This window comes from Alligator mississippiensis, chromosome 2 (assembly GCF_030867095.1).
Source record: "Alligator mississippiensis isolate rAllMis1 chromosome 2, rAllMis1, whole genome shotgun sequence".
NCBI lineage: Eukaryota > Metazoa > Chordata > Crocodylia > Alligatoridae > Alligator > Alligator mississippiensis.
In genome coordinates, this window is record NC_081825.1 from 33190590 (window position 1) to 33334768 (window position 144179).

The 144179-nt window shown below is 42.4% G+C and overlaps 2 protein-coding genes and 1 long non-coding RNA gene across 11 annotated transcripts; 1 reads left to right on the forward strand and 2 right to left on the reverse strand.

Moving 5' to 3' along the window:
- Positions 1 to 356: 356 nt before the first annotated feature.
- Positions 357 to 2594, reverse strand: FGFBP2 (fibroblast growth factor binding protein 2). The gene is made up of 2 exons (XM_006278621.4): positions 1760 to 2594; positions 357 to 769 (listed from the first exon to the last, which is right to left on the reverse strand). The coding sequence occupies exon 1, from the start codon at positions 2420 to 2422 to the stop codon at positions 1769 to 1771; it is 654 nt and encodes a 217-aa protein (XP_006278683.2). The 5' UTR covers positions 2423 to 2594; the 3' UTR covers positions 357 to 769; positions 1760 to 1768.
- On the forward strand, positions 2473 to 6030 carry LOC132248520 (uncharacterized). The gene is made up of 2 exons (XR_009459732.1): positions 2473 to 2535; positions 3280 to 6030. It is a non-coding gene; the product is annotated as an uncharacterized LOC132248520 (long non-coding RNA).
- PROM1 (prominin 1) lies at positions 3950 to 113310 on the reverse strand. 9 transcript variants are annotated; one of them, XM_059721591.1, is made up of 29 exons: positions 113204 to 113310; positions 99621 to 100053; positions 79190 to 79249; positions 78451 to 78509; positions 68364 to 68390; positions 66451 to 66656; positions 53022 to 53142; positions 49294 to 49357; positions 44998 to 45087; positions 42969 to 43186; positions 42481 to 42555; positions 40819 to 40882; positions 37859 to 38018; positions 34828 to 34980; positions 33185 to 33308; positions 32405 to 32508; positions 31883 to 31967; positions 30710 to 30856; positions 30338 to 30409; positions 20713 to 20805; positions 19013 to 19066; positions 14497 to 14577; positions 14342 to 14410; positions 11929 to 12021; positions 10091 to 10206; positions 9399 to 9422; positions 8970 to 9038; positions 6032 to 6075; positions 3950 to 5807 (listed from the first exon to the last, which is right to left on the reverse strand). In XM_059721591.1, exons 2-28 carry the CDS (start codon positions 99835 to 99837, stop codon positions 6057 to 6059), a joined length of 2664 nt encoding a protein of 887 aa, XP_059577574.1. In that variant the 5' UTR covers positions 99838 to 100053; positions 113204 to 113310; the 3' UTR covers positions 3950 to 5807; positions 6032 to 6056. The 9 variants fall into 9 exon arrangements, with proteins under 9 accessions (XP_059577574.1, XP_059577575.1, XP_014463108.1 ...); XM_059721592.1 differs by lacking the exon at positions 113204 to 113310 and adding an exon at positions 113146 to 113166; XM_014607622.3 differs by lacking the exon at positions 79190 to 79249.
- Positions 113311 to 144179: the final 30869 nt, after the last annotated feature.

The following is a 144179-nucleotide window of genomic DNA, read 5'->3' on the forward strand; positions in this document are numbered from 1 at the left end:
GTAATTTTGTGAATAGAGGCGGGCTGTCTTTCTGATCCTTAAGACAAGTACAGCTCTGGGAGACAAAGGCACACAAATATCTTTGTTCACTACATGGTAACAGTGATGAATTTGAATGCTATTCTGTTGTCTGCCTCTCATATTCTGTATTTTGGAGCATATACTTACGTTTGTCTTTCAAATTTTCCGTTTAGTTTTTGCAACTGAAGCTTCTTACAGCTGGGGTAAAGACTGGTTCATTCTGTGGTTTCCCCATCCTCCCATACGCTACAACAGCTTCCTAAGAAGCTGACATTGATATTATAAGCCTTAGACATTTACCTCCTTTTATTTAAAATTGCAGCAAACTCTAGACGTTTTCAAAAGTCATTTTTTATTGCAGCATTATCTACAGCTTTTTTCTCTCATTAACTACTCATTCAAAGCAAATCGTGCACACAATACTACTTAGTGATATAGAGCACAAAAAAGGTTAAATTGGAGTCTTGGATGTATATATAAATACTCATGTTCCTACATCTCTAGAAGAATCAGCAAGTTTAAATGATGAGTTTATCATAATACTTTCAGTACAATTATTCCAATTCCATGCATCTTCGGTGCTTGCTATGAGAACTTGTTAAAAATAGTTTCATTTCAGAGGTGCAAAGCAAAAAATAATTGCAACAAGATTTCCAGAGATGGTCCCATTTTGGAACTAAAAGCCATTAGTCTACAAACTCCATTAAACTACTGTAGGTATCTCTTTTTCAACAGTAAAAAATTTGCCCTGCAAAACACACGCACACACACACAAAAAGAAAAGAAAAAATTAGTCATTTAGCAGTTTCCCTTATTAAGCAGACTTGGGATTTTCAGCAGTCTAAACATATCTAAAGTTAACTAACATGCTGGCTCATGCTGTACAAATTTCCATTTCTGCAGAAAATGTCAGTTTTTGTAGCCAATTCTTGACACACTCAAAGGGAAAATGTAAGTATAATTTCTTCTGTGAAGTGTAAGGTGAAATGTAAGGTACAATTACTTATGTGAGAGGTTTTTTTTGTGTGTGTAGACTATACCATTGATATTTACCAGCAAAGATTCAGTAGGGCTCACCTGCTCTTACTATGGAAACCTAGAAATTGTCTATTTTCATTTATAAATGTAAAGTATGTAACTTCTTTAACCTTAATAAAATAGTTTTCAGTTTATTAAATATTCCCTAGTTCTGGTTAACAGCCAGCCGCTGCCTTCTCAGAATTTGGATTTCTCTCACACCTGTGTTAAACGTTTGTGCCATTTCAGTTGTTTAAGTCTTGAAGCAATATGCAGTGGGAGAGAAAGCTAAGAGCAGTGTATGCAGGCTTAACAGATGAACTGCTGGGTTAGAAATCATATTTTGTAGAACATAGAAATGAACTACAAAGTGGTTTTAAAAGCAGTTATTTTTATCACCTGACATTACAGACATTCCACGTTAGTAGGCGTTAAAAACCGGATCCTGAAGATGCTAAGGACATCCCACTCCTACTGATTTCGGTAGGAACTGTAAGAACATTTCAGCATTTTCCAGACCATCTAAGTTCAGGTTCTGGGTTATTGAATCATTAACAAGTTCAAATCTTTCATGTGGACAAGTTAGTCCACCAAAAACGTTTCTGAATTCATTACATTGCATCCTACCCTGTTTTTAGCCTTTAAAATGCTCTGCTTTTAACTTAAAAAAGCATCACTGCAAGGGATACTATGTGTTGATCTTATTTAAGGGGAGCTTTACCTGAAGTAATTAGCCTCTAAAGAAGCTGATGATGTAGGAGCAGAAATTGTGCAGCGATTCCCAGCAATGTTCTCGTGCCAACTTCATTGCTTCAGTTTCATTTTCAGATGCCTGACTGTGCTGGGTTGGTTTTATAAGAAGCAGGGTAGATGGTCTAGGTTTCCCTGCTTTTTTGATAGAGCTCTTTCCTGCCTGCTTCAGAGAAGTTGATGATTTCTGGACCGACTTCCCTTGATTGTTGGTATCTGGTTGTTGGCTAGGATTCTGAGTTGGCATCAAGCTGGAAGCTACTTGCTTCATGTGAGCATCTGTGGGAGCCTTTTGGCACATAGCAGGCTTCAGCACTGAGGTGGACAGGCAAGCATTTGGAAGTTTTCTAAGTTCAAGGGCAATCTGGTTCCAATAAGCCTTTGGATTGTTATTGAAAGCACGACAAACTGCAGGTTTGCCAGTGTACTCACACCAATATGACTTGCCTTGGTTTCTGCATTCAATTCTGAGTTTAACTTCCTCATCACCAGTCACGGTCATTGTGCATGAATCTTTGGCTTTAGTCTGAAAACGGATTTCTTCAACATTGCTCCTTTTCTTTGGTGTCAGCTTCTGTCCTAATCCTCCTAGACAACTGATCATCATTAGGAGAAGAAAGGTAACAGTCTTCATGGTGAAGAGCTGATTAAGGTCCTTAAACAACGTAATCCAAAAAAGCAAAAGGAAAATATAACAGGCGGCTCACCATTTAAAGGTTTGGTGCACAAAGAAGTCTCTCTCTCAAGGTGGGCTGTATTTTTTTAAAATAAATCACCTTACTGTATGTGTATGCCCATAATTTATAGCTCAAGGGAGTGTCAAATAACCTATGAACTCTCAAGGTAACAAGACGCATCTTGCAGCTAAATACAGCATGATGGTTGTATAACTGAACCACACATTCCTGCCCAATATGCACGTCACATTTGATTTTTAACAGATCTTTTCCATTTTCCAGCTGCCTTATAACTATTGCTGTGCCAGATCTTAGAGGACTGCACTGAAGTACTCAAAATAAGGCCAACCCAACTGAACCTTAGATAATGTTGTCCAGACAACTAGAAACTCAACCCACTTGGTTAAACTGGTGGGATTCTTGGGGTTTTGCACTTGTATGCACATGGTTTTTGAATTTCATTATGCCAGCAGTTCATACAAAAAGTACTGGGCGTAATGAATCCTTGGGAAGAATCAACTTCTTGTTGCTTCATTCAGGAAAGATTTTAAAACTAGGCAAGCATTAGCTAGGCAAGACCATCTTTTTTTCTTAAGAAGGTCTATATCATGGGATATTTTCTCATTGCCACCACATACACAGTTTTTTAAACTAACAATTAAGACAACATACAATAGCTAGCAGAACGTGATAGTATTCTGGAATAAATGGTCCCCAGAGAAGGAAGTAACAGTCAGTCTTTGATATTTCCAAGCTATACATGCCCTTGAAATTATTCATTTAAGTATTTCTATAACCGTTTTCCTTTTCACAGTGACTGCTGTAAGCACCTCGAAGTGACATTCAAGAGGAGTGAAATTTCTTAAGTGCAGTCATCCTAACTGAAGTCTGGAGAAACTGAAATCACCATTTTAAGTAGTAAATAAGGCAAACATCTCTGACACCTGAAAAGTCAAATTGTGCACAGCTGTACAATTGTGCACTGTACACATGCCTGCACTGATGTGCCTAGGAGAATAAGGGCCAAAGGCATTTCTACCTATTCATCTGTAGTAATAGATGCAATTCAAAATTCAAAGTCAGTGACACCGATTTCACTGGGTTTTGGATAAGCCCCTGAAAAATGTTCCAGCTCTTTAAAACATCGAAGAAAAGTTGAGCAATTGAATAAATCACACTAGAAGTTGAGTAAGTAGAAAGAAAAAGACAAACAAACACATGACTACTGATAGATAATGTGGAGTTTAAGGATTTTCACTACAGAACTCTGCCGAGTTCTCCCATCCCTCTCCTGCCATTTGCAATTCTTTCATCTTGGTTGAGCTGGCCCCGTCAGTCAAAGCTGATACTACAGCAGTTTATTATGAGGAACAAATTTACTTTCCATTAAATCCATTTTCACACATGATCTAATCCGATGCACATTCAAAGCCTGAAACAGACTCAAAATCAAACAAAATAGTATTTATGCATCAAAACACAGGTTAGTTAACCAAGTTTTTTTTTTTATTTCAATGTATTGGGAACATTTTCTCAAATTAAAAATAGAAACTTTAAAATCTACAGTCTGAACATAATATGTACACATATGCTACATATAATCAAGTAGAAAGATTTCCATTTACGATCTAACAGTGAAAAATGTAGGAAGTTATTTCAGATAAAGACTGGTAGCACTGAAAACCTGGTAGCACTCTTCAGTTTTCATCTTATATATTCAATGGTTTTCAGGAATACCCCTAATTGAAACCATAATTCACCTTTCTGGAAATAAAACTAAGAATAAACATATTCAAGACATCTATTTATTTCATCTTCCTTTGCTCCTTGTGCTTTATATTTATAGTGTAGACATTTGCAGCCCTTTTAAATGAATTTATGCAGCCATCTCATCCAGCAACACAACTGTCATGCCTAAATTCAAGGCAATCCCCAAACAGTAACAATGTAAATTAACTCCCCCAAAGCGTTTCTAAGTTTTATGTGGAAAGTTGCATTTGCAAATGAATTAGCAAAAATAATTCCTGGCTGTTAAACAATTTTCAGTGCCATCTCTTAGGAACTTGGGTTGTACAGGAGAAATGGCGCTTTCAAAAACAGAGATGAGCAACTTTTTGCTACTACTGGCTATGCTTGTGACCCAGAACCCTCCCACAGGTCACAAATCTATGCCCTCCCCCCACCCCGAGTGCCCAAGCCACCTGCACCTACCTTCACCACAGATTCAAGTGGCCAAGAGTGATGGAAAGGGTTAAAATTTGGTGGTGCTGTATTTGGGAGAGCAGAGTGGCCAGCAGACACCGCGGAAGGAACAGACAGAGCACAGCAGACTGTAGGATATCTCCTCTAGGGCCCTGGCTACTGCAGAAGGAATAGATGGAACAAGGCAATGGTTGGACCCCCTCTGCTGCCCCAGCTACAGTGTGCTGCTGATTCCCCAGGTTGCCCTGGGAAAGATCCAATCTCTTCAGGGGCCAGATCCAACTCCTGGGCTGTAGGTTTCCAACCCTTGTAAAAGAACCAGTTTCATGACATCCTACTCTATTTGAGTATTATTAAACTCCAGTCATCAGGTGGGTTTTCCATATTGTGCAGTGCAAGCACACAAAAACAAACACAAACTTGTAGTTTTAAATGAGTTTCTCTGAAACTGCCTTCTTTTTTTCTATATTTCAAACATCACTACATATGAAATTATTCAAGGAAAGGAGAAAATAATTCTTTGACTGATTTAATTTTTCAAAGACACAAAAGAGATATTGTGAGTTTCATATATTTAAAAGTTCAGTCAAAAGTGGTCATTCCAAGAGCACCAAATATCAACACTGATCATGCTGGTAAGTTCTTTTATGAAGTATATTATACAGTATTAAAAACTTAGCTAAATACTTATAAGTTGTAAGAAAATGTATATACAAAAGTCTCTGTATATAAAATGTATTCTTTATGTAAACGTATTTAATACATTCCCAACAAAATAAGAAGGAGATTTTGAGCAACCACAGTCAGACAGTTAACTTGAAGTAAAATCTATGCAAGTGAAATTAATATCTTTATCATGATTTGGTTTAGAAAGCCCAGTGTAAAAAAGTAAAAAAGAAACAAAATTACACTTTATTTTAAACTCTGAATGGTAGTGAGCGAGAAGTGGATGCCAAGTGCCCTGGTCATAAAATATTTTGTACAGTAGTTTATGGTATAACATTCAATATTATTTGCTTGATTTACAGGACAAGCCGCATAAAGCGAGTGGCTCAGGGCTTGGAAGATGAATGCAGATCCCAATACAGTTTCAAGTGTCATGCTGTCCCACAGAAGTCTCTTGAGCATCACATTTACGGGCTGAAAACAGAAATTCAGGAAAAAGTTGAAGTAATTTGTACGGAAGCTGAGATATGGATGAATGTAATGTAAAAGTTACATATGGATCAGCACAACTTTTACCTTGCAACAATCATGCTACTTAAAAAATATAAGCCTTTGCTGTTTTTTTCACATTTTAAGACCACTTTTTTGAGAAAAAAAATGCATGAATTTTTAAATAAATTAAAAAGCTTGTTACTTACCCCCCAATGTTGCCAGTATCATCTGCTACCACTGTTCCACAGAGCTGTGAAAGAATAAAGGAATATCATTTTCCATTTCCAACAAAAGAATTAGAAATAATGTTTATAAGTGGCAGTTTTCAGCACAATATGGTCACCAATCACACCTATCTCTGAAACATGTAGGTTGTCCAGAAATTACTCCCAAATTGTCTTCCTAGTTACTGGACTACATTACAAAGAAAGGAAATAAGTTAGCTCTGCTCTAGCATTCACTTTTGTGATCTTGTTTGGGTTTTAAGATTTGTTCTGAGGATGTAGTTTGGGGAAGGAAATTCATCAACAGTCAATGCAACAAGAGCCCTAACTTTGATGAGGCTTGACCCTTTCCTGCTTAGCTCAGACAACTAATACCATATGCAATCAATGTCATTTGAATATATAAGTACAGCCTTGAAGAAACAAATCAGGAAAATGTAAAACATACAATTATTTGTTCCCATAGCACTACAGCTGCAAAAGTTAAAGGATCTCTTATTACCAATCAGACCCTCCTATAACTTTAAAATATCATGGTTAAATTGGAAACAGTCTCATTCAAAGATGCTAAAGATGCTGGTAAAAGGATCTGTAGAATGAAGAAAAAAAGTAGGAATGTAAGAAAACATGAACAGATCAGAAAACAACTCTAGTATCCTGAGACCCTTGGCCCACAGAATACTGGTCACATACCCAATTTAATCAACAGCTCTCAACCTATTTCAGATACCAAAATATAAGGTAGCAGAAATTTTGATTAAATTCTTGTATCAGTTATAGGTAATTGGAAGTAAGTCCACTGAATAAGGGAACTGAAGTAAAAATCTAGCTCTTAAGGCTTTCTTCACTTTGAAAGCAAAACTAGTCTGCTTTTATTTAACCAATGTCTTTTATGTCAATGATTTTAGGCCTCTCATTAACATAATACTGAATTATGAATAAGTCACTGAAGAGGACTTCTGTATTAAAAATTCTTTAAAAAATATTTAAAGTACCACACAGGTAATATAGCATATAGCTCAAAATTATTGAAATCTATATTAAAAAAATTCAAAGATCAGAAAGTTACTTCTAAAGTCTGGATGATTATAAGTTATGGAAAATATCAAAAGCCTTCAATGTGAAAATTCTCTGCTGTGCCAATGGGGCAGAGCTTTGAATCAAATACCTTGTAGATTCATTTAATGAGTCCCAAAGGCATACAGTGCAATATAGAGCATGCCACAATACTGACTATAACACCACTAATAATATTATTATATAAAACACTTCTTCCAAAAGGGAACAGAGGAAAAAGATCTGGGCAATGAAAAGATTCATATAAAATAACTTCAATTTAACTCTTATAGTCATGAGGGCTGCCAAAACATACCTCAGTTTCCATCAATATTGAGTACCTCATACATGACTCAGAGCAACAGTAAATCATTCCAAAATACTTGTCTTCTATTTTTTTTGTTACGTATTAAAAAGTTTGATGCTTGCCATTCTGAATTGTTCGTGTACTGCCTCTCAACTGAGGGCTTTAGAAATACTTTACAAGGCTCAATTAACGAAGTTTCACAACACCATGTTTTATAGAAACAAGGAACTTGGAGCTAAGAGAGGCTAACTGAATTGCCAAGATTTTGCAGCAAGCAAGCAAGCCTCATAAAAAGAACCCTGACTGCCTGTCTCCCAAACCTGTGACTTGACTATTCAACCCTGTAAGCTTAAGAGACTTTTGATCATGCAGGAACATCCATCTTCTCTCCACACACTTCCACATACCCTGCACCATCTGGTGCCTACATACGGCAAAATCTCCTTTCTTCACCTGTTAATAGAGCCATACCATAGTCCTAGATACTCATGCCAGAAGGACCAATGAATGATTAAACATACGTTTATTGAATGCTTAGCTACTTACTGCTGTTACAAAAATAAGATTTTTTCTTGTATTCCTTCTATTATCTAGTATGCATATTTGATGCATTCTCATTTTAAAAAAAAAGGGAAGGGATAGTCTGCCCAAAGACACTGCAAGCTTTATCCCCCCCTGAGCTGGGGGAAGGTGGAGGCAGGAGAGGAAGGGTGCAGGGAGCAAGTGGGGTCTTACTTGCTTGGGCTCTCCTCACTTGAATAAAAGCAGCAACAGTAGCAGCTGTAAAAGCATGGGCTGAGCTACAATGGTGGAGGGGCAGGCAGCAGCTCCAGGGCCTCTCTTGGTGTCCCAATTGCCACCCCCACCCTTGAGGGAAGGATTTGCCCTCTCATGACAAAGCCTCCTAGGCAGAAAGGGGCACTGCTTCACTCCCCGCTCCTCCACCAGATACACTTCTGGACATGGCACTGTTCCTGCCTGACTTCTTATGGCTGGGTTGCACAGGGCTCTGCGTGCACTGGAAACACCCCTGGGTTGAGGGGGTCATACCAACACCCCCTCCCAAGTCAGAGCCCAGGGCTGATGCTCTTCTTGCCCTGCCCTAGTTAAGCTACTGCATCTGCTCATGCCCCAGATTACACTATATATGCCTTTTTGAATATATACACTATTACTCGCCCTACCGATCTTCATGTAAACATGTAAAACCCAAGTAAATTGAGCATGCACCCCACAGCCTTTCATTTGCTATACATAGCACTTCAGTAGGTTTACAAATTTAGGAATACTAATTCAGAGAATTTTTTAAAAATGATCTGGCTTCTAAATTTAAAGCTTATAAAAATCGTTATTAAATTACTGAAGCCTATTACACTGTCTACTGCTATGTAAGGCATAGTAGAAAACATTTAAAAATACAGCACTTGGTACAGTGAGTAACCATGCAAAAAGAAAATAGAAAGTTATTTACTTTAAAACATGCAGAAAATTGGAAAGCTGATTAATACAGTACACTAAGCAGACGTGTGAAGGCATGCAGTTTCAGACTTGGTTTACCTTGTCATAACAGGATTGTGTATACCATATAAATGCTCTTTATGATAACCATTATTACCATTTTCCATACTGTAACAAAATAAATACACCGAGAAAGACCATGTTAAGCATAAGATGCAGTATGTACAACATGGGTAGAAAGGCATGTAAATGGATGATGATATCACATGTTAAGGTTAGTTGTATCTGTACAAGAGAAGGTAATCTTTGCAACATTCAGAGTTACTTGAATGATACAACAACAATTTACAAAATATCCTTTATTTTAGCATGCTCCAAATTTAATTATTCATGGAGATATTTATGTTCAGTTGTATGTTTTAATAAAACCCAAAGATGTTACTTCTTAAAGTAAGGAATTACATTTTTAATATAAAACCTCCCGCCTTAGTAAAATAATTTTAACAAATACCAGTAAAAATGTCTTACTTTTTCATGGGTATAGTTTCAACACTAAAAAATATAAAAAAGGAAAAGCAATTAACTTATCACTAGTATATAAACATTTGTTGTATTAGGCTACATGCCCTGCTTGAGCTAGTTATGTGTGAATGTAAAGTGTAAATTGACCAATGTGAAATAAGAAAAATGCAGTGCAGAGTCTTGCTGAACAATGAGTAAAATAAAGTAGGAAAAATAGTAAAAATGAAAACGAGTGAAAATAAGTAAAAACAGTTATCATAAAGTAAAATGCCAAGTCCCTGAGACAGAGGAACTGCAATTGAAAAAAGGAAAGACTAGTTAGGGATACCTAGGATATAAAGCAAAAGGAAGCAAAGAATTAGCACAGGCACCGTTTCCCCTGATGTTATAGCCTGGCACAGATAGCCATTTACATTTTGGAAACTTTTTAAATAAGGATTGCACAAAACTCTTAAGTCCTGAACCTGAAATATGACATCTGCCCCCATCCCAGTGCAAAGTCCCACTAAACAAGGTCCATGGCTAAACACATTGGTATAACAGGGCCCAAATTTGTATTCTCTGAAACGAACATAAAACATTCATTTTGACTGCAATGAAGGTTTATACAAGGTATCATCTACACCATGCAGAAGACTACATGGTACAGAAAAGTATTCATATAATTTTTTGTAGCCTTTTTAAGATTATATACTTACTCATCATACACATCCTCTGTATCCATTCTACGATAGTATTTGGATAGTTTTACAGCAAAAATTATGGCAGGAATTAAAAATATTGAACAGCCTCCCAAACCAAACCAGAAGGTATTCTGGAATAAAGGAAAAACAAAACCCAGAAAAATTACATTAAAGAAAACAGTGCATCATGGAGCACTTTAAATCTCTGCTACTTCTTTTCACATAGTGTCTTAAAATTGACCCTTAGGAGTCTTGAATTTTGGATTAGTCTTATATTGTAGCACTCTAACAACATTGCTATCCTTGATACTACTTGATTGTCAACCATGTGGGTTGCAAAATCATGCAGGAGAAACTACTGGCAAGATTCGGTGCACTGAAGGGCCCTGCTTCATACTGAGAGACTGCTATGAAATATCACACCTTAAGAAAAGTAAATAAACTGCAGGATCACCCGAATCTGCATAAACTAATTCCACAAACCATAAAAATATCCCCCATGCCAAAGTAAACTAAAGTATGAGCGCCATCACCACCTAGCTGCACCCAGGCAGTACTCAAGGCAGACATCCAAATCTACTCAGCCATAATGCTTCCAAGACAGCTCAGCCAACCAACACCAAGCCAGAAGGTCCTTGAGTCCCTAAAGATAAATCTGCTGCTAGCCATGTTTTTTCCTACCTATGTTTTATAAGAGTAACCTTATTCACATTTTCTGTGGTGAGCTGAGTTTTCAGCACCTGACAGAGTATCTGATTTGAGAGCTGCAGTTCATATTTGTGTGAAGATTTGAATTAGCACACAGATTAGCTGAGTTAGCTCCAGTTGTTAAAAGGATATTTCATACTTCATTCACACGAGTTGGAGGCACTTGGACAGTTTGAGTTCTATGTGGGCCTAGCTAGATTCCTTCAGCAAGAAAAGAATGTGGTACATCCAGAATTAACTGAAAAAAGACATAATGCAGGATAAGAAGGGGAGAGGCTCTAAAATTTAAATCCAGTGCTCAGTGATTATAACTTGACCTTAGAAGATTTCAGGGTTCAGATGCTTTTAACTTTTTTTTATAAAATAAGATGTGGTTCTTGTGTTAGTACTGATTATCACTTGATTGAAATTAAGGATAAGTAAAAGCTAGGAGATAGCTTACAAGTGTGTGGTTTTAAGTCTTACTTTTAAGTACACACAGCCAGCTTTTTAGGCTTGTCAGAGTGAGAAAAGCTAATATTGTTCTTACCATACCACAAGTCATAACTAAAGTCTCTACTATGCATTAATGATCTGAGATTTGTTTTCCCTAGAAGCCAAATGAAAAACTTCATTTTCCTCATTCACATTTTCTAGATTCCAGCAAAGATGTTTGAGAAAGGTTCTTTTCAATACTTATGTTCTTCTTATAGTCTCAGATTAAAAGATGGATCCAAGATGACACTTCAGACCTTAAATCCCTTTACATTTTATGAATGTTCAAATACTAAATATAAATCACCCTTAAAATCTGAAATCAGAGTCAGATCCCAAAACCAAAATCTGCCTATTTAATTTGATAATCAGGAATTTCACATGAACATCTGATTTTACAAGATATTCTTGCAGTATGCGCCATAGGAATATAGTGAAACTCCAGCCTCATTCTGACTTCAGACTGGGTTTCAAACCCTAAATAATAATCATGTCCAGAATGGAATATTGCCTTCTGTAATAAATGTGGTATTTCCCCCATCACATTTTAGAAATGGCACTGTCAAAAAAAATTAAGTGCAGAGACCTGTTTTTACAGTTCAGTGGCAACACAATTAGGAATTCCCAATTTTAAGCTCTAATTCTGAGAAAAATGGGAAATATTTTCTTACCACAGAATCAGTTACATAGCTACATAAAAAAATATCTACTGCAGTATCTATCACATTGGCAATTGGCTTGCATGCAGCCACATCCATGGTTACCTAAAAGAGATTAAAATATTGTTCAAGGCATTTTTTAAACAGAAGCTGCACTACCTGATAAAGGCTTTTAAATCAAACTACGGTATTAACCAAACTGTTGCTCTTATTCCATCCCTAAATAGCTTCCACGGATATATTCTATCAATTAGGCCAGGGGTAGGCAATTATTTGGGCTGGAGAGCCACATAAGGAATTTTGGTGAGCTGTTGAGGGCCCAGGGAGGGGATGATGCTGACTCGACCTTGGTACCCCGGGTTTACGTTGCCTGGCCCAGCATGCTGGGGTTGGGGGTGAGAGAATGAGCACCAGAGAGATGCCAGTTGATCCTATCCTGCCCCATGCCTCACAAACCCAGCGCTGGGGGTGCTGGATGGTGCGGGGGGAGGGGATCTGTGGAGACGAGGCCCAGGACCCCAGGGCTCAGCTGGGTAGATGGGATGGGGCTCCTGGTAGGTGGGGAGTGGTGTCCAGGAGCAGGATGGGTGGTTGGAGCTGGGATTGTGGGATGGTGACAGCATGGGCCAGGGCCTGGGGCAGAGCCATGATCCACTCCTTGTACATCTCTGCAATGGGCCCCAGTTCCCTGCCTTGTAGTTCCCTGCAGAACCGGTGCCTGTCACAGGGACGTGCAGGGAGTAGATCTCCAGTCCCAGCCCTGCCCCGGATGCCGCTCCCTACTTGCCAATGGCCCCATCTCATTTGCCTGGCTGAGCACGCCCCGCCCAGCCCACCTGCCCGCTCTGTCCAGCACCAAGTTTGGCAGTGGAGACACTGGCGGCAGCAGCCACAAGTGTGAGGGCAGAGCGAACTGCTACTGGGAAGCTGAATCCAGCTGCTGTGCTGCCCCTGCCCCACCACCTGGTCCTGTGGACTATAGCTCCTTGAGCACCCGAGACATGCCGATAAGGTGGGCTGCACTCCATTCCAGGCAGTAGCTCTGTGCCCAGAGGTGGTGGGATCACATGTGCCACAGCCCAGGTTGCCCCCCGGGCTTGGGCCAGGGCCAAAGGACCCACCAGGGCCAGATAGAATCACATGGCAGGCTAGGTCCAGCCCATGGGCCATATTTTTCCCATCCCTGAACTAAGCACAAATTATGCCTTGTTGATTTGGCTTTCTTTTTTCAAGATAATGATGAGCACAAATCTTAAAACAAGGGCAGCCTCAGCAGAACAGATTGCAAAGGGGACTTTTCCTATCTGCTCCCATAAAAACTCTCATGTAATTCAATTTGTCCACATTTATACACCAGAAAAGCTGATGATTTTCATACTGCTATAAACACAGCAACATTATTTAGTAGGGCTGTGGGAAATTTTACCGGGCATTTCATTTTGAAGTTGTTTTGATGTGTTTTGAGCTCGAAACAGCAAAATCAAAAAGAAATAAAAGGCTTCAGAACAGTTTGGAAATGAAATGAGGGCACTCAAAACATTTCAAGTTTCGAAGCTGGGTTTGCCTGGCTTCAGCGCCGGTCTCAGCTGGCAGTGGCAGTCTGCCGTCATTCTGCACACAGATCCGGGGGCCGGTGCCCCCATGGAGAAGTTTGGCACAGTCCCGCAGCCCTCCTGGCGGGTGTGGGCTCCTGGATCTGCGGACACAACAGGAGGCTACTGCTGCACCTGGGACCGGCACTGGGTGCAGCCCACACCCAGTGCTGGGAAGACTGTGGCCGCCGCTGGCCCTAGGCAGCAGCAGCAGCCTCCTGTCATCCTGCACACAGATCTGGGGGCCCGCACCCCCGGGAGGGCTGCGCCGGACTCCTCCCGGATCTGCGTGCAGGATGATAGCAGGCTACCGCTGCTGGCAAGTGATACGAGTTTTCCTTTCAACTGTTTGAGGTGAAGTTTCCCAGAAACCTCTGCACCTATCTCCTTAAAACTTGGCAGGCTTCATGCCCTCAGAAGGGGCTACCATTCCTACAATTTTCATCTGAATTAGGCAAAGAATGACAAAGTTTTAGGCATTTTCATGATTCCCCATTATAGTCTATGGGTAAAAAGTCGAAATGCGTTGAAACAGCGAAACAGTTTCTACGAAATGAAACGGAACAGCGCTTTGAAATGAAACAACAAAACGAAACACTGTCCCTTTAAAACGGAAGTCAAAACGAAATGGTGCTGTTTTGCACAGCCCTATTATTTAGAAGAAACCCACTCTAAATAGATTACACTTTTTTTTGCTATACTAGGCATGTAGAATTTATTAAACAAAATGTAAAACAATTGCAGAATAAGTTATCCTTTTTATTTATTCTCTTTACAAACTTAACTATACTTTACATTTTTCCCCCTCTCTCAATGGAGTAAATGCATCTTACCGACTCTTTGACCCAGTTAACATATTGCTCGAAGTAGCCTATAATCATATCCATGTACTTTTTAGTCTCCTTAAAAAAAGAAAGTAAAATAAATAAATATTAACACCTGAGGCGCTATAAACCCAATAAGCTAATTAAAACCAAAGACAGTTTACCTGGACGATAACTAACGAAGCATTGTTGTTTATGAGGAGCTGAGCAGCATTAACAGCATTAATCACATTTTTTACTTTTTCCTGAAAAAGAAAGTATGCAAGTTAAGCCCCTTCCAGAGCTACTATAATGGCAATACTAGTATTGTATTTCCCACCATTTTTCTAAGTAAAAAAATACCACTGTCTTGATAAAGATGCTAAAAAATGTAAAGACAATAGTGACTCTTCATATAGCAAGTGCAGCGTTCTGGCATTGCTGGAATGTAAGGACTCGCTCCATATCAACAGACCCTTCACCAGCATCAGAGGCAGGCATCTCAACTGTTATAAACTGTAACTTCTCCCGTTCTCCTTTTTTATACCTATGCATGCTTCTAGACCAGGGGTGGGCAATTATTTTTGGCGGAGGGCCACTTACTGAGTTTTAGCAAGCCATCAAGGGCCGTGTGACAGGCAGCCAGGGGCAGATTAATATTAATTTTCTAAATTTTTTAGGGGCCCTGCAGGCCAGATAAAATGTCCTGGTAGGTTGCATCCAGCCCACGGGGTACATTTTGCCCACCCCTGCTCTAGACTTTATTGCTTCTTCCTAGGGGTAGATTTTTTTCATTGTCCTTGACAGCCAGATGCAGTAAGAAATGGATCCCACATCAGCACAAATAAAAAAAGTGAGACTTTATTTATTTAAAAAAAATTAAAATGAACTTTTTTGATGGCAGCAGCATTTGTATATCCCAACCTACAACTCAAAAGAATAGGGAAGGGAAAGGACAGGGTCATGTACTATCATAGCTGTAGATTACCATATAGAAGTTTATTCTCTTAAAATATATAATCCAAAATATAAAACATAAGAACTGCCCTTACCGGGTCAGACCACAGGTCTATCTTGCCCAGTGTCACACAGTGGCCGAGTGTGTTTAGGAAGTTCGGATTCAGAGGTTGCACCCCTAACTCCCATGTTCAATAACTACAGGTACACCTTTCCTCCAGGAATCTGTCCAATCCCTTTTGGAATCTGGTAAACTGCCAGCTTCTACAACATCTTGCAGCAATGAGTTCTATACTTTAATTAAATGTGGTGTGAAAAAGAACTTCATTTTGTTAATAATTGTTACACATGGTGGACGTGATCTACTTAGACTTCAGTAAAGCCTTTGATTTGGTTTCCCATGGGATTTGCTCAAACAAACTCAAGGATGCTGGACTTGGCCAGTCCTCAGTGAGGTGGGTGGACAATTGGCCGCTCCTATCGGGTGGTAATTGATGGGTTGGCCTCATCCTGGAAGGCCGTCTCCAGTGGTGTCTCCCAGGGATCTATGCTTGGACCCGTGCTCTTTAATATATTCATCAATGATCTGGATGAGGGAGTGGAAAGCTCAATTATTATATTTACAGATGATACCAAGCTGTGGGGAAACACGGGCGTGCTGGAGGATAGCGCCAGGATCCAGGAAGATCTCAACAGGCTGGACTTCTGGGCAAAGCAGTATCAGATGAGATTTAACATGGATAAGTGCAAAGTCCTTCACCTGGGTATGAAGAACCTTCACCACAACTACACAATGGGTGGTGGCCCACTGGCTGGCACAGAATCCAAGTGAGACCTAGGGGTTACGACTGACCAGAAAACGAATGAACCAGCAGTGCGATGAGGTCACTAGGAAAGCAAACAGAGCTCTGGCATGCCTTAGCCGTCGCGTGTCCAGTAGATCCAGGGAGATGCTTCTCCCTCTCTATTTGGCACTGGTGAGGCCTCAGCTGGAGTACTGTGTCCAGTTCTGGGCACCACACTTCAAGAGGGACATGGGTAAGCTTGAGAGGGTACAAAGAAGGGCCCAATGAGGAAAGGGACCTGTTCAGCCTGAGTAAGAGAAGGCTGAGGTGACCTGAGGGCCGCCTACAAGTACATCAGGGGAGAACACAAATATCTGGGGGAGCAACTCTTCAGGAGGGCACCTCAAGGGAGGACAAGGACAAACGGTCATAAGCTTATAGAAGGCAAATTCAGGCTAGACATAAGGAAGAACTTTTTCTCCGTAAGAGTTGCTAGAATCACACTCCCACCAGAGGTAGTGCAGTCACCATAATTGGAGATGTTCAAGAAGAGGCTGGATAGGCACCTTGCTGAGCTTGTCTAAACCCAATAACTTCCTGCCCACAGCAGGGGAAAGGACTTGATGATCCTACTGGTCCTTTCTAGTTCTACAATTCTGTGATTTTAAATTTACCACCTAATCAGTTCATTCTGTGACTCTTAGTTCTTGTATTATGAGAGAGAGTAAATAATCAATCCCTATTTACTTTCTCTTCACCATTTAGTATTTTGTAAACCTGTATAATGTACCCCCCTCAAGCATCTCTTCTCCAAACTGAATATGAAAATGTTTAAAAGACAATTTTTCATTTTGAAAATAAAAATCCCAAATTACTTCCTAATGAAACACAAATGATAATGTTCACACAGACCTATTCAAATAACCTGCTAAGTTTTCACTTCTTCCCAACAATCATATTCTTACCAACCCCTTACACATTAAGGCCTCTTACCTGCTTGTGTCTGTTCAGGGCACAATAGTTGTGAAATGATTTCACAGGGCTAAAAATTAGTTCTGGCAGGAACTGGAGCAGATATGGGCTAAACAGGCTCATATAACCATGAGTACTGCTGGGCTGCAGTTAGACTGCTGCACTGCAGCTGGACTATTTCTGCAGGAACCAAGACAAGCTGATGGTGATCACTACCCTGCAGCTGATCCTTAAGACTGATGGAGCATGAAGAAAGCTGCTGTCATGGCAGGCAAGCATTAACTTCTATTAAGGGAGGAAGTATGTGGGCAGCCATAGGGAAAGCCCTTGTGCAGTTCAAACCTCCTGAAGTTTAGCTGATGCTGTGGAAGTCAGACAGGGTGCTGACAGACAGACAGATAGGCACCCTCCCCCCCCCCCCCCCCACCCGTAACTCATGGCACTTTACATAAAGGTGGGGGAAGGGTGAAATCAAGCTCCACTTTGAAGCCAATTGAACTGGAGAAGCCTGCCTGCAGCCTCTGACCCCTAGTCCTGCCACTCCACCTAGCTCTGTGGCTGTATGCAGGAAAAGAGGAGGGATGGGGGAGAGGGAACAGGCTTCAAGCTGGGGTTTGCCGTCAGAGATGGAGGAAGAGGGGGTGGGATGGGCCCATGAAGTGTGAGGAGGCTCCAATCCACTCCTCTGCCCCCCAACTCAGGCCAGACAAACCCCAGCTGCAGCTTGCTCCTCCTCCTCAGCCCTGCTCCCTTCCTGCAGACAGCCCAGATCACACAACAGATTAAGCCTAGGGAACACAAGTTCCCTAAGCTAAGGTACTCCAAAGTGGAGTGCCTTCATCTGATCCCTCACTTGATGAGGGTCATTTTGTCTCACAATCGGCCACTTTAAAAGTGCTCTGCAGCCATGCATGTGCGTTACGGCATGGCTATAGAGAGCACTTTCAGGGGGACAATCACAAAACAGATGCACTATGCTATAGGACAGATATCCAACTGAATGCTGGGGCCCCCTCCACATGTTACAGGTATCACACAATTAACTGGTTAATTGTAAAATTACCTTTAGGTTAGCCACATGTGCAAAGCAGCTATTATGCCATAAAAAGCACCAACCAACTATGAAGTTAGAGTATAAAAACATGTACTAATTTTATAACTGGTTGCTATCAAGCTTTAATTTGCACATGTAGCACAATCTCCCTTGAGGCTCGGAGCCACGTCAGCTGGCAGGACTCCCAGCTGCAGGGGTGCACCACATCCAGCTGGAGTGGGAGTCCCACAACTGAGGGGACTCTCAGCCTCAGCAGCTGCAGATGCTGGGCCCTGGCAGCGTGCCTCCTGGGCACAGTTCCGATCTCCCAGCCCCAGCGGTGCATGAAACCCCCAGGGCTGACAGACTGCAGCTGCCACTGTGCATAGCATGGCAGGAGGCATGACTACGTAGACTGCACATTAGATCCCATTGTGCCCTTACGTGATGCGTAGAGGGGCCCTGGAGAACACTCTCTGAAGGGTCTCAATGAGCTAAAATGTTTGTGTAAGTTTTTGTTTGTTTGTTTGTTTTTTAAATAAGGACGCGTAAGGCAAATTCTTTTCAATTAATGGTAGCCAGTTGCTGAGTAACATACATATCACAGTACATAAGACTGTACCAATGCTTTTTTTACCATATGAGATTTAAATTTTCAGTAGCATGTTTATAAACCTATGCCAAAAATGTCATGATTTATAGCTGCTTTTTGACCATGATAACTACGTTTGATCAATAGTACTCAGGACATCAAGTGCTTTATGTGGGGAATCCAAAGCATGCAGAACTCTATAGAACAGAATCCAGACATCTAGCCCCCAGCTCCAGTCTTCTTTCCCGACAAAAATTAGTAAGGAAAAAAAGGGTTCAAAAGTTATAGGCAGTGTCAATGCCCCACGTAGGATAGGACTAATTCAAATAGTTTACATTCTTATCACTAAAAGACAAACCTACCATAAGTTCAGATGATGTCTTCTGCAGTAATCGAATGCTCCGATTTAAAGTGCTCTAGTTACAGGAAACAGAAAGGAGAGAAAAAAAAAAGATTCAACATATCAACGCAAATAAGAACCATAATGCTTTCATATTGCGTGTCTGAGCATACAGAGTGAAACCACCAACAAAAAACCAGATCGAATACCATTTCTCATAGACCTTAATATTAATGGAATCAAAACAGCTGTACCAACTAAGACCAGATGACAACCCTTTAATGAAATTAAGTCAGTATTTGTAACTGACAGTCTTAGAACAAAACTCAACAATACTTTAGCTAAAGCATATGGTAGCTTTTAAATTGTGTATCTAAAATATAACCAAAATTAGTAACAAGAGTTTGATATTGTTTTGTTGAAGGTAAAATGGTTAAAATTAACTGTGTGCGCCCAGTATGTTACACCAGAGGGGGAAATATTATTGTGGAGCTTCAGAAAAGAAAAGCACTTACCCTAGCTTTAACATATTTCTTGACAGTCAGTTTTGGAAAAAGGAAAAGAAAAAATGAGAATAATTAAGAGTTAATTAGAAAAGATACAGCAAAGAATCAAGAGTTTGGAAAAGAATCCCTATTATTTTTCCATGAGAGAAACTTGACAGGGACAGAAATACAATGGAGTTTTCTCAATTCTCAACGATTCTGGAAAAAAAGTTGTCCTGTACCTTCCAAGAGGTGCTGTTCACTTAATAGAACTGGATATATAAGACACTAAAACAGAATAAACTGAAAAACTTAAGCAAAATATATATAAGCTGACATCTGGTGGAGATATAGTTTGAGTTTGACACTTTAAAAAAAAATGCATGGCAAATCCTGTTAAAAAAGCCAAACATTTCTGGATCTTTAAAAGGTTTCTGCAAAAAAATTTCTTTCTTCAAAATGTAGCCCCACAGAATTTCCAAGTCAAACACTGAAGTAGTAGGCTATTCCTACACTCAAGAAAGTAAATCTGTCTCAAGTGCAAAAATTACAACCATTTCCATTACTCAGGATGAATGAACTGTAAAAGGAAAAGCTAGTAATATACACGCTTAGAGTTTTTGGAAGTCTCTTCCTTCCCTTTCACCACTATATAATACTATGTGTAAATAGAGAAACTATAAAAACCGAAGAAGAAAAGGTAGGTTTTATTAAGAAATATTATTAACTAATATTAACCAATACTAACACATGCAACGCAATTTCTTTGTTAAAAACATACTTTAACCTGAGCATGCTCTACCAGTAGTGCCCCATTCTTTTTCCTCCCACTTTCCTACCCTTTGTATTCTAATTGTGGCTTTCTGTTTAGAAGCTCTGCTTCCTGCAGTCCCTTCATAGCATCTGTAGAAGCAAGCTGCTGCTTGAAAAAGCTTTCATAATGCATTTGCTTATGCATTATGATTTAATTGGTCTGTAAGGTAAAAATCTACCTTGTCTTCTACTTGACTTGAGACTAAAAGGGCTAACTACCTCTCCATACTTCGAATACCATAAAATATATAAAACCTATATTTAGATATAAAAAATACAAAAATGTCTATTTTGAAAATACATAATATGTGAAGCTAAGTCTGTTGTGAGATTTGTACAAAATAAAAATCCTTTCACTTTGACTTTGCTAATATTTTTCTAATCTGTGTGTGTGTTCATAAAAAATCATGTTTTGAAAATTTACCATGGCTTGCTCTAGTGGAATAACTTGCTGATCATGAATTGTTCGAATACTGTTTGCATGTCCCTTTAAGGCATTTTCCAGCGCTCCTCTGGGCTGCAAAAATACATAAACATAAAAATCAGTATGCTGGTCTGTACTTATAAGATGGTAAAGCAATGAAAAAGTGCGTTTGCAATGAATGACAACATACTTTACAAACTATGAGCAACAGCATACAGTAAATCTAATCCCATAACAGGGAAAAAGACTACTGAAGATGTAGAAACTTCAATGATTGAAACAAATATGCAAGTCTAGTAACAGGAATGTTAAGAATATCTGTACAAATTCAACAAAATCAATTTTCATATAGTGCTCTAAGCCGTTTTCTTCTCAGTATAGAAAATAAAGAAGCCCATTCTTTTATTCTAATCATTGAGACACCCATGAAGAATAACTGATCTTCTTAAAGTAGCGCTCTAGTTATTTATTCAATATCTGTCGAGGTCCAGGGGCGCCCTCCACTGGGATCATAATTTCATTCAGAGATGAAACTGAAAGATCTATGCATAAGACAGAAACAAGAGCAGAACATATTTCTTAATCTGTATACCTTGTGTTGCTCCAGTTATTCTAATCAGATGTTACCTCATCTTTAGGATTGGAAGGATTTGATTTTTATAGCTAAATGTCGATTTTACCTCATACACACAAACCAGACCAATGGAAAAATATTTCCATTGATAATTATCAAAATGTTTGGAAAGGGGATATAAGAATAAAGAAAAATCCATGACAGGGGTAAGGAAATTCAAGATGGGGGTGTCGCGCGCGCGCGCACACACGCACACAGCCCCGCTGCTGCCCCATGCTGCCTGGAGGGGTGGGAGGCTCTAACCATCAAGGGGCTGGGTTGCCCCTCCACTGGTGCCTGCCAGGTGGGACTTGCCCCTTAAAGGGCTACAGGGAGTGGAGAGCCGCTTCCCGCCTTGGGCTGGGCAGCCGCTGCCTCATGGTGCAGTGTGGGGCTCGGGGAGTTCAGTGGCAAGTGACTGCCAGGAATCCTCTGACAAGCCTCCTTCCATACCGAGCACCACCAGCAGCTCCAGCACAGCCCCTGCCCCTGCGCCCTACTCCATGACAGCAAAGGCACCATGATTTAAAGCAGGTATGCTTTATTGATTTGAAGATATTTACTTTTTATATTTTGACATGTGATTTTATAAAGATTTTAACAGCATACTGTCATTAATAAAAAACTGTCTGCCCTCCACACTCTTAATTCTGTGCAATCCTGAAAATTTAAATGGATAAAAATCAGAATAAACGCTTAAAAACTAAACATTGATTTTAGCCATCAACCAACACTCCCCCCCCCCCAAAAAAAACCCCAAAACAAAAAACACCAAATTCTGCCAAGCCTACTTATCTTTTAGATCTGGCTGTCCCCCAACATTGATCATTTCCAAGTCCAGAACTTCAGAAGTTCAGATACTTGTATCATATGCCTGATTACTGAGAAGTCATGCGTCATGCATCAGTTTAATCCTTGCTTAGGTCCTTGAATTCATTGTCCAGTTGCAAGACAAGTACTTATAGGTCTCTCCTAATTCTAGCTAGCACAATGCTCCAGTATAACTACTGGCATATGACCAACTGAAGAGGATACAGTTTGGTCCAATCTGCTGCCACAGTCAGAGAAAGAAATTCCAGTTGGATTATAAAGAACAGGAAAAGGCAGGAACTTCTTCAAGGAACTTTGTAGGGTCTGTAGCTTCTTTGAAGTGTAAGGCCATATATGTGGGAGAGATCCACCATCTCCCCCACTGAATCACTCTGTTTTGTAAATACCATCTAGGTAAACCCTGTTGAGGGTAGACAGTACAAAAAATAGGAGCATGGTAATATTAAACCCTCAGATCTCAGTTACAGGACACTCCTGGAGACTCACAAGCTGACAAATCTACCTAGAGGGTACCTCTTCCAAGAAAATAGTGAATGATTTATTAAAAAAACTTCATACAAAAGTATAATTAAGCAACTTAGTTCTGGGTGCCATAAGGAAACCACCATACATGTACTTTGAGTGTCCTCTCAAGGTTTTAATTTGCTTCCCACCACTCAGAACAGAATGTACAAATGCCTTTCTTTAATTGATGAAAGCACACAACTACCTTTACTTTATGGCTAGGGCTGCCAGGCTCTGGAATGGGCTCCCAAGGGAGGTGGTGCTCTCTCCTACCTCGAGGGTCTTCAAGAGGAGGTTGGATAGATATCTGGCTGGGGTATTATGATCCCAGCACTTGTTCCTGCCTGGGGCAGGGGGTCAGACCTGATGTTCTGTTCAGGTCCCTTCCGACTCTAGAAACTATAAAACTACGAAACCACTTGCTGAATCTTACTGTGTCTTGCCTCAACATTTTCTTCCCAAATCTTATCATCTATCATAGCCTCTCTCCCCTCACTTTAAACATGCTGCCCTTCTGACCTGACCTTTTTTGACAAACTTCTTTCTTACATTTTGGGGAGCCATTATAGGGTAAAACTCTTCCAAAACAAGACCAGATTGCAGCAGCACAGGTACTATTATTCATCTTGTTTTCCTATCACATATTCTCCCCATGAGCGTGATTTTTGCATATGATGTTCCACATAATTCCCTTGTGGAGGAATTTAAACCCCTGCACCCAGCTGGGCATGGGGATTTGAACTCTTTGATGGGGAAAGCCCCTTGGCTCTGCCTGCTAGAAGCTTCTGATCTTTTGCACCTGGCCACCCAGGCTGGGCTTCAGCAGTTATGCAGTTGGGATCTGTTCCTGATTTTCATAATCATACATCCTGCTATGGAAATGTGACTGTTGAGTTGGGGTCAGATGTGCCAGGGGCCCTTCGACTATCCTACCTTAAGGAGAACTCTCATGTAGGTATTGCTTTGCTGCAGGTCCAGGTTAAACTCTGCAGAGATTCCTAGAAAAGTGACTGTTGACATACTGAAGTTCCTGACACTGTCTTTGGTCACCCTATAGCAGCAACTCTGCCCTCTTGCACAAGTCAACTTGATAGAAGAGCACTAAAGCAGTGCTCCATCCAGTAAAGCCTCTCAAATATTAAACAAACAAAAAAAGGAAGAAGCTGATTTACTTGATAGCAACCACTTTCTCCTTGCGTGTCTTTATGGTCATGCCTTGAACTCACTGCATAACATTATGCCTAGAACAGCCTCTTTTATTTTACTTATCATCATGAGGATGGCAGTATTAGCCAGTTTCTTTCATGTTGCCTAACAGCACGTGCTCTAAAAATAGTGCCAGCTCACAAAAACAAGATGGATGGGATGAAACAAGAGGAATCACTGGAATTATTCAGTTTGACCCTCAAGCCTCATAACTATATTTCTTTCTAGTAGGAAACCCAGAATACACAGTGCAATATATTCCTGAATGCCTAGAGCGGTGCTTCCCAAACTTTTCTTCAGCACGACCCTCATTTATGACCCCATTTCCCCAGCATGACCCCTCACTCCCAACCCCAGCCCCCTACAGCCCCATCTGCTAATGTTGTGACCCCATTTGGGACTGCAACCCACAGTTTGGGAACCACTGGCCTAGAGAATAGCAACAATGCACACTCAGCGGGCCATGATGTATTCCTAAACATTTCGAAACATTACTGTGCTCTACAGCTGTAAAGATTCAGGAAAACAAATGTTATTGCAAGATAAGGATGCGGTATGTATGAACTGCTCGCACAACAGTTGGTGGAAATTACTTGACACAGATATAGGTACGTGTGGATTTTGTCTAACAGTGAATATGATTTGAGATAATTGGTCACTTAGTTCATCCAGCAAGTCAGCCTCTCCTATCCAAATTACAAACCTCTGACTTAGAGGAGGAGGAAGATAACAACTAAATCTTGCCTTCTTCTTCCTTGAAAGATGAACAAGCCTAAATTCTCTCTTTTTAACCTTTCCTTGGTTTTCTGTTTATCCTCCTTCCATGCAGAGATGACAAGCCATGCCTTTTCCCCTTCAATACACAGTACCTTACTTGTCTAGAAAAAGAGACAGCAGCTTAATATTTCTGAGTAGACCTGGAGTTTCTGCCAAAAAAGCAATCAGGGAAGTAATTCATGTATTGCTAAAGCAGTGATTCTCAAGCAGGGTGAAATGGTAGCTTAGGACACTGAGGGATCCTTTCAAGGGTGCTGCAGGGTGCCTTACAATATTACCACTGTTGGGCGTGCAACCACGATTCACAGGATAAACCCAGAAATCTCAAATAGGAATTGGTATTGTTAAAAACATTATGACCTGTTATAACCTCTCCGAGTTCACTGCAACAGAAGAATCTCTATTATTTTTCTGTAGTCAAAAAATAGTTGAAACTAAGAGGTGGCATTTCCTGAGAAGTGCCTTAAGTTTAAAAAGGTTGAGAAGACTCACCACTGAAAACATTCAGTGCCCGTATTTGGCAGCCAAATGTAGACAAGGAAAGCCAGCTTTGTTCCAGTAGACACTGCTTCCATTGCTGAAGTTTTAGTTTTAAAGGCAACTCCCAAGACCGGGGACACTCTCTCTGCTCACTCATTCCCACTTTAATGGAGGAATGGGTGGAGAAGAAAAATCAATGTCTCTTTCAGAAGGGAAGGGGAAGGCTCTTCCTCGGGACTTTCCCCAGAAACAACCTTATTCGGTCTCCCTCTCCTGAGAGGACCCCCTGCAGGGTCAGCCTTAGCATGGCTTGACAAAGAAAAAGACTCTGGCTTTGAGACCCTGGTTCTTCTCAGTCCCTGGCTTCCCCAGTGATCTGTAAACACCCCATCTCTGGGAGGTCCTTTTCTGGTCAGCTTGTAGAAAGAAGGGAGGGTGTTTTCTTCTTTAAAAAAAGAGGGTTATCAGAGTGCTGACTGTCCCCAAAAGCACAACAGGCTCTGCTTCCATGCAGTCTTTATTTGTGCTTTTCCAGTCCCCTCTTTCCTCTCTTGGATTTTACTCTGTCCACACTGGGCTCATTCTATTTTTATCAGCCCTGGGACCTTCTCCTCTCCCCACAGCTCCTCTTCTCTCAGTGTTTCACTCCTCCTCCTCAAGCCCAGTCAGCCACACTTGCAACACAATGCAGTTAAAAAACTATAGTCTTAACCTAGGGACAACACTCACTCAATACAATGAAAGATTATATCATGGGGATCCAACATAAGAGCAGTCTCTGTGGCTTGCTGTCAGACCTAGACTGCCATCTGCCCCCAAGGTGAAAAGGGTATCTAAATGTCCTACTTGGAGAACTATTTACAGGCATTATTCACAGTAAAGTCTGCCCACTCTGAACCCCCCGAAGTTCTCCCCCCTGGACCTGCAAGCTCCAGTCACCCACTCAGTGCATACCAAACCCAGAAAGCAGATAGTGTTGCCATCTTAGTGTGACCCTAAGCATCCCTTAGCAGCTCCAGGCTTGTGCTCAAGACCATGGTAATTCAGCCATGTTGCATACATCTGAGGGGTTTGGTGCATGCTCCTCTGCAGCACTCCTGAGATTGCCAGAAACCTATCCATTAGTGTTACAGAGTGGAGACAGACCTCACTGGATGTCTAATTTGTGCTGCTGTTGATGACCTTTGTCATTCCACAACAAAGGAAAAATCAGTGGCATGACAAAAGGTAGTAATAGACTCCCACTTTATTGCAATGGACATCTATTAGCTCTGTGGTGAGAGAGTATGGGCAGCCTGAGCTGCTCACACCCTTCAGGCACCCTGGGCAGGTGCTCTGGAGGCAGGAGATCCCCACCCAGGGAATCTCAGGGTGCCTCTCCACAAGTGAAGTAGGTGTTCCCCACTCAGCCAGACTTGCTTCTGTGATCACAGGGGATAGGTCTGGATGAGTGGGGAAAGTGGAGCTTTCCTTGCATAGCCAAAACTGTCTCCAGAGATCATATCGCTCCTTGTCCAGCACCATGAAGGGTGAGACAAGGAGCAACATGTGTTACACATGGCAGCACAGCTGATCTGCTTCATTTGGAAACTTCTATTTTTGGCCATACAGTTTTGCTGAAACTTACCTACCCTTTAGGAGATAGTTCTACCTCTTGGATGCTGGACATACTGGAAAATCCTTAGGCATGAAGAGAATCTCTACTTCAACCACTGGGGGCAGGGGAGGAAGAAGAGACAGAAAGACAAAAACAGAAAAGACTGTCCAGAGATTGGACAGAGATTGTCCCCTTTGGTTTGGAACCAACTTTATTTGAAACATGGCTCTCAGAGCTAATAACTTAGTATTTTTGACACCATTAACAAACTGCAAATTCAAAATCAACTCATTCAAAGGCGGTATTTTGTTTTGTTCAGTTGAGTTTAGTTTAGTTTGGTTTTTTTAATCTACTGCATTTATATTCCTCCAGAGCTCTTATCGAGACAGAAAGATCATAAAATGTTACATTTTTGGAAGCCAGTGACAATTTCAAAGCAATTTAGCTTCCTGACATTCTAACAGCATGCTGTCTCAAAAGTTGTCTCCTACATGCTGAGCAACAGCACAAGGGAGTACTAAATATAGCCCAAACTTCCACATTGACAAGTAATGTTTTTACCTATTGTAATTTTTCGTTCCTTACCTAGATATTTTCAACCTTATCTTTTCTCAATTTAAAGGTTTTTTCCCCCACCAAACATAAATATATAAATAGAAAAACAGTAACATAAAATATTTTCTTTCATACAGAAGCTATGCTTAAGATGCCCCTCTCAGGGGCAGTTCTAGGGAAACCACTGTTTGAAGAATGCAGCATTCAGGAGTGCAATGGAGAGGTGGACAGGGCAATATCACTTCAGTCATGCTGCTGCAATGCAATTCCTTGACTCTTAGCACAGATCTTCTATGTCCTACTATAGCTTTAATGAAACAGCCTTCTGCTTGAGGGATTTTTACAAGCAGAAGAGACAATGCATAGTCCCTCAGAACATTCCCTGGGGCCTGCCATTCATCGCCTAACTTTTTTATAGGAAGGGTTAAGAGAACACACATTTCAACAAGTTGTAAAAAAGAATAATCTCACCTAGGCAAGGCAAGAAAAATGTGAGAATACAATGAGGAATTGCACTTTTTCGAGAAGCCTATTCGGTATTTTAGCCCTGTTTATATAGGTTTGTGATTTCATGTAAATCAGCCATGTAAACCCAAGCCCACTTCAAAGTCATTCCCATCATCTCTTGAAACTCTAACCACTCTTTTCCTTTACTTCAGGAGTGACCAAGTTAGGGCTGACAGGCTGGATCCGGCCAGTGACGCCACATCATCCAGCCCACCAGGCTCCCCATGCATCAGGAAATTTGGCAGCAGGGGAGTGGTGGCAGTGTTAATTGTAACAACTCCCAGAGCCATGAGAATTAATGCTGCCACCACTCATCCTGAAGACTGCCCCTGGGTGCTGGATTGGGCCATGGGGCCAGATGAGCTGGGCACCACTACTCTATCTCTATAATACTAAACAAATCTTAACAGATATGAGAGAAACCATAGGACTCTACAGACCTGTGCTTAAAGCCCCAGCTCCTTAAGTCAACCTGAAGACAGCAGAATCACAGTTCCCATTTAAAAAAAGCTTCTAGCCTTATGATAGCCAAAACACACTTGAAAATGGGAACCAATGTAACTAAAGCACCAGGACATAACAAAGCCTGCAGGTGGCCTAAATCAAGAGGTTTGATGCAGGAGGACTATGCATGTCAATAAGATGCTAAGTGCAAGACGAAGCCCATGACAGGAGCATAACCATCACCACCAGCCAGAGAACTGTACATGTGACAAAGCGTAGCTGTGCTGGCTTTCCCATCAGGTAGCTAGCACTATCCTTGTCGTGCTCTGAAAGAAAGGGGAATTCTTGCTTCTCCCAAAAAGAAGGGGAAGAACCTTGTGACCTCTTTCGGGAGGCAGAATATGGTCCCACACCACTTTCCTTGCCTCTTAGTAACTAGAAAAGAGCTCTACAGGAGCAGGCTTCACACTATGGGAGTCCCCTACCTCCCAAATGGAGGCATGCTTAAGACCACAGCAAAAGAATCTGCTGTCCTGACCAATTCTCTTGCTATCCAGGATGGATGAAAATATGAAATTATTTAATTTCATTCAAATGCCTAACAAAATGGTGCTAATTCTTCACCAGATTTGCTTTTACATATCTGTATCCACATCCCTGCCCTTTGGCTGTTTGCATCTTTACACAGTAAGGCAAGCAGAATCTCTGCTTTTATACATTTGTACACCTTAATACAGTGATTCCTAACAGGTGCTGTGGCACCCTCAGATATCTTGAGATCATAGATGGCACTGTTCAGTGTGAAAACAAGATTCGTAAGATGAATCCAGAATTTTCAAATAGGAATCCACAGTGTTAAAAGCATTCTGACCTGTTGTAGTCTACTTACCTGAGTTCTTTTCAACAAAAGACTTGCTCTAGTATTTTTTTGTAGTTAAAAATAGCAAAAACCAAGGAGCTGGCATTTTCCCAGGAATGCCTTGTCTCTATTAAGGGGTGCCTTGAGTTTATAAAGAGTTGCTATAATTGAACCCTAACACTGGTTGTGGCTTTTAAGCACTAACACAGTATTTGCTAACTACAAACAAGTACCACACACTAACCCAAGAATGAGTTTAAATCCTGATACCAATCCCTGCACCACGACTTAGGTCAGTTTTCACATTCAACTAAGATGGTATAATATACATGGTATACATGAAACTCTGTTGAATTGACAGGACTTACCAATTTCTTAAAGAAAAAGCAGCAACCACTATAAGAAAACAAGAGGCTTCTTGTCCTTGCAGCAGCAGAACGTAGACAAGTGCCCTCATTCCCCAGCCTCCCAGCACTTTAAAAAACCAAACAAAACCAAAACTGCACTCGTTGGCAGTAGCAGCAGCTGTGGGGGCTCTAGAGCCACATGGCAGAGCCCCGCCTGTACAGCCCTTCCTCCCCAATCTGCCCCGCCTCTGCCCCATCCCCAATGGCTGCCTTGCCCAGCCCCAGCATCCCAGCAATTGAAAAAAGCCCCGCACTCACCGGCTGCAGCAGCAGGGATCAGGGCCTCTGGGCACTTGTGGCAGAGCCCCCCTACAGAGTATGGGGATGCCCCCCCCAGCACCCACATGGCAGCTGTCACCCCCAACAGACTTACCAGATTGAGACAGCTGTCAGCTGCCTGTTTATTCTACGGGAGAATCTCCGAATTGGCCAAATCTTTTCAGAATCTTTTCTGAATTGATTCGGATTCTTCAAATTGATTCACTTGGTCTCCCAATTCAATTCGGATTTGGAGATTCAGTTCCCAGATCGGGCCAAATTGCCTCTGAAGCAAATCACCTACCGAAGCTTCGCACAGCCTAACAGGCAGCATGGTGTAGTTCTATGCCACTATTCTTTTGTACTAGATAAGACCCCTGCAGTCTAGATTCAGCCCATGAAGCATATGTCTAGGTAAGGTTGATTCTGTGGGGCAAGGGGATGTAAAGGAATGTTGTTTAAACAATGAATCACAAAATGTATAGATGTTTTTGTATCTCTGTCTAGAATGTCACAAAAAAGAGAACTAGCTTTATTATTATTATTATTATTATTATGACTGTGCCTTTACATTAATTAAAACTCACCAACTGGTCTGCTCTTGCTTCCAAGTCATTAGCAAATGACAAAAGATCCACTTTGGTAATGCTTTTATTGATCTGACGAGAGGAACAAAAAAGCAGTTGAATAAGAGTGTTTCCCAATCTTGAACTCAAAACATCTTAAGTTGAAGCCATACTTCAGTATTTATGCAGTAGTTGTACAACAATTTTAAAGTAATTATAAATGTGGTAGTAAAGGGATTTAAAATGTTGCTTGTATAACTTAGAAAAAGTGCCCCAAAACAATAAATATGTACATAGTCTTTACTCTCTGTGTCTATTAACACAAATATACAGCATGGTATTTTGTTCCCAAGGTACTCCTGTTTCCAAGTCTCAGGTCATCATAAATCTTACCTCTGTTAAATATGCTGCAAAGTTGATTCCATCAACTCCGGAAGAGCTAAAGTTCAGAAGGTTCTGCCTCCCAGGTGCATCCAGTAGAATGATGCCACTGAGATTAATATTAATATGTTCGATTTTAAGTGATACTTCTTCTGTATACTAACGGGGAGGGAAAAAAGCAGATGCAATAAGTTCTCACTGAGTTTACATTCCTCTTATTATAGGACACTCCTCCATATGAAAACAGCTGCTCTTTTGGACTTAGGACTCATCACTTAAGGCACTACACAGGAAGTCAGTGATCATGATCAGATACTACTCTTGGTTACAAAGATGTAAACCCATCTGAATTTGGACATAGTGGCTAGGGACAGACATTACATATAAACTAGTTTAAATGATCAGAAATTGGTTTAAACCTGGAACAGAACAGATGTTCAGTGCACATAGCCCAATTTGAAAATGGCTGAAACCGGTTTGAGATGAACCTGGTTGAAAGTAGTTATCAGACTTAACTGATTTGGGTTAAATGCAATGTCTGTCCCAGACACCTTCCTGGCTTAAGTTAAATCAGAGTCCCCCAGCATCCCGGCATGCTCTCTGGGCTGGGTGGAGCTCTCTGTTCCAGAGAGCTGGTCTGGCCCCTCCCCTCTGCTGCCTGGCTGCAGCTCCAGCAGAGACTGCAAGTACGGTGGGGAGCTGCACTGCTCTCTGTGCCTTGAGTGGTGCTGACAGAAACATGACCAGGCCGAGAGTGAGGAGACTCAAATTCTGTTCCAAACTCTGCCACTAGTTTGCTGTGATACCCAGGGGCAGGTTAATTCACATCAGTCTCCCTGCTCAGCTTTTGTCTGTCTTTTCTTTTTTGGATTGCATTCTTTTTTATATAGGTACAATGCTCAGAATAGCAGGACACTGATCGCAGCTGGATCTATTGTAAAAGAAATTCAAACCGCTAAATTCCCCAAATGCCATTTAATTCATCTTGACCAAAGCTAAACAAATTGCTGAAGAATTTTAAATGCCACCCTCTACAAATAATTTCTCCTAACTCATGATTAGAAAACCCTAAAAGAACTCAAAATTCCTGTTCAAGACCAAGTGAAGAAGTAAGATGACAATTGCAAAATGCCCTCCCACTCCAACAAAAGTTCTCTCTCACAGATGGAAGTTTGAAACACTTACCATGCTAATATTTAGAAATTCATTTATATTGAAGAGACTTTCTAGATGAAGTGAGGTATAAATTCCTTTGTTTTCTTTGCAATCACTATGGAAATAGATTAAACATAAGTCAGTTCGAAAATTAGGTTTACTGATACGCTGATCAAGTGTAGAAAATACCATGGACCATCATTTTTAAATGATTAAAAAAGTAGACCGATTAAGCCAGTCTTGTTTTTTTAACAAGTTCTAGCCTTATGTTTTGGAGTTTCAGAATTTAGGAAGGAGAGAAGAGACAAAATTAGTAGCTTTTAATAAAGGCAGCTGGTGTTGTTCTACAACATTAGATGAAGAGTGCCTCTAGTAACTGGTCTGCTTGTAAGACATTCACTTTTGTTAGTGATTCACTATCAAATTGGAAAATGATCTTATATGGCTTACAGGATTTTTTAGTGTTGGAAATCTGAAATGTGGAAGACAACAGGGACCACAGAAAACAATGCATACAAAAATACTATAAATCATGGCAGAGAGGTTTTATACCTGTAAACTTTTTCAAAGGTCAAGTTAATATCTGGATTCTTTAGCAAGATGCCGGAAAGATAGTTTTTCCAATGCTGATTCAGTAAGTAGGGAGTATCGAAGACCTAGAACCCAAAATGTAGTTACTATTATCATCAGATCATAGGAAAGTAGGTCTGGAAGGGACATCACAAGGTCATCTAGTCCTGCTGAAGGCAGGATCATTCCTGACTAAACCATCCCAGACAAGCATCTGTTTAATCTGCTCTTGAAAATTTCTAGGGATGGAGAGTCCACAGTTTCTCTAGGTAGTTTGTTCCAATCCTTGACCAACCTCATAGTCTGAATGTTTTTCCTAATCTCCCAGGAATTTTTAGTGCTGTATTTTTCAGTTCCAGCGTGCATTAGTTTTTAAACAAGTTTTCAATACATGTGCATGGGCACACAATCACCCCCATAAACACACACAGGCTCATACAGACTTTATGAGCTGCTGATAAGAAGGTGGAACGAACAGTCAGCAATGTCTCTGATGTGGGAAGTGCAAATCTGAACTCCACGTGTTACCAGAAGCTACTGTGTTAGAAAGACATTTCTCCCCCAAAGTCAACAAGCAGAAAGTATTCATAGTGCACTGCTGTATTCTAAGTTAAAAAAATAGGTGAATAAGTATCAGATCCCACACTGTCTCATATGATGCGTCTCCCCTTTTAAAGCTATTAAAAGTTACATTTATCTACCCACCACTTGCAGGGTGTTTTTTGTTATTTGTTTTAGTATGGTGGATGTGTCTGACTTCACCTTGAATAAAGTCTTGTCTTCAAATGGTTCACAAACGAGTTTTTCTACATTTCCGCCTGTAACAAAAGTGACTACAACTACAATCATCAGCACCCAGGAGAAAATGAAACTGAATCCAACGCCACTGAAAAAGAAAGGAGTCTAGTGAGTTTTTAAAAGTATGCGCATGAAGAAGATAAGCCAAAAAAATTAAGTGTAGCAATTATCAAAACCATTAGATGACTATCAGATGAATAAATTTGTTCTTTCATTTTTGCCCCCCCAAAAACTGTTGTCACATGACTAATTGGTGACATAGTACATTATAAGCATACACCTTCCAGATGTCACTTCTCCCAAGAGTTCTGAGCTCAAGTGTAGAAAATACCATGGACCAGCATTACATGTGCATCAGGAAATGCAACCTTTTCTCAACACAAAAAGCAAGCATACAGGCATCCAAGTAGTTTACAGTGGAAAAGAGATCGCGATTCTGCCACAAACTGTTAGCTCTTTCAAGGCATCTTTTAGCCCTGATGACCTATCAGGGCACTCCGTGATGCAGCCCCTTACCCAATGCCACTGATCAGCTGGACAGAGGAGCTGTGTTCCAGCTGTTCTACCAGCAGTTGCAGTTCTTCTGGCCAGTGAAGCAGTCCCCTGCCCAGTGTTCTGGCTGGTAGGACGGGGCCTCCCAACAGCGCTGCCACAGCTGCTAAAACTGGACCTTGCCTTTGAGGAGTCTGAGTATCCCTCCAGTCAAGGGGCTGGAACACCTATACTCCCATCTCAATCTATTTTCCTACCACTATGAACCTCCCAGAAATTCTTAGCACTGGAACTGAATGTTTGTTTATGCAAGATCAGCCATTATGGTCATTTGAAGGGCAGTGCAAATACCTAGGTTTACTGGGAACAATGTCTGAGAGACCCAAGCTTGCCCTCTCGCCCAGGTTGTCACTGGAACATATTGCCCAGGTCAAATTAAAATTATTCTTTTTTTAAATTCAGACAGCCAGTGTTCTCCAGAGCAGTCTGGACAGAATTCAGACTGAATCATGCTCTGTACTCCTCAGCAAAAAAAGGATGGATTAAGCCAGACACGGATATTTCTAAGAATCCTCCTCATCGACTCCAAAAACTTAATGCACCACACACAACCTAAAGCCAGAAATGAATCAGATGCCTCTAGTCTTCTGATGTAGCTACTGTAATCCTTCCTTCAGGGTTCAAATCATATTTAACTATATTTTATATAAAACCTCTCTGCACTCTAATTAGCTCAACAAAATTCACAATTTTACAGTTTCTAATTTGGTTTTAAATGGATATTTGTTAGCTGTAGTATTTTCATTAGTTCAGTAAATTAACATGATTTATCTTCTCTTGTGATCTCTTAGAAAGAAATTACTGAATAACAACTCTAACTTGATTCAGTTTTAAGAGCACACCGGGGCTTGAACTTGCTGTCACCAAGATAATTTCCAAACATTTAACAGATATTTTCAGTTTAACATTTTTTTGTTCACAGTATTCCATTGTATTTATTTCTTTATAGATAATAAAACTATGCCTTTTCAAATTATACTTCCTATAATACTGCGCTCATACTCCATGAGATATTTGTATATTTCACTTGTTTGTTAAAAGTAAAATATACTCACGCCATGAGAAAATTCCCTCCAGTATTTGAAACACAGCCTCTGGTTGTTGGAGAAGCATGCCTGTCGTAACCACAGGTGCCACATAGTAACCCCAGGTAATAAAAGACCAGGATAAGGATCACCATGCAGCAGAGAATTAGACAAGCCAGCCACCTAATGAATCAAATTAAGGGATTAAAATTAAGGGATTAAAATGTAAAACACACAACGCTCCAAAATAAATGTTACAGACTAGAGAAGAAATATCAAATAGAAAGGAGAAAAATATTATGCACTGATGACTAATAGTCCAAAAGAGGCAGAATCTTTGTAAGTTATTAACAGCAATATGCAAAAGGCAACTGAAAAATATGTAAATGTGATTCCAACTTTGTTATAAAAAACTTCCATTGTTCTTGCTGTAGGGATTGCTTCTTGTCTTAACACCAGGTTTCATAATTTTCTTTTAAGTAATATTGGAGTTCTGGTGTAGCCATGATGGCCCAGGACATATGTGAGAGGCAAGAAGGTGACCTGAGGATGAGTGTACTGCATTAGAAAGCTTTTCGAGGTCTAATCTCAAGCATGCAATGGGGCCAATAACAGATATCACCCTTGCTTCTCACAATTTTCTTTTGAAATTCCTGTAGTTATAACCTATGGGCATTCATACATATACCTTTTAATTTCACAATGTGCTGGAGATCCAGCAGGTTGGATCACACTCGATAAACTGAGTCTACTCCACACGTGAGCTGATGTGCGCTGAGCTGCGTTCCATGTGGTTGTATAAGCAGCGAAATATGCGGCAGCGTGCAGAAAATGGAGGCGGTGCACGTTTGAACGAATACATCTCCAATGTGTTTTAGTTCAAAAGCGCACTACCACCATTTTCTCAGAGCTGACATGCATTTCACCACTTATACAACTGCATGCACTGCAGCACCAGGTGCTTTTAAAAGCGCCGGGAGCTGTGGCGCAAACATATGTACAAATGCCCCATGTTGTAAGTGCCCGTTTTGGCACTCCTCAATGGACTGCTGCTGTTACAAAGATATATAATTAAAGGGATATAATCAAAGGGATAGAGAACCTTCTTTGTAGGAACTGTTGTTTCATTCTTACTCATAACAGAAATCAAACAACAACTTAAACATGTAGAATTTACCACACTTTCAAAAAATGATCCAGGTCCCTCTCTGTCCTTCCCTTAACCCCAATTATTTTCTCCCTTCACTTCCTTTCTTTTGTTTTCTCCTTTTACCTAATTCTCTCTCCTCTTCCCTTTTGTTACTGTTACTCCATAGTGGGTGTGTCTACACATGCTATTAGCATGGTACAATAAATTCTGGCACATACTGGCGCTGTAATTTACTGCTCCTGGGCACCATGTTTACATGACCGCAGCATGTTGAGCTGGGTTGAAGCTGCCCCAGCTGGTAGAGGGCCTGGCTCAGTGTGCTGCGAAGCAGCTGGCTGGGGCACAAGGGTGCTCCAGTGCATGGCTAGCCAACAGACAGCCCCACACTGATGCAACCTTGTGTCCCAGCCAGCCCTGTCAGCATCTACAAATGCACTGCTATGCATTAAAAAAACTCTGCCGTAGGATAGTACTTTAAGTACTAATGTGCAGCAGAGTTAGTTTCCTGCAGTTTAACAGGGTCTCATGTGTACACATTGAGACTTTACGGCAGAACTAATTAGGCAGATACAAAGTAAATGTCTCATGTAGATGTGCCTCATAGGTAATACACAAGAAGAAAATCAAGTGGAATACTGCAAAGGATAAATGCAGGGCTGGCCATCCGCTCTACATGCAGTCTGCAAAGACTTGACATGAAGCCTGAGCCCCTTGGCCACAGTTCCCCCCTATTGCTCCTGCTGCTACAGGGGCTGAGGTCCTTGAGTTCCCCCCACTCCTCTCTGGCTTCTGCTTCCTACTCCATGCTTAGGGGACAAGTAGCACAGTGAGAAGGGACCTGCCTGCACTACGTGCACAGCGGGGGACAGGCCCCAGCTGCCTGTTTGGCAGGTGAGGGAGAGAGATCAGGCTGTCCCCGCAGCTGCAGGAAGCTAGGGTGCCTGTACTAAGGTGGAAGTTGACACTCCAAAATGAGAAGATCAAAAACTTAATATGCTGATATCTTTCTAGACTTCTGAAAATAAAATGTATCCATGAAGCTATGGGTGATACCATGTCCTGGAGAACAATACATTTTAGAGGTGCACTGATATATTGGTCCAATAAAGGATTAGCACCAATATAAAGAAAATTGACTGTATCAGAAATCCACCTGATGTGGCCGATAATGTGGCTGATAAATGCCTGTGCATGTGCGCAGCTGTAGCACATGTAGGCGGCAAGGAGCACAGTCCAGCAGCATGGAGTGTTGTGTGCTGCTAGTAAGTCTGTTGTGGTGGAAGGGGAGGGGGAAGGGAAGGGATGGGATGGGATGTGGGGGGCAGATGCCTGTGGTGTCCCCTGTGGTGAGGGAGCAAGTGGGGATGGGGCAGGTGCAGGATGGAGCCACGGCTCGCCCAGGGGGTGCAGCTCTCACTGCTGCACACACCCCAGGAGAACAAGGGGGGGGGTGCCCCCGGATCTGTGTGGGGCGGGGTGGGATGCCAGTGTGGGCTGGGGTGGTGCCGGGCTGTTCCTGGCGCATGGGGGATTTTTTGTATTACCAAAAAAAATAAAAAGTCCACAACTGACCAAAAAGAAAATTGTGGAATTATCACAATACTTAGAAACCATGACTCCACTTTTGTTACATCCCTTTCCACCAGACTATATCTGATTAGCCTGAAAAGACTATAAACTCGTTCAAGTAGGTACTGTCCCTTCCTCTATATTTGTACCACATTTAAACACAAATATTTTACATTTTCCTCTACCACTGGACTAAATAAAAATTTACAACATCTAAGCTATAGGTTCTAGGATTCACAACTGCTCAGTGATTATGGTTTAATGTCTTGGTCAAAGTACATATTTCAAAATATTCAGAATAGTATATCCTCCCACCTCATTATCTAAATACTTCATACCTACCTATAGAAATCATACTGTTCCACTACTGGGAAATAATCTTGAACATATGCCTCACTCTGAGAAAGATACATTGTGAAATCAGCTATAATTTTCTCAACAGGAAGTGATTTAGTGAAGCTAGTGATATTTGAGCCAACAGATTCCAATACATTTTGGATATCTGAAAAAGTAAGCACAGGGATATTACCCTTACAAATCCATAAAAGAAACATTATATTCCACATGCACAAATTTATTCAGCCACATTGTATATAAAATAAGAAAGCCATGGAAAAAAAGCATGAAACAGAAACAGGCAAGCCACAAGGACTATTTAGCTTTCAATGTAAGACAATGACATTAAGGCACACACACTGTAATTTAGCTTAATGATGAAGGATGTTGAAGTCAAGCCAGAGTTTTCTCTTTCTGTTCTTTCATTATAACACGTATTTTATCCATCTAGCTTTTTATCCCTCTAGCTTAAATCTTGTATTTTCCATAATACAGTAAATAGTATTACTGAGGAAGGGAATTGAGTACTTGATTTATGAACAAGGAGTAGAAGTTTAAAAGTTGTCTTTTAAACTATCTTTTGGAGCATACAACATATCTTGGGAAAGAAATTAAATAGACTGTGTGTTCACTCCTTACTTAGGAAGAATATATAATACTTAAATGTAATATTTTTGAAAACATACTTTAAATAAATATCTTTCCAATTAATTAGTAACATTCTGTAGCAGGATCTAATTTTTTGTAATTTTTGGATGAGCCTGCTATTTTGAGGGTGTAGTTTTAACAGCTGTATTTAACTATACAGAGATTCTGAAATATTCCATACCCTTATTGTACTACATATTTATAAAGGGTATAATTTTTCTTTATTCATATTATTCTTCAAGATTTTCTTCAATATCTTATTTAATCAGGACACATTCACTCAGATACATACATAAATCTTTTGGTTTTGTCTCTTCTCATCATACTAATCAGACCATTTTACAATTTGAGACTGGTAAATTCAGATACCAAGTTGCTTAGTTGTCTGCTCTTAGATGTTACACGGTACTCTCTAACAATATTAAGAACTCAACTGCTCAGAAAATTGGGAGGGGAGGCATTTTTCACCCTCATTTTTAATTTGGTTTGTACCTGTCACTCAACCAACTGTAAGACAGAGTAGGTTGGTAAATGATGAAAGCCTTTTGGTTTTTATGAACATCAGCAGCTACAGTAGGCAAGTAATTTTGCATTTAAATTCTTCAATGAAAAACGTAAAGTTTACAGTTTTAGAAAACTTTGACTCATTTTAGGCTAATTCACACAATACGATGTGTTCGTATACATAGTTGTTTTGCCAGACTTACAAGGAATAGCTGCTTATATTGGTAGAACAGGTCCAAAAAGCAAGAATAAAAATTAACACATATTAGCATACATACTCACACACTATATTCACTACGCTCTACACTTTAATGATTACTAATCTGTTAGTTGATTTAACCATTTGTAACGGTTGGATTTTGGGGTACATCAGTGTAAAATGACATTGTATTAGTTAAAGTATTGTTAGAAGATGGTTTTTGGGGTACTTCAGTATAAGATGAAGTAGTATTAAAGTATTGTTAGAAGAGGTTTCCCTCCCCCCCCCCCGATGAGATTTGATAGTATAACATACATTAGCATAAAAATGAGTTGGTAAAAAGATAATTGTCTATGTTCACATAAGAATCACTGTCAGCATTACAACAAAATAAAGATAGGGCTATCAAGAGACCACAAACTCCCAGATTCCAAGACTAGTCTCAGTAGAGAGAGTCAAGCATGTGTACACACAGGGCATGGCAGATGTTCCCAGAACCTTACTTTAAGCCACATGATTGCAGATCAGGTTACAAATGGAGCACACATTTGCCAGTGCAAAGAGCCACGCCAGGAATGTGATATAAGTAAGTGGGGGGGAAGGGAGGAGGAGTGAAAGACAGGTGGGATCAGGGGCGGGGGGGGCTGATGGAAGGCTGTCTATAAAAGTCAGGGTGGGAGTTGGGGTGGAGAGCTAAAAAGAACCCAGTCAGGATGGGTGGTAGGAAAAGCACAGCCCCAAGGCTAGATTGAGTGGCTGTGCTTTAATCAGACCTGGGGCTGTGTTCCTAATATTTACAGATGTTCAGTAAGATTGGGTAAGGGTTAACCCGATCTTTGTAGTGCAACTTTGCCCAATCTAAACTTGCTGAACATATGTACTGTTTGGCATTTAGATCAACCTACCTAGGGTTGGGTCGATCTAAGCTTAAGATGTGCATATACCAAAAAATACATGCAGTACCCTACACCGCATTCTTAGACTTAATTATGAGCCATTGATAGGATACATACTGATTTATTAAGATTTTGTGTGGAATAATGGAACTGCCCGAGATTGTGTTTTTTAGACTAAAAACACCAACAACTTTCTGTTTCAGGGGTGCTCAACCTCTGGCCCATGGTACCATGTCATCTAGCCTGCAGAGCTCCCCACAGGCCCATAAATTTGGCAGTGGGGAGTTGTGGCTCTGTTCCCCTGAGATGAATTCTCCAGACCCATGGGGAATACTGGGCTCTGGTCACTGGTTCTGGCATCCAATCCTGGCATGCAGGGCTTGGCAAGGGCAGCACCAGGGCCCTATCCCAGCATATGAGAGGGGGATAGAGAGGGAGTGATGCTGGGTCCCCAGGATCCAGTCCTGTGCATGTAGGGGGCAGTGCTGAGTCCCGGCTGGATCTGGCCCACAGACAGTTCTGCACCACTCATCTGGCCCATGGGTCAAAAAGGTTAAGCACCACTGTTCTAGTTTTATACTGTTGTCAGAGATAAAACCATCCCCAGTAACAAGAATACAAGAAAAGCCCCCAAGAATGGCAAGATTGTACTACAAAGTAGTAATATGAGATAGAAAACATTGTTTAAACAATAAAAAGTTAATTCCCATCAGCCTCACCTGATAAGATATTCCTGGTCTGGTTCATCACTAAATCTGGTGTATCATTAAATGCTGTATAACCCTAAAATAAAAACAGAGAATTAAATATTCTCAAAGCCAAATTTAAAAAAGGACTAATACCATACATATCATAGCTTATCTGGTATGGCATGCTAATTTGAATGTCATAGCTTACAAGAGTAAAATAAAATTAACAAGGGTCTAGGTGGCTTACTCTCCTTGATTAGACCTTCACTTCTGTAAATAAATATATATGTACACAGACAGATTTTTTTTAAAGACATATTTCTTTAATAGTCATACAACTATGACTCAGGAGTTCTTTCTATCCAACACGGGTCTCAAGTTTAGAACCCTAACAACATGCAAGTGTTCTGAACACCAGTAGATTATCCCCTCCTCAGTGCAACTCTATCCTAACCAAACTCAAAAATGTCAAGTTCAGAAAAGTTTTGGAGACAAAAAAAAAAAAAAAAGAAATTCCATAGATTTTATAGAGTGCCCTTCTACCTCAATGCACTCCTAATGAGAATATGTAACTTTTGAAGCTAAGCTCCTTTTGGCTCAGACTAAGCCATTTATTTTCAGGTGAAAACAATGGTATTTTATGGGTTAGTGGTCAACTTTTTTAGCTTGGTGAGCCAGATTGGCAGTGCCTGGTACGTGCACAGGCCAGATCCAGGTACAGGAGGCACCATCTGGATGCGCTGGGGGCGGGGGCAGCAGGGGGCAGGCCAGCCACAAAGCAGCCCCAGGGGAAAGAAGCGCGACTCAGCCCCATGAAGAAGGAAGGGGACATGGCCTGGCCCTGTAGGAGGTGGGGGAGGTGGTAAAAGAAGGTGTGGCCAGGTCCCAACCCAGCCCTACAGGGGGGACATGACTCAGCTCCACGGGGGGGGGGGCATGGTTGGGCCCCAACCTGGCCCAGCAGAAGGCATTACCAGGCTTTAACCCACCCTGTGGGGAGGGAAGGGGGCATGGCCTGACCCTGGTCCAGAAGTGGGAGGGTGTGGCCCAGCCGTGCAGGGGAAGGGTTTTCAGCCCCACCCTCCTGGCCCAAGTCAGCTGCATAGGAATTGGTAGGGGGTGGGTGGCCATATTAATGGCTACTGCTCCCCCGCTGCCAAATTGCCTGACCTGTGAGGAGCTCCATGAGCCAGATGTGATAGCTCCATCTGGCTTGTGGGCTGGACGTTGAACACCCCTCTTATATGTCACTTAACTATTACCAATACAGCAGATTTCATCCCAGATATGCACATGAGATTTATTTAATTAAATATTTCATGATGGTAAAAAAGGAATATAATTCAGAAGAAAAAATTGCATTTTTTATATAATCTGAAAACATACAGAACGCTGGCAGATTAAGGTTTGTGTCTCTTGCTCTCTTAGACCACCATGCTAATTTTGGAGTCATACTCTCTGCAGATGTAAAGCATTGTTTAATGATTAAATATTTAATTTTACGGAGCTGTGAACAATACTGGGATGATCAGAAGAGAAACCTACTATGAAACTAGAGATGAGGGGAAGAAAACTTCCACCCAAGTAAACAAAGCACAAATATTATATGGAAGCAGCACCCTCCTTACCCCCCACTTTTTTTTTTTTTTTTTTAACTAGGAATAAAATTTATGATCCTTTCAAGAAACATACCTTTTGAACCAAACTAGAGAGGTCTATTTTAAGGACATCATTGACTTTGGCAAGCTGCAAATTCACACTTGGCAACTAGAAAATATAAAGCACTTTTGAATTAAATCGGCACATCAAATAGATAGTACCTTACTAAATATTTCAAAGGGGATGTAAAAACAAACTGAAAAGAACATGCATAGCACAATATTGTTAGTTCACTCCTTAAAATCCTTGTTGGCTAAAAGCAAAGCTTATCCTCAGCAAGTTTTTGGAAGATTATAATGCTGCCCAAAGCAGTACTTTAACCTAACTGTTTGACGTGGATCTTACTTTCTTCTGTATTCAAAATGAAAATAGCCATTGAAATTGCATAGAAACATAGAAGCAGAATAGTTTATTTTATTATACAAATGACTCCACAGACTGAGCCATTAAATCACACAGAAGAACTGCTGAGCTAATCCAATGCAACTGCCCTGTGAAAGACTGAAAAAATATTCACTTACCCCACTATAGTTGGCATTGATATTCAGCTGATGTAATGAATTTCTGATCATGTTGCAAGTTGAAGCAACTTGAGGTGCAGAACAGGCAGAATCATTAAGTGTATTGCTTAGGTGTGCTTTTACATCTGTCAGGTTAGCATGGAGTCTTTCAGTGCCTTCCTGCAAAACCTCCACAGACACGCTCACATTTTCCAATGCCTCCTTTGTTTCTCTGATTGCTACGATATCAAGTTGAAAAAAAAAAAACCAGTTTTTGCTTAAAAGCCAATCTAATTATTCAACCAGTTGTACACACTTAATTGAAAAAAACAATTCTAGCATGGAAAATAAATTACATATTTTGCTACAATAAACCAAACACAGTCCAGTTACTATTACTAAAATTTCACCCACTTTCCAAATTTACTCCTTTTTATACTCTTTCCTTGGTTGCCTTCCCTCAATTATGTTTCCATGTAGAACTATATGAGACATCTGTTTCATTTTCATGTACCAGCACAAGTGTGTTAGTTCATTAGCAGTTAAATCCAGGCTCTATCATTTTTCAAAACACTATTATCTGTATCTCTATTAATTTGATCACAAGTTACCAAGTTGCACATTTCAAGTGAAACAGCCAGACCCTAATGCGAGTTTCAAGGTATTTCTGCCTTTAGATTTCGCCCCAGTCATGTAAAACATAGAAGCATCGATCAGGAGAGTAAAAGACAGCAAACACATACAACTAGAAACGCACGAGAAAGTATACAAATAATGAACCACACTTCACATTACACACGATTTTTGTCAAATCTTTTACCTTTGATAGCCCTTTCCACTTTCACTTCAAGCCAATAGAGAAATAAAGCAAGAAAGGTGAATGATGATGGGTGATGAGAAAGAATTCTAGTGATGTATGCAAACAATTTCACATGCATGGGCAGAGAAAAGAAATAAAAGTATCTGAAGATCATTGATAATTTTTACTTTTCTGAATAGCCACTTCAGATTCCTGAAATAGCTTCTTTGGCTTGCCCATTATCAAGATGATTTAAATAAGCTATTTTCTTTGCAGAAAACAAGGACTATGGAAATCATCATTATGATGGGCAAGCCAAAGAACCAAGTGCATTCCCTCTAAGCTGTGTGGCGTGCGTGGCCATACAGGCACACTCATGCCAGGAGCAACCACATGGCCATGCATGGCACAAACCTGAGAGGGAATGCTGTGTGTTACCAAGTTCACACACACAGTCAAGAAATTCTAGTTGCTGGCACCTTCATAGTAATATTAACTTGATGGTGCTGGCCCATGTATACACTAAAACACAAGCTGCCCTCAGATGATTTAATGAATAGCAGAGTCTATCCTACCTGAGAATCAAATATATTACTTAAATCATAGTTCACCAAAAAAAATTAAAATGTTTGCTGTCATTCATTTTATATAAAAGAACCATTTGTCTAGAAATAGACATGCTATACTACAAGATAGGAAATTCACTCCAAAGGCTAACTGAACATGCGCAAAATGAATCACCAACCTGTGGGTACAATGCAACCACAGATTTACTGAGAGTACTACTGTATCATGCCTCTGCAAACTTATTATTGCTACAACCTCAAGTCACTGGTGCTGCAGGAAGTGGTGAGGATGGGAAACTTAAACAGCCAAAACACAGTATTCAAACACTTGTAATTACCAAAAGATCTACCATCCCTTATCCTGACAAAATTTGCAAAAAGCAAGATGGAGACAGCAAGACAGAGAGATACATACACTAAAGGAAGAAGCTTGTAGAATGACAAATGAGCTCCTGTCCGTGGAATAACATTTTGTTGTAGTAGCAGCAGTAGAAGAATTAGTAAAGGAGCTATGCCTTTATCCCTATCAAAATCCATGCATAAAGGTCTTATTTCACTTGATAATTATCAGTGCATACAAATGAACACTCTTGTGTTGTGAAACAGGGGGAAGATGTCTCTCTTTGTAAGAAAATATAAATAATAAATACATAAATAAAAAGCATTATGTATTATGTACATTTACCTCCTGCCATTGCTAGAGCTGCATCTAGTGCAGGGCGGACTTCTTTCCCCAATTGCTCCTGGACTCTAAAGCCAAGCAATGGCCCAACATCTGAAAAAAAAAAAAAAAGCAAAATAAAGACAAATAAAGAAAACCACTGCATGCCAGTTTGATACAACCACCCATCTCTACAGATTACTACTATTTATTAATTCTTGATTTCAAAAAGTGAGTGGACTGAAGCAACACATTCATCAATAAAGCAGAAGTGTTTCAGGGGTGTAGGTTGTAGCCATGTCGTATAAAATCCACTGTCTTTTATTAGACCTACTCAAATAGTTGGAAAAATTCTTCTCAGCAAGCTTTCAGGCACAACCTCAGCCTGGCGAAGGGTGTTTGTGCCTAAAAGCTTGCTAAGAAGAAGTTTTTCCAACCATTTGAATTGGTCTAATAAAAGATACCAGATTTATCCAAAGAGCCGTGTCTAGCTAAAGCAGAAATGAACACTTAAATGTTTGTGGCATATGAATTTTGTCCCACAGGGCCACATAAAAAAGGCCAGCATTTGTAGATGGATTTTGTGAAACAAATCCTTCCACTGTCACCTACTTTTAGTAGTTTGAGAAACCAGGAAATGGATTCTCCGAAACTGAAAATCACTGATAACTTTTACTTTCCTGAATAGCTGAAAGATTGGCGATAGCAAAACAAGCGGTAGTCTTTGTAAGTCTCTGGCTCTTCACTGTTTTCAGGTTACAGAAAGTTCTTTGGGCAGGGCTTTTGGTTTTGAGAAAGTCACGGGAAAGACAATTATGGCAGGAAAGTGTCCAGTACTGTTAACATTGTCAAATGTTGGCTATGATTTTATTGAAGGGGAAAGTTTTTCAGTATTTCCTAAAGACAGTCAGACCCCCTGGATTCAGCTTCCAGAAAATTTGGATGATTCCATGACTCAAACACTGGTCCCCTTTTGTCACATACTTCATTCTGGCTTTGCAACTTTTCCCCAGAAAAGCAAAATTCTCAGTTTGCAGATGGATGGAGATGTGGTTTCTAAAATAGCCAACCTATTGACAGCTTCAAAAATAATGACCAAGGTCTTAAGCAGACAGAGAAGGTAGATAAGGTAGATATATTCTTTTTTGGCCATTCAGAGAACCTGGAAGCCACAAACTAGTTTTAGAAATGCAGAGGGCAATCTCCCTACAAGCTTGCCAATGATCCTCTCCCCCTGAGACAAGAGCATTTGATGCCCATTTAGACTGATTTAAACAAAGTGATATTAACATTTGTTTGGCATATGCACTAACATATATTAAACTTCTATTTTAGAGAAGGCATGCTGCCTTTAACACATGCTTAATTGGCCAAATTAATGCCTAATTTAGCACATGATAAATCTCTGAGCTCCAAGATGCCACAATTAGACTGGTCTATACCCCAGCCTGCTCACTGCAAAATGGCTTGGGTATTTCTACATTACACTAGTGTAGACATCCCCTTAAACTTGTCAGCATTTCTGACCTATCATATAGCAATACACCCTTTATGCCAGCCTAGATTAGGTCTGTATGTAGCTAGCTTCCTTTCAATTGTTACTTTAAAAACAGAATAAGAACCCTTGCCAAAGTTTCTAAGTTTTGTTTAGCTTCTTAATTAAAAGCTTCAGAAATATCACTAAAGCTATAACTGTGCCTGAGGGGAAAAAGCAGTAATTGCTTTTCAAGTTTCATGACCCATGTTCTTCAAGTGCTAGTTGCATAATGATCTCCCCTCAACAATTCTCTCTGGTCAGAGGAAGAAACGCATAAAGGAGTTTTACAAACATTAGGACATAAGCTTATATCTCAACATCCATGTATGGTGGGCAATATTACAGTGGCAAGAAATCAAGGATGGAGAACAACTGACTTCATAGAATCAGGAGGTCATCTAGTCCAACCCACTGCTCAAAGCAGGATTGTCCCCAACTAGATCATCCCAGCCAAGGCTTTGTCTAGCTGGGTTTTAAAAGCCTTCAAGGGTGGAGATTCCACAATCTCTCAGGGTAGCCTGTGCCAGTGCTTTATTCCCCTCCTAGTGAGAAAGTTTTTCTAATATTTAACCTAAACTTCCCTTGCAACTTGCAACCTGAGATCACTGCTCCTTATTCTTCATCTGCCACCCATCAGGTAGGTGAAGGCTGCTATTAAATCCCCTCTCAGTCTTCTCATCTCCAAACTAAATAAGCCTGTTTACCTCAGCCTGCCCCAGCCCCCTAACCATTTCTGATATCCTGTGCTGGACTCTCTCCAACTTGTGCGCATCCTTTGTGTAGTGGAGACCCAAAACTGGACACAGTACTCCAGGTGTGGCCTCACCACTACTGAATAGAGGGGAAGAATCACTGCCTTTTATCTGCTGACAGTGCTCCTACTAATGCAGCCCACTGTGCCCCTGGACTTCTTTGCAACAAGAGCACAATCTGTTGGCTCATATTTAGTCTACTGTCCACTGTAACGCCCAGGTCCTTTTCTGCAGAGCTGTTGCTTAGCCAATGAGGCCCCAGCCTGTACCAGTGCATGGGACTGGTCCATCCTAAGTGCAGGAAATTGCACTTGTCCTTATTGAACATCATGAGATTTCTTTTGGACCAATTCTCCAATTTGTTTAGGTCTCTCTGAATCTGTCCCAACCTCCAGCATATCTACTAGTCCCCCCACCCTGGTGCCATCTGCAAAATTTCTGAGGGGGAACTCCATCCCATCTTCGAAGTTGATGAAAATATTGAACAAAACTGGCCCCAGGACCGACCCCTGGGGCACTCCACTTGATACCGGCTGCCAACTAGACATCAAGCCATTGATTACTACCCTTTGGGCAGGACAATCTTGCCAGTTTTCCACTTACCTTCTACTCTATTCATCTAACCCATACATCCTTGGTTTGCTTGCAAGAATGCTGTGGGAGACAGTATCAAAAGCTTTGCTAAAGTCAAGATATATCATGTCCACTGCATCCACAGAGCCAGTCATCTCATCACAGAAGGCAATCAGATTGGTCAGGTTTGACTGTTTCTAATCACCTTCTCCTCCAAGTGCTTAGATATGGATTTCTTGAGGACCTGCTCCATTATTTTTCCAGACTGAGGTGAGACTGACTGGTCCATAGTTCCTTGGATCCTTTTTCTTCCCTATCTTAAAGATGGGAATTATATTTGCCCTTTTCCAATCATCTGAGACACATCCAGCTTTTCTAAGTAGTCCCTAACCTGTTCTTTTAGCACTTTTAGCTGCTCACCTCCTCCCCAAACTGAGCTGCCAAGTGCAGCAGTCAGGGAGCTGACCTCATCTGTGAAGACTGAGGTAAAAAAAAAGGCATCGAGTACTTCAGCAACCTAGTGACATCATCTGTCACTAGGTTGCCTCCCCCATTCAGTAAGGGATCCACACTTTCCCTGACCTTCCTCTTGTTGCTGATGTCCTTGTAGAAACCTTGTTATCTTTGACATGCCTTGCTAGCTCCAACTCCAGTTGTTCTTTAGCCTCCCTGATTTTATCCCTGCAAGCCCAAGCAATATATTTATACTCCTCCCTAGTCATTGTCCAAATTTCCATTTCTCGTAAGCTTTGTTTTTGTGTTTTAGCTCACTGAAGAGTTACTAGTCTTCCTGCACATTGGGATGGCTCGTTCCTGAGTCCTCAGTAAGGCTTCTTTAAGATACAGTACTTCAGTAAGCTCAAATAGCAACCCTGTGGCACAGATCCAGGACCATGTGGTTTTACACTCAGTTCTGTACTTTAAAAATTGAAAGAAATTGTTTCCTAAGACAGGACCATCTATTCATTACTACTCAGTTTTAAAAGGCAAACATTACTTACCTTTTTCTTAACATAAATACAATGTGTCCATGTAGTTTACTTTTCTTAAAAAATAAAACGAATACACAATGTTCTAAACCAGGAGTCTAAAACAGGCGGACTGAATCTGGACCATGGAATCACTGGATCTGGCCTTCAGATGTGGGGCTTTGGTTGTGAGCACTCTTCCCATGCTGCCACAGAGACAAGTGATAGTGGTGGCCAGTTCCTAGCTCCCGCCCACATGTGATCCATGATGGGTCATTCTGGCCCAGAGTGGCAAAAGGTTGCCATCCCCACTTCTAAACCAGTGATATTTTACATGAAGAAAATCTTATTTTTGTCTTTAGTATGGTATGTAATAAATTTGACTGTGACTGTAGTTTAAACCAATTTATTATTCTGTATTATAAGCTATTTATGAGCTTCTCACCAAACTTCCTATTCAGCTAATAAAAGTTTGAATAGAATTGCTTACTGTTAAGGTCAGAGAGTACTTTTTCCTTGGTAGTGTTGTATTGGCTCACCAAGTAGTCAATTTGCTAAGAATTAAAAAAAGCCAAAAAGATGATTAATAGAGACACAGAAATCACTACACTCAAACAATACAAATATTTAACTGCAAAACTACCCAACACTGGAACTCTCTCTTCAGTACTTTCCAAATAAACCAAATAATTTAGATTCTTGCTCAGCACTATTGCACTTACTTAAGAGAAGCTTAAATTAGAAAATGTACTTAATTGGAACATCTCCTAGGGAACAAATTTAAACCCAATGATATTTAATAGTAGCAACCACTGCTTCATGGGAAACAGTAACAACCACTGATTCTATGGCAATGAATGCCTATATGCCCATCTCATGCTGGTTCTACTCCTCTGGTCATCTAATACATAAAAGGCCTCCTTAACTGTGAGATATGCAGAAAGCCTGAAAATTGCTTCATTATTTCTTGCTTCTGTCAGTTGGACCCTTACCCAACTAGGCATCCTGCAGGTCCCTCTACAGCTTGCAGCTAGAAAGAAGCAGCTGTCCTAATTCTAACATAGACTGTGTCCCTTATGACCAAACAGGTTTGTTCAGTAAAAAGTTGAGCTCTGCACCATTGCAGAGAGCAGTTTCAACAGAAAGCATTTCAGTAAATATCAGCTGCTTTGTGATAGCTAGAAAATGGTATTTAGAGGCTTGCTTTTGGGAATCGGATTGTAGGTGAAGTAGCTACTGCATTAGAATAGCTAGGGGGATGTCAAGGTTATTTGAATTCTAAAAGCCTGTTTGTGACAAAGTTTCATTCAAGGCCCACTGTGTCTGAAGCCAGCAGACACACAGGCTGGGAAACTGAAGACATGTACCACCCTGTGCCATAACATGAGATTAGGTGGCATTAAGTCACAGCGCCAAACTGCAGAGGTGTTGGGATTTCCAGCTTTGGGGAACAGACCAAACTAGGAGGACTGCTAAATAACTAAATTAAGATGGGTGCATGTGATGGGTTTGCAAAACAAAGATATACGCTGATAGGCCAGAATGTGGCTAGTATGATGACCACAGGAAGACCAATCAACCATGCCCAGAGATGAAGAGTCATCAGAGGGGAGAAAATACAAAAGGAGGGATTTCAGAGCAGCAAAGGGTCCCCAAGAGGGGAACTTGAGGCCACCATGGACAGAGTGCACACCACCAGCACGTCTTACCCACCCCACTAGGAAGTAGGGGGTGGGCCTCCGCCTCCGACCTCCAGGCTGCTGACATCTGACAGTCAATAATGAACCTCAGGGTCAAGCTTGCATACTGGTCAGACATACCTCCCCTCTAACAGTTCGAGGACTGGTAGATATAGAATTGTTTGCATTATTTTTATCTGTGATCACTGTGTACCAATAAAATTTGCCTATTATTGAATGGAGAGGTCATGGTCAGTCTGAGGGTTTGGGTCCACCCGGAACAAGGTATCTAGATCATAAATCAAGTGCCAACACTTTGGACTAAAGGCCCTCCAGTGAGCATCCCAACTAAGCAATTTTAAAGAAAAAGCCAATATTGTTTTTTCCTATGTTTATTTAAATATAATGCATTGTGAAGCCTGTTCAATTTAAGATGAAGAAATGCTAAGTGTCTTACATTTCACAAGACTGGATTTACATTTTTACTGTGATAATTAGTAGCTCAAAATATCTTTAAAAAATCCTATTTGGGTTGTATTCAGCATAAAATCAAATATAAGACAGGTAAAAGTAGACATGATTTAATAGCTGAAGTCAACAAACTCAGGGCTTAAAACTGTGCTTGATCAATTATTTTTTGTCCCTTAGCTATCAGCGATATTCTAGGTTTTAATCTGGAGAAGAAACTTATTTAAGCAAATTTTAGCAGGGCTGCTATTAATTCCTAAACAAAAATCCCAAGACAAAAGTAGATTTTATAAAAACTTGCAGAAATACTAAAATACTAGATAATTTAAGAAAAGGATTGAGTCTATATAATGATGAGACTCTCAGAAGACAGACACAATATCGACAGAACTGAAGCATGGTTTTGATAGCGTAATACTAACAACATGCAAATCTTTTCCGACAAGAACTCTGAATACTTGACCTCTTCTACCAAATCCTTTAATATTATGCACTTAATGTTGACAGGAAATATTAAGTCAGACATCAGCTAAAACATCAGAGCTCTAACAACAAAGTCAGCTGGATTCTAGGTCACTGTAGACGAACAACAGTATTTTCCTGTTAATCTAAAGAATGTCTAGCTTCTGTCAGTGGCTGATGAGCATGTGATGAGGAGGTGCCTTATAAACCAAACCAATATATTAATATAAATAATCTAAATGCATACATAGAGTCTATTCTGGGAGAAAAGAACACCTAATAATCCTAGGTAAAAATTTGAAAGCATACTTCATAAACAGAATTTGAAAAGTTTCTGAAATTCCACAGACATTCAATTTCTAATAGTACTTTGCATTCTATTAAACAGTATTTTTAGTAGTGGTTATCATCTTTAACTATTTTATATCGATCAAAATAGATTAAGAGAACAGGAGATAGGTATATACTGGTATTTCCTATAATGACGACCCGGCTGCTCTGCTTAAAAAGATGCAAGGTTCCACACAGGGAAAAAACCTGTATTCTGGGTACAATTAGATCACACAGAGCAGTATCACGTTCACTTTGGTGCCTTGGACAAGCTCTATACAGATCACACACCCATGAAAACCATTCTTTATATGATACATTACAAGACCATCACTTTTTTTTCCCACAGCAATCCCATAGGACTCTGCCACAACATTCTGCATGCCTGTACTAGAAACAAAAGAGAATGTGCAATATGTCCAGATGTGGAGAGAATTAGGGAAGAGTTGGATAGAAATTTCCCTTAAAATATATATATGGTCTAGCCAAGGCTGCAATGTTGTAGATGTCTTGATCCCCTAGAAAGCTCATGTTATTACCACAGAGGCCTCAGTCAGCAGAAAAGCAGTACACTAATCTGAGACTGGGAATATTATGATCAGGACAGGAGGATCACTTCAGCTAGGCCTGAGACTATTTCCTGAACTGCGCCTGTCAACACCTTAACAATCACATAGAAAAGGGAAACTGATATGCTATTACTTACAGGTAGCCAAAGCCAGTGTTATTTGACTATGTTATTTTTTTGCAAGTAGAAAAAAAATAGCAAATGGGAAAGTTACTATATAAAATGTAATGGAATTCACCATTCCTTGAAGACAGTCATATAGAAAAATATCTAGAGAATTTAGAGGAAGTTGCAAGCTATCAAGAATGGTATACTTTCTATTCAGTACGTTTCTCTGTGAACAAGCAAACTTTAAATTGTTCTAGTGTACCAAAACAAGAAAAAAAAAGGGGTTTCTATGGGATATAGGTATTAAAAGTTTTACCCAGGCACAGGTTAATGCCCATTTTAAGCAATGCACAGTACCATGAACAGAAAAAGGCATTCATGAACAGAAAAAGGCAACAGAATAACTGGTGGATACTTATTTATGTACGCGCATTTCTTTATCTTGTGTTACATTCTGCATTATAATCCAGGCAACTCAGTCCCCAAGAAGGTATAAATTAAATTAATATGTTCCAGTATGCATCACTAACTACAATGAAAAAGTTATTTTTTATTATAAAATTTTACATAAGCAGTCTGTATCTAAAATAAGTATCTCTTTACCCCTGGAGTGTCATTAAGGAAAATTCTCAGGTCTTTAAAATTACTGTACATCAGGTGCTTTGCTCCCCGGACTTGATCTGTTAAGTGTTGGTTCGCAGCATATGCACAAAGAACACCAATACTATAAAAAAAAAAAAGATATATTATTTATTACCGTATATAATAACCATTCTACTAATTAAAAAAAAGCAAAAACAACAACAGAGGGCGTGTCTACATGAGATGCTACTGTGCAGCCATTACTGCACATTTATTTAGTATTTGTATTAGCGAGTACTAAATAAATGCACAATATCCAGAGTCAGTGGCTAGCAGCACTGGCAAATGTCTTTTATTTGACGCTATTGTGCAGTAGCCTAATAATACTGTGTAGTAATTCATTTTTACTCTAAATTCTAACTTTAACCACTAGGTGGCATAGAGAAATTAGCTATAAGGTTCAATACTGTTCTACTAAATTTTGTATGCATTTAATAAAGAATGGAATCATGTTAACCCAAAAGTCTTCAGAAGGACTAAAATTTATAATGGCAAATCACATTTACAGCACTGCATTTGTAATTTGTAGACTTCTGACACAATGTATAAAGACTACAACTTCGGATGGTTTTAAAAACTGCATGGGATATAAAGGCTAATATTCTCCCCAAAACATCTAATAACCTTGACACACTTACAAGAAACTACTTGATTAAATACTTATTAAAAAGAATGACACCCAAAATAGCCTTTAAAAATTACAATTACTTCCGCTATGTTTCTCAGTATGGGCCCAATCTTGCTACTTGTACATACTCTTAAATCTAAAAAAATGAATAGCCTCAAACTATGAAGCAGACAAGCAGTCCCATTAACTTCAGTGTCATTACTCATGTGGTTAAACACGTACATAATATTTATGGAGTTGTGGCATAGTCAGAAAATAAAAAATAATAGGAATGGTAGAAGGCAAAGAGGTGTTTCAGTCACTGTTCTTTTAGTGATTATTTCTCCAGTTTGGCCTTTCTGACTGCAAAATATAAGCAAGCAATGATAAATATATATGAACACGCTGTAAAATAATAAGGTAACCAAAAGCCCATGACACACTTCTGAAAGTTATCTCAGAATACAGTTTTTTCAACTTTATTTCAAAGTGGAACTAAGTTTCCCAGTTGTTAAATTGACACACTTACCATAACCATAGGGATTTTTTTTAGTTCTATTTTGTTCCTTTTAAAAATAAAATGTAGAGCTCTGCTCTTATAGACATTGAGCCTTAGTCATCAGTAACTGTGCCCACCCTGCGACTGGTCCTGCTGACTGTGCGGGGGGGTCCCCCGCAGCTGATCTCACTGCCCGGGGGGAGGGATGTCCCTCTGCTGCCGATCCCCTGACGGCCGATCACTGCAGCTGCTTCTGGGCACGGCTGCTGCAATTGGCCGGTTCTTGCAGGGGGGGCACTGGTGTTCCCAGCTGCTCCCCCTGCCCATCGCCTAAACAGACAGCACGGCTGGCCGGGGGGGGCACCGGCGCTCTCAGGGGGTGCATGTGTACCCGCTACACGTTACCACTGGCCTTAGTTGTGGGGAAAATCTACACTATACAACTTGGGTGGGAATCTAATAATAGTACAAGAGAACCTGTCTCCAAGCATAAAAGTCAATTTTACAGGTTAACATCTTTCAGGAATTAATACAGCTATAAACTGGTAGGCAGTGCATATCATTGAGCATGCGTATTAGCATTCTTCCCATGAGAAATGTTGCCCAGAAGGCCACAAGCCTGTTGTTTCTAGGTAGTCTGAGGTTTGCATTGCAGTAAACCAGGTTAAGACAGATACAGGCAATAAGGAAGCCAATGATGTATCTAAGAAAGCAGGCTATGGATCACCAGTGCCAGGAAATCAATCACTAACACAACTGATACAAGCTAAACTGACTAGAGTCAAGAAGACCTGACATTTTGTGTAATTATTAAGCCCATTTTGAAGAAATGCTGGGAAGCCAGCAGGCCAGAATCCCCATTCTGCCAAATTATGTAGAAACATGTAGTAAATCATGAGCAAAGAATCAGATGAGCAAAAAGTGGCATTGTTGGCACAGGGAAGCAGCCAGTCAACTTTGCCATTGAGAGGTAGGAAAGGAGGCGGCTTTTCTAAGTCAGGACAAAAACAAATAGTGTTTGATGCTATGGAAGCAGAAAAGCCAATGGAGGGAGGGTGTGGAAAAATGTGGGAGGGTGATAGCCCAAGGCCTTGCTGATGTCCAGTGTTTTAATTGCCCTAGCTATTTCATTTAGAGATGTAAAAATATCACTACCATTGTGACAACATGGGCAAAACCCCCGGAATGGCTGCAGCTATGCTGACAGAAGGTTTCTCCTAGTTTAGTTTATGTCATTTTGGGAAGTGTGGCTATGCCAGCAGAAAACTTCTGTCACCCTCCGCTAAGGCTTAGAGAGGTTTTGTAGAAATGGATCATGAGTGATCGACATGAAAGATAGTTCAAATGGCAGTTTTTCCCCAAAGACTTGAGGGAGAAGAGACTGCAGGCTTTGAGGGGGTTAGGAAACTGCAGTAGTAAAGCAATTACATTATTTTAGCAGTATGGGTGGAGAGAGAGAGATCAAATGTTGGGGATATGGTAAAGTAAGAAGAAACCTTATTACATATTCTAAATGCTACTGGAGCTGTTGGATTGGAATTGACTCACTAATCCTTCCCTCCTGACTCCCAAAAGGAGGATTTTGGACAATATGGAAATTGGAGAAGTCAGTACAAAGAGAACTTCTTAAAAGTTTAACAATTTCTCCCTTAAAAACAGCTGATCCAAAGGGTGTCACTGATGGCAAGAGTGGCAAAATGGCAGAATTTCCAATTAAAATAAAAACTAACACTCTCCAAAACACCTGATTAGTCATGTCAGTCGCCATTCAACAAAAGATATCATTTGAACCATTTTTTAAAAATAAACTGGCTACTGCATTTTGGGGAACCATGTGCATTGTTTCCCCCAATGCTACTGAGACAGCAATTATTTCAAAAATATTTTCCCAGCTAAACAGTCAAAGGAAACTGATTATCCTGCTTTCTTTTGACACACTGAAAAAACAAAACTGTCAATCAACCAAGAAATAAAAAAAAATAGTGTGCAACTCACACCACTGAATTTATAAAGACATCTTTGTTCTTTGAAAGGGGGTGTTTTTATATCCTTTGAATGTCATGCTCACAAAGCAAAAAGGTCAACAATTTCAATCCAACAAAAAAGTACTTTGTGAATTTGAGTGTGATCATTTTTCGCTTCAGCTTTCTGAACGGAGGGGGCAGTGAGGGGAAACGTGATTCTCTAAACTGACTGTGCATTCAAACAATTGGGATTACATTCGTGAAGGTTACTAAACTGACACACAATGTGAAAGGAGAAAATCCTTTCTATCACCTAGCAGAACCTTGACAAATGCATTATATGAGAGGAGGGGAGGAGAAAAGGAAACAGAGAAGGGATGACAGAAGGCTTGACTTTCCCATAATATATTAGAGTTGTGTAGATTTGTTTAAACAGTCTCCCTGAAAGTCTGATGTTTTCAATTCCTTGTGAGATTTCATGAACTGGTGTAAACATTACTAATACAAATGGGAAGAAAGTAAGCTTTCTCCTATGGTTGTGAGAGTAAAACTTTCAAATCACAGAAAATAAATGTTAAAACAGAATTAAAGTGCTAAGGAAAAAGGAAAAGAAAAACAATACAAAAAACAAAGAACCTCTTCCCTACTAAAAAATATAGCAAAATATTGGGTCAGAATTTAAGGATCTTTATGAAAAAATTTACCAGTTTCTAGGTCTGTGTTACCAGTTACAAGAAGGCAGATGGATGACTAGTTGGGAATATCTAGTTTTGTTTTGTTTTTTTAAGTTATTGTAATATGAAAATTTATCCCATTCACAGTTAATGACTTTGCTCTTGTGTGGAAAAAAAACTCCATAATTAACTTTGGATTCTTCCAATTGAAGTCATGCTACTTTTGGAATTACTTTTGCAGTTACTTTTTGGAATTCTGATTATTACCATATTTGCTCAAATAGAAGATGACTCTGATTATATGACAACCCCCCAGTAATTACATTTTATATATGGAAAATGTGTAAATTTTTTAAAAATTTCCAGGTATTGAATTTAATTAATAGAAGTTTGCCTTGAATTTGCTTCCCTCCCACTCACTACTGCAGCAAGGAAAATCTGAGGGGTCAGGTAGCCCCTCTTGTCCTCTGCCTCCCCACAACCTCTTTCCCCAGAAGCCCCTCTCCCCACCCCGCTTTACTGTCAGAACCTGATTTCCCTGAGCCCATGGAAGTGAGAAGCAATTTGAAAACACTGACCTTCAAATTAAACACTGCTGCAGTAATTTGCATACAGTACCCACAGACTATGTATCAATTCATCCAGAATTGATACATGTCATCTTTTTTGAAACTGCTGCAGGTTTTAGCACAGCTACTCCAATAAGTGCATTTTAAGCAGAATTTTGGTACCTACTTACATATAGTACAAACTACGCCTTTTTTTTCAAATGTTATCTATATATAAAATAGAAATAGATTATAGACCTGCTAGCGGCAGGTATGTCTCAGGCAGTTCAATGGAATGCTCTGCCCTGAAGTGTTTTTCCATGCCCATTCAGAGAGTGCCCAGTGGGTTGCCTGCCAATTTAGGTCTCTGTGCTCTTTCTGCAGGTCCTGGTGGAAGTTTCGCTCCCACACAGCCTGGCAGCTGTCACCAGGTAGAAAGTCCATGGGTAATATGGTGTTTCTTGCCCTTACCACCTCCCATATTATCTTGCGGTGGTTTACCAGGGTCACTAGGGGTAGCATCGTGCAGCTCGTATTTCTCTTGGAAGCTTTTCAGGACCTCATACCATGGGGACACCATGGTCCATGGGGTCCCAGAGGTCATTGTGTACACCTGCTACTCTTGCAGCAGCTACCCTGCAAAATACTCGACAAAGCTGGCTGTTTTGGATTCCACCCTTGTTGCTAGTTTGCAAACCTGGCTCATGCACTTGACCCAAAGGAAGAGAAAGATATCTGACATTCCTCTGCCTCCAAACCATTTCGCTTGTTCAGCTTTGTCCTCATCGCTTTCTCCCATGTGGAGTTCCAAAAGAAAACATACATGGCTCTTTGGATTCTGCAAGCGACTTGTTCTGAGGAGGGGAAGACTAGGACAATGTGTAGAAGTATCAGCAGTAGCACTGCCTCCATCAGCACCATGTGCTCCTCTCCCCCCCCCCTGCCCTCCCTCCACCCCCACTGACACACAGCATGATATTAGTCCAAAGCCAAAAGGCTCATGATTTACTATATAGTTTATTGAGCTGGGCCCCACCAGAGTTAACAGCCTTTCAAGCCATGGTGACCCCACACAACTCACCACTGTTCAGTATGTGTGTGTACTCCAGATACTCCGCACAAAGTATCTATGCGCTAATTAGCCTTCCACTCATGACTGGAACCAGGTAAGATTTTGGAAAAAATTATCAAGATGTCTATTTGAGAGAGACTGGCACAAGGCATGATACTGAAGGATAGCCAACATGGTTTCATTGCAGGCAGGTCATGTCTGACCAACCTCATCTCCTTTAATAATCAAGTAACAAACAGCTTAGACATGGTACACACAGTTACTAGCATATACTTGGATTTTAAAAATGCCCTCAATATGGTCTCCCATGATGCTCTTATAAAAAAAACTGGGCGATTGTGGGCTGGCAGAGTCCACAGTCAAATAGTTTGGGAACTGGCTAAAGGACTTAACCCAGAGAGTGTTAGTGAATGGATCTGTATAGTCTTGGCACGAGGTTGCCAGTGGTATCCCGCAGGGTTCAATTCTTGGCCCTGTGCTGTTCAACATTTTATCAATCTTATCAACAATTTCGATGAGGATGTGGAAAGCACTTTGGCCAAGGTCACGGATGATACTAAGTTATGGGGAAAAGCAGTCATCCTAGGGGATAAGATGCAGATCCAAGTGGACCTGGACAAGCTAGAAAAGTGGGTGAAGCAGAACCAGATGCAGTTCAATAAGGATAAATGCAGAGTGCTTCATCTGGGGAGAAGTAACCAGCAACATGAATAGAGGTTAGGAGGAGATATCTTGGCCATCATGATGGCTAAGAGGGACCTCAGGGTTATGGTTGATCACAAGATGAACATGAGCCACCAGTGCGACGCTGTAGTCAACAGAGCTAATAGCATACAAGGGTGCATTAGCCAATGGATCGCGAGCAGGGCTAAGGAAGTAATACTTCCTCTCTATTTGGCGCTGGAGAGACCCCAGCTGGAGTACTGTGTCCAGTTCTGAGTGCTATGCTTCAAAAAAGAAATGGAGAATCTTGAAAGGGTCTAGAGAAGGGCCACAAGAATGATTAAGGGCCTGGAGGACAGACCTTATAAGGAAAGACTAAGGGATCTAGAACTGTTCAGCCTGGGGAAGAAGACAACTGAGGTGGGGACTTGGTGGCCATCTGTAAGTATGTAAGGGGTGAATATACTGTCCAAGACAGGGGGGCTGGACTCAAACTTTCGAGGTCCCTTCCAGCTCTTAATTTCTATGATTCTATGATTCAGAAATCTTGGGATGCCCCCAAAAATGTATATGCAGATGCGGCACAGGGCAGCCTGGTCCAGCTTCACCTCATGGGGCATGTCCACATATGCAAGCACGTGCACTTGCAGCAGCTCATATAGAAGCAGTGCAAAACTGAGCTGAGGCTTTTTGCCTCAGCGCACGTGCCTGGACATGAACTTTGCTGTGGGGGAAACTGTGCCACTTGGGACAAAATAACCCTGCCTGGCTCCTCCCGGATCTGCAGCCAGGGGGAGCTAGAGCCCAGGGCCAGCACCTGTGCTGTCCCCAGCAGTATAAAAAGCTGCCCTGTCCTGGCCCCATCAGTACAAAAAGCTGCCCTGTCAAGGAGCTCAGGGCTATTTACTCTCAGGAGCTTCTCAAACCCAACCACCTGGTACCTGTGGACACTACCCCTTGTGCCAGCTGGACTGCTGAAGCAGCCCTGTGAGGTCCCTGCACCCTTTACCCACTGCAGCAGTCTGGCAGTGGGGGAGTCTGCCTGGCTGTGACCAGCTGCGCACCTGCCAGACAAGGATGGGTACTGCACAGTCAGTAGAGGTATCTGCCCCTCTGGGCCAGCTGCCACGGTGGGCTGTGGCTGCAGAGTTGGCCTTTGTGTGGCACTACTGCCATGTGTGCCCCCTGCCCAGCCATCTGGACAGGTATCGCCCAGAAGATGTTCCCAGTATGGTGGCCTGCTTTGAATTGTCAAAGCTTGTTCTTATGGCCCCAACTGGCCAAGGAAGTCTACCTCCTTGGGCTGGGACCAAGATGCCAGCTCTGAGAAGGCTCCTCTGCCTGGGTCCTGCTACTTGCCTCCCTAGCAGGAATTCTGGTGTTCCCTATTTGAAAACTAAAACATTCCTGATAAAAAAATCCCTAAATCACTTTGTAAAATACCTCTAAATCCATGTTCCTCCACAATTAAAACAGAAGACTACTATACAGAGAGAGAAAGAGAGAGAGAGTGAGAGACAGAGAAACAGCAATCAGTTGGGCAATGGTTTATTGAGATATCTACAGTGTTAAAGCAATTTGGAAGCCTACCAGTGTCCCTATAATCATAATAAAATGAATTCTAAATACCTATATGTTTTGCTGTTTGCCTTTGGTTTTCTTACCACAGAGCAGTTATAGCTCCCCCGACCCCTTCACTAACCAGGATGTGAGGACAGCTGCCCTTGCAGCCACAGCTCCTGCCAGCAGGTTTCATCCTGTCTGACAGCTAGGCATGCAGGGTATGTAGTGGGGGAATGTGGGGTTTGCAGGAGGGGGGTGGGGAGGGGGGACGGGGATGTGGGGGGCTGTGGAGAGATGTGGGGGGCCGTGGAGGGTGTGCGTAGGTGTGGGTAAATTGTACGGGGGGGGCTGCTCAGGATGGGTGGGTCCCCACCCCCCCACAGTGAGTAGCCCCCCTGCACAGCTCACAGACTGCCCCGTACAGGGACTACAGCCCCCCAACAGGGGCCACATGGCCCCCCATAGGGGCTGCCACCCCTCCCCCCCCCGCAGGGCCCACATGCCTCATCTCTGCTTGCTCCCCCAGCCTCCAGATTGCTGCCCCACTTGGCCGCATCCCCCACCTGCTGCCCCCCCAATGGCTGCCCCACTCCTCCACCCACTCCCCGAGACCCTTCAATGGCTGCTCCACCCAGCTCCAGCCCCTGCTTGCAGCCCCAGCCCTCCCGACGGCTGCCCCACCCAGCCCCAGCCTCCCAGCACTTTCAAAAGTCCCACACTCACTGGCAGTAGCAGCTGCCATTGGAGTCACTGGGGCTTGTGACAGAGCCCCCTGCATAGCACGGGGCAGTGGGAGGCAGCAGAGACTGGCCACAGCTGACTGGCACCCATACTGCCACCGCCCCATCGCACAGCTATTACCTGGGCCCTGTGCTGTGCAGGGGGGGGCTCTGCCACAGATTTCATAGACATTAGGGCTGAAAGGGACCTCAGAAGATCATCGAGTCCAGCCCCCTGCCCGAGGGGCAGGAAGTCAGCTGGGGGCATAGGATCCCAGCAAGATAAGCATCCAATTTCCTCTTGAAGGTATTCAGTGTAGGTGCACCTCTGATGGCAGGCTATTCCAGACCTTGGGGGCTTGGACAATAAAGAAATTCTTCCTTATGTCCAGCCTGAAACGGTCTCGTAGTAGCTTATAACCGTTCGACCTCATCATCCTTTGCGGCGCTCTGGTGAATAAACATTCCCCCAGATACTAGTGGTCATCTCTGATAAACTTATAGGTGGCCATCAGATCACCCCTGATCCTGCGCTTTTCCAGGCTAAAGAGCCCCATGGCTCTCAGCCTGTCGTCTTCACATCTGTTTTCCTGACGTCTGATCATGCGTGTGGCTCTTCTCTGGACTCTCTCAAGCTTCTCCACATCCTTTTTGAATTGTGGGGCCCAAAACTGGACGCAGTACTCCAGCTGCAGCCTCACCAAGGCCGAGTACAAGGGGAGAATGACGTCCCAGGATTTGCTTGAGAAGCATCTATGGATGCAAGCCAGTGTTTTGGTCGCTTTACTACCTGCAGCATCGCATTGCAGGCTCATGTTCATCTTGTGGTCAATGATGACCCCCAAGTCTCTTTCTTCCATAGTGCTAGCCAGCATAGCACTGCCGAGCCTATAAAGGATGCTGCAGGTTTTTCCTCCCAAGGTGGAGAACCTTACATTTTTCAGTGTTAAACACCATCAGGTTCTCATCTGCCCATTTGCTGAGCCTGTCTACATCAGCCTGGATCGCCCCCCGTCTTCTGGTGTGGATGCTTTGCCCCAAAGTTTGGTGTCATCGGCAAACTTGGCCAGTCCGCTTCCGACTCCAATATCCACGTCATAAATGAAGATGTTGAACAATATGGGTCCAAGGACAGAGCCTTGGGGGACCCCACTGGTCAGAGGGCACCATGACGATTGACTTCTGTCAATTACCACCCTCTGGGTCCGACCATGGAGCCAATTTCCCAGCCAGTGGATCATGGTGGACCCAGGGCCACAACTGGCCAGTTTCGCCAAGAGATGATCATGGGATACCAGATCAAAGGCTTTTTTGAAGTCAAGATATATGACATCAATCTCTTCTCCCTTGTCCAGGTGATAAGTCGCCTGGTTGTAGAAGGAAATGAGATTGGTCAAGCAAGACCTACCCGCAACAAACCTGTGCTGGCTATCCCTCAGGATATTGGTGTCAGCCAGTCCATTAAGGATGGCCTCTTTAATAAACTTTTCTAAGACTTTCCCCGGGCTAGAGGTCAGGCTGATGGGCCTATAGTTAGCCGGATCCACTTTCCTCCCTTTCTTGAAGATAGGCACCACATTGGCCTTCTTCCAGTCTTCGGGCACTACACCAGAGCACCAGGAGTTCTCAAAGATCTGTGCCAGAGGCTGGGCTATGATGCTCGCCAGCACCTTGAGTCCCCTGGGGTGTAGATTGTCAGGGCCAAATGACTTGAAGGTATCCAGCCTCTCAACGTGTTCCATCACGAGGTCTGCATTGATGGAGGGCAGGGTAATCTCCCTCACCTGGACCTCCCTGTCCCATAGTGGGCCATGAGGCCCCGGTGACTCCGACGGCAGCTGCTACTGTCAATGAGTATGGGGTTTTTTGGTTTTGTTTTGTGTGTTTGTTTTTTTAATTGCTGGGATGCTGGGGCTGGATGGGGTAGGAATCAGGGGCTCAGGGGGCAGGTGGGGGATGGGCCTGGGTAGGGCAGCAATCAGAGGGGCAGCAATCGGGGGGCCTCGGGGGGGGTGCTAGCAGAGCAGGTGGGGCTGGTAGGGGTACCCCCATGGTCTTCTACCCCCTACCCCTACTTACTGGTAGAAGCCTGGGTCCAGCTCCCTGCGGCTGGCAGGCAGACAGTGTGCTTCAGCACCAAGTCGAGGGCCAGCCACAGAGATGTTCTAGCCGGCTACCAGAGCATCTTTGTGGAGGCCTAAGCCTCTGGTTGCCTCAGGGCATGGCTTTCCCCACCCCCTCAACATTTTTTTTTTTGACCCCTGGATATCTAAGGGTCTAATTTTGCCCCCACACTGCAAAATCTTTTGTTCCCACACATGCTTCTTGCAGCATCTCAAAGGGTTTGAGATGCTGCAAGACGCACATGAGCATTCGTGTGGCTGTACCCATGGAGGGCAGGGCCACACTAATATGCACCAGGCTGAAAGAGGGAGCAACAGAGGAATTCCAGGTGAACTGTTTGGGGCCCTATTTGGTGATGTTTAGCAGACAGTTAAGGCTGGTGAAGAAACAGGAATAATTGGAAATGGGAAAGAAAGGTGTTACTCAGCCGTAGGAGTGAAGAGGAAGTCTAAATGTATTCAATGTAGTGTCTCACTGTGACTTGAAAAAAGAGTTGGTGCTGAGGGAAATTTTCCTTTATGCCGATTGGAAGGAAAAAAAACCCCTTTGTTTTGTATTTAAGTAAATACAGCATTATTTATGAAGTGCCTGTTAGTGACAGAAATGTATCTCTGAACGAAAAGGTGCTTGTATATGTCTTGTTACTCCTGCCTTTGTTTCAACATAATTTGCATCATCACAGATCCTCACAGGAAGTGAGAGGATCCATACCAGCTATGAACTGACTGCCCAGAGGAGTTTTCTATCTATTGATTCCTCTGTAAAATCCTATGAAATATGAACTTTCTTTTGTACCCAGGAGAACTTTTACAATCTTTCCGCCAATGCCTGATGAAGGGCGTTTGTGCTCGTAAGCTTGCAATTAAAGACTTTTTTTGCAAAAATCTTGGTCTAATAAAAGATACAATCTCTACTATGAGTCCTGATTGCCTTTTGTTGACAAGGCATTTTAGGCATCAGATTGATACATTCTGCCATACTATGGCTTATACCTGGGGATAAGCTCACATCTGTCCCCCCTCAAAAGAAGCCCCTTGTAACAATTATTGAAATACGACAGAAAGGCTCCTCTCCCCCTCCCCCCTGCACCAACCAAACTGGAGTCTCCTGATCATATTACTCCATGAAGCAGCCCACCATTAGCTCAACATGCATTAATTAATACCACCTGGAGATGCTCCTTGGTGGAAGAAAACACAACTTTGCTACACGAGCATAGCTTTTAGCACGTGCCTTACAGCTTTAACGCTAGGACACTAGCATTGTAAATGCTATTAGCACAGAGGTTGGCTATTAGTTCAGCTGGGTGGCCACTTAATGAGTTTTTATGTGTGTGGCCCTCAAGAGCTCACCAAGTCTCTCAGAAGATATCATTTTCATAAAATATAGATAAAACACAAAGCATATACTAAAAATCAAAAATCTATTATAACATACTTTAATTTTATTTCAAAAAATATTTTTGTGCTGATTTATGTTTTTTTGAGTAGTATAAATGTGATTGCATAATAGCTCCAAATAAAGTCTTACTCTTGCATATTGTGTGTATGAGGAGTATGTGTGTGTGGTGGGGTGAGGGGGGGGGGGAGCAAGTAATGCAGGGAAGCCATGGGGGTGGGTGCCAGATAACAGATGCCCAGCCAGGAAGGGAAGAAGCTGCAGCTAGGTGGCTCCTGTCTCAGCGTGTGGGGCTCCAGCCTCTAGTTGCCACCTACCCATACCGCTTGCTATGAACAGCCACCTGCGGGCAGCCAAGTGGGTGGCTGCAGCTTCCCCTCCACCCCCGTCTGGCCAGGCATCTGCTGCCCAGCACACATCTCCATGGCTCCTGCCCTCCCTTGCACTGTCTGCTGCCTGCAGCAGTGCATTCAAGACAGGAAAAAGAGGAGAAGGCAGTGAGAGGGAGCCAAGAAGTACCCAAGCAGCTGCAGCTGCACCAGGAGCAGCCCCATTGGGAAGCTATCTATGTACACTAACCAGGACCAAGGCTGTGGCGTGGGCAGGAACATGGCCTGGGCTGCCCGGGCAGAGCTTGACCCCACACGGAGTGGTGTGTGGGTAGTTTTGGGCTGGGTACAATCAATCGGCGGGTCCCTGCCTGTAGGCTAGATCCAATCAATTGGTGAGCCAGCCCACAAGCTGCATTTTGCCTGCTCTTGTGTATGTGCCGAGTGTAATATGTAACAATACCACCGTCATCACTACTGTCAGCCAGTAGGGCTGGAGTTTTGGTGTAGCCAAGGTAGTCCAGGAATTGTGAGAAACAAGGTTGTTTTAGTGTTATCTTTTTTTGGACCAACTATGTAGTTGAGAGATGCATTAGATAAGCTTTCAGCTACCAATTTTAGTATTTCTTTCAGGAGTTTATATGTATGGAGTTGAACTGTTCATATTCCCAGATGAGCTTGTGTCCTGGTACTTGGAAAAGGTATTGTTCAAAAGGTAAGAAATAAACAGACGTAGAGAGTTCTTCCAGAATAATTTCTCTAACCAACACTAGTCTTATTTTTTCTGTTGCAGTCATGCTGCATTCTAACATCTCTTTTCAATGAGATGACATATGAACCACAAGCCAGACTGCAGACCACCTTTTGCTCATGTATTTTTAAAGTTAAAAAAAACAAAAACTCATGACTGTTGTTATGATAAATTTGATCAAAAAAACAAACAAACACTGAACTCCCTGGGAAAAATTTCATATGCAAACTCCAATTCAATGATGTTTCATACCCAAATTCCTCCAAACTAGGCACATTGTGAATGGCTAACTACAGAAACACCAGCTTTCATAAGAATGCCAAATATCTTTTTGTGAGCAAAATAGCATAAACAATTTATAGTTTAATAAAACCATGTCAGCATGAGAAAATAATAAACTGCACTTAACACTCTTTATTGTATTGTAATGTAAAACTGGTCTTATGCAGAATTAACGCTGTGCTCTTTACCATACTTGCCTGATTATTAGAGAAGTAACAAAAAGAAATGTTGCAAAGCAGCCCCTCCTGCAGTCAGCATTTTTCTTCTGTCTTTGGTGCATTTCCCCACCACAGTTGTCACAGCAACGACACATGCAGAAGCACAGTCCCACAAGAGGCAGTAACAGAACAAATAGCAATCCCAAAGCAGCACAGATTATAAAACCGATTTCGTAGTAGATTGCCTGCAATTCAGACAAGAATAACTGTAACAGAGGATATTACACAGTCATTCATTCATATACAGCTAGTACTTAAAAACTAAATTAAAAGCTAGACAATCTACTGGTTACTGGACCCTTTTGTCCTCACTGGGGATGCCTACACTACACTGGACCACATTTGGGAGGGCTGCTGTGAAAGTACACGCTACTTGGTACCATAAAAAATATGCAGTTCTTTTGGAGCACACCAAGCTACACTCAGCCTTGGGCATCCTTATTACAGTGGTACCAAGAAGCTAGAGCTGTTCTAATGGTGACAATTCCCCCTTTTTTTTTTTTTTAAAGACATTTGGTAGTCATGGAAGGGAACTAAGTGGGCAGGCAGTGTTTTCATGGCAGTGTTCCCTAGTGCAGTGTAGGTATGTCCAGCTTTTCTGTAGAATTACTGTATATCCAACTTTTCCATCCCAAACAAACAAAACATTCTAAAAGTTGACAATTAGCCTCCAATATGTCAATTTAAGCAGCACATATAACATGTAAACTTCATTTAACAATTATTTAACAAATAAGCTGTCTCTAAAAGATGATTATACTTACAAAATACAGTTACAACCATGTGTATAATGGATTAAAATGGACATACATGATTCACAGGCCCACAATCTGATTTACAGTCTCTTATGTGTGCTTCCAAAAAATTAATCTGCAAATGTCATCAGGTCTAAGACGATACCACATTACAGAGGAATTAAAAAAGAAAAACAGTTAAGTGGAAATCTTCACATGAAGTGAAGGGATTCATCATCACTTTAAGAGTGCAGTATCTTTTCGAGTGTCCTTTTGCATTTTTTACTGAACATAAAAATACTTCGAAGAACAGTAATGTAAGGGATATATTTTAAGTTTTTTGGGTGCAGAAACTGTATTATCATGAACTGAACTAGAGAGAACTGTGAGGGAAAATTTTCAAAGGTACCATGACAGGTAGGCTTTTTCAATTTTAGAGACAGGCAGAAGTCCCAAGTCTAAACCTTCCTTTGAAAGACTTAAGATAATTTCAAAAATTTTCTGGTAATTTTTAGGGCAATGTAATTGATATACCAACATTTATCTGGCCATTTTTATACCACATCATTACTAGCAGCTTGGCAGCAACAAAACAGATTAGATGCTGCATATTTCCCTCCCAACTGCAGTTACAAATCATAATTTCTAACCACCTACGCATCATCCTGCTCCACTTCTATTTAACTGAATCTCCCATTCTCCCCAACTTTAAGTATAAATTGTTCCAAATACAGCAGCCCATTATCATTATGCAGTTGTAATTTCTGACCTAATTAACAATTTTAGAATAAAGCCTCAGAGACTAGTGCTGCTAATTACTGCTCCTGCTTGATGAATAAGAATTATATGCGCTGAAAGAAAAATTTGGTTAGATTTTGCAAATCAGATTATTTCGCCAAAGTATTTATGGGGGAGGCAGAGGAGATAGGAAAGGAAAGCAGAAAAAGTTACAAAGCAGCTAAAAAGGAACAAATGTCCATATCTGAAGATAAAATGAACAATTTGGAAAATAAATGAATAAAAGCAGTTTCAATGAAAAAATATCACAACTGTTTTAAAATGACATTGAAGAGTGATGTATGTTTTGGACAGGAGTGCAGCCTATTGTCATGGTTAGTAACATAGTGCACATCTACCAGATACAATGGAAGAAATTACCTGAAGGGTCAGGACAACATTTTCTGGCTGTGGAAGTCAAAGCAGATGGAGAATGTGTATAATGCACAGGCAGCATGCACAAAAACAAATCATGTGAATAATGAATAATTAACCATAACTGAAACAATTAAACCCAAAATAAAAAATAAGAGCCACTGAACTAAAAAATGCAAAATAGTAAATAATTAAACCAATTAATTATTTATAAGAAAAGGTGTTAAGGAATAGAGGATTTCTGATTGGCTTGGGAAATCAAGGCTTCTTTATTCCCCAAAAATCTCTGTCTTAAAGTTACAGAGCAGTTAGTTTTGTATTGAACACCACCCTATACTCCCCAAAAATACCTCCGGGGCGAGGGGGGGCAGGGGAAAGAAAGCCAGGTAGTAAATATATGATTTATCAATTTCTCCAGGAAATCTAGCTGTCAGAGCAGTTCTGTTATACTTCTTTACAAAATTTCTTTTTGAAACCTGTAATTGTTTTGAGTTCAGGAGAAGGTACTGTCCAACAGCAGCTTCCATGACCAGATACATTACAAAGAAAGTTCATCTGCACTTCATTTTAAAATTTCCCCCCAGATTTTTTTAAAGCTACAAGAGTGGAAAGAGAAGAGAAAGGAAGGGGCAGAAGTAAATGCATTTTAACAGGTTCTAAATTAACTTATGCTTCTCCATCCTCTCTGTTCTTCCCTGCCACACATTTGCATTTTTATAGACCTGCATTTTGCATATTGGCTTAAGATTCTATGCAGACCCTAGAGAGAAGACAAACACTAGCAGAGTCTCCCTATGCCCGAGGAAGGGCCCTTGTGCCTAAAAGCTTGCAAAGAACATTTTTTTCCAACTATTTAGTTGATTTAGTAAAATATATCAAATATATCCAAATAACCATGTCTGTTTGCATTTTAGAAAAAATGGATGTAGGGTGGATTTCAGTCATTTCAGACAATCCTCTCCCCTTCTTGTTTTCAGAGTTTATGTTATGTTCAGATTAACACAGACCCTCTTAAACTGTTCATTGTTTTTCCACATCCAGAGATACCAGTTCACACTTGTTAGGTTTTTCCCCTTTTCCTCAAAAGCATCTGAGGAAGCACCTGATAACCAGGGATCTGGATTTTCTGTTTGCCACAGAAAAACGCAGTAAAACCCAGATTTTCTAATTTTGAGAAAAAAAAAACTGGATTTTTTTCCTTTAAAGGAGCAAAACACAGCAAACCAATGGGTTTTCTCTTTCAGGCTGGCAGAGTTCCAGCCTGCAAGTGGCTGGGGGGAACCGGAGGAGGGTGATCAGGCAAGGGATGCCATGTGCATGTGCGATGGTACACATGAATACGGCAGCCAGGCAGACTGAAGAACAGCTCCCACAGGTAAGTCTGGGGGTGGGAAGGGGTTGAGGCCCTCATAGTGAGGGAAGAAGGGAGCTAGGCAGGGCTGGGGCTGGCGCTGCTGCTGGAATGCACGGCCAAAGGACTTAGGTGGGGAGCAGGATGGAGATGTGTGCAGCTCATCTGGGGGCAAGGGCAGGGGGCTGACTCCCTGCCACTGCACACACTCCCAGGGAGGGGCATGGGCCCCCCAGATTTGTGTGGTGGGTACAGGCTGCCCACTGTGGGCTTGGGGCTCCCCGCTCTGCTGCCCCTTCGCTCCCCCCAGGCCTCCACTAGCCAACGAGCAGGCCCTACCATGGCAGAACAGAGTGAGGCTGGGAAGTTGCTGCTGGCCAGACAAGGGGAGCCTCACCATGGTAGTGTGGGGCTCAGCAGTGGCACTAAGCTTCCCCACCTTGCTCTGCCCTGCTGTGCCGGGACCCAGCCACTGGGCCATGGAGGATCTCGGGGGAGGGCAACAGGGTGGGGAGCCCCAAGCCCGCAGCAGGCAATCTGCATACGCCTCCCCACCGCACCATGGACTCTGCTCCAGCCATGCTGCTCGTGGGGAAGGGGAGCTGAACTCCGCACTCTGCTCCACTGCAGCTGCTGCTGCCTCCCACGGGCAGCAGCCAGGGCTCGGGTGCTGGGGTGCGGGGAGGGACATGGGGCTGAGGACCCCGGTCTCTGACCCCATAGCCCTGGCAGCTGTGGGCCCCCTCCGGCAGGGCTGGGGGGTAGGGGGATGCAGGGGCACCAGCGGGGCTGTGGATGAGAAGTGAGGAGCACCAGCATATCAGGGCAGCTCAGTGCCACAAAGCAGTGGGGGCTACAGCCACAGTTGGAGTGAAGGGGGCAGGGGAAGCTCTGATTTTCTATGATAAAAACCCCGCTATCAAATGCCAAAATTTATAGGTATTTAGAATGTATTTTGTTATAGTGAGGCACTGGTAGGCTTTCAAATTGCCTTAAAATTGTAAATATATCAATATCGTGTTCAACTGATACCTCTGTATATAGTGGCATTTCATTTTAATAATAGAAAAATGCAGTTTTAACTGGAGAATTTGCATTTTTTAAACAGAGAAAACCAGGATCCCTACTGATAACTGATAAGTAGCCTGTCACCTTCAAAAGATTATACTGGTCTGACCCACTTAGTTTCTAAGGGTCCACCCTGCCCTGCCTTCTGCCTTTTCCTCAAAAAATAACCACAAAACCCCCATCAGTTTAGAACTTTACAGGAAAAGTAAGCAAAAAGAAAACATTACTGAATCCCGTAAGGACATTAAAGAAATCCATCTATATAAACATTCTAAAATACAAAGATTCATTATATGAACTTCTTTTTATTAGAAATTTTATCAGGTTTTCAAGATTTAGGGGGGAGCTAATCTAGAGTATTTATGGCCCTAGTTATATTTTTAATAAAAAGACCTAATGAAAATAGGTACCTAAATACGATTATGGAAGCTGAATACAAGCATCTCTCACAAAACAGCTAGAAATCAAGACAACATAATCAGCTGAATATTTATGAGGCTATAGTCAACTCCTGATTTACCCTGACAGAATACAATTCCTACACATCTGAGATAGTCTAAGGAAGCTGTGTAACCCTGGGGACACGAGTAAAAAGGACCTATTGGGTCACTTGCAGGTAATCGCACAGAAGCCAAGGGTTGAAAGGGACCTCAAGGGTCGGCTATTCCAATACTCTTAACAGGTTTCTAAATCATTCCAAACAGATGCCCATCCAGACTCTTCTTGAAAACCTCTGATTAAGGAGATTCCACCATTTCCCCAGACAGCTGGTTCCACTGTTTCGACAGTTAAGTTTTTTCCCTAAAGTGGGATCTAAATCTGCCTGGCTGCAGTTTAAACTCTTTGCCTTGTGTAGTGCCCCCCATGGCAAGAGAGAATAGCGTTTCCCCCTTTTCGTCATGGAAGTCTTTGAGATCTTCTTCCCCTTCTCCCTCCACAAACACACACACCTTAATCTCCTTTTCTCTGACAATCACCATGGATCCTGGTTTAAAAACTGCAAATTCTCTGATTAAAAACCCAAATCTATGTTTTTCTGCAATTAAAATGAAATGTCAATATACAGAGGTATCAGTAGAACACAATGTTTTATTGATACATTTACAATCTTAACACAATTTGGAAACTTACCAGTGCCTCAATCACTATAATCAAATCCATTCTAAATACCTATACATTTTGGCATTTGATTTTGGGTTTTGTTTTGTTTTTTGTTTTTTTATCATGGAAAAATCAGAGCTCTCCCTGCCTCCTTTGCTCAACAGGACATGGGTTCAGCTGTAGCTGTCCCCCTCACTGCCTTGTGGCACTGAGCAGCCCTAATACGCACCAGTGCCCTACCCCTGCCCATGCTGCTGCCCCTCACTTCCAACTCGCTGCCCCTTGCCCAGCCCTGCCAGTGCCCCTTGCTCCCAGCCTGCTGCCCTCTCTCTGCCAGTGCCCCCGACTCCCAACCAACAGCCCCCCAGCCCTGCTGCAGCTCCTGACCTGCTGGCCCCTCAGTGTGTGAAGAAGGAAGTGGATGTGTGGGTAAGGCCCCCCCAAGATTTCTGTGCCCACAGCAGAGTGCAGGGCTAGGACCAACTCTGGGGCAGGAGCCTCTGCTGCCACCCAGCAGGCAAGACCCAGCGCTGGGCCAGAGAGGCAGCTCCTCTGGAGCTGTTCTGGCTCTGCTGTTAAAGCCCCGCGCCCTGCTGTGGGTATAGAAATCTCACGGGGCACCTGTTCCTCGCCACATGTGGCCTGTGCTCCCTCTTCCTGCATCCCCCCCCCCCCCCCCCCCCCCCCCCCCGTGGCCTGTGCCCCTTCCCCAACCACCTCTACACCCGTAGAGCTCCGGCTGCCTCTCCACATACATGTGGCACCTCTTGACAGATTGCTCTGTTCCCGCTCCTTGCAACCCCAAGCAGGCCCATCCAGACTGGAACCTGCTGTTTCCTACATTTTTCTCCTTTAAAGAGGAAAATACATAATTTTCTCTTTTAAAAGAAGAAATCCAAGTTTTCTCCATTAAAGAGGATCTGCATTTTCCCATGTTTTTCTGCAGCAAATGGAAAATTCAGATCCCTGATAATCACTATATAGCCCCCATCCATAAATTTCTCAAGATGCATCTTAAAACTAGATTTTTGGCCCCACTACTGTGATTAGAAAGTCACTATTTTGATGGAATTTCCAACCAAATTTCAGACTGTGCACCTTCGTGGCGAGTTTGTACTCATTTGTTCTAGTGCCAACGTTCTTTCTTAGCTTCAATAGCTCTTCTCCCTCCCCAGTGTTTACCCTGATGATGTATTTATACAGAGCAATCATAGCTCTTCTCTGTCTTTGTTTCTCTAGGATAAAGCAGCCAAGGTTTTAGTCTCCTCTTGTTAGACAGGCTCTCATCCCCCTTATTACTCTAGTAATTCTCCTTTACACTTATTCCAGTTTAAATTAGTCTTTCTTAAAATGTAAGTGACCAAAAGAGTACATACTGTTCCAAACAAGGGCTTACCAGTAGCTTGCATATTTCCCTACAGCTATCAGAATTACTTTTCTTGATACACCCTAGGATCCTGCTTACTTTTTTTTTTTTATTATTATTATTTTTTGGAATCGCTACATCTCATGGTCACTATGTGATGGACAAGCACAGTGGAAAGTCATGAACCCTTTCATATCACTTCTGCCAGGGAATCCCTTACCCCTATCCTAAAGACTGATGCGGAGCCAGGTGCACCATCTCCTGACCTGCTCCATCATTACCTCCAATCTCTACAGAACCCCTCATGACCTGCTGCACAACTCCAGGGTTCCCTGAAATAGTTTGAAAACCACTATACAAACACACCCCACTTTTTTCGCTTTCTCTTCTGTCACTCCCAATTCCCAGTTTATATGAAAAATTCCAGCTATAATCCTCAGGAACATGATGCTGCAATTTGTACTGTTGAATTTTTTTAATTACTTTATTACTCCAGGCCTCAGACTCATCCCAAATCTTCTTTATGGTATTCCAACCTTTGTACTAATAAGGTCTCTCAACATTATTCCATCAGTAAATAGCATACTGCTGTTTTTTGAGCCAAGACTGTAACATGCATATTTTAAAAAGCAGTCCCACACCAATCCTTGAGGATCTCCCTAGAAGCCTCACTTCAGCTAGGTAGCTTCCCATTTCAGCATTTTCAGCTGTAGTCACCACTTCAGTCAATTCCTTACCTACTTTGTAGTTGTCATAATAATACCCATCTTCCCCATATTCCACTGTGTTCTCAGCAAATGCTTTTGGGGAGTCCAGACAAAGTAGATTTACCGCATTCCCCTTATCTTTCTCCTGACAAAAATAACTAATTAGAATCAGATTAACCTGCCATAATCTATCTTTGGCAAAACCATGTTGAACTTTATCCTATGTTCCATCTTCTTCCTTTTTTCTTTCCCTTGAAATTTGTTCTAATGTCTTACATACTACTGAGGTTGGACAAGCAGATCAGTTTTTTCTTCTTCTTCTTCTTCAATACAGATAACATACAAACACTATTCTGACATTACACACTGCCACTCTTGAAAGACAAGTAAACTTATCTAGTGGACACTGTAAATATGATTATAGCTGGCAGTGGTTTCCAGTTCTCATGAACTCAATTCAAGCATTTAGAGCAATATGGAAACACTCAGACTTAGTTATCACTCACAATTAAATGGCTTCATTTACAGATCTCACTAGTAGGCCTGTGAGAGTAGGGAAGTATTCTATTTGCATTCGGATTTGGCCAATTTGGAGGGCAGTGATTTGATTTGGTGGTGAGCAGGGCCTCTGGGAGCTTGCAGCAGAGCCCTCCCCCACCCAACCACACAGCGCAGGGCAGGGCAGGGCAGCGGGTTCCCCCCCCACCACCCACACAGCAGCTTCCCCATGGCACGGGTGCACCACGGCTCGGCAGGGCGTCACATATGGTGTGGGAGCTGGGGCAGCTCCAGCAGTTACCTGAAGCATGGTAATGCTCAGCCCCAGCTCCCAGACCACGTGCCACACCCCGCCAAGCCACACTGCACCTGCGCGAGGGGGCAGCTGCCACGCAGGTGCCAGGTCGGGGGGAGATCCCCGCTTCCCCCCACTGCCCCATGGTGCATGGCGGGGGCGCTGTCACGAGCTCCCAGAGACCCTAATCTCTGCTGCTGCAGCCAGTGAGTGTGGGGCTTTTTAAGTGCTGGGATGCTAGGGCCAGGCAGGGGACAGAGACAGGCAGGCACAGCCAGAGGAGCCGGGAGGGAGAACCTGCAGCCAAGCTGGGAGAACCTGCAGCCACCCAGCTGTGCCTGCCTCATCCCAGCTGATCCGACTCTCCGAATCTTTTCCAAATCAATTCGGAGGCTTCAGATTTGATTTGGTTCTTTTAATGGGTCTCCCGAGTTGATTCGGATTCGGGGATTCAGCCGCCGAATCTCCTCCAAATCAAATTGGCTACCGAAGCTTTGCACAGCCTTACTCACTAGTTCATGAAATCCATGCTCTCAACTTTATCTGAGGTATACTGTGTTTTTTCTGCAGTCTTTGAATGCACTATTAGCACCCAAAATAACTTGTGGGTTTGGTAACAGGTTGGCCTAGCTTCAGGAGAGGAATGACACAGCCAAACACTATACCTAGGCTATCAAGGTACCACAACAGTGATTCCCAAACTAGGGGTGACAACTCTGAGTTGCAGTGCAGCAGTTGGGAGTCCCCACAGAGCAGGGGTCAGCAACGTTTTTGGCCAAAGTGCCAAAAAACACCCCAACCTTGACCCACCTCAACTTGGCGTGCCAGATGTACAAGAGACACAATCCTTGTTGCTGGCAGTCGATGCACACGCACCACCAGGTGGATGGTAGGGGAAGGGCCAGGGTTGTGCTGCCCCAAGGCCCCTTGATAGCCGTGTGCCCTAAGACTCATGGGCAACCGCCACTGTGGAGCCAGTGCCGGGGCTCCAGACCCTGGTGCAGCTGTTTGCAGCCTGCCTGCTGCTGCTGCCCACAGCCCAGGCTGACTGTAGCAGGCAGGCAGGAGGCTGCAAACAGCTGCACTGGGCTCTGTGGCAGTGGCAGCAGCATGCATGCCACAGGGTATAGCAGCCAGGAAGGGGCCAGGGGCAGCACAACCCTGAACCCTCCCCTGTCATTTGCCCGGAGGCATGCATACAGCTGCTAATGCCACAGAGCCTGGCTGGAGTTCAGTGCAGCTGTTTGAAACCTCCTGGCTGCCTGCCATAGCTGGCCTGGGCTCTGGGCAGCTGCAGCAGGTGGTTGGCAAGCTGCAAACAGCTGTACTGTGTCCAGAGCACCAGTTAAGTGGCAGTGGTGGCTGTACGCACACCTCAGGGTGCACAGTGGGCAAGGGACTGGGGTTGCACTGCCCCAAACCCCTTCCTGGCCATGTGCTTGAGGCATGTGTGCAGCTACCGCCTCCATGAAGCCTGACCAGGGTTCTAGAGCCTGCATCAGCTGTCTGCAACCTCCTAGCTGCCTGCTACATCCGGCCTGGGCTCTAGACAGCTGCTGCCTCCCGCCTGTGGCTTGCAGCCTCCCTGTCACCTACTGTAAGCAGCCTGTGGCCAGTAGCAGCTGCCCAGAGCCCATGCCTTCTGTAGTGTCCCAGGCAAAATTACCTTGAGTGCCACGCTCTGGCACACATGCTGGGAGTTTCTAACACCTACCGCAGAGCCTTTAATTTCTCTGAGTTTGCAATTACACCCTCTGTCTACAATTAACAAGAATAAAGCTTTTGCATGCCTCAGCTGCTCCATAATTGTGCCTGTACCCATGGCAAGAGCTAACCTGGGGCAGCTCCTCCCTAAATGAAAGAGGGCTAAGTTGCCCCCCGTTTGGCTCACTGGCCTTGTGACAAGGGCATCAGTGAAGCAGCCACAGGACAGTCACTGCAGAGCAGAGGTGCAGTATGTCCGCAGTTATCAGAGTGGGCCCTCATGAACTGCAGTAACAGCCCCTATCCTAAACCAAGGCAACATAAACTGGTTTCATTCTGGGATAAGCTGATGTGGTTTAGCACTCAACCCAAGGGAAGAGTGGGCATAGGGACAGTTTACCACAGAACAACTGACACACAATAAGTCACCGTCCCTGCTTATTTGTCAGTGCACAAATAATGTAAGTATGGGGATCCATGAAATTATCCAAGTTGTGTCATGACTGGAAAAAATCTGGGAACTGCAGTAGCCATAGTCTAATTCTCAGAAGGATAGGACAGCACAAAGTACCTTCCCTCTTCAAATCTTATGATGATCAATTTGGCGTTGATGTAAGCCTAGTGACCAGGTACAGAGTTCCATGCATCCATCTGAACATACAGACCCATAAACCTCATACCTAGACATGTGCAAGCTAATAGATGGTACAAAGTATTGTGTCAACCATTTTGGTCCCAGCCAAGGGCCATATTACAAGAACTCAACACGTGATGATGTCTGAAACAGGGGCTATAATGTTTAGGAGTGGTTCAAAGGAACACAAACCACTATTGTACCTGAATTGGATTGTTTCTTCCACTGCTACTTGCTAACTTGAGCGTACAGTGTAGCCATACTATGCTATCGGGGAGGGAAGTCCAACTGGCAGCCCACAGCTCCTGACCAGCCACCACTCTCCCCCTCCCCCTATTGGTGCAAATGCAACAGCAGCTGGAGTCTCTGTGTTTCCCCCTTTCCCCCTCCAGCTGCTGCCTCCCACCTCTGTTCCAGGGGTTGTGTGCTGGGGGTCAGCAGGCAAGATGAGCTGTACAACAGCTGGAGGGGGGAGGAAGCACCTGCTGCAGCAGTGATAGGGGGTGCCTACATGGGTGCACAGATGTAGCAGGAGGTGGGGGATTGGAGGAGCGTACACTGGGCCTGAAGCTCAGTGACCCCTGCCTCACTTGGTGCAGCCCACAGGAGCCTAGAAGTAGGACAGCCCTGTTGTAGGTAGAAGGTTGGAAAATGTGTTTAAAGTGATAGGCACGTCTCCGAAAATAAAAATATGTTTCTCAGTGGAACAAGGGAATTCAGCTTTCTGGGAGCAATGGCTGAAATTTGTATGTGACCTCAGCTTTCTGGAGATAACAACTGCAACTAGCATGGGTACTCAACAATTATGGTGTTCTGTTTATATATTTTTGGATTAAAAAACATTATTTATTTATTTATTTTTACACACAGACAGACTTAAGTCTCTTTGTAACAATCACATTATAGCTGGAATACTAAATAAACTCTACTAAGTCTATAGTCACACAAATTTTATTTTGTAATAAATATTTGCAAACAATCTTGCAATTGTGTGTACAAAAAAAGCCCCAGGCAGTATTAGAAGCACTGCAATCCTATACTGTCTAAAATGGAACAGGAACTCCTTGTTCACAGTGTCTAGTAACAAGTTCCATCCAATTTTTTAAAAACATCCTTGGCTTCAAATCTTTATTTTGAGTAAAAATAAGATACATTTGTTTCTGGTGCTCTCTAGCATTTTAAAAAGTTTTCTGGTTAAAAAAAACCAAAAAACACAATACCCCCTCCCCTCAAACAACCTTTTTGTTCACAGATATTCTCATATACAATTTTCAGCTTATAATATATTCTCTACTTAAGACAGATAACTGAAAACTACAGCTAAATTATTATTTCTAGTAGTTTATGTAGATATGAATGGACAAATTACCTTCTGATAATCATTCTGTATGTTCCCAAACTTCTGCTGTGCTAGCTTTCTGATGACCTCTGAAAATAAGAAAGAGCATTTCTGAGTTTCAGACAGCATAAATTAGAAAAATTGTTAGTAAATGATACAGCTAGGTATGGCTAATTAGATAAGAGCCTTGTTTTATTCTGGAATAAGGTGATGTGGTTTAGCACTCAACCTAAGTGTTGAGTGGGCATAGAGACAGTTTATCACACAACAACTGACACACAGTAAGTCACCGCCCCTGCTTATTTGTCAGCGCACAACTCAGAAGTGTCATGAGAATGCTGGGAGACAACCAGATTAATCAGCTTGGTAGTGAGAAGCTGGTAAGACTTTTTTTTAGGAGTTGATCCTAGATACTGGAGAGGTCATTAATGAAAAAAAAAATCAAATAGTAGATTACCTATTAACTAGATACAGATGTGAAAATGTTTAATTCACTGTTTATAACAGGTTCACCATCTTTGCTGGAAAAATGCTACCTATTCAGCAAATTAGGTATTCTTATTATAATAATACCCTCTCAAACTATTTTAATTGGGACTCGTTCTCATGTGGACATTCAACACAACATCTGTAGAGCTAGGGGAAGGGAGCCATAAACACTGCACTAATGCATGTAAGACAGGCCTGGGCTTAGTGTAACAAAAATCAAGGTTACTGGCACTTGGCTTAAGATACTTTAAGAGTTCCTGCAACTCATTGGTTTTGTTACCTGGGGAGTGTGCTGAGGGAGGGTTTTCCTGCATCTTGGAAGTCGATGCAGCCCTTAGGACTGAAAAAAAAAAAATCATCAAGGTCTTTACTAAGGTTAGAATTTATAAAGCTGTAGATCTTACTGTTTTGCTTTGGGTGTGAAACCTGGACATTGTACAGGCATGATTTCTAGCAGCTGGAGAAAGGCCACAGTCATTTTGTGCTTCTTCCTGCTTGTCAAAAGGCTTGACTGAGTTTCAAACACTGACATGCTGCAACAAGCACTAAAATATTGATGATGAAGGCATAGGTCTTTCGAACAGTGAGGCCATGCTTGAGCAGCTGTTTTATGCAGAAACGGAAGAGGGTCCACAGAAGTGAGGCTAACCGAAAAAACATTCAGCAGACCTACTTAAATGCCACCTTGTTCAGAGCAGGATACCTACTGACTGCTTGGATCTGCCAGCAGCATGGAATAATCAAAGAGAGTTTTGACCATTTTTAGTAGGGAGTAAGAACCAACTGTAAGAAAAACATACTAGGTTTACAAAGTGGCAGTAGCAGAAGTTACAGACCATGCATCTGCCACAAGATTACTGACGTCATTACAAGGAAGGCATTTAAAGTCTTTTGTCACAAACAGGCTTAGTGAGTCATATGTGCACTCATTCCACTGCTAGGACTCCTTCAAATGGCTGCCTCCTAGGCTGGGATGATTAGATTTGATGGGCTTTAGATGCTTTAGCTAGGTCATCCCTCATTCTGGTGGTGACAATTAGCAGTAATCAGGCTTATCACTAGGGATCCTGGTTTTCTCCGATTTAAAAAAATCCCCAATTTTCAATTTAAAAAAAGGCACCCCAAATCCACATTTTCCATGATTAAAATGAAACACCACTATATATCTATAGATAGAGGAGGAGAGAGAGATCTGTCTATCTGGATAGATCTATCTATCTAGATTTATAAATCTATGTGGATAGCTCTATCTATATGAGTGGCGTTTCATTTAAATTGCACAAAAATGTGGATTTGGAGTTACTTTTTTTTTTTTTTAACCAAAATTGAGGATTTTTTTTTTCAATTAGAGAAAACCAGGATCCCTGCTTATCACTGCAGCACTGAAGGGCTGTCCAAGATGGGGAAACACTTAGTAAGGCACTATACAAACACAGAACAGCATATGATTTACAATGCATACTACAGTCGATGTGCAAATATGCAAACTAGTATTAAATCAGAAGCTAGACTGCTTCCAGTATCTGAACTTGCTGGTCCGTCTCTATATTACACTGCAGCCTGAGGTGTTGACATGGGCATAAACAGTCCTCATTCTAAAGACTTTAAGATCTAAACACACTCACCTGAGAGTGTGAAACCAATGATTTCTCAATCTGTGAGAACAATGAACATACCAAGTCCAATTCATATTTCAAATGTAAAACTAATAGAAAAGGATTGTGAAAGTTTGGTGTCCTCCGTTTCCAAAGTAACTGGATCAGTTTTTGTTTATGACTGACCAGATATATGTACCATTTCATATGACCAGTAATACGAGGCTTTTAACATGAAACACATTTTATCACCAGGTTTAGAGATATTTACCTTGTAAGACTCCTTACAATATTAATTCCATTAATGCTTTAACTCAGGGTCTTTTTTGATTTCATCACGCACGTAAGAGGCCATCTGCCCTAGTAGATTTATTGGCTGGGTTTAACTATTAACTATTACAACACCATCTTATAGACATTAACACATCCCTGAAGAGTTTTGTAAGGGAAAAAGCCCACACTTCCTCCCTTTTATAACTGGTACATTACAGTTTCTAGGTATGACTATTCAGTGTTATAATGCTCTGTTTCATAGATTCTAGGATCGGAAGGGACCTGAACAGATCATCAAGTCTGACCCCCTGCCCTAGGCAGGAACGAGTGCTGGGATCCTAGTACTCCAGCCAGATATCTATCCAATCTCCTCTTGAAGACCCCCAAGGTAGGGGAGAGCACCACCTCCTGTGGGAGCCCATTCCAGAGCCTGGCAGCCCTAACCATAAAGTAATACCTTCTGATATCAAGACTAAACCTGCTGTCAATCAATTTGTGGCCATTATTCCTTGTTATCCCAGGTGGTGCCCAAGGGAACTGAGCCTCACCTATTTTCCGCTGGTCCCCCCTGGTGAGTTTCAGATGGCTATAAGATCCCCTCTCAGTCTTGTCTTGTGGAGGCTGAATAGATTCAGGCCCTTTAGTCTATCTTCGTAGGGCCTGGCCTGCTGCCCCCTGACAATGCCAGTGGCCCTCCTCTGGACCCTCTAAAGGTTAACCACATCTCTCTTGAAGTGCAACACCCAGAACTGGACACAGTACTCTAACTACAGCCTGACCAGCGCCACATAGAGGGGAAGGATCATCTCCCTGGACCTGCTTGTGATGCATCTGTAGATGTACGACAAGGTACAGCTAGCCTTACTGACTGCTTCCTCACACTGGGAGCTCACGTTCATCCTGGAGTCAATAATGACTCCAAAATCCCTTTCAGCCACTGTGTTGTTGAGAAGGGTGTTCCCCAGCCTACAGGTGTGCTGCTGGTTTCTTCTCCCTAGATGCAGTACCCTGCACTTGTCTGCATTGAATTCCATTCTATTCTCATCCGCCCACCTCTGTAACCCGTCTAGATCTAGCTGGTTTCTGCCCCTCCCCTCCAGTGTACCCACTTCTCCCCACGTCTTTGCGTCATCAGCAAATTTGAACAGCATGCTTTCCACACCCACATCCAGATCACTGATAAAAATGTTGAACAGTACAGGCCCAAAGACTGAGCCCTGGGGAACGCCACTGCCCATATTCCTCCAGGTCGAAAATGACCCGTCCACCACCACTCTCTGGGTGCGACCATCTAGCCAATTTGCCACCTATCTGACTGTGTAGGCGTCAATGCCACAGTTGCCTAGTTCTTTTATGAGAATGGCGTGAGAAAGAGTGTCAAAGGCCCCTGGTCAGTTTATCTCTTGGAACTATTCAACAGAAAGCATGGTAAAAGAGAATACTGATTTTGCACTAAGTTCCTAAACACTGGGCATGTCTACACGTTCACTTTAATGTACATTATCCTATTTTAACGTGCATTAAAGTATCACAAAAAACTGTGTGCTTTCACTAAAATAGGCTAATGAGCCTTTTTCTGGTGCCTCCCAATGGACGTCCTAAATGTAATACGCATTACCAAAAGCGTGTTAATAAAACATGTAGACATGCTCATTAAGTACCAATTAAGAGTGTGTGTGTGTGTGTGTATACACACACACATATACATAAATAAACACGTGTGTGTGTGCGCGCGCGTGCGCACGCGGCACACAAACACATTTGTAAAGTGAATTACATTGGTATAACTCTCGTAAATGAAAAAAAAAAAATCAATGAAGTTGTAGCAGAAAATTACTTTAACCTATCATGCACAGGATATTATGCCCTAGGTCTTCAAGATAGATGCCTAGCTTTAAGCATATACATAGCCATCATTACTTCAATAGAGCTACTCATGTGCTCTATTGCAGTGAAAAACAACAGTAATACCATATACATCATGATGGAGCTACTAACCATTTTAATATTGTCAAAGTGTTCTCACTAACACATATTCTTGTTTTCAGTTACTTAGCATAAATATAACTAAAGTATGTGAGTAATCCCATTTATTTTAAAGTTAAAACACATGCTTACATGTGTTTCTAGATTCAGGTCCAAGGGACTATGGTTATGAAGGGGGGACTATGTCAAATATCACAAATTTTGCAACATGTGGAGTATGTGAGTTCTAGCCTGAACTGAATGCATTACCATTACTACGACCCCATTGTTAATTTTAAGTCATGACGTAAAATTTACAAGCATCTACTCCCTGGTTTAACATAACAGTCAATGTTCAAGGTCATAGTGAAGCTACAGTAATTTCAAATTTACACTGAATGAAGCAACCCTTCGTAATTTAATAGCAAATCCAATTGGAAGTTCAATTAATTATCAATAGTTTGAATTAATTTTATGGGGCTGACCTAAGTCAACTGGTGTCTCTCCATTGACTTTCCAATAGCATTGGGTCTGAACTGAAGGAGAGCTTCCCCACTCCCCCATTTGTCATTCTAAAGCCCTGGATCCACATCCGTTTGCAGTGCTAGAAGTTCCTCAGCACTCTGTATCAGCACATAACTTAGGAGTTCAATGGAGGTGTGGACACATTCAGAGCTCCCTGGCTAGAGCAGGTGTGCTCTCTGGTCAGGGGGCAAGAAGGGGCTGTTCCTTTGCTCCTCCCATCCAGTAGGGAATCTGTCAGTGAATCCAATCTACGACACCAGGGAAGAGGGCACTGGGCAGGCTGTCACCCTCCTGTGGAGGGCAGTGTATTAATGTCCTGACTCTGGGAGACTGACAGCTGCTTGACAGCTCACCACACTCCTGGCAGGCAAGGTTCCTGCCTCTGTCCTTAGACCAACACATCTGCAACCAAAAACCCACTGCACTGCAGGACACTTCTGCTCTTTAGCAAACTGCTCGACATTGGCATGCAGTGGAATCTCTTCAGCTGGGTGCTCTTGTTCCTTGACTCTAATTAGCTGCTATTTCAAAACCAGGTGAAAGGCCCTTGTGCAGGGCCATGTGGTAACAGAAGAATCCAATGAACGGGCAGCTGCAGAGGCCGTAAAGAGGGACCAGTCCTCTGACAAGGTCCTTTCCAATGGAAACTTCAACTCTTCCTCATGAGAAAGAAAAAAGTCCACAAAAGTAAAACCTCTTTCTCCAGATACCAGGCAGCAGGACCATCCTCTGCAGAAGATACCCATGACAAGGCTGAGATTCAGAGGAAAAATGTTTAACTAAAGGAGAGCAGAAAGAATTCCCAATTTCCTCCCAATTTAAAATTCTTTAGCAGCTAAACATACCCCTTTTCACTCTCCAAACTCTACTGGTTTACGGACTCTGAAGCCAGTAATATAGCTTGTTCTTCTCCATTAGACAGATTAGGGCTACTCACCTGTCCCTATAATGGAATTAGATCATTGAACTATTTATTACCCTAACATCTCCTAAGAAAATCCTATGGTCCTCTTTACTTGAATCTTCCAACTAGATATAGCCTGGGAATTACATTCAAGTCAGGCTTCCTATTCATACAACTCAAAGTCATACAGTAACAACTTAAGGAGGAAAAGTTTCCTGTTCTGACACAGCAAAATGGCTTTTCACTTGTATTAAAGAATTAAACAAATACTTGCTTATACTCAATGCATTGGTCACATCTTGGACAAAAAAATGTAGATCCCTGGTAGTTATTCTTCTCAGTTACAGGACTCTTAGAAACTATGTCAGCAGAATGACTTTTGGGTGCATGCCCTAGGTCAGAGCTGAGATCAAAGGCAAAATTTCCTATTTCTCTATCAAAGAAACTGGCTAAGGTTGTCTACCAAAGGTCTGGCAGACAAAGTGCTAGTTGCAGTCTGGTGCATTTCTTGCAGGAAAGATCTTGGTTCTCTCTCATAAATAATTTTTCTGTGAAGTATGGATGGTCTACTTGGCTATAAGCTCATTTATCTAACAATGACCTTCAGGTTCTCAGTTTTGAATTGGCAACTGTGACTGACTCGGGTGGAATGAGAGCAAGGTGCTGAAGAGCCCTGGATAGGCAGCAACACATTACCAACTACTCAGCTGACAACTGCAGTCTTTAAATAACTTCCAATATTCATAGACTTCAAGGGTTGTTAAAAATAATAAACTCATACAAGTTGCAGCATATCACATCTCCTGAGCCACAGCAATTTTATACTAAATTCACAAAAAACAATGATTAGTGTCACTGAAGTTACGGTGCCACAAACATCAAAATGATCCAATACTCAGCGTATTTGATTATATTAAGGATGAGAGAAACACAAACCTTTTTAATTAAATCCAAAAAGGGGCTGCTGCAGAAGTCAAGCATTTCAGCCTCACTACTCACTAAACTGAGTTGCTGTATCTTGACCCCAGTCTACTGCTCTATCACCCGTATATCCACCTTACTTTCCTTACTCTGTGCCAAACTACTCTATAATTAGGGACCTACTGAAATCAGGGCAGCTGCCCCCTGATTTCGTGGTCCGAGTTTTTGCAGCAAACCACAGTGGGTCCCCCCACCCCTTTGGCCAAGGGCCCCCAGAAGTCCTGCTGCTCCCCTGAGATTGACAGATGGTCATCTGTCAATCTCAGGGCGGAGAGGGAGGGGGGCCTTGGCCAGAGGCGTGGTAGAGCCCACTGTGCTTCGTTGAGAAAATCTTCCACCCCTCCCCTCCCCATCGCTTCAGGATGCCAGGGCTTCCCACCTCTGTTTGCAACTCCCTCCCTCCCCTCCACTTGCTGGCCACTTCCCAAGTTTTTTGCAGGAACCAGGCTTTTTCCACAGGGGACCTACAAATTCATGGTTTCTACGAAAATCGCAAAATCTCAAATTTGGGAGGTCTCTACGTATAATAAGACAGAGCAAGAAATACTGTTCTGCTACTGTTTCATCACCAACATACCCCAGTTTGTTCTGGATCTCTCTTTTCATACTAGAAGCAGCAAGTCACAGAGCAAATCAAATGTCAATGGTTTTATAAAGACATAGTCCAGATTAACAGGTGACTTAAACAGGCCCCTCTTCTCACAAGCAAATCTCACCAAGCTCCTGAACAGACAAAAGTATTCCTAAGGAAACAGTCCCAGTTAAACATCTAACATATTTCTGAAAAATAAGGAACTTTTTGCATGTATAATGGGAACCATGGAAATTATAGATACAGAATGGCCTTGGAGTCTGTTATTACCCAAGGAAAGGAATTTGACAATTTAAATCATCCTCTCCCACAAAACATCCTCAGTCTACAGATTCCAAAAGTTGGTCTCATTTCCTCACACTCAGAGGCTAGACGCACACATTTAAAAAGTTCAAGAGGGAAATCGATCTAAGTTATATAGTTTTCTGTAAGTGGCATAATTTAGATTGGTAGTGAACAGAACATACATTCACCCTTTTCGAGGGGGGGCAAATTTTAGACCAGTTCCTACCATTTCTGCATGTGCTCAACTTCTGTTCTGTTACGGCTATAAACCGGTTTCTGAACACGTTTACTGGTAAAAGTGTAATGTCTGTACCTGGCTACCACCATTTACACAGGCTCTGCTCTCCAATACATAGATAAAATACTAAGAATGGCTTGGGCAGAAAAAAAAAAGATTAAAAAAATTAAAAAGTAACAGTATTGATTGCTATGGGACACACAGAATAAAGATTTTTTTTCCTTTGAAAGTAACCTATGCAGAGACTTTGATTCTTCTTTACTACAAAGAAAGTTTTGTTCCTGCTGCAAATTTGCAAAAAGAAAAGGCTGCTGGTAAGAGTTTCTGCCCAGAAATCTGCAATAAATTTGCATACATCAAGGAAAGAAAAAAAAAAAAAAAATCAAGAATGATACATCTGAGTATTCTGTACTAAAATAACTGCATATAATTTATGTAAGATATTTAAACAAACTATGCTGTTTACAGCACAGTAGTTACTCATCACCATTGATTTTGTCTGTAGTGGCTATCTGAAGTTCTCTCTAATCCACCATCTGGTAGGCATTTACAACAGATGAAGGGTAAAGGTTCAATTTTGCATGCTGTACAGGATTCTCTGTTTTAACCAACTGCAGATAATGACCAATGTGTTGATACTTCATGGCGTATGTTCCAGGTGTACTGGATTTGCATATTAATACAAGTTTACATAATGTTTTTAAAACGGATATACTGAAGTGACATTTAATTTACGCATCTGATTTCCAATTCTCCCCCTCTCCTGCTAAAAAAGTATCCAGTGCATTGTCAAGTAAACTGAGGAGAGCGAATTCTGCCTTTATACTCCATAACTTGTGCCTATGGCAACACTAAGACAGATAATTGGGAGTGACACAGTGGAGTTCTGCTGATACTGGTTTTTAATTACTTCAACAACTGGCTTTTTGGCAATCACATTGTGATCTCTCAGAAATCCTCCTCTGCATTTTCCATTTTTCTCCAAGGGATGGAATACCCCTCATCATGCCATGGTTACAAAAGCACTGTAGGTCACAGACTGACTTAGCTCAAATGAAGTCTGATTTATTATTCTTATTTATTTAGTTTAAATATGTCTGTTAAAAATATGTCATGCTTTTACCAACTAAGCAGTAAGGGGAAGGAAAATTGCCTTTTCCTTAGAAAATTCAGAACATATGTGTTTTCAATTGAAAAGGGATGGTTGTCTTTTCATATAAATTGCTTAAATGTGGCACACAACAGAGTCTATAGGAAACATCCTCCAGGAAAACTCCCAGGAAACTGAAAGCCTAATTTTAGGAGACTTTTTTTTTTAAATGGAAACATAGGCTGGATAGGCATCTGGCTGGGGTCACTTGGCCCCAGCACTCTTTCCTGCCTAGGCAGGGAGTTGGACTCAATGATCTGTTAAGGTCCCTTCCAACCCTAGCATCTATGAATCTACACACACACACACACACACACACACACACACACACACACACACACACACACACACTATACAAAGAAAATGTTTTGCAGGCTTTCTGAAATGGAGTGGCAAGAGAGGATTAATGAAGGCATAATCTAATTAATTTTCCCTTGCCCATCCCCACTTAAAATTTAAATATTATTTCATTAAAAAGCTGGGAGAGGGAACTCAGTTTGCATTTCAGAAGCAGGATTCAGTTCTGAATACACATGGATATGGTAGTTTTTACTAACCTCCTCTCCACCCAAAAATCTGAAATATATCAGGAGTGCATATTATTTGTATTTGCACCAATTCAAACTTTTAAAACTGCACAAGATCCTTTTTTGTATAGCTCACGGAAGACTTTACAGAAATTTATCTGAAGTTTCTTTATGATTGTGGAATGAGACAGCTACCACAATAGTATGAAAAATCTTTGCTTATTAGGCTATTGTTAGGATCTAATTTTCTTGAGATGGTCCATTTTGCCCCCTGATGGGGATGGAATCTCAGAAGCCTAGGAGGAACTCCTTCATTTACAAAACAGTGTACTAGCATTACACAGAACATGAACTATTCTCTTTGACATATGCGATGTGTAAGAGGGCTAACTGGGGGTTTAGATTCCATCTTGGAGGCCAGGTATCTATAAATTAGGCACCGGGGGATCTTATAGACGTGCAAGGAGCTGGCTCCCATGCACTGGAAATCCAACATGTTGGAGCAGACTTGATTAATCGAGTCTGCTGGAACATGGAAATAAATGTGCTCCAGCAGACTCTGGCATCACATGCATCAGCGTCCCCATGCTGAAAAACAGTGGTGGGGCGTTTTGAACTAAAGCTCATTCAGTTCAAAGCGCCTCGCTGCCATTTTTCAGTGCGGGCAATGCAACTGCATGTGATGCTCGGGTGCTTTTAATTATCGTGACTCACTAATTAAAGCGCCCCCCTCCCCGTACCTCCTGGAGCACATGTAAAAATGCCCTGTAATGCCTAGTTTGTGGCCTTCTAAGTCCATTACTCACTCTAGCCCTAAATTATTTAAGTTCTGATCCTGTATCTGGTTTTGTGCAGACAGCACTCTGCTCATGGGAAGCCCAACTGATCTTGGTAGTATGTAAGCCCTGCAGAACATGCTACATGATACAAACACTCAGATTACAGTAGAACCTCACATGTTCAAATCCCTAACGAAGATAGCCTTGGCAACGAAAGAATACATACCAAAATAAAAGCATGGGTGAACCTTGCACTTTCAATCTCTATTGCTGTTGGCCAGATAGAGTACTGCTCTTGAGACTGTCCCAGTCCATTGCCTTGTGCTTCATTGACACCAAACCTAAAAACAAGGCTATGGAGTTGCCCCCAGAGTGCCCATCCCCACTGCTCTCAAGGTCTGTTTCCAGCATGCTTGGAAGCAGCAGCAGGGGAGTTCTCAAGGCAGCTTCACCACCTCATTTTCAGGCCTGGCTATGTGCAGAGCAAGAGCAAATGGACAGGGCCATGCTCAAGAGACCACTGCAGAAGCAGTGTAGATGACAGGCAGGCCTGAGAAGAGGCCCAAAGGGTGAGACTGAACCCACTGAGACTGAACCCACTAGTTTTAAAAGATGCTAACCCTTTTACTCACTTAAAAATTCAAATCTGCAGGGCTAACAAATTCCACCCGCAGCCTTTACCAACACGTATTATAAACAAGCTGTCCACATATTTATAAAGAGTGGATGCCTCACTGAAGAGTTCAATTTTCCTCATCCAAACCCTCCTAAACCCATGTGTTCACTTTTTCTGGCTTTAGGACAATTTTTCAGGTGCTAGAAAATATCAGCCTTTAATTCAAAACAAAAAGCATGAGGCCATCTTGAAACTTTGAAAAAAAGTTGTCATTTCATGAACATAGTAATCAGTGTTCAAAAGAATATGCATTACTGAAATGCACTAGTAAGAACATGCATGTCCATCACTCTAAGAGGTAAATAAATAAATGAAAAATAAGAAAAAAGATATTGTACATTTTTAATGGTGGACAGCATGGCTTAGAACCTTGATTACAGGAACTAGTGTACAAAAAAGTAACGCTGCATCGTTAAGCTACGGGATGCACTTCGCTCTTGTCATGTCATCTAATTCTCTTGCTCAAAAGCATTCATACTTTTAAAGCAGACAACAGTGACTTATCTTCTATCTGTGGCAACTATCGTATTTACTTGAATGCAAGACAAGGTCCCCCCCAGTGAACATGGGAGTGAAAAATGCCTCGTCTTAGATTTGAGAATTGGCCAGTGCAGAGATGGGGGCCGATGATGGAGAGATCACAAGGGAGATAATGTGGTGAGTGTGGGACACTGCAGTGGAGACCCACAATGTGTGGCTTGAGGGGTATATGGGGAAGACCACACAGCCTGCCTTCCCAGCCACTGCCCCCTTCACTGCTCATCTTCTGCTCCAGCCCTGATCCAGCCAGGTCCAGAACTTTCACCACCACCTCTTCCTGGCTGGGCTGGGCTCAGCTGTCACCACTGATTGCTCCAGAGCTGGAGCCAGAGCTGCATAAAAAATAAGTAGCAAAGGGAGGCAAGTGGCTGGAGGGGAATTGGGGGAAGGAGGCAGATGGCACAACAAGAGGCAGCAGGGCAGAGGGGCAGGGGGCAGGAGAGAAAGGGTCTAGCCACCTACCCTCTTCTCACCACTGTTTTCCCTGCCATATCTTGGGTCATCTTAAATTCATAGTCACCTTGAATTTGGGTAAATGTGGTAGTTAATCACACTACAAACAAAAACAAACACACACACACACACATACACCTAGAAGGGAAAAATCTATATACATTATGTAGCTTTAACATAGATATGTGAAAGATTCAAAGTTATGAAAATAAATCTTAAACATTTTGTGCATTCGTTTTTTGTCAGCAGTCTTTAATATCCTTTTAACTTGAAGTAAGGCAATTGCTTCCTTGTGGGTTGTTTTTTTTTGTTTTTTTTTTAAATCTGTTCAGGCTCTCAAGGGACATAGTAAATTAGGAAAAATCATTAAATGTATCAAAAGATAACCTGTTAATGTCTAAACATGATACAAAGAATTTAAGGAAAAGTAAAAAACAATGTCTAAGAAAAAAGAGGACATTTCACCCTTTAGTCGATAAAAAAAGTCTGTCAAATAAATCCACGTTATTGCACAACTGCTGGAATAACTAAGTGAATTAGTTTAACCAGATTAGCATGCAACCAGGATTAATCAGAAACTGATATTTTGGCTGAAAAAGTGTGACTTGCTCAGAGGCAAGTCCGTTACTGAACAGTATTACTGTTGTACAGCAGTTGTATGTGTTTTCTTAAATACGATGGCTTAGAGATTTGTTAAAAAGATTAGGAGGCCAGGTGGACTTTGTCTATATTATGTGGATTAGGTCTTGTTAATAATAGAGGTGAGGCAAAAGTAGTCCACCTTTTCTTTTACAGGTTTACAGCAAGCTATTAACAACTATTGTTCATGTGGCTTACAATCCAGATTCAGCCGGTTCTAAAAGTTACAATATGAATAATAAGTTATATGAAAAGAAACTAACGTGACTTAAATGAAGTCATTTAGACGCGGTTGGAAAATGTTACTCACATCTGGACAGTATCTTACAGGACACTAAAGAAAATAAAGATACAATACTATGTAGGCGAGCAAGTATATAAACAAAAAACGTAGAGGATTAGGATGGAGCACATCAGTGACTAATGGGGATCAAAGAGATTGTCACTGATGGGCCATGGGAGATTGAGAGCTAAACTGATGATCAGTTGAGAGGTATGAGCTCGCACAAAATATAAAATATGCAAAGTAAATGTCAAAACAGAAGAAATATCTGCAAAGGTATTTTATCTTTTAAATCGATTCCAATGGCATCACCACATAAAAAAGAATGGTGCAGAGTAAATCTGACTGAGGTAAAACCTACCTAAACTTTAATCTAGATTCTACTAATACAAGATACTGTACCAGATTTTTTCCAAAAGTCTCAATTAAACTTTAACATTTAAAAAGTATTTAATATTTGCCAATTACAGTTTTATAAAAAGAGAACTAAAAGGCTAAGCATCACATCGTGCATGTTCTGGGACAACTGTTGCTCCCTGGAGTCAGAAAGCCAAAACTGAGAGTGACACAGATTTAAAACAAAAACCTCTCCCTCAAATCTGGTTCTGCAGACTACTTTAATGAATTTCTCTCCTTTATCCCCAAGCGCTGTTGAAGCTCCAAGGTTGGATGGTCATTTTCCAGTGCTTCCGACCCACAATTTTTTAGGTTGGGTGCTGTTTACAGATATTATTAAACCAACTTTCTGATGACCCATGAGGAATTTTGTGAAAAGAAAATTCAGATGTGCATGCATAGTAGGGTTGAAAACAACCCAAATTTGCTTCATTATAATAACTAATTTGATTATTTTTTTACTTAGATATCTGCAATCCTATTCAAGAGACAGATTCCTTCTTTACGTAATCTAGAAGTCAGTGTCAAGATTGCAAAGAAGTGTTAACGTTTGCCATTGTATTCCCCTGTAATAGCTGTTACCAGGTAACATGCACTTAAAAAAAGAAAGAAAAAAATCCCTTCCGTCAAGAAATCTGAACAATCAGTTTGGAATTGAGACTCAGGTATCATTCAGTCATTAGTTTATCCACATAAGGCACGTTTACATGTGATCCAGGGGGGAAGGCTTTACTTAGAGCAGCTAAGAGCCACTCTAACCAAAGCGCCAGAAGGTTTCGTGTATTACCACCCCACACTTCAAAATGGTGGTGGGGATGCTTGAACTAAAGCTTGTTCACAGAGTTTTAGCTGAAGCGCCCCCACCGCCATTTTGAAGCACGGGGACGCTAATACACAAGATGCCGAGGCTGACTGGAGCGTAGTAATTGCCACACTCCAGCAGACTCAATTAATAGAGTAATTACAGCGCATCGGAGCAGGCCCACAGCATGTATATAGGCCCACGTAAGGTACAGAAACAAATTAAGACTGAAGCATTTTGTTTTGAGAAAGAGTCTGTTGTTATATATGTTGTGTAAGAAGAGTGTTAGCTTTCTAGGATAAAATGAACAGGAGGGTGTGCGCATATGTGTGTTGGTGGAAAAGGGAGAATTTATTAGGCTGGCTCTCTATTTTTAACTATAAGTGTATATGATCTGAAGAAGGAAGCAAGCTTCCTCCCTCAATCTACTTATTTTTTTGTGCTATCACTTAATTCCAGCTTTTAAATCTCTTTCATGCAGTAGGTAAACTGAATGTCAAATCAATATACTGTACATTACTCTATTTTACCACTTGCACTTGCATTCTAACCACATTACATTACTGCTGTGTGTCAGGGGTAACTTGCATCAACACCAAAATTATTCCAGACTCGCATGCAGGATGCATACACTTCCACAGCTAGCAAAATAAAGAACTGCCTATTAGACATGAACTTCAGGACTGTGAGCAGTTAGGCTAAGTACAGATATTCAGGGCCATTAGGGGAGGTTAAATCAATTCAAAATGGCTGACCAATATCAGGTAAGTCAGGATTGGGGGGGGGGGGTGTAGCTGGAGGCTAGAGGTCAAGCAGGCTAGAGGGGATCAGGGGTCTCCTGGGGAATGGGGGCCAGGTGCGACTCACAAGGGGTAAGGGGACAGGTGTGACCCACGGGTTGGGTAGAGATGGGGAGGCACAACCCACAGATGGGTAGAATGGGATGGGGGTTGAGAAAGCTGGTGGGGGCTAGGGGGAGCAAAAAACAGATCAGTGGAGGGGGAATGAAAAGAGCAGCCCTAGGCTGGGGCCAGTAGCTGGGTTTTCCCAGCCCGGGGGCTGCACAGGGGAAGTGGATAGAAGTTCCATGCACCAGTTTACTCTAAATGGACTAAGTCTGATACTGCACAGATCCAGGTTTACCTTAAACTGGGTTCTGCAATTTTTAGACTGGTCTGTGCACGCAGAACTTCTGTAGCCACAGGTTTAGACTGATTGCCAGCCATGAGATCAGGTCTGCCAGGTGGGCACCAGGGCAAGCTAGGTTTAAAATCAGGCAGCCATTTTGAACCCAATTTAATCTCCCCAAGGGTCTGTACTTAGTCTTAGAGACCCAAAAGAGACTCACAAATGTTATTTTGGGTGACTTCATCAATGACTGTATAGCTGCAGCCATCACTCATAAGCTTAGGAGTCAGTTTAAGGGTACATGTCAAGGTGACCCATTGAGCAGCTTTGTTGAAGCAGCTGCTTCCATTTCATACTCATCTTTCTCTTGTCTATCTTATGCAAACAAAATCTAATTTTATCTATCAAGGTGATGACATAGTGAAGACTTAAGCTAAGTATAATTATTGATTGGCTGGAAAAAAAGGGAGCTTGAATTTAGATTTCAGAAAAGGTAAGATACTGAATAATAATCAAGGCCAAAGTAGGTTGCAGCTGTCCTTTTCACACATTTCTGACAAGGACAGTCGTATTAGCCATTAGGGACTCAGGGATAGCTATTACAGGCTGCAATAATGCTAGAATTTTAAACACATTCTAAAGGCTTCCCAGCAGAAAAGCCACCCTTTGGTTCAGAAGCTGCTCAGTTTTATTTACTGGACAGCTATAAACCTTTGTAGTCAATTGCTAAATAGCAAAATTGTTATGTAATACAATTCTACATGTTTTACATACATAGAAATGTATATGTATGTATTTTTTGCTGCAGTACAGGGAGAGGGAAGGGATAAAAGGTGGCTCTCACACTTGAAAGGAATTGAGGAGTAGAGCATCCACACAACTATATTTGAGACGTAATCTCTCCCCCTGTATCCCCCCTAGACTGAGACAAAGTAAAACAACAGTCATCTGATGAATTCTGTAACAATATTCATGTGATCCAAGTCTTATTTTGGAAGGGTCCAGAGATTTCAAGGGCAAAACTGAACTTTCAGATGTATATCAACTCCAATGTAAAGATCTCCTAAGTGCATATATCTTCTATTAATACCACTTCAAATAAGATGAGCTTATAGAGTCAAATAGCATATTTTGCCTACAGTTACCTGAAATCACAGCAAGAATAAATGTTTATTAAGCTGCCTGCATTTTACACATGCAAATAGTAAATCAGTCTTCATAGGATTAGGAGTCCTATTTTAAAATATGCATCATTGCTTTCTTTGCTTACCATAATCAGTTGCAGGAGACATCATTAATAAGAAAAACTTAGCTAGAGACTGACAACCAATAATTACAAAAAGGTAAAAGACATTATGTCACACTCTTTGCAGCATCACAATTCTTTTGAGTTTTCAGTTATGATAGTGATAGGCAAAAAGAGTTTGCTTTACAGTCCTAAATACAGGAACACACGATTTCTTTTTTTAAAAGAGTCATGTGGTTTTCAGAATCCTAAGCAATTACTAACATTTGCTGCCCCCCTTACCACTTGCATTCCTCATTTGAGCCAATTTAATTTGTGTTTGGCTAATTTACTTACAAATGTATAAGTATTACATAGTAAAAATTAATCCCAGGTCATACATGAACATAAAGTAATGTTCATGTTCAGAAAAAAAAAACAAACCCTTTCAATTAATCAATGCAATGCGTTTGTCAGGCGCATACATTTTACCAACAGGGTGAGGCGCCTCTGATGCTATCATTGCTACTTCCAGCTGCTACTGATTAGGAAAACTAGGCTGGAGTGTCTTGCCTGTTGTGAATTTTAACTTCTCATGTGACAAGATCCTGGTCTAACTAAAATCCTCTTTCATGTTGCCTGACAAGTTCAGAATTCAAAAGTACTATACTGTACTTGAAAAACAAAATATTGCTCCTCTCCCCCCATGGGAAGAAACAGTTTTAAATATATCAACCTATACCATGTCCAATACATGCATAAATTTGACAGTTTACTTTTGTGCTTAAATGTCATTCTAGTCCCAGTAGCAACCAGAGATTCTGAACAGTGCAGATCCTGCACCCAGAAGTTGGAACATGGCATTCTTGTACTAAGGATGTAGTCCACCTGTGCTGCCCTACCGGTAACATTGGTACAGAGAGTACAGTATAAGCTTTATTATACTGAAAACTGAAGTAAGCATAATTCCCTTAGCCAGCTCCTCATTACCTCTTTGTACTTTAGCTACAAAATCCAAATTGTGAAGCTGAAGATTTGTTATGTGCAACCTGCTGGCAAACAAATCCCAGATTAACAACATTTTATTGCAACCAACAACTGGTTTCCATGGGAACAAAAACAAAGCTACATTAAGATATTCACAGCGCTCAGAGGATCATATTGACTATAAGTTCACATATAACCAAACAGGTGGTATAAATCATGCTCCCATCATTAATGAGTACATTTAATCCATTAAGTGTTTCACCTTGCAACAACTACAGATATGAAAAGAAAAACCCACCAGATTGGTTGCTTAGACCTTGTTTTAGTTGGATAATGCAAATGACAGAGAATTAACATTGATTATAGCATTAAATACTGTTACTAACAAAGAGAGATAATACTATCTAACTCTTGCACAGAGGTTTACAAAGGAAGTAAACACTGTTGTTCTCACTGTATAACCTTAGACGCAGCAGCACAGCAAAGCGAAGGGATTTACCCAAGGTCACCCAACAGGTCAGCCGCTAAACTGGGAATAGCACCCAGCCACCTCGGTGTTCTGCCCACTGACTACCCTCCCTTCCTGCAAGATAGTTATACAATTTATGCTTAAGGAGAAACACTGCTTATTTGCAATAGTACAGTGTCCAACAGAGTCAAGAGGACTAGGTGGATGGAATCAACAGCAGAACGTTTAACATCGATACCAATACATTTCTTTGCAATCCATTTCTTTTAAAACAAAAGGATAATTTCTTGTCATACAGCGGGAACACAGTATTATTCTTTTGAACTCAAAGACCTAAAACAGTGCTGAGGAGGGCTACAATTCCTTAGTTCTGTTAAACTGAGTAGCAAAGAGATGCATCCGATCACATAAACTTTCTATTAACGTAAATGTAAGATTTTTAATATTATGATTTGTAGCCTTTCATCATGGGAGTACTATAAATTAATATTAGGATAAGATAATATATTTAGGTTTTCAGTAATATTTAATCAAAATAAGAACTAGCAACAAATGGTAACATATCTTAAACAGTGAAACAAGATGCATCCAAGGTTTTATGTTGCCACTAGGAGCATATCATAATATACAGTATCCACATATCATTCTGCTGTTATCTTTGTCATAATATCCAAGCTAGTATAATATATTTCATATTTTATCCTGATCCCACTGATCACAACATTGGTTAAAAACTGCTCTGGGATTAAATGTCAGGTGTTTGGCCCAGTGGGGTTTTTTCCCCTTTAAACATGTACACTAGATTTTTTTTCTGCTGCTAGGGTTTCTCTCTCTCCTTCTACCAGTTCTCCTAACCAAATCCTTCCCATATTTAACTTACAGATCTTCTATTCTGAGGTATCAGCAACTCTTCAGACTGATATACATTACTTAAAAAATAAATTCTCCACACAAACGTAACATTTCACTGTCTCTTATCCTGAAGCATAAAACCAACATTAACTTTTTTTCCCAATTGCTTACTTCTGACTAAAAGCAGACTACACGCACAGGGGCAGTTTGCAACATTTTCCGCTGTGCTTCAACATTACTGCAAACTTATAAATGCTGTAACACAGTACGGATACGCATGCATGGTTACACAGTTGGAAAGCTTGTTTTTATAAACAAGGAGTAGTAAGACGTTAAAAAAAATTCCTTTCTTAGGATTAGGTCATATACTACAGGTGAAGAGAAAGATCAAATATGGAAGTGGATCCCATTTTAACACTTGTTCTCTGTTCCTCAAAAGATATTAATATGGCTCTTTCCTCAAGTATTGCTTATTGGTAATAAAGCAAAAATGTACATTCTTGTTTTCGTGTGTGTATGTGTGTGCGCGCGCACACGTGCGCACACACACACAATGTAAAGTGTAATCACAGACTAGATTTAAACTGTTGTAATTTTAAACTGTAATTTTAACTTGTTGTAAACTGTTGTAATTTTAACTGTTGTAAAAAGATTTAAACTAATGTAATCATAGCCTAGATTTAAACTGTTCTGAAGCTGCAGCCTAATTAGTAGCAACGAAGTTTTGAGTTAAGAAACACACTTATGTAAAGTTGCATGTGCACTTTTAAGATTATCTTTGCATTTCATCTCTCGATTAGACTGAACTCTAATTTCAGTGCCAGTTTTAAAATAATTGTTAAAAAGTAACCACACCATTAGTGGACTGTACATGGAAATAAAATAGCATATGGTAAAAGAGATTATAGGATTAACTAATTACACAATATGACTCAGAAATCCACGTGATCCTTCAAATCTCTGTTTTGCAGTGAGATGCACACGAGTAGGGAGGCGAAAAAGGATTTCACATCATGTCAATATAAGAAGCATTTTTAATAACTGGTTTTAAACTATCTACTGTGGGGATATAAAACATATATTAAATACAAACAAATAAATTACTTCCTGGTATCCACTTGCTCCCTGTAGGGCTAATCCTGTAAACAATTTTTGAGCTGTGTAGTATTATGAACAGTCCCCAAAAGGATTACAAAAAATGGTTGTAAACTGTAGCTCTAGTAATAAGGATATATAGGATAAGGCCTCATAAAATTAAATCCTGCACCTATGTTTAAGGAACCATTCCTATTTTCGCATGAATAATCTTACTAATCTCAATTTAATGGTTTGTATGATAAGGAAATACTGATTGGGGTCCAACATAGTATTTACCTTTCAACTTGTAGTACCTCACAGACAGAGTTAAAATGGAAAGTTAACGTGTTCTTTAATACTTGTTCAGAAAAAAAATTAGATTAATTGAAGTCCACTTTAAAAAAGTATCTGCTACATTCAAAAATAGTTGGTCTACGTTTATGCAAAGTTACAATTACAGTGGCCAAAATAATTAGAAGCAACTCTGAAAGCAAATAAAATATAAAAATTTCCTCAGATTCAAAATTCAAAATATAGATATATGAAATTTATTCATGTATATATATTTTGAAATGTTCTCTCTCTCTCTATATATATATATTCAGAATTTCAGCCCACTGTGGATTGTAATGCCGTGTTTGTACAAGTTCCACTTACATTTTAACATCTGAAATAGGCTGTTGAAAAAGTAAATTATAAACAGATCCACAAACTCTAAGAGCTCTTTAAAGCACCTTTCAGGAATGCAATCTGGAAAAGCCTGAACTCACAATTTCTCCTCCAGATGATGAACCACACTAGTGGAAATAAAGGGGAGAGAAATAGTCTAAAAGAAGAAACAAGTCTTGAGTTTTAGCAGCTAAACAAAGGAACTACAAGTTAGAAATAAGTGTTCGTTTACATAACTATGCAATTCTATTTACATATGACTTGAATGTAGATGCACAGAATAATTTCTAGAACAAGTTTGGTAGATGAGTGATGAACAATCACAGTACACAATGCAAATAAATCTCATTATATTTCCTATCCCGGATATAACATTTAAAAAGCAGAGCAATTAGTACTTTACTCCTAATCCAACACTTTTGTTTCTAACTACACTGTTTCAAAGATCATCACGAAAAAAATGCAAAAAAATTTGAAGACACAGGAAAATATCCATTTCCAGATTTCAATCATTTAGAAAAGATGAAAATACAATATTACTTCGTGCACCATGTGGATTTTCCATGTTCATATCCCACATAGCATGCTATTAATGAATACGTAAATACCATTTGACTTTAAAAGGTGATCCCACTAGTTACTAGGAAAATAAATGTCTTATTAATGCATCATACAACTAAATTATAATTTTATGTACTTACCTTGAGGGAAAGAATTTGGTTGCACAACGTAAAGGAAAGAATGGACTATGCTAAACAAAATTCCTATTGGTCCAGGTTCATAATATGCATGTGTATCATAAGTCTTCACAGGTACAAACCCAAAATCCAAAGTTCCAGGAGGTGATTTATGTATTGGCTGCATCTCTGAAATTGTACTTCCACAAAGCAACAGCAGCAGTAAAAGTTCCACAGCCATGGCTCTCAGTATTCATAAAATTTGAGGTAGAGATCTTGTCCCCAAAGTCTAAAAAACTTCAGCACATTAGAAATATGGGAATGAAATCTCTCAGCTGGGAATGAAATCTCACAGCAGGAAAAAGCTGATGTCCTCAATCCCTTGATTAGTCTTGAATGTACACTTGCACTGGAACCGTGTAGAAGCTTTTCACACGACTGAGTTAGAGCACCATCTCTGGCAAAGACAGAAAACAACTATTTAATGACTGTCCTCACTGTAGGAGAAGATAAAAGCACAAAATGCCTGTAATCTTATGTGGAAGTCTAATGTGCAAATAACTGCACCAGCAAGTTAAACAGAAGAGAACAATTTACTCCAATGTGTGGAAAAATGTAACCTATCGTATACCCAGTTCTTGAAAAAGTAAAACACTAATTAGTGACAATCTAGTTCTTAGAGTCTTCACAAATAAACAGAAAATACAAAATTGGGACTGTAGTGTAAGGAGCAAATGGAATTAAAGGAATAAATATTTACTGCAATTATAGCTGTAACAAAGCAAGATTTGTTGTCTTTAGTCACACAAAAGACTCAGGCAGTGCATTTAATTACAGCCTCGATGTACAACCCTAAATGCATTTAACCAGTCTTTTGAACTGAAGTTTGTATCAACTTAAAAGATGTTATAGCTTCTATACCCCAAGTTTCCATAACCTCAGTGTTGCCAAACTTATTTTCACATGGATTAGCAGCTATGTATTTATCTTTGGGGCTCTTTTTTAATATCTGGGGGCATGGATTCCCCCTCACAGAAAGATTTAAGCTTCCATTAATTTCATAGTGTCAGTCTGATACAGCTAGGGACCTACTTAAATCATGATTTCCCAGATTTGGCGGAAAAAATGAAATCGAGTGATGTCATGAAGTTTGAGAAAAAACAACTCAATAAAAATAAAATGCTGGCTCCCCGGTGGGAGCCAGCAGCCCTCAAGGCCACTGTAGCTCAGCCATTCAGCCTGCTGGGTGGGGAAGGGACTGCCAGCACAAATGGGAGTAGGCAAGATGGCTGCCGCTCCCACCCCTCATTGGCTGAGACGGCTGCCTATCGTATGGCCCTGCCCCTCTCCACCAATCAGTGGTGAGGGGCAGGACTGCATGATGGACAGCCCTCTTAACCAGTCAGCGGCAGGGGGCGAGGCCAGTGGGCCCCCACAGATAGAGTCATGGGGGTGGCCCACCACAATAAGCCCATAAAATGGCAACTGGCCCTGTGACCTTCCTATGAAATTAGCTGCCTGTCTCCTCAGATTAGACAGACCCCTAGATATAGCCATGGGAAAGCAATTACCCCATATTTCTTATCACTCATACCAAGTCTGATGTCTTCCTCACATGCATAAAATACAGAACAAACAACATATATGGCTTTTTAAAATATATAAATAATAGATCTCACTAAATTAAAGAAATATAGATTAGTACATCAAACCTACAATTTATTTCATGTAAAAATATCCCTCACGTGTATTGTTACATATGCCCCTTTCTTTACCATAGAAAATAATCTAATGCAGGGTGTCAACCATATAGCTCATGGAGCTTCTCTATCTGTGCTGCTTGGCTACTGGTGGGCCACCAGAAGTTCAGCAGCATGACCTTCAGTGGAATTCAAGGCTTTTTGGCTCTGCTGTCCATGGATACTGGAAATGAACTTGGTTCACCGCTGTGACCTCCAGATACTTTCCCTAGTCCCAGTGCTGCTTCTAGACCCCTCCTACTGCCAGAAGACCCATGTCCCTCACCACCACCAGCACTGTGCCCACAGCAACTGGCCCCATACCATGACGCACACCTGGCTCATGAGGAGCCCCTTGGACTGGATCCAGCTTGGGGCCTGTGGCAGGGCACTGTTCGTGCCTGCCACTTTAAGATCAGAGCCAAGCAGCCAGCAGGTGCCTGACTACAGCAGCCATCTTAGATTCAGGCCTGCCTATATAAGCAGGGCATTTGGCTGCTGGCAGGAGAGGCAACAATATTGCCTGGTTGTGAGGCTTCTTGGAACATCCTGGAAGTAAGGGAGGAGCTGTAAGGGATGGTCAGGAGGCTCCTGGTCCTGGGCATGACCTAAAACTGCACCCTGCTGGGAGTGGGTGGCCTGGTGGGGCTCTCGGTGGTGCGGGAGCCCCCAGGAAATGCCAGGCCAGTTACCACCCTGGTGAAAGGCAGGTCAGGGCGCCTTAACCCCTAGCCCCCACAACCGGATGGGTTACCTGCTAATAGGGCCAGTAGGCAGACCCCAGAGATAGAGTGGGGCTAGAGACTCAGACTGATCGAGAGAATACCCTCAACTGGTCACTGCTGGGGCCAGGACCAGGATGGTCAAAAGGGCCAGGGGCCCACCACGAAGGATGCCCAGAGCTAGGAGGGCCTGGGGTTTCTGACTGGCCTTGGAGGTGAGGCCAGGGCCTGTATGGCCAAAGGTCCTGGGGGGACCACACCTGAGAGGGGAAAAGTTTCCAGAGCTAGATAGCCTGAATGAAGGCAGGGTAGGCCACCTGAATGGAGGGATCTTGGAGGGGTCCTGACAGGAGGATTCTGAGGCCCAGTGTAGGGCCAGTTGAATAACAGCTGGATGCTATCTGTGAGGCATGGGCTGTGGTGTAAGGAAGGTATGGAGCCACAGATAGCACCCCCTGGCATCGGGGCAAGGAAATGGGCAGCCTCCCACTTAATTAACAACTATTAATTAAATAGCATCAAGGCATGGCAGGGGAGAACATGGGCAGATGGCCCAGAAACAGGTGGGCGGGGCCATTGGTAGACAGGCCCCAAGAAGGCCCCCTGTTACAGGGCCCCAAATGAGTTTGACACCCCTGATCTAACGCAAGTTATACATCTCTTTCATTTTATAACCAAGAGGAAATCAAATAACTTCACTGAAGTGAAATGCTTGGACCAGCTGTGCTGAATCTTTTGGCCCCATGGGCCAGATGAATAGTGCATGGCCTGTCTGAGGGCCGGATCAGATCCTGGGGGGTCTAGAACCAACCCGTTCTGCCACCCCTGCCCAGCTCCTCACAGCAAGATTGGGCCCTGGGGCTCGGTGCCACCCCCATCCAGCTGTGCGTACTGGGATTGGGTGCCAGATCCAGCGCACACAATCCAGGGCTCCCCATACATTTGTAGCTGTGCCAATGCTCCCCCATCACCAAATTTCTGAACCCATGGGGAGTCCTACAGGCCAAATAACATGCCGCCATGGGCTGGATCTGGCCCCAGGGCTGGAGGTTGAGAACCACTGTTCTAGATTCATTAATCTGCTCCGCCAATTTTTTTCCCAGATGCCATCGTGGACTTAAAATCTATTTCTCACTCATAAGTGGGAAATTTTCCCTGATAAAGGGTAAGAGCCTTGCCAACGAATTTCTACTAATGTTACCAGAATGAATGCATGCTGAAAATCTATCAAAGACAAAAATGCCCAATTACCTGTGGGTGCAGATCTCTCACAAGACATCTACTCTCTTTCCAGTCTCTCAGTTCTAATCCTCAAAGGGACTTTATAAAACACCTTTCATAGATGAGCCTACAAACTTCACTTCATAAATCTACTGGATACAAAAAATCATGGACTAAATATAGACATTGGATTTATGGCATATTATAACCTGCCTGCCATCCAGTAATCCCAGGTAACCTCTCTACATTTTACCATCTACATTTTATCACCAGTCAAACCTTCCCATCTTTTGTGTTCCCTGCTCCAACTACCTATCTTACACCCATTAACTCCCATCCCCTCTAATCTTCCCTGCCATGAATTTGCACTTTCAGACCTGCATTTTACATATTGGCTTAAGCATCTATTCCACCCAAGAGAACATACAAACACCAGCAGACTCTCCCTAGGCCTGAAGAAGGGGGTTGTTTGTGCCTGAAAGCTTGTAAAGAACAATTTTTCAACTATTTAGTTGGTCTCATAAAAGATATCACATTTACCCAAAGAACCTTATCTACTAATGTTAAGACTTTTCAAGTGAGAACCAATATAGTGCTGTCTTTATGAACTTCTGCAAATGAACTAACATGTTTCTCCTGTAGGTTGCCAAAGCAGTATAAAATTAGTAAGACTTTGGTCACGTTTACATTTACACTTTCCACATTTTATATAAGAAACCTGCATGAAAGTGGTGACTACACAAGTCTATATCAGTTTCACTTGATTGTAGCTGAACAATTCTATAAACACGAACAGTCAATGCTATATGTATAGTCCAATGTCATACATAACATCTGACTTCATCTTTGGTTACTGAAGCCTCGGTAGATCTCCCTCCTATAGGTACTGACTCAGGCGGCCTGTAATGTCTACTACTAGCCAAGTACAAGCCAAGTCTAAAAATAAAGAGAGAAGGAGGCAGAAGGACACCCCTGTTCCTCTTTTATCTGAGAGGATGATGCCCTTAGTTAAAGAACTAAACCTCTCAAGAGTAGACATACAAGAACCAAATCAAGAATGCCAATCCAGACATGGGACTCTTGCTGGCTTCCACACCTTGACCATCTCAATGACCTTCACAGAGGGCCTGACCAACCTACTTCCTAGGATTCTACTGCCACCTCCTCCCCCTCTTGTCTTTTGAGATACAAAAGAAAGACATCGCTAACACCTTACAGATTCTGCATATATGGCAAATATTTTTTCCCCACACTATCTCTGTGGTCACACAATGTGCTTATACTTGACCCAGGAGAGGCCATGAGGAACACATTCAATTTACTTCTTTCCTGTTCCAACAACAAATTTCTCCAGACGGACACAGTGACTTTCCTCTAATGACAGCAGAAATATCTATCCAGACCAGTTCAACCATGAAGTTCTGGCAAGATTTTGAAAGGCCACCAGGAGAATGACTTGTGCACCTGATTGTCCAGCTAGGCAAGCAAATCACCAAAACCAATAGTGATACACTAACTAATACAAATACAAGTAATACAAACATTTGGTGACTTCTTCCACATGTTTTCACTTCATAAAAACCCTGCCTAATAGACCTGTATGGTGCACCAGCATCCTTGCTGCAAAGGGCAACAAGCATCCTTATTTAAAAAAGCAAGCAAAAGCCAGTGGACAAAAAAAACACCAAAAATAGAGCCAAAAACAAAAAACTACTTCTATTTAACAGTTCATCTAGGTTACTAAGATACAGCTGATCTTCATGGCTAGCAAAAGCCCATAAAAAACAGCACTAATAATCCTTTTGCAACAATCATCTATGCCTTACCTTAAAAAAGTTACTTTCCCAAGCATCCTGAGCACATATACTCAATATAAATAAACACAACAGCAGTGTTTTCAAAGCAAAGACTGATTTTTGCAAGGCACCTATACTATAAACTCAAACATATATAGGTCCAACAACTTGCTGAGTCTTTTTTTGCTTCAGCTTTCCAAGATTTTCTTCTCATTCCTTTATATATTGCCTTATTCCTGTATGCATCACACAATAAACATTCCAAGTTGCTTAGGAAGCACTTAATTATAGAATAATGGCAATATCACAATTAGAGTTGGGTTCTGTTTTGCACTTAATGCAAAAATTCATCTGTTTTATATTTTAAAAATTATCTCTGCACCAAATTTTGAACACAATGGACACAAAGGAAGTAAGTTGAAAGGTTCCAACTGATTTCAGTGTATGCAGGACTGAGGCCTTATTCCTCAAATATTAGCAAAGAATTGTGCGATGTTTGTGGTGATAAGGCAGAGGTTCCCGACCACTGGGCCATGGCCTGGTACTGGGCCACAATAGGTTGGCTGCTGGGTTGTGGCACGAGCCCCCCCCACTCAGACCCCCATCAGTCCACCCAGGTGAGCAGCTTCCACCACTGGCAGTCACGTGCGGGATTAATGCTGGGCGGTGGGGCACCCCGGGAGGGAGGCAACTGGCTCTATGCACCTGTCACACTTCCGTGCTAGTCCGCAGTATAAAAGAAGTTGGGAACCACTGTGATAAGGAATGTGGAATTTGGGGAACGGCAGGGTGGAAGGTTAGCATATCAGTTGGGAGAGAATATGAAGACCTGGTGGGACTGGGCCACAGGTATACTCAGGTATACCCTGTACAGAAGAGATCGTGCAGAGAAAAGGGGTAGAGGTGTAGCTCTCTATGTCAAGAAAAGCTACACATCCCTGCAAGCTGACATTGGCACCCATGGAGAATGACTGGAAACCCTCTGGGTTAAAATATGTGGGGAATGTAGCACAGGGGACACGATGGTAGGAGTCTACTATAGACCTCCTAATCAGGAACAAAAGCTTGACCAGGAATTTGCCAGGGAACTGGCTGAGGCTACACGCTCTCAGTGCATGGTTGTCATGGGAGACTTTAACTACCCAGACATCTCATGGAAAGAGCACTCGGCCAAATCCGAACAGTCACAAAGCTTCTTCACATGTGTGGACTAGCTCTACCCGACTCAAGAAGTCTATTGACCGACAAGAGGTAAAGCACTGCTGGACCTGGTACTGGCTAATGGGGATGATCTAGTCAGAAACCTAAGAACTGAAGGAAAGCGGGAGACAGTGACCACGAGCTGATCACTTTTACTGTCCACTGCAAAACTGGCTAGTCAGTCAGCAATGCAGATGTCCTTGGCTTTAGGAAAGCTGACTGATAATCTCAGGAGGCTTGTTGTCAAGGCCTTAAAGGGCCATGACTCAACAGGGAGGGGAGTCCAAGATGAGTGGTTGCTCTTTAAGGGAGCGATCCTGAAAGCACAAGGGATGTCCATCCTATCTTGGAGGAAATGCAGCAAAAGAGCACAGCAATCCCCTTGGCTCAACAGGGAATTTGTGTACCTCCTATGTCTAAAAAGAGAGGCTTATAAAGGATGGAAGACTGGAATCATCACTAAGGAGGAGTATTCTGCACTGGTCCATACCTGTAGGGAGTGAACCAGGAAAGCCAAGGCTGCAACCAAACTCCAACTGGCTACACATATCGAGGACAATAAAAAGTCCTTTTTCAGATATATGGGGAGTTGGAAGAAAAGCAAGGGCAACACTGGTTGTCAGTTGTCCCATTTGGTTTAGCATGGGTCCACAACCCAGGAAAAAGCCAACCTGCTTAATGGGTACTTTGCATCAGTTTTTCACCAGCCCAAAAGAACTGCCCTGCCTAGCATGATGTTGGACAGCGAGTGAGGTTGAATTTATACCCAATGTCGGTTGAGAGACTGGACATCTTCAAGTCAGCTGGTCCTGACAGACTGCACCCCAGAGTACTTAAGGAGCTGGCAGGTATCATAGCCCAGCCACTGGCAAGGATATTTGAGAACTTGTGGCACTCAGGTAAAGTACCTGAAGATGGAAAGAAAGCCAATGTGATGCCCATCTTCAAGAAAGGGAGGAAAGTAGATTCAGGGAACTACAGGCCAATCAGCCTGACCTCAATCCCTGCGAAGATTTTGGAAAAAATTATCAGAGTCCATTCTTGACAAGCTGGATGATGGCAGCATCTTGAGGGACAGCCAGCACAGGTTTGCTGTGAGTAACTCTTGCCTAACCAATCTCATTTCCTTCTATGACCAGGTGACATATCAAGGTGACAAGGGAGAAGATTGACGTCATATATCTAGACTTTACAAAAGCCTTTGATCTGGTGTCCCATGATCTCCTCATGAAAAAAATTGGCCAACTGCAGCCTCAGTTAGCTCACAGTCCAATGGCTGGGGAATTGACTCCAAGGTTGGACCCAGAGAGTGGTAGTCGACAGAAGTGAATAATCATGGCGCTCCGTGACCAGTGGGGTCCCAGAAGGCTCTATCCTTGGACCCGTACTCCTTAATGTCTTTATTAACAATGTGGACACTGGTGTCAGAAGCAGACTGGCCAAATTCACCAAAGACACCAAACTTTGGGGTACAGCATCCACACCCAAGGATAGGCTGGTGATCCAGGCTGACCTTGATAGGCTTAGAAAGCAGGCGGATAAAAACCTGATGACATTCAATACAGAAAAATGCAAGATATTCCACTTCAGAAAAAAAAACCCGCATCATGCTTATAGGCTCACTAGTGATATGCTTGCTAGCACCATGGCCAAAAGGGACTTGGGGGTCATGACTGACCACAAGATGAACATGAGCCACCAATGCGAGGTTGCAGCTGGTAAAGCGAACAAAACCCTGGCTTGCATCCATAGATGCTTCTCAAGCAAATCTCAGGATGTCATCCTCCCACTGTATTTGGCCTTGGTGAGACCACAGCTGGAGTACTGCATCCAATTCTGGGCTCCACAACTCAAGAGGGATGTGGAGAAGCTTGAGAGAGTCCAGAGGAGAGCCATGCACATAACCAGAGGGCAAGAGAATAGGCCTTCTGAGAAGCTGAGAGCCATGGGACTCTTCACCCTGGAAAAGTGCAGGATCAGAAGTAACCTGGTGGTAGCCTATAAGTATATAAGGGGTGTGTATCAGGATCTGGAGGAACATCTGTTCACCAGAGCGCCCCAAGGGATGACAAGGTCAAACAGTCACAAAGTCCTCCAAGACCATTTTAGGCTGGACATAAGGAAAAACTTCTTTACTGTCCGAGCCCCCAAAGCCTGGAATAGAGTCCCTCCAGAAGTGGTGCAGGCACCTACTCTGGATTCTTTTAAAAAACGTTTGGAGGCTTATCTTGCTGGGATCCTTTGACCCTAGCTGACTTCCTGCCCATGGGGCAGGGGGCTGGACTTGATCTTCTGCAATCCCTTCCAGCCCTAATGTCTATGAAATCTATGAAGAATGGTAATGCATTCTCTGTGGTGTATAGGGATTGTACTACTGGTAAGATACATGTCACTGGGTGGAAGAGTAGAGGGTACACACTGTTGGTTGCCTTGATTTTTGAGTTTAAGTCAAGCATGCTTAACGTTAAGAGAAATACAACCCATATCTCTAAATAAATACTTCAGTAACACAAAAAAAAAAACAAAACAGACTACCCAGCTAGCTAGGCAAGTAAATCACTACCTTGCTGTCCTCCTCACTGGAGGGAAGTAACCATTACTAATGTGACTGGTAGAATCACTAAGCCATAAGCCAAAGATGCTGGAAGGTTAGCAGGCCTCACAGAAGGATCCTGTTGAAATTATGAAGGTGCCCATCTCACATTATGGCAACAGAAGAGCGATTAAGGCAGCTTGTTACAGCTTGAGATGTCTGAGTTCCAGCCTTTATTCAGATACTTGCAGAAGGCAGTCCACAGCTGACCCAGCTAGAAATGGGTATCACTTTGCTCAAACTGGGTTTCAGGGGTACTTATACATAAGCTGCCCTGAACCTCTTCTGGGAAGGGCAGCATATAAATAAGTAAATTAAAATACTAGCCACATCACTCCCTTGTGGTCTAATAGTCACAGTAGCGGTTATACCTTATCCATGCTAGCCCAATGCATTTTCCAGCCTTAGGCAGAAATGTTAACACATCCTACCACAAAGGCATGAACATAGGTATCATTCAACCCTACAGGTGCCAATTAAATCTTCAGATGCCATAATATATCCTGGGCTTCCCTGGACTTTTAAAAACAAAGGAGTTCTGCCAGAGTTGTGACTGGGATCTCTCTCTCTCTGCCCTTTGACTGTTAGTTTAATTGGTAATATTACATCTAAACTTATGTACTGGAAGTTTCTTAGGACCAGAAACGCATATTTTCTAAATCTTACAAAGCCCTAGGATATTTGGGTGCTGTATCAATAAGAATTAGAAACTTGCAGAAACATTACCAGTCTCATGACCTGAAATGCCTCTATGCATAGGATTGGGAATTCAATTCACTAAATGACAGCTTCCCTACCCAGAGAATCTGGAATATGAAAGAGGTCCTGGCACTTATCCTCTTCTTCACAGACAAAAGAAACTTTGTTCAGAGTTCACTGTTGGTTAATGATGCTGCTGTAGATAGATAGAACTTGAAAGAGGAGACTATCCCAACAGTTTTTAACCCATAACATTATTACCAAACCTCAAGGCAAAACTGTAAGAGCCACAAACCTTAGGACAGAATGGTCCCTACACATCTCCGCAACTTCTTCATAATACACGAGAACCTCATGTTATTAAAAGCAAAATAAATGTTATGTACTCCTTTTGCAACTCATGAACTATACCAGTAGTTCTCAACCTTTTGGAACTGGAGGTACCCCTCCATAACTTTTGTGAATTGAGTGGCATCCAATTCCAAAAACGAATCTACCTATTACAATGCTTATCTCCTTGAAAAGAGGCTGGGCAGAGGGGGAGAATCATCCAGGAAGAGGAAAGCCTGAGCTGCTGCTTATCTGCCAATCACCTCACACCTCATTGCACCCTTTAAAGGATCTGCCACTGCTCCCTGGTTGAGCTATAGGCATTGCCATTACACCCTTCCTCATGTTCACAAAAAAGGAGGATTTTACAATTTTAAAAGGATTTTCAATTCATAAGATACAAGAAATTCATTTCAGTATTCTAGTTTTCATTAAAAAAAACAGTTCCCATATGACAAGGTAAGCAACTGAATGAAATAATTTAGTTTGCAAGAGTATTAGCTATTAGATTTTTGGTATTTATTCTGCACTTGCCTGCCTGCCTCTTCTCTCTCTCTCTCTCTCTCTATTCCACCACTCTTTGTATGCTACCACTCCCTGTATCAGCAAAATCCTTTTACCATAAATGCTGCAACACCATTTCCATTATATAGCATATTTCACATATTTCATACAATATTCTCAAACCATTTTAGAAACAATAATTAAGCCTCAGAAGCCCATGCTACATAGCGAAGTAGCACCCCCTTATTATAAAACATGGGCCTAAATAGTTAAGTAGCTTCCAAGATTACACCAAATCTTAGTGGCACAGCTAAAATAAACTTGCAAAGAACTTTTTTCCAACTATTTAGTTGGTCTAATAAAAGATATCACATCTACCCAAAGAACCTTCCCTGCCACAGCTAAGTATAATACAGTTTCCAGATTCCCAGTTCCCTGGTTTAACCTCAGGATTGTACTTCTAGTAAACACTGTAAACCATGCAAATATAATATTGTAATCCAGTGATGCGACTGTAATTCACCAAGATTCACTCAACCAGAGGCTAAATTGCTGGAGCAAGCTGTGGAAGCCCTCTGGGAAGGCAGAAGAAGGGGTAGCTGCTCATGTAGGGCACGAATGAAGGACTTAGCTGTGCTCACTTCACAGAAGTGCGTGTCTAGCATTCCAGTGACAACCCACACCAAAGGTGCAGGTGAATTATGTGGCTGCAGCCAAAAACTGACAGTTACTATTGTACTACAGCTCTTAAATCTACATAAAAATATCAATCTCTACGTTCAAAGTACATAAAACAGTAAGCCAAGCTGATCACTGGTAAGTTACAAGTGCAGTTTTCTGTTACAAAACCTTTTGCAGGCCCTATGAATGACTGCAACCTGTTGCCATAGGAAGAGTATGGAGCAAACGAACCTACTGAACATCAGGGACTGCTGAACACAGGCTGGCAGCGATGCCATAAACAAAGACAATACCAGGTAGTCTCCATTTGCATCTAACATCCTGGTTGCAAGTTCAAAACGAGATGAGCCTGTCCTAAAAGCCAGGGTTAAGGCAAAGCAGCTAGATATTCAGAATACAGGAAGGCTTTTACAGAAACTGTTCAAAATGTAAGGAGTTTAAAAAAAAAAAAAAAAGACAGGCATTGCACACTGAATGCTACAAAAAATCCCTCATAAAAGGTGATCATTTTAAAGTTTTTGCAAAAAAACTTAAGTCCATGGGTGGGAGATTTGCTTTCCAAGTAAGCAAATTGGAAGCAGGTTTAAATATTAGCCAGTGTCCCAATGTCTAGATTACTAAGTGAATCAAAGAAAAAAAAATATCACATCTCAGTTGCACAGATACTGTTTGTAAACTACAATTTAGGAGAGTACTGTACAGCAATACATAAGAGATTACAACAGCATTAAACTCTATAAAGGCATCCCATGAACAGGAGATATGACAACTACGAACTGGTGAGGTGTGGTAGCTAACACAGACACCCACATTTCCAGTGTCAGCTAGAAATGCAACACCTCCCAGATATGACATGTCCCTCCCCTCCTGTTCTTCCCAGCAACATCTAAATGGGGGGCTCTCCAGCCCCCACCAGCCCACAATGCTCTTTACTATAAATTACACAGTATGGTTTGTTTCACTGTGGAGTAACAACTGATTTTTTAATTTGCTTTCCTCTACACAGTGGACAAGGGCGAGAGCTCATATTCGCTACAGCATCTCCCTTCCTCATCTTAAAATACACATTTGATAGCTGAGCCCTCCCCTTCTCAGACCAGGGTTTAAGCACTTATATGATTTGACATGAACTACACTTAGCTGTCAACGGGGTATGGTTGGCATCTTCTCAACTAACTCAGCTCCCCACTGTCACTTCTGGACACAGATAATTCTTGCACTGTCTATAGAAGCCAAAACGTGGACATTGCTGGGTCTCTGTTAAAAGTTACGGTTACGGACTCATGATCTGACTGCAGATCCAATTGCTGGGTTTTCCTGCTCGCACTAGCATCTTGAGCCTGCTAAAAACATTTCTAAAACAGCACCTTATTCAATATATCCCCGCCGTGTACCTCACAACATCCTCCACTGACTGACCTGAGATATGCAGCACCGGAATGACTCTTAGCAGAATCTGGCCCCTGCTCATAAGCATAGATAGGTTCCTCTAACTGTGTCCAAGTTCATGCCTGAGGACCTCTTAGATATTTCCCCCTTACACTAGTGCTCCACTCGTCTCCAGCCCTTGCACACACACCGGTCTCCACTCCTCTCCCCCTGCTGCAAGAGCTAGCGACCCCGTATAGTCACAGCACAGCTGCCCCAGCAAAACCAACAGAAATGGGGGCAAAGAAGTGTTTCCTTCAGAGCAGAACAGCTGCTGTGGTCCCTCCACCATGCTTCCCAGAGGGGGGAGGGCCCTTCACCCTCTTCTCAGCCCTGCAGGCCCGACACCCCCGACACCCCTTCCTGCTCCCCCCGCACACACCTCCCCCTCCCCAGGGCCCTCTACTGGGCGCCCCTGCGCCCCAGGGCACCTGCACCCGTCCCGCGGGTCCTCTCCCGCGGAGCCGCGCTGCTGCTGCTGCCTAGGTGTCTTTCCCCTCCCCATGCAAACCACTGCTTTCCAGCCGCGGGTCGCATGCCCCGGGCAGACCAATGCTTCCTGTCCCCCGGCCCCTGCAAACTATCGCCTTGCCCCGCAGCCCCGCGCCCCGTTTCCTGCAGGGTCCCCGTTTGTACCGGGGCTGCGGGACGCCTTCCCCACCTCCGCTCCGGGCCCCTCCCCGCGAGCACCTACCCGCAGCGGCGACGGCTGCGGGGTCCAGCACGCTCCCGCTCCCGCTCCCCCAGCGCAGCCCTCTCCTCCCGCGCGGCGGGGCGGGGCGGGGCGGGGCCGGCCCGGCTCGTGAATGATGCGGCGCGGCTCCGCCTCCCGCGCTCGCCCGCCCCCGGGCCGCAGCGCCCGCTCAGCCACCTGTCCCGCCCGGGGCTCGGCTGGAGCTGGCGAGTGCCCTCCGGCTGCTCCCGCCTTCGCACTGCAGGGACGGGCGCCCCACCGCCTCCCTCAGCCTCCAGCGACCTGCCCTGCTTTCCTGGCACGACCACAGCTAACTCCCCAGGCTCCTGTCCCTGTTTGCTAAGCTGTTCCCTGGCTTTTAAAGCCGGCTGATATATTGGTAGTACAGGGAGGCACGTTCATTCCCCTCCCCAGCTCCCTCTCAGTCAACAGACAGTATCCATCAACTCCCTTTAGGTCAATCCCGGCCTTTGGGGTGTCCCTACTCAACCTGCAAGAGTCATCCGTGTGCAGCACTGCCCACCAGCCTGGCTGTGACCAGCAGGGCGGATCGGATCGGCCTAAGAGTTCGCCTTGCATGACCAGGCTGCTGCCCTGCGTGGCCTTAGAGGACTTCTGCACTGGAGGGAGTCTGCAGATATGATCACCTGACTGACAGGAGCTGGGAAGACACCTAGGATGTGCTTATGGCAGCTTGTCTGGGGGGACAGTTGTTAGAAGGTCCTTGGGGAGAATAACCGCGAAACTGCAAGAACGGAGTTGGGAATGAGGAATTCCGGCTCCAGAGAGCTCACCAGCTAAAACATACACAAATGATGGAAGATAATTTGTTCCCAGGCAACAACAAGTGGCCATGAATGCCCCAAACTTTTCTTTACATCAAATGCTGAGTTTGGTTCCATTTGCCCCCTTAAAAAGAATAAAATCACAAGGCAAAATATCATTGCCTGAAGCTTGCAGGATTACGTTACAAAAAGGAAAAAAGTAATAGTAGGCAGGAGCATAACAGATCATGCATGACATCAGCATGATAGAAATCAGATATACTAATGCTGTTAGATGAAACTCAGGCTTTCATCTGTCCTACCAAAGTTGTGGCCCACTGAATGTCAGTGGTGGAGTCCCACTATAGTCCTATATGAATACTATCTATCTAGTAGGGGATGGTTTTGAGCCAGAGGTTGGACTAGATGACCTCCTGAGGTCCCTTGCAAATCAATTTGCTATGAATTTTCTATGATTCTCTGAGTGCTTTGTATATCTATGTTAGTTGCATCTGAACCACTTGATTGAAATTACAGAGATATAAGCTTTCACAGAATAATAGAATTTATATTTTTGCAAAAATGAATCTGTTAACTGTCTTGCCTATGCACTAAGCAAGTAGATATAACAATGCATAGCCTCTTTCCCAACATTTAGTATTTAGCATAATCAGCTTAAGGTACTATTTTCCATTTATATTTGAGTTTCTTTATATCGGTGGTGTCCAGCCTGAGACCTGAAGGCCCCTTGAGGCCCTTCAGAGGGTTAAAATAATTTGTAATGGACTATGAATTGGAAATATGTACCCTGAGTGGCATACTGATTTTAAATGGAAATGTCTAAATCAGCCCTGTCAGCATGAGGTGGTGGGAGGAAGAATGACCTCTTTAACACCTTCCACCTCTTTGTTTGCAGCCTGAAGACTGCTCTGAGCAGCTGTTGACCTTTCTCTGCTGCAACTGCTCATCAGCATCCCTGTTTACTGTCTGCTTCATCACAGGTAAGGGAGGTGGGAGCAATTCTAGTTGCTCCACTGCTGCTGGTAAACAAACAGCAGAATGAGAGCTCAACTAATTCTTCATGGACAGATGGAAGCATTGAAGAAGTAATTGCTCCCTTTTTCCTGTACACCTACAGCACAGCCTAGAAGAGGGAAAGGAAAGAGAAGCTAAGAATTATTAATTAGTTGTGAATCCCATCCCTGGATCAAGTTCAAACAGCTTGACTTGATAAGCACCAAATGACACAAGTCTGCTGACAGTCTCCAAGAAACCATGTCCCATCTTGGAATAAATAAAATGCAAAACAGACTGGTCACCTTCCATCCATCTCTCTGCACTTGGGACTATGACAAGAGAAGTCCAGGGTGAAGTCTGAGGTACTCAATGCCTTTTTTACCTTGGTCTTCACAGGTAAGGTCAACTCGCAGACTACTGCACCAGACAGCACAGTGTAGGGAGAAGGTGAGCAGCCCTCAGTACAGAAAATGCTTAACCACAACAGCTTCCTCTTACACTTTACCTTTTAGCTGTAAGCATTCTGCAATACCTAGATAAGCAGCAGAAAACCAGGTTTAACCCTCAGAAAGCCAGTTTAGCCATCACAGGATGCTTCAGCAAACATTTCTTTCAAGCAGACACAATTTTTGCTGTCAAGAGACATGACCAGGTCACTGCCACACTTGCTGATTGGAAAAGGGCAAATCTAGTGCCCATCTTTTAGAAAGGGAAGAAGGTGGAACTAGGGAATTACAGGCCAATCAGCTTACCTCAGTCCCTGAAAAAAGTCATGGAGCAGGTCCTCAAAGAATCCACATCTAAGCACTTGGAGGAGAAGAAGATGATGATTACGAACAGTCAGCATGGATTTGCCAAGGGCAAACCATCCCTGACCAACCTGATTGCTTTCTATGATGAGATGACTTGCTCTGTGGATGTGGGGAAAGCAGTGGACATAATATACCTGGGCTGGATGAATGTAAGGTGGATAGAAAGCTAGCTGGGTTGTTGGGCTTAACAGGTATTAATCAATAGCTCAATGTCTAGCTGGCTGCCAGTATCAAGTGGAGTGCCCCAGGGGCTGGTTTTGTTCAATATCTTCATTAATGATCTGGAAGATGGGATGGACTGGATTCTACCCTCAGCAAATATGTAGATAACACCAGGCTGGGGGTATAGTAGATACACTGGAGGGTAGGATTCAGAGTACCCTGGACAAATTGGAGGATTGAGGCAAAAGAAATCTCATGAGGTTCAACAGGGACAAGTGCAAAGTCTTCCACTTAGGATGGAAGAACACCATGTACCAGTACAGACTTGTGACCAACTGGCTAAGCAACAGCTCTGCAAAAAAGGACCTGGGGATTACAGTTGACAATAAGATGGATAGGAGCCAGCAGTGTGCCCTTGTTGCCAAGAAGGCTAACAGTATATTGGGCTACATTAGTAGGAGCCTTGCCAGTGGATTGAGGGAAGTAATTATTCCCCTTTATTCTGCACTGGTGAAACCACATCTGGAGTACTGCATCTAGTTTTTGGCCTCTCATTATAGAAAGGATATGGATGAGTTGGAGAGAGAGCAATGCAAATGGTTTGGGGCCTGGGGTGCATGGCTTCTGAGGAGAGGCTGAGGGGACTGGGTTTATTTAGTTTTGAGAAGAGAAGATTGAGGAGGGATTTGATAACAGCCTTTAACTACCTGAAGGGGGGTTCAAAGAGTATGGAGCTAGACTGTTCTCAGTGGTGACAGATGACAGAACAAGGAGCAATGGTCTCAAGTTGCAGCAAGGGAGGTTTAGTTTGGATGTTAGGAAAAACTTTCTCATTAGGATGGTGGTGAAGCACTGGAAAAAGTTACCTAGAGAGATAATGAAATCTCCATCCTGAGAGGTTTTTAAGGCCTGGCTTGACAAATCCCTGGCTGGGACGATCTAATTGGGGATGGTCCTGCTTTGAGCAGTGGGCTGGACTAGATGAGCTCCTGAGGTCCCTTCCAACCCTATCTTTCTATGATTCTATGAATACTTCTCCTTTGCATTCAAGGTAAGTGGTTTACTCTTCCATGTTCGTGGGGTGTCCTGAGGTGACACAGTCTTTCTTTGAGTTCCAGTGCCACATTGCACTGAAATGTATAATCTCAGAAAAAAAGACTTAGAAGTATATTCAGGACAGATAGATATTTTCCCATTTTTTTGCTGTCAGTGTCTGACTTGAGGGCTGGATCTGATGATCCGTAAGGTCCCTTTCAGCCCCCAAAAAAACTATAAGAAAAACTATGAAAACCAGGTGTGCACAAATGGCAATTTGTAAGGGCTTACAGGGACTTATAACTGACAAATTTGATTTAATTTTCATGACAGCAGTAAAAGAACACAGGATTCTCCCCAAAGCAAATGTAAAGCCCACGTATCAAAGCAAGGAGGGTTAGAGCTCAAGGAAATGTATGTAAGATATTTTTAACTTTAAAAGTTATATTTTCCCCTAATCTTGATCTCTGAAGTGGCTGTACCATTTTTGCTGACTTTTATTTTTTTACTTTAAAAAGTCACCTTGAGGAAAACAGCTGGCATGGAAAATTTCTGTCTCTATGGTTAAAGTTTGGCAGTTATTAGCTAATGAAAACAGGGTCTTATAATAGAAAGTGTTAGTCAACCTTAGCTATCAATGCCATTGATAACCTTTTCTAGAATAGCAAAATAGGACTTGCAAATGAGAGGAAATCTGAGCTCCATACCTGACTCTACCACAGGCTTTTTCTCCTGACCTTGGGCAAATCATTTTCATCACACATTTCTGTTTTTTCCTTGAACAAAAGATAATAGAACTTATCCACCTTTATTAAAAGTGTTGAGGCCTTGTGGTTTAAATAGCACTATACAATGCTCAGTGCATTACCAATTCAGTCTTCAAATGATTTAAAAACACTTTCTCATTTAAAATATCTGTTCAGATATTAAAGTACAAATCTGTTCTGAAAAGTGACTTTGCAAAATGGCATTGTGAAGGTGTATATTTCTTGTATCTCAGATAAGCTTGGTTTGCAAGTAAAGGTGTGTATCCCATAACTAAGAGGCCTGGAAACATAACCTGGTCTTTGAAAGCCAAATTAGGTCATTATTGTATCGTGTATCACCTTTCGTTACAAAGGTCCGTTTTGGCCTTCACTTACACCTGTGCAATTCCATTTTCTTTAGATAATGCCCTTAGTGACATCTGTACAAACGCCGTGTCCTCAACCAGCTTTCCCTATTGTAACTTTCTGCTAAATTTCAATTATCCTTGTTGATTACAGCCAGATTGGATGTAAATTGGAATAGAACTGCATTTTATACTCTCCCTAGCATAACTGGCTTTGCAGAGGTAACAAGAGGAAGAAGGACTTAATGATTATATTTTCCCCCTAAAGTCATCAAATAAAAAAACCAAAAAGGAGGAAATCTGAAGTAGGTGCTATTGTCACATACCACATACCTTAATTTTTCAAAGTAAAATAGCACTTTAAGTCATTGAACCTTGCCACAACATTGGTGCCCAACAGCCCATTCAGAGTAATCATAAAACTGAAGATAACATTTCACTAAATCCGATAAACAGGTCACTGATTAATCAGATAAACAGGTTATCTAATTAATCTTCAAACTGAGCCAGGAAAAACAAGTTTTCAGCAGTGGGGCAGGTAGCAATTGGGAAAATACTGATTCAAAAGTATCTAATATATGACTCTTCTCTAAGCAGATCTTTAAACCCAAGCTAAAGGCTATTGGAGACAACCACTTTGTGGTTTGTGGCAAAGTGTGCACTCCCGGTGAACAAACTGATTGCCCTGTAGCTTAAATTGCATTATGATTGACCCCCAGACCTGTGCAGTTGGCATATTTGGTTGTGCAACATTAGGGTGTGGTTATGTACTGCCTGCATGGATGTGATTTATATGTACAAAAAAGTGTAATCACACACTAGCCTTAACATACAACTACAGGGAGGGAATCACAGACAAAATCATAAGAAAAATCAGAAGAAAACGACCACCAGTAATTTACTTGCAGGAAAATTCTCTCTAGGGGAGATTTGAATTAGATTAATCCAAATAAATATAAGGTTTATGCTCCATGGCTGGAATCTTGAAAAGGTCTAAGCACAAACAAGTGAGGCCAGATTTTCCAAACAGATCTTTTGAAATCTGTCCATAAACATCAGAGCTGGAGCTGCCAGATACCGAACGGTGATGTTGAAGCTGAGCACTTAAACATCTGGATGAACAGATAATATTCTGTGTTATTTCAGAGGAAAATCCTCAGGTAATATTAAACTAGATGAGATTTAGAGCTTAACTATAATGGTCATCTTGTGCCATTGATTTTTAAGTAGAACTCCCTATTAGAGGTCTATTAGATATGTAGCCTTTGCTCTTTCATTAGGGCTGAGATAGGTAAAAAATTGCCAACCTCAAAACAAAAACAAAATATCACTCAGCCGTTCTTCCCCAACAAAAAAATCATGGGTTCTGTCCCCCCAAAATCTCAAAAATATATATATTTTTTAAAAGGTCATGTTGTATATTTGGTCTGTCTTTTGGCTTTCTTAATTCCCCCTACCTGTTCTGTGTGGCTGCAATTAACAACTGGTTTGATCTTTAAGAAAGGTGATTTGGGCCTTTTGGGTGCTTGGAACTCTAACCCTCATGTCTGGCTGTCCACTGCCTTACAATTAATTCTGCCTCAAATCTGCAAATCAGTCTTGTTCACCCAGCCTCTGAGGCAGTTTTGCCTGCAAGCCCTTATCTCTGTCCAGGCCCTACAACCTCACTTCTGTCCCCAACTTCCATCTGCCACATCAATTCAGACCATCAGCCATTACCCAGCCCCCAGCTCTCAGTTCAGGTCCTATGCCCCACATGTTTTCAGCAACTGCTCAGTTCCCAGTTCTCTATCAGTTATGCCCTATCACTTCTTCTCAGTGCCCATCAAGACTCCATCAGTCTTACTCCAAACCTTGCATATCTTCCCAGCTCTCCACTGGCCCCCACTTCTTCCCAGTCCCCAATCTCTACCTCATCTGCTATCCCAGTGCTTCTCCTGGGGTTCTTCTGGGCTGGTCAGGGTACAGTAGAAAATAGGAGGAGGAAAACAGATATGGCAGGGATGCATTGGACACTCATGCCAGTAAGTGTTACACTTAAGAGAGGATATATAGATAGAAGTGCTAGGACCTTTCAGATAAGTAGAAAATCTTACGTTCACACACTGTACTACTCACTGCAAAGTTTGTGAATTAGTTAATTCTTCACTGCTGAAGAAAAAAAGGCAAAAAGATTCATAGATTCATAGATGTTAGGGTCGGAAGGGACCTCAATAGATCATCAAGTCCGACCCCCTGCATAAGCAGGAAAGAGTGCTGGGTCTAGATGACCCCAGCTAGATACTCATCTAACCTTCTCTTGAAGACCCCCAGGGTAGGGGAGAGCACCACCTCCCTTGGGAGCCCATTCCAGACCTTGGCCACTCAAACTGTGAAGAAGTTCTTCCTAATGTCCAGTCTAAATCTGCTCTCTGATAGCTTGTGGCCATTGTTTCTTGTAACCCCCAGGGGCGCCTTGGTGAATAAATACTCACCAATTCCCTTCTGTGCCCCCGTGATGAACTTATAGGCAGCCACAAGGTCACCTCTCAACCTTCTCTTGCGGAGGCTGAAAAGGTCCAGTTTCTCTAGTCTCTCCTCGTAGGGCTTGGTCTGCAGGCCCTTGACCATACGAGTTGCCCTTCTCTGGACCCTCTCCAGGTTATCCGCATCCTTCTTGAAGTGTGGCGCCCAGAATTGCACGCAGTACTCCAACTGCGGTCTGACTAGCGCCCTATAGAGGGGAAGTATTACCTCCCTGGACCTATTCGTCATGCATCTGCTGATGCACGATAAAGTGCCATTGGCTTTTCTGATGGCTTCGTCACACTGCCGGCTCATGCTTATCTTGGAGTCCACTAGGACTCCAAGATCCCTTTCCACCTCTGTGCCACCCAGCAGGTCATTTCCTAGGCTGTAGGTGTGCTGGACATTTTTCCTCCCTAGGTGCAGCACTTTGCATTTCTCCTTGTTGAACTGCATCCTGTTGTTTTCTGCCCACTTGTGCAACCTATCCAGGTCTGCCTGCAGCTGTTCCCTGCCCTCCGGCGTGTCCACTTCTCCCCATAGCTTTGTGTCATCTGCAAACTTGGACAGAGTACATTTGACTCCCTCGTCCAAGTCGCTGATGAAGACATTAAAGAGTATCGGTCCAAGGACTGAGCCCTGCGGGACCCCACTGCCCACACCCTTCCAGGTTGAGACCGACCCATCTACCACGACTCTTTGGGTGCAACCCTCTAGCCAATTCGCCACCCACCGGACTGTGTAGTCATCCACATCACAGCCTCTTAACTTGTTCACCAGTATGGGGTGGGATACCGTATCGAAGGCCTTCCTGAAGTCTAAGTATACGACATCCACCCCTCCTTCTGTGTCCAGGCGTTTCGTAACCTGGTCATAGAAAGAGACTAGATTGGTCAGGCACGATCTGCCCGCCACAAACCCGTGCTGGTTTCCCCTCGGCATAATTTGCCCTGCCGGCAAATTCCCATAAGAGGGAATGAGCTTCATACTTATTCTCAAACTTCAGAACTAACATGACATTTAGATGTAAAACTTTTGATTTGTGCCAGTTTATGACAAAATTTCAGGAAGGATTGTCTTCATTTGAACACAGGATTTATACCATTGTATATCACTTTAAAGTTTCTTTTGGGAGCTAATGTTTTGTCATCTACACATCTTGCTATGTGCTGTGCTATGCCCCTCTCCAAGCAATGACAGATCTACATGACAACTCGTCAGGGAGCTTTAAAATGATATTCATCTCCTTTCATCTGAGAAAGCCACCAGTAGTTCCTATAGCAGATTTCATAGTTAAACAAAGATGCAAAATGACAGGGATTACATGATCCATATATTTTGTGTTAGAGGCTTTTCTTGTGAATTCTTTCCTCATGATTTTCTATAATCTCCATGTTTTATTTTTGCCTGCAAGCTTTGACATTTGACATTCTGATAAATTAGGTTGTCAAGAATGCTGAAATTAAAACAGGAAAAGCACACCATTTTTGGCACCAAAATGGAAGAAACATGACTTGCCTCCTCCATCAGTTCTGATTTTATTTAAGGGGAATGGTAGCAAACAAAGATCCTGGATTCTGCTCCAGCATCTTCATACTACCTTGAGAATGTGAAGTGCCTGGAAAGCCAGTCTGGGATATTACATATATGGAGGTATCCCCTGGTAGTATGGAATGGGGTGAACTAGACAGGGATACAGGCCATGCCTGAGGACCTTGGTCATAAAATCATAAGACAATAGGGCTAGAAGGGACCTCTAATGGTCATCTAGTCCAGCCCCTTGCTCAAAACAGGATCATGCTTGACTAAACCAGAGATTCTAAGTACATGACGGCCCAAGGGCGCTGGCCTCCCTTGGGAAGAGGGCAGTCACCTGAAATACGTAAAAATTTCCATATGTCCATCATTTTAGGACACCCCCCCACAGCAAAAATAAAAGTCAGTGCCTATGGACTAAACTATCCCAGCCAAACATCTGCCCAACCTGCTCTTGAAAGTTTCCAAACATGGAGATTCCACAACTTCTCTAGGTAGCCTGTTCTAATGCCTGACCATCCACATAGTCAGAAAGTTCCTCCTAATCTCCAGGCTAAATTTCCCCCACTGCAGCTTGAGGCCATTGCTTCTAGTCCTGTCCCCTACAACCACAGAGCCAGTCTGTATTTCTACATGTGGTTATTACATCACAAGAGCAGGACTTGGCACTTGTCCTTGTTGAGTCTCATCTGGTTGATTGTGGATGATTTGTTCCAGTTTATTCAGGTTATTCTGGATCTTTGCCCTGCCCTCTGGAGTGTCTGAATCCCACCCAACTCGGTATCATCCACACATTTGCTAAGCATGGTCTCAATCATTAATGAAAATGTTGAACAATACCAGACCCAGGACAGACCCTTGGGGAATCCTATTTAATACCTTCTCCCAACTAGACATAGAGACATTGAGGGCTACTCACTGAATACAAGGATCCAACCAGTTAAATATCCACTTTACACTACCTTCATCTAGTCTGTATTACCTTATTATGTTAAAGAGGATGTTGTTGGAAACAGTACCAAACCTTGCTAAATTCAAAGTCTACCACATCTACTGCTCTCCCTTCATCCACAGGGCCTGTTACCTAGTCATAGAAGGAAATCAGGTGGGTCAAGCATGACTTGCCCTTGGTGAATCCATGCTGGCTACTCCTTATCCTTCTTCTCTAGGTGCTTCATAATGGATTCCTTCAGGATCTGCTCCATGATCTATAGAGGGCAGGCTGACTGGTCTGTAGTTCCCTGGATCCTCCTCCTTTCTCTTCTCAAAGATGGGCATTCTATTTGCCCTTTTCCAGTCATCTTGGGTCTCACCCAACCTCTATGAGTTCTCAAAAAGGATAGCCAATGGCTCCAAAATGACCTTAGCCAATTCTTTCAGTACACTTGGGTACATTCCTGCCCTGGTAACTTGAAACCATCTAGCTCTTCTAAGTAATTCCTAACCTGTTCTGCCATTACTCTAGGCCATGGGTTTTCAACCTTTTTTAATAAGTGTATTATTGGCCATGGTGAGCAGCCAGACTGGGGGGGGGAGGAGGGGGAGGGGATGGCAAGTGGCCAGATGCAGAGTGGGGAGAAGGGGTGGGGGGTGAGCAGCTGGATGCAGAGTGGGGGTGGTGGCAAGCAGCCGTACACGGAGTGGAGGTGGAGACAAGTGCGCGGCAGTGCAGTGTCTATGCGGCCCTGCTCTCTCCCTGACCCGGCCCTGCTCCTGCGAGGCAGCGCGCAGGGTGGTGGAGCTCTGTCCCCATCTGCCCCCGCGTTCCCCTTGGGACCTTTCAAAGTACCCCCAGGGGTATGCATACCCCCTGTTGACAACTCCTGCTCTAGGCTGTTTGTCTCATTCCCCATCTCTGCTGCCAAGTGCTCTCGTCAGCTGAAAGCTGCCTCTGTTTGTGAAACCCTAAAAAAAAGGCATTAAATACTTCAGGCTTCTCTACAGTGTCTGTGACTAGATGGTTTTCCATGTTCAATAAGGGACCTATGGAATCTCTAGTCTTGCTCTTACTGTTGACATACCTCTAGAATCTCTTCTTATTATCTATTATGTCCTTGCTGGCTGCATGTCAAATTATGACTTAGCCTTTCTAATTTTCTCTCTGCATGCCAGTGTGATATTCTTATACTTTTTCCTAGTACTATGACCAAGTTTCCAGTTTTTGTAAGATTCCTTTTTGAGTTTCAGCTCCTTGAAAAGATTGCTGTCTAGCCAGGCTGGTCTTTTATTTCACTTCCCATTCTTCCACCTCATTCAGATAGTTTGTTCCTGCATCCTTAAAAGGGCCTCTTTAAAGTACAGTCAGCTCTCCTGGACTTCTTTTCCTCCCAGACTTGGTGACTATTACCAGGCAGAAAAACATAGAATAACCTTAAAGTTGTACCTGGGGCTTTGATAATTCTCAGCCACCCTCAGGACTGGGAAAAATAAATGATATACAGCCAACTTTCTTAGAACTTGTGCCATGCACACATGACCACTCGTGTTAAGGTCTAGGCCATTCTAAATTGTTCACAGAATGTGAGGGAGCTTGCTGCCATCCCTTCAGAAACATCACATCACTAGCGAAAATAAATAATGGGTATATTACCAGACATTTACTATCAAAACACTCTAAATCTACATAGCAAGGTGTCTCCTTAAGAATATAGGGACTTTTTATCTGATTTCAACAAATCTTCCCATTACAAGGGAGCATTACATCACGGGTTCTAAGACGAGATATATTTTATATGTCCTGCCTGTTTTGGGATCCTCAGCAATCAATTTTTCTTTTTCACATATTTGGAGCCCTTAGTCTCACTAAGCAATAGCCTCATAACCAACCTGCCTTCTAGAACAGATGGACACAACTTTTTTTTCAAGTAGTTATGTTTATGTTTTTCATGTAATCTTTTAGTTCAATGGGGAGCAAATAATGGATCCAGAATACAGACATTCCAGCTCTTCAAGTCTTTTGCAAGAAGTGAATTTCACATTTTTGTCATTTGTCTTATGGGGCCTCCACTAGTTTGGGGCCCCCTGCCACTAGGCATTGTCACACTATTTAGTCCTGGCTGAACAAGTTGCTGGTAAATGTGGAAATACATAGAAGATCAATAGATTCCATAATTCCTGCCTGCCATCGGTGGTGGTTCAAGCAACTACATTGCACGCCTTCAAGAGAAATTTGGATGCTTATCTTGCTGGGATCCTATGACCCCAGATGACATCCTGCCCCTTGGGCGGGGGGCTGAACTTGATGATCTTCCAAGGACCCTTCCAGCCCTAATGTCTATGAAATCTATGAAATTAGGTTTACCCCTTCCAAATACCAAGTTAGGGCTTCTGGATGATGAAACATGTTAATTAAATAAACAAGGAAAAATGCAAGAGACATGTATTCACCACAACAAAAAATTAGTTACAGTATAACTGAAGCAGGAGAAACTTGCTTTAAGTAACTTGTTTTTCTGATGGAATATCTAAGCATTGTATAATAAAGACAAAGATATTACAAAAAAATCAATTAAAACATTCAAATTAAATGTGTGACCAAATGGACTCAGGGAACCAAACACAGAAGGAAACGTAATGACCTTCTATAGCCAGCAGTCTCATTAGCAAAAGGGTCAGTTTCTATCACTGTTTGTGATTCTATATCCTAGCTTTTGATAGGTGAAAGCCACCTGAATGCAGAATGACTATCCTTGCCCTTTGCACAATGTAATCCTACCTTATAGGCTTAACTACTGCAAGAACCTTTCATTGGCTGTCTGTACTGAAGTGAATATAAGTAAAGAGGATTGGGGAGGGGCTATTTTTAATGTGGATGTAGAATATCTCTGGCAAAATAAACAATGGAATCAATTTTTCCAATGTTTTCCATTATTTGAGAATGACAGCAGCACCTGCAAGATTCCTGCAGGGAGCACGAAGGAAACACGTATCACAGGATTAACCTGACAGGGCCTCTCAGCTCCAGTTTCTAATATTAACTTTGTGAGTAGTGTAACTCTTCCCAAGTGAATTGTATAAGCGACGACTAAATCCAATGCAGTCCAGAATTCAGCTAGTTGAAAATTTACAATCTGGATAAGCATGGGGACTTGTTTTTGTAAAAAAAAAATTGGAAAATTATTTGTAGGACTGGTCTTGTCCTTGGCAACTGTGATAGCTGGGGTTGCTTGGAGCAGAGGATGAGTAGCGAATAATTTCTGCACTGTGGGTGGGATGGTGCATTCTCTCCTCCCTGCCTCTTTGTCTGAGGCTACAACAAAAAAAGAATTCTGCCCCTCACCAAGAAAATTGATAAAGGATCCGTATTGTTTGTCAAATGTCCAACCAGAAGCACAGTGTGTCCCCTTTGCTGCCTCCCAGCTGCCTCTTTTCCCCAGGCAGGGTTGGCACAGCAATGTGTATGAGTGCTGAACAAGACAAAGCTGCGGCAAGGAGAATAAAGTGCTTCAACCAGACACTACATTCTCCTTGCAGTACTTTTGTGCCATTTCTACACTGCTTCCACAGCAAACACGATGGCCCCACCAGGAAGCAGAGGCTGGCCAATCACTCTCCCTTCAAAAGTTACAATTTAACACCATTATTTATTTTCCCTGAGAATTGTAGGTATAGTTTACTAGTAATGTGTGAGCCATGCATGACTGATTTTAAGAACTGTGCTTACTATGGTAATGCATTGTTTTCTACATTCTGATTCCAATGTGTTTAGAGCCTGGTGTTTGAAGAAAAAACCTCCACAACTCCAGTATGCAAAGCATACAGAAGACAACTCAGCCACCCTTTACCTATGGCCATATCAGAACTCTGCTTTTCAACTTCATACTTATTTCTTGGCCATACTAAAGCCTGTATACAGGAAACACATTTAAGACTACTTGAGGTTTGCACCTTTGGGTTGGATTACATCCTTTCAGTCTTGCCTGAAAAAGGCATATAGAAAAAGGCATGTAGCTGTGATGCTCTACAAACACAGCAAGGACCAGACACCACAAGTCACAGTCTACTTCTTGATCCCTCACTGGTCCCAGAAGGGTTGTATCCTGCACCCTTCTTACATCAGCTTCCTCTTGCCTTTGCTTTAGTGGTAGGTACACTGGGTAAGGCAGAACCAAAGCTCTCACCCTTTATACTTATTCCTGACCCGCTTGCATGCAAGGGAAAGTTGCAGGCCACCAGCCGCAGCTCTTCTGCCTGCTGGGGTTCTGTCACTACTGTCAGCCAGTGCAGGTGAGTAAAAAGCAAGGAAACACAAGCTATAATATTATTTCATACATTTAAAGTCCAGAAAGGATAATTTTGGTAATTTATTTTGACCTCCTTTGTGTTAGTCCATAAAATTTCACAAAATAATTTCTGCATCAAGCCCATAATTTCCACCTGAGCTATATACATCTTTTCAAACAGCATCCAATCTTGATTTAAAGACATGAAGTGATGGAGAATCCACCAGAATAGTCAAGTAACCTTAATGCTGAAGATTAACAAATTATTTCTGTTCTGAGGGCCTCACTACATTGCAATCATACCAATTACTTTGGTGTAGTATAGAGAGATCCAAGCTAACTTTAAACTAAGTACCTTGGAATCCACTAGCAATCTAGCTTCAGCAACATGGAATTCATTTTGAGCTAATATGCCCTGCTTCTGGGGTACTTTTATAAACCCACAACGAGCTCTATGTTGCTCTGGCTAAACTGCTAATACCAATTTTAAACTAGCCAGCTTGAGTCACGTGCTTTTAGTACAGACATGTCCTGAGTTTTTCTAGCTTCAGTTTCCAAACACAGGATCTTGTTATCCTTTTTTTCTGCTGGACCAAGAAGCTATACACTCTCAGAAATCTCTTCCCTGTGCAGGTATTTGTGATCATCACCTCTTAAGCTTCTCTTGGATAAACTAAATATTTTGAGCTTCTTAAGCTTCTCATTATAAGTTATTTTTGCCAGGCCTCAGCTCATTCATGTTCCTTCCCAATTTGCTAACATCTTTTATCTGTTTGGTGGGCCCCAGAACTGGATGCAGCATTCTATTAATGTATTCACTAATACCATATACATGCATATACCCCCTTGATACTTCAACTTAGCATTCCCTTGCTTATGGCTGTAATAATTGTTTTTGCCCTTTGAGATGCAACATTGCACTGGGAGTTTATGTTCAGTTGGTTATCTACCATGACCCCTATCTCTTTGCTTCTGACAAACTGGAGCTAGAATCACTGGAAAACACTCTTTAGCAGAGAATGCTGCCAATCAAGAACACTGGCACTTTCCCTTCTCTTTGCGAGCTGTGTATGTTATGACTAAATATTAAAAAGAACAGTGTTAAAGAAAAATGTATAGGAATGACCAGTAACGTTATTATTTTAATTATTGTATTATTAATTGTATTATAGTGGTGTCTAAAAACCCTACTCAACACTGGTGGTCTCATATCAAACAGTACAAACAGGTGCTAGCAAGAGACAGCCCCTGCTTGTGAAAGGTTACAATCCCAGGCAACAAAGATAAAGGATAGCAGAAATAGTGTAATTCTCTTCACTGTTTTTTTGCTGTTATTGTTGAAGAGGACTTGAACAGAGCTTCTAGAACAGGGGTGGGCAAAATACAGCCTGCCAACTGACTGGATCTGGCCTGCAGGCAGGCGCCCAAAAATTGATTGAATCTGTCATTATGGATACCCGCACAGTGCACCGCATGGGGCTGAGCCCTACCAGCTCCTGCCTACGTGCACTGATAGACCTGGCCCCAGACACCATGCACAGCTTCCTGGCAGGGCTGCTCCTAATGCAGCTGCAGCCCCCTGAGTACTGTCTGGATCCCCCAGCCTTCAGCAGCTCCTCTTCCTCCTGTCCCTGCTGTACCACTCTGGGAAGCAAGTACCACAGGGAAATGACAGGACCCATGGACAAGCTGCAGCCAGATGGCTTCTGCCCCAACAAGCAGGGCTCCAGCTCCAGTTCCTAGCCACCTTCCGCCCACTTGGCGACTCACAGGTGGCTGCTCATCAGCCCGGGTGGGAGGAGTGGGTGGAAGGCAGACAGGAGCAGGAGCTGAAGCCCCATGTGCTGGGGCAAGAGCTGCCTAGCTGCAGCTTGCTCACTGCCTGGCTGGGCATCTGCTGCCTGGCATGTGTCCCTATGGTTTCACTGTGTTACTTGTTGCCCAAAGTGGTACAGCAGGGGTAAGAGGAGTAGGAGCCCCTGGAGGTGGAGGGAGCCAAGCAATACCTAGGTGGCTGAAGCAACAGTCCTGGGAAGATGTACGTGTTGGCTGAGGCTGAGGCCAGGGCTGTGCTGCACATAACCCCTGCCCCCTCTCCCTCCCCCCACCCCTGCCAGCTCCTGGGCAGCCTCCCCACACATGCCCCACAACCCCCCATACCTAATCCCCACATCCCACATGCACCCCACCTCCATCTCCCACACACACCCCTACATGCCCTGCCACACACCTACTCCCTACACCACCCTCACATCACCCCCCGCCCCCGCCACAATATACAAAAGAGGAAGGCTTTATTTTGAGCTATTATACAATGACCTCTATATACATTACTCAAAAAAAGAAATCAGGACAAAATATTTTTGCAATAAAATTTAAATGTTATAGTAGATATTTGATTTTTAGTATATGATTTGTTTTTTAACTATAATTTGTTAAAATTATATCTTCTAAAGATTTTGTGCATCGAAGACTCTCGATAACTTACCAAAATTCATTGAGTTGCCTTCCAGACAAAATAATTGCCCACGCCTGTTCTAGAATTCATAGATTCATAGATGCTAGAGGCTGGAAGAGACCTCTTAAGATCATCAGGTCCAGCCACCCTGTGCTCGGTCAGGAAAGACTGCTGGGGTCAAATGACCCCAGCAAGGTGAGCATCCAAACATTTTTTGAAGATATCCAGAGTAGGTGATTGTACCACTTCTGGGGGCAGTCTATTCCAGACCCTGGACACTCGAGTTGTAAAGAAGTTTTTCCTTATGTCTAATCTAACGTGGTCTTCTAGCAATTTAAGACCATTAGTCCTAGTCTTCCCCTGGGGTCTCCTGGTGAACAGACGTTCTCACAGTCCCTGTTATGCCCCCTTTATATATTGATAGGCTGCCACCAAGTCTCATCTAAGTCTTCTCCACTCCAGGCTGAACAGACCCATGTCTCTCAGCCTCTCATCATATGGCCTGGTCTCCATACCTCTAACCATATGTATAGCCCTTCTTTGGACTCTCTCAAGCTTCTACACATCCTTCCTGAAGTGTGGCGCCTAGAACTGGATGCAGTACTCCAGCTGTGGCCTCACCAAGGCTGAGTAAAGCTGAAAGATGACATCTTTAGTCTTATTTGAAATGCATCAGTAGATGCATGCCAGTGTTTTGTTTGCTTTTCTGGCTAAGGCATTGCATTGGTGGCTCAAGATCATTGTATGGTCTATCAAGACCCCCAGGTCTCTTTTGGTTGTGGTGCTAGTAAGTGTAGCACTGCCGAGCCTGTAAGTATGTTGCAGGTTGTTTCTCCCCAGGTAAAGCACCTTACACTTCTCATTGTTGAATATCATCAGGTTTTGATCCACCCACCTTGTTCCATCTATTATTACTTTCTGGGCCCTGCCTTGGAGCCAGTTCCCTAGCCACCGGACCGTTGGGTTATTGAGGCCACAGTTCTCCAATGCTACCATGAGCACGTCGTAGGAGACCAAGTCAAAGGCTTTTCTGAAGTCCAAGTATATGATTTCAACCTCATCTATCTTATTTAGGTGGCGTGTTACCTGATCATAGAAGTAAATTAGGTTGGTCAGGCATGACCTGCTTGCAACAAAGCCATGTTTGCTATCTATTAGAATATTGTCTTCCGTTAGCCTATTTCTAATGGATTCTTTGATATTTTTTTCCAGGATTTTTTCAGGGATTGACGTCAAACTGATTGGCCTGTAATTCCCTGGCTCCTCCTCCCTTTCCTTCTTGTAGTTAGGCACCACATTAGCCCTATTCCAGTCTTCTGGTACCTCTCCTGAGTGCCACAAGTTCTCAAATAATTTTGCCATGGGTTGTGTGATGACATTGCCAGTAGAAGGTACTGGCTTTAATATTTTGCCCTCGAGCTTAAATCTGGGTGACATTTGGTAATCTTCCCAGTTTCTAGTACACTGAACAATGTGTGTGGGTCTAGTGCAGCAAGCCAAGGTTCCTGGGTTGCCTTTCTGTTACCTTATCACTGACTTGCTCTGTGACTGTGGACAAATCCAATAACTCTTCTATGCCTCATTTTACATATCCAAAAAGACAGTTATGGAAGTCAGAGATGAAGAGATCTGTCAGATCATCCAGTCTATCTACATGCCAGGCAGACTATTTCTTATAATGCACTAGTTTTTTGTCCCATTTAGTTTTCACAGGGGCTAGGGTGATGCCGGTACTAAGGTACACAGTGGATAGCCCAAGAGATAACAATGTCAAGGCCACAGCAGAAGTGCTTATAGTGTGGCCTGTCAGATTCCAATGAAATCTGTGAATTCTGCTAAATACCTCATCAGAAGGACCTGAAAAAGGAAAGTTTTCACATACCCAAGTGATGGGGTTTTCACTCCTTGTGGAGGGTAACTATTCGAAAAGACCTTCCTGTCTCAGTTTCATTCTACTGCCCCAAGTAATTGGTCTTGGCACCTTTTCATTTATACCCTTCAATTTTGCTTAGGAAGGTAATGAAAGAATAAGTTCATCTGTCATGCCTTAAGTGTAGAAGCAATCTTCCCATAAAAGGCAGTCCACAATAAATTGTGGTGATATATATTAGGTGTGCTCATATATGCTATGTGAGCTGTTTGAAGGTAGATAAAATGAAAGCATGCAATTACAAAGTGAACATCAAACATAGTTGAAGTCCCCTTCAACATCTGTTTCCTATTACCAAATGTGCATGTTGCTAGCTGTTTTTACAGCAGGGTTTAAAATTGCCTGCAGAGTATCTCAGTACACTGAGCAAAGACTGCAGAACATAATAACAAGACATGTATATTCATTCCATTCAAGGATTACATAACTAAGAACTGAGGGAACAAGTGACAAAAACCCCTTGCAAGAAATCTTTAGAAATTCCTCAAAACATTAGGGTACAAAATTTGTAGGCAATACATGTCTATCTGAGAGCCAAATTTGGCCTTTGATACACAGTGAATGCTTTTAGTTCACAGTTAACAAAACTGTAGGTCATACACATTTGCAAGACCCTTTACTTGCATGTCCAGCATATTAGAGCCACCCCAGTACCTACTTATTTTCAGCTGCTCGCATTTGGCATCCAGCACCGTGAAGAAATGGATCAAATCTCCTACATCTTGACTGGGAAGCCCAATCTCTGATCATAGAGATGCTTGCCTAGGATGGCTCAAGTCAGGAGCAGTGAGTCAGATAATATTTTTATAATTGGGCACCCTAAGGTTTCAAGTGCGTATTTTCTCACCAAAGTAGATTCTTGCTACAGAGATAAAAATCTCCCCACAGCATTTGTGTTGCTAAAACAGGATTTGAAATACAGACAGGGATTGCTGTTCTCATTGTGAGCTAAGATTACGCTCAACAAAATAAATTAGTTCCCTAAGGTTCTCTATCTGCCCTTTTGCCAAACGGATGACAGTCTCATGTGCAGGTATTTCAATAAGTAGAAATAAAAGCAGGAGAAATGTGTGGAAATTAGTAAATGACTCTCTACATATGAGCTGGATAGCATGGTACGTCCTTAACTATTTCACCAGAAGTAGTACATGTGATGGCAAGAACAGGGTGGGGGGGGGTCAGCATTCATGAATCTAATCCTTCCTTTGCCTCAGCTTCTACATGTGACCTTAGGAAAAGCACATTCCTTGCTATGATTCATTTTACCAGTCTATAAAATGGGTATAATAATAGTTGCCCTCCTGGCAGTACTTTTGTGAACATGATTTAATATTTATGAAGCACTGCAGGATACTGGAGACTGCCTGCAAAGTGCTTTATAATACAAAAACTGTGAAGATATGCAGTGCTTGGAAAATATTTGTTTAGTGAAAGAAGTTATAATCAGCTAAATTGGCTGGTAATTAAGGATTTTTTCCTTCTCGGATTAGATAAACAGCCTTTTTCTTGCAAAGAGTTCTTGCCTTTCTAAATCAGTTTCAGGAAACCCTATAATGTCAGTCACTATTAGCATTTGGAATAGCATTAAGAGATTTATGGGAGCTCATATTAATCTGTCTAGTTTAACCTTTATATCCAAGCTGCCTCAGTTGTTGTATTTCAAGTTTGCAGAATGTCAGTCCTTCTCATTGGACAGGAAAAGGTTTAGTCCAGATTTAGCATTGCTTTGATCCTGCTGTTATGAAGTCATTTTGAGCTAATTTGTAACAAGAAGGAATTTCTCTGGAGCAATTTATGCCTCATCGAGTAAGTTGCTTAACCAATTGGGAAAAACTTTTAGGATACAACTATATGTCACAATGAAGAGCTGTACAGAGATACCTGAGCTCACTCTGAAAGATCTAGCTTGGGTACCAGAAGATGAATAGACCCATTAGTGCAACAGTTTGGCTGAACTAATATATCCAGGTTCTCAGCTTTATACAGAATTAGCTGTACAATATCGCATTGTGCCATGTACATATACACTGAAACAGACTCTATCTTTCAGTTTTAGAAACTGCAGTGGAACTCACGTGTCAGTCAGGAAATATACCATATACTATCAGGATATTAAATTTGTTCAGGCCCAGAAATGTCATAGGATCACAGAAATGTATACCTAGAGACAACCCAAGTACCCATCTAGTCCATCCAGTAGTGCAACTGCTGAGGTGCAGGGTGGATCGGGGCAGCAGCCCCAGGTGCCACCTTTGCTGGGGGAGTGGAGTGCAAAGAGTCTGCTGCCACAGAGCTGCCCACTGCACCTCTCAGTTCTTCTCCCTGCACTGAGGCAGGATCCCTGCCAGGTCTACCCTGTTCCTAAAAACCTCCAATGAAGAAAATTCCATAACTGGATTAGGAAGCCTGTTCCAGTATTTCAGTACCTACATACTTAAAAAGTATTTTGCTTAATATCTAACCTAAATCTGCTTGGCTGTAAACTAAGCCGATTTCTTCTTGTCCTACTCCTGTGGACATGGAGAACAACTGGCAGCTGTCGTTTTTTTGTAACAACTTTTTATATATTACATATTGAAAAAAACCCACAAACCCCATTATCATGACCCCAGTAGCTCTGGACTGAAACTCAGTTCTGTCAATAGTTCTGTCAGGCCATGTCTTTTAAACCATCAAACATTCTTGTTGCTTGTTCCCTGGACTCTCTCCAGTTTGTCTATTTCTTTCATAAAGTGCAGTGCACCAAATTAGACATAATATTCCAACTGAGGCCTCACCTGCACTGAGCAGAGCAGATCATTACCTGCAGTGTCCATATGACATTCCTGTTAATACATCCCAGAATGAGAGTTGCTCTTCTTTTGCAACAGCATCCCATTGTCAGTTCCTGTTCAGTCTGTGATCTGCTATAATCCCCAAAGCCTTTTCTGCAGCAGTGCTGCATAGCTATTTATTCCCCATTTTTGTATGGCTGCATTTGATTTCTCCTTCTTTGCACTTATGTTCATTGAATTCTGTCTTGCTGATTTCTGACTGTGCCTCCAATGTAGCAAGATCATTTTGAATTCTGGTCCTATCCTCCAAAAAGCTGGCAATCCTTCCCAGATTGGTATCATCTGCAAATTTTATAAGTGCACTCTCTATTCCGTCATCCAAATCATTAATTAAAATATTGACTAGAATTGGGCCCGGAACAGACCTCTGAAGGAACCTACTTGAAATGCCCTCCCAGTCTGACAGTGAACCACTGAAATCTTTTTGAGTGTGGCTCAAGATGTGGACAGAATTTTAATAATACTTCTTCCTTGGAGAAGGAGGGGAGGAATGATGGATTTATGATTAAGGGCAAATGGTAGTCAAATCATCTGGATTTCAGCCTTTCTCTTACTACAAAGCTCTGCAGTCACCTTGGGCAAATCAATAATGCTTACTTCCTGAACAGAATGACTCTGAGATCCTGAGAAGAAAGATTTAACTGAAGTGCAATGTATTATTAATTTTGAGGAGTCTGATTCTTTATCATTTACAGAGTAACTCCACTAAAATCAATGGAATGACTTCAGATTAATACCAGTTTCTTTGAAATCATAATCCAAATAGTATTTCCTGGTTTCCAGTTTTAAGACCTTTGTTTTGATTTCGTTTTGCAGCTTCCTGTGGCAGGGAAGGTGTGTTTTGGGTTCACACAGCACTGCCAGCATTGTGTTCGATGTGGATGGAAATGTTAATTACACTACTCCATAGGTGCACATACCTAATCCATCAAACCATTACAAATGTATGGCATACAAAAACAAAAGTGAGTTGCAGGTTTGCTAGTGGCTGTTGCCATGTTTTGGAGGGGTCACACCAAAACAGCTGGCAGCTTGTTTTTCTTTCAAGTTTCTTGAAACTTGGCAAAAGTCAAGTTTGGCAAAAGTCATACTTAAAAAAAATAATCTGAGGCATAAGGCAAAATAATATAACAACTTCAAGGTATAGTTAATTTGGATTAGCAGAGGGTTACAAAAGACTTTCCCAAATAACTGTGTCTGAAAGGTCCACTGACTGTTTGTGAAATAATTGGGGAACAGTTTGAAATGGCCCTGACCAGGGCCGTCCAGCTGTGTGCTGGAAGCACAACATGCTGCTATGGAGGTGATTTGCATTTTTGGCCCTGAGCTTGGTCCCAGGTTCTGTTCCAAATTCCCTAACTAGCAGAGACCGGGACCTGCTGCTGAGACATTCTGCTTAACCCTCACAGTGTCCTCTTCTGGTCATCCTGGCTGACACTGTCCACTCCTCCCCTAGACTTAGCATGCAGCTGAGCCTTTGAGGGCAGGGGAAGAGAAGTAATGAGGGAGATCCTGAAGGGCTTCCCTTCCCCCATACTAAATGAATGATGGTAATAAATGTTGATGTTCATGTCTGAGGGCCTGTTTGCTATTTAAGCAGGCAAGGAAACATCTGATAAATATTTATCGTATTACCAACATTTTTAGGCCTGTACATGCTTGACAATGTGAATACTAAGGAGGGTAAATAGAAAAGAAATTTAAAATTAATGGATTTCCTGCACTTTTTATTTCTGAAAGCCTATCTCTACTGGGGATATTTGTACCAATGTAACCAGAAACTGATACAGCTACCTGAGTATAAAATCCTAACGAATAGGTACTGCGCTATGCAGCTGCTCTGGCTGAAGTCTCGCTGTACACTACTGCAGGGCACCCACAGTGAAAAGATGCATGGCTTTGCTACACTGGGGGAACTAAGACAGTACAAATATCTAGCAGGGCTGTGTACTCAAAGGTGTTTGCATACCTGAGCTGCCTATCACACGGATGATCCCTGTCCCTTAAAGGCTTTGGATGTGACCAAGCTATTAAGGCTAAATACTGCCCTTGGAAACAAGCTCACAATTCCCTTTGAAGTCATGAGGGGTACATGTGTAGGCAGAATTTGGCCCTTGTGTGTTTCCATATCAGTTGTATATGGTATGAAGTAAGTTTAATTGCAGACAATTAATTTGAAGTAATTACTGGGAAATAAAAAGACCCAAGTCTCACTTGATTAGTTCTCCTCTCCTGACCCTAATACAGAAGTTAAAATACTTAGTGGCCTGCACTAAATTAAGCAACACCAGACTGTGACTCAAGTAGGCATGACTAAATCCAGGTGAGAAATTCTTATACTCAAAGCATGACATTGGGCTATGGCAAAAGAGAATGGTTTGGTGAATGCAGTGCAGGAACTGTTTGCAAGGACAGAATATTTCTTGAGTCCTTGGCTATGTTAGTCACTAGACATCTGTATCATGTAAGGACCATCCAGCAGCTGCATATTTTTGTTTTAGAAATTAGAATGTATATTATAAGTGTGTTACAGCATCAGTGTCCTTGGGACCTTTTCCTTCTTGTCACATTTAAGTTCAGAAAGCATGTCTTCAGCAAGACATTAGGCTACTTTTGCTGTTACTGACATCAGGACAAAGGAATGCAAATGCATACTTTGCTACTATTTTATGCTTTTCCCCACTTCTCCCCCACCGCTTCTCTCACACACAAAAAGCACAACTGAGGTTAACAGTATTACTTACTTAGACCCATATCCTCCTTCAAGAGCCAACTTCAATGAGAGTCCATACCAGTCCAGGGTGGGAGTCTGCACTGGCTGATAAATCCTCCCTTATTCAGGATTGGGGCCATAACCTTTAAAATGATTTGATGGTTACATCACATTTTACAGATATATTGTATCACAGCCATATATAATGTGATTCACATTTAATGCTTTTGTCCTCATTCTGTCACCCATACAAAGTTATTTTCTCTGTTAAAGTTATGCTCAACAACTATCCATTCTAAATGTACTGGAGGTGTTTTAGATTTCTGTTTCCTAAGCACTACACGTACAATTCCCATAAGATTTATCAGTGCTGATTTGGCGGAGATTGCTGTAAGATTTGATTCACTGACTCATTCTATCCCATTACGGATTTTCAGAGTGGGGCAAATGTTTGGATCCAGCATTGTGGGACCACTATCTATACTTCTCCAAAGAGATGTAGTTTGTAATAAGTTTATTCCTGTTGACATAAGTCACTGGTTTGGAGCACACTATCCCATTGACAAACCTTTCATAGCCAGCATAGCAGAAAGCATGCAATCCAGGGACAATGGCTTCAAGTGGGCAATTCCAAGGAGCTTCCAAGGTGACTGATCCTGCCTAGGGGATCCTGTGGCTTGGGAACAGACTCCCCACAGTTTGTTCGGTGGAGAACAAGGTTGGGGGCAGAGGGCACTCCCCACTCTGACTGAAATGACACTCAAAAGATTTCCTTTCTCCAGATGTCATGTTACTGCTTAACCTGGGGGCCTAAGTAAGGAATGTCAGGTCTTGGCACCATGCTTTAGCAAGGTCAAATTCTTCCAGCTTCCTTCAGCTAGTAGCCTCACTCAAGAGCCTACTCCAGCACCTGGCAACTTTTAACAAGCTGCAGGCTGGAATAACCCAAGCTCTGGTTCAATGCCAGCCGGGTGACTTCAGCAGCATAGGTCTATGCTTGCACCCATGCAGGGACCAGGCAGCTGGGAGTTGTGTCAATGCTGTCACCACTTCTTCCAGCCCCTGCTCCCCAGCTGTGGTTGCTCTATTCATTTCCTTGCCCCCACCTCCAACTCTCAGCTGCAGCACCCACCACCTAGAAATTGTACCCACCCCACAGCTGAGGAGTGGGAGAGCTGGGAAAACCTGGTGCAGCTCCCAGCTATCCGGCCCTAGTGCAGCTCCTTGCTGCCTGGTCCCAGCATGGGCACGAGCACAGGCACAGGCAAATCCCTCCAGCTCTGCAGGCTGAATCCAATGGCTCCGTGGGCTGGATCTGGCCTGTATGTTTATGACCACTGGCCTACTCTGCTAGTGGCCTTGCTGAAACCAACAGAACTTTCCAGAGCTGGAAAGGCAGCAAAGTTGGGCCAGAAGCTTTTCTATTTCTATAGGGAAAATAATAATTCTATTAAATATAATGCATCTTTTCCCCCAAATTTTCCCCTAAAATATGCATATTTTGATATATTGTGAAGTAACACTTACACATATTGAACCAGAAGAGCCAATCAGGGTAATTTGTAGGTGTTTTCTTGGAGAGATGCCAACAGCATACAAATCCTGGCAATGCCTCTCCTGCTATGAATGTCTTCCTCCTTCTCTCTAGTCCTGGGGTGAATTACAGTATGAGATATAGCCTTAAGAAAAAAGTTAATTAGTACTTCCAATGTACAGGGTCTTGTTTTGGCCAGCTGTTGTTTTAGTTTAATCTGCAGCAGATGCCTTTACCTCTGCAATTCTATACACAGATTAGAGGGTATATTACTTATTTTCATTAGTATACATATGGAGCATATACTTGGTACTTTAAATATCTACCCTTTGTCAACTGAGGCTCAGTACATTAAAAAAGCATGCATTAGAAGCCTCGACCCATACAGTCACCTAAAAATTCATGAAGATTGAGAAAAAAAAATCAGCTATAAAAACATAAAACCCCAGTTTGTCAGTCTGGCTTTTTAATGAATGCTATGAGGCATCTATCTTCATGAAGCTCAGAGACTTATTTTGGAAACTTACAGCTAGGTTCTTTTGGTTTCTGTGCTCTCCTGAGTTTCAGAAGCAATGGGTTAGAGTCATTAAATGTTTGTGCATTATTTACAAATAAATTTTGTGCAATTTCTTTAATAATCTAGCAAAAAACACCCAATTCTGTATAGCTGCTGTAAGCTAGTCTCCTGTTTACTATGTATAACTTCCTAAGACTGAAGTTTACACCTTGGACGGAGCTCACCAACAGAGAAACTCTTTGCCATTTAGTAATTTACTTCTATTTTACTTGGCATATTTTATACATAATACATTTCTGATGGGACTCTGGTCTGTCTGACAAGGATTTGGGTCACACAAATTATATTTGCTGTAACCTTAGTTTCTTTAGTTCAAATGGATGCAAATCATAATGGGAAACAGCTGGAGGGAAACAAGACACAGCTGCTTCTATAGGCAAGGAATAGGGGTAGATCATGCAATTCAGATACTTCCCTCAGAAGGGGGCACTATGAAACTTTTTCCTGCCTCCTCCAGGGGACTTGAGGAGCTGGCCAATCCTTGCTTGTGCTCTTCTGCCATGCAGGGGTGTTCCACAGACTAGACTAGAGCAGCTTTGGTGTAGAGTTACTTTTTTTAGGGCAGCTAATCCAGTCTGTGGCCCATTGCAGAATGGAGACAGGGCATCCCTCCCTGCCCACCTTGGAACAACATACCCCTTGGAGGTATACAGAAGAAGTAAAATCCCTTCACTCTCCTATGTACAGGGAAAGAGGCCATATCTGGGGAACTAAAATCCCCATAGAGGATGTCATGACCACTACAAACATGCACACCCTACTGTAGCTGGAGAGTATCCAGTCTGTCTCTCATTAATGGCTGTCCGGTTGTACCAGAGTAGTAAAATAGAGAGACTGGTTTAGGCTGAAGTCTGACTGCAAGTCACTGCAGTCCCAGTGACTGCAAGTGAACACCTGTTAAACAGCTTGCCAAAGTACCCCCAGCTGTCCATTCCTCAAGTATGCTCTTTGAAAAAATTCCCCATAGACATAGATGCATGGTGCCATGAAAGAAGGGTTTGGACCTTTAAAATCCATTAACACTCCTTGCCTTTGCTCTGCAGATAGGTAGAGAAACTGGAGGAAACCTCATTTATTGAAAAGATGAAAGAACTCTCTCAAGTGTCTTGGTCTTTGCCAGGTGCCTCCATCACAAAGCCTCTGTGACAGGCTGTGAAAAGTTTTGCAAAACACACTGTAGCACTCTTAACATAGTGGACTGGATCAGCAGACCATTCTGCTCAGGTACAGCTGATCACATTTCTTTCTTAAGAAAGCAGCCTGTCTGAGAAAGGACCAATAAGCTCATAGGCAAAAACAGATTTTTAAGAATTTCTGGAGGATCAGCTCATAATGCAAAGAGGGAACTAGTTCAGGTATTCACCATTACAGTTTCAGGATAGGGTTTTTTTTTAAGCACCTGACATAAGCATCCTAGAGAGTGTGTCTAGCTGATAGCAGCCTAGCAGAGTTCACCCCATCTGGATTAAGTCAGAAGTGCTCAGGACAATCAGTCTTCCAAAGGCCTCACAGTTGTGGAGTAACCTGGAACACTGAAGTTTGGGGCACAACAGATTTATTGTTCACTTAGTCATTTGTGCTTGCCTGGCTCTGTTTTTAGTCCAACAAACTTGGCAGAAAATAAAGTTCCTGCTGGAAGCAACTTTCAGGCCTCTGGCAGACATTAATAACATTTTGCAACTGGGATCTGAGAAATGTTATGCCTGACCCCAAAATTCATTTGACCTGCCGGATGTGCATGGCAGGATGTGCGACTTTTTGGGGATCAACCATAAAATTCCTCAGATCCCAGTCATGTGACTGCTGGCAAGCCCAGCATCTGGAACCCAGGGTTGCCCTATGCCAGATTCCAATAATCAGCTGATCGTTGTGATTGACAAGGGCAGGTTTGGGGTCTAGGATACAGCCACCCCATGGCTGATCCCTAGGATTGGGCAGTAGGCACCCCAAATCTGGACCCAAGGGCTTCCGCCTGCCTGATTCCAATGGCTAGACTACCTGCACCCTGGCATATTTCCAGCTGTGCCCACATGTGGAATGCAAGGAAAAGCTGTTAAAAGTGGTATGGGGAACCCATCGGTGTGCAGAGCACAGGGGCAAGGCTGGGAATGTACCAAATCATGGGAAGCCCACCAATTCTCTGCACTGTGGCACTTTTAATAAAAGCCTTCCCCTGCAAGGGGGGCTTCAGGGCAAGATAAGAAATATGCCTGGTGCATTCATGGTGTGATAAATGTAGTGTCTGCCAGAAGGGCCCACAGAATCTTGAAGGGGCCTATGATGACAATAGTTATTCTTTATTACTGAGTGGGGTGTCAGACAGCAGCTGGGTAGATGATGCCCCTTGGAAATCCTAGATAAGCAATCAGATTCCACCTCTCAGTTCTTGAGTGCCTGTGGGAACTGCAAGATCATCCTGTCCTCTCTGTGTTTCCATGAGGCTGCCATGCTGCCTCAGATACTTATTAGCACTAAAGTTGCGTGTGGGAAATCAGTGCAGGCAAATATGCAGGAATGGGTCTAGAGCACTTTCTCTGGCAGGACTCCAGCAATTTCCTTCATGCACTGCAGCAGCTTGTGCACTGCTGATTGTTTCTCCCAGAAGAGTTCAGATTTCTGACATATGGTGGCCATAAAAGGACACAAATGACCAGCCCTAACTGTCTGTGTGGGAAATTAGTAATAAAACCCAGAAAGGCTGGAAAGGGAGATATCATTTGTATCAACAGCACCAGGTGTTCTGGAAAGAGGGCCCTATCCAAATGGAGGTTAGGGAAGTTCAATAACCCTGTTGGGGCATGGCTTTACACCTGCGTTTGCCTCTGCACAGCCATCTCTGCATCAGCCACTGCCAATGAAATTGGGGTCTTCCTTGGAAATGTAGCAACAGTTTAGAAAGCCCAGGCACAAAATCCTCTGTATATTATGACTGAGGCATATAGAGATTCCCATCCAATGCCTACAGAGTGATCCACTGGGCTAAATGAAATGTTTACTCACCTTTTGGTCAGAAGGGCCTTTCTGCAAGAGACTATGACCTTGAAACCAAAGGCTGGATGTGAAAGCTGGGGGAGGGGTTCTAATTTAGGGGGAAATGTCTCAACTGAGGACTAGCAGAGATAGCACTATAAGCTTTTCTAAGCCTAATTAAAATATTTTTCCCTATTAGTTACAAGGCTTCACATACAGAAGGCTTTCCCTGGAATGGAAGACTGCGGTAAATTTAGTGTTCTGAGCAGTGCTACCTATTACCTTGTGTTTAGGTAATAAAGGGAGTGAGATTATTCTATATTTCAGTTTTATGGGAAAGAAACCTCCATTAATACTGTCTTAGGCTGGGTTAAACCTCACTAAAACTGGCGAAGGTAACAGCTGCTCTTCAGCCAAGTTAAGTGTAAAAAAGCAGTAGAGGGCCTCAAACCAAAACACAGCACATATTACTACCTAAAACAAGGGCATATGCAAGACTGCTTAGGAATTTGAACCATCCCAGCAGAAAGCATCACTGGGCATTGTCTGAGTAGTGGGTTGCGAGTTGGGGGAAGGGGTACATGCGTGCCTGTGCAAGGTAGAAAGGAGGGGCAGTTCAGAAACAGAGGCTAAGTACACAGGTTCAAAAAGCTAGAGGGAGAAGCACTTTAAGTTTTGCACTTTACTCTTAAGTGCCCTAGGTTAGGTCAGGAGGGAACAAAACAGACATTCACCCTTCTGTGGCAGGGCGAAGCTGGATGCCTGCACTAGCCATGGCCAGCAGGTTGGGGGATGCCTCCCAGACACTGGGCCACCCCTGACTGGCCAGCCTGGCCCCCTCCTGCCCACCCCAGCGGCCACCTGACAGCAGCAACAGGGTGGGGGCACCCCCCCCCACCCCCACAGCTCTGCTGGCTGGCTTGTTGGGGGCCAGGGCCTTGTGGTGAGGGCATCTGCTCCCCCACCAGTGCACCATGCCCAATGAAAACCCCCCAAGCCATATGGATCACAGCTGCCACGATCCCTAGTGCTCAGGGGTGCATGAAATCCTCGGACCCTGAGGACCACAGCTGCTGTGATCCCTAGGGCTCTGGGGCATGGAGAGACCCTGGAACTGGAGGGTTGCTGCAGGGATGCTCCTACTACCACAAGGAATGGGGCTGAAGAGAGGAGCTGTGCTGAGCACAAATAAAGGCTGGCACACTTTGACAGGCAGTGAGGAAGGCGAGGAAGTCCCTGTGGTGTGTCCGTCCCCCCCCCCCCCCGCTCCAACTGGGCAGGTGCCAGCTCAGGGGGGCCAGGACAGAGGCAGTGGGCTCCATTTCCTACCCCTGTGGGTCACAGGCAGCAAATCATGGTAAAAGGAGCTGGGCAGCCTGGCCTGACCAGGTGGGAGGGAAACCCCCCCATCATGAGACCTCCACTAGCTGGGGTAGGGGGCCCCATTCCCTGCCTCCCCCCTCCCAGCCTGACAGGTGCAGACAGGGCTGAGGAGCAGTCTTTGCTGCTTCTGCTCTGTGATAGCTCGGAGACTGAGGCTAGCCTGTCTGCCCAACCTGGGGAATTAATGGGGCTGCAAAACGTCCTGGGATGCTGGGAGACTTAGGTAACTTGAGTCGGGAGTGGGATCTGAAACAGGAGTTTGATAGGCTGTTCTAAACTACACCGATTAAATCTGATACTATATCCATCCAGGTTGATCTTAAACTGGGGTCTGCCATTTTGAAACTGGTCTGTGTGTACTGAACTTTTGTTTTGTTACAGGTATAGACCAGTTTCCAATCACTTATACCTAG

Bases quoted from the DNA above. Each gene is read 5' to 3' on its own strand.
- FGFBP2 (XM_006278621.4), bottom strand. From the start codon at position 2,422: ATGAAGACTGTTACCTTTCTTCTCCTAATGATGATCAGTTGTCTAGGA.
- PROM1 (XM_059721591.1), bottom strand. From the start codon at position 99,837: ATGGCTGTGGAACTTTTACTGCTGCTGTTGCTTTGTGGAAGTACAATT. The intron at 66,657-68,363 runs GTAATTTCTTCC...TCTGAATTGCAG, and splicing joins ATGTTGTCCTGACCCTTCAG to GCAATCTACTACGAAATCGG. The intron at 33,309-34,827 runs GTGAGTATATTT...TTTCTTTTTCAG, and splicing joins GGAGGGAATTTTCTCATGGC to TGGCGTTGGATTCAGTTTCA.